Source organism: Oryctolagus cuniculus, chromosome 16 (genome assembly GCF_051225735.1).
Source record: "Oryctolagus cuniculus isolate XC-2025 breed Fujian yellow rabbit chromosome 16, ASM5122573v1, whole genome shotgun sequence".
Taxonomy (NCBI): domain Eukaryota; kingdom Metazoa; phylum Chordata; class Mammalia; order Lagomorpha; family Leporidae; genus Oryctolagus; species Oryctolagus cuniculus.
The window spans coordinates 17,784,173-17,927,249 of record NC_142882.1 but is presented as its reverse complement, the minus strand read 5'-3'; the positions used below and the strand labels follow the sequence as shown (position 1 = coordinate 17,927,249).

Sequence of the window (143,077 nt, the reverse complement as noted above, 5' to 3'; positions counted from 1 at the left end):
GCAGTACAGAAACTTCTCAATTTGATGCAATCCCAATAGTTGATTTTGGCTTTTACTGTCTGTGCCTCCCGGGTCTTTTCCAGAAAGTCTTTGCCTGTGCCAATATCTTGAAGGGTTTCTCCAATGTTCTCTAATAACTTCATGGTGTCAGGACGTAGATTTAGGTCTTTTATCCACGTTGAGTGGATTTTTGTGTAAGGTGTAAGGTAGGGGTCTTGCTTCATGCTTCTGCACGTGGAAATCCAGTTTTCCCAGCACCATTTATTGAATAGACTGTCCTTGCTCCAGGAATTAGTTTTAGATCCTTGGTCAAATATAAGTTGGCTGTAGATGTTTGGATTGATTTCTGGTGTTTCAATTCTGTTCCATTGGTCTATCCATCTGTTTCTGTACCAGTACCATGCTGTTTTGATTACAACTGCCCTGTAGTATGTCCTGAAGTCTGGTATTGTGATGCCTCCGGCTTTGTTTTTGTTGTACAAGATTGCTTTAGCTATTCGAGGTCTCTTGTGCCTCCATATGAATTTCAGCATCATTTTTTCTAGATCTGCGAAGAATGTCTTTGGTATCTTGATTGGGATTGCATTGAATCTATAAATTGCTTTTGGGAGAATGGACATTTTGATGATGTTGATTCTTCCAATCCATGAGCATGGAAGATTTTTCCATTTTTTGGTATCCTCTTCTATTTCTTTCTTTAAGGTTTTGTAATTTTCATCGTAGAGATCTTTAACGTCCTTGGTTAAGTTTATTCCAAGGTATTTGATTGTTTTTGTAGCTATTGTGAACGGGATTGATCTTAGCAGTTCTTTCTCAGTCATGGCATTGCTTGTATATACAAAGGCTGTTGATTTTTGTGCATTGATTTTATATCCTGCCACTTTGCCAAACTCCTCTATGAGTTCCAATAGTGTCTTAGTAGAGTTCTTTGGATCCTCTAAGTACAGAATCATATCGTCTGCAAAGAGGGATAGTTTGACTTCTTCCTTCTTGATTTGTATTCCTTTGATTTCTTTTTCTTGTCTGATGGCTCTGGCTAAAACTTCCAGAACTATGTTAAATAGCAGTGGTGAGAGTGGGCATCCCTGCCTGGTGCCAGATTTCAGTGGAAATGCTTCCAACTTTTCCCCATTCAATAGGATGCTGGCTGTGGGTTTTTTATTTTTTTTTTATTTTTTATTTTTTTGGACAGGCAGAGTGGACAGTGAGAGAGAGAGACAGAGAGAAAGGTCTTCCTTTTGCCGTTGGTTCACCCTCCAATGGCCGCCGCGGTCGGCGCGCTGCGGCCGGCGCACCGCGCTGATCCGATGGCAGGAGCCAGGAGCCAGGTGCTTTTCCTGGTCTCCCATGGGGTGCAGGGCCCAAGCACCTGGGCCATCCTCCACTGCACTCCCTGGCCACAGCAGAGGGCTGGCCTGGAAGAGGGGCAACCGGGACAGAATCCGGCGCCCCGACCGGGACTAGAACCCGGTGTGCCGGCGCCGCTAGGCGGAGGATTAGCCTAGTGAGCCGCGGCGCCGGCCGTGTGGGTTTTTTATAAATTGCTTTGATTATATTGAGGAATGTTCCTTCTATACCCAATTTGCTTAGAGTTTTCATCATGAATGGGTGTTGAATTTTATCAAATGCTTTCTCTGCATCAATTGAGATAATCATATGGTTTTTCTTCTGCAGTCTGTTAATGTGGTGAATCACATTGATTGATTTGCGAATGTTGAACCATCCCTGCATACCAGGGATGAATCCCACTTGGTCTGGGTGGATGATTTTCCTGATGTGTTGTTGTACTCTATTGGCCAGAATTTTATTGAGGATTGAATCCAAAAAAACATTACAAAAAATCAGCCAAGCGAGAAGCTGGTTTTTTGAAAAAATAAACAAAATTGACACCCCATTGGCCCAACTAACTAAAAAAAGAAGAGAAAAGACCCAAATCAATAAAATCAGAGATGAAAAAGGAAACGTAACAACAGACACCACAGAAATAAAAAGAATCATCAGAAATTACTACAAGGACCTGTATGCCAGCAAACAGGAAAACCTATCAGAAATGGATAGATTCCTGGACACATGCAATCTACCAAAATTGAACCATGAAGAGATCGAAAACCTAAATAGACCCATAACTGAAACAGAAATTGAAACAGTAATAAAGGCCCTCCCAACAAAGAAAAGCCCAGGACCAGATGGATTCACTGCTGAATTCTACCAGACATTTAAAGAAGAACTAATCCCATTTCTTCTCAAACTATTCAGAACAATCGAAAAAGAGGGAATCCTGACTGTTTCTTTTGCAGTACAGAAACTTCTCAATTGGATGTAATCCCAATTGTTAATTCTGGCTTTGACTGCCTGTGCCTCTGGGGTCTTTTCCAAGAAGTCTTTCCTTTGCCTATATCTTGCAGGGTTTCTCCGATGTTCTCTAATAATTTGATGGTGTCAGGTCGTAGATTTAGGTCTTTAATCCATGTTGAGTGGATTTTTGTGTAAGGTGTAAGGTAGGGGTCTTGCTTCATGATTCTGCACGTGGAAATCCAATTTTCCCAGCACCATTTATTGAGTAGACTGTCCTTGCTCCAGGAATTTGTTTTAGCTCCTTGATCAAAGTTGGCTGTAGATGTTTGGATTGATTTCTGGTGTTTCTATTCTGTTCCACTGGTCTATCCATCTGTTTCTGTACCAGTACCATGCTGTTTTGATTATAACTTCCCTGTAGTATATTCTGAAATCTGGTACTGTGATGCCTCCGGCTTTGTTTTTGTTGTACAAGATTGCTTTAGCTATTCAAGGTCTCCTGTGCCTCCATATGAATTTCAGCATCATTTTTTCCAGATCTGAGAACAATGTCTTTGGTATTTTTTTAAAGTAATTTTTCCACTTCCTCTTTTTTAAAATTTTTATTTATTTATTTTTATTTGAAAGGTAGAGTTAGAAAATGAGAGAGAAGACAGAAAGAAAGACCTTCCTTCTGTTGGTTCACCCCCTAAATGGCTGCCATGGCTGGCGCTGGGCTGATCTGAAGCCAGGAGCCAGGTGATCCTGGTCTCCCATGCAGGTGCAGGGCTCAAGCACTTGGGCCATCCTCCACTGCTCTCCTGGTCCACAGCAGAGAGCTGGACTGGAAGAGGAGTAACTGGGACCAGAACCCGGTGCCCAAATGGGATGCCATCTCCGCAGGTGGAGGATTAGCCAAGTGAGCCACGGTGCCAGCCCCGTATTTTGATTGGTATTGCATTGAATCTATAAATTGCTTCTGGGAGAATGGACATTTTGATGATATTGATTCTTCCAATCCATGAGCATGGATTTTTCCATTTTTGGTATCCTCTTCTATTTCTTTAAGATTTGTAATTCTCATTGTAGAGATCTTTGACATCCTTGGTTAAGTTTATTCCAAGGTATTTGATTGTTTTTGTAGCTATTGTGAATGGGATTGATCTTAGCAGTTCTTTCTCAGCCATGGCATTGCCTGTGTATACAAAGGCTGTTGATTTTTGTGTATTGATTTTATATCCTGCTACTTTGCCAAATTCTTCTATGAGTTCCAATAGTCTCTTAGTAGAATTCTTTGGATCCCCTAATTAAAGAATCATGTCGTCTACAAAGAGGGATACTTTGACTTCTTCCTTCCCAATTTGGATCGGAAGTGGAGCAGCCAGGACTTGAACTGGCTCCCGAGTGGGATGTGGGCACTGCAGGCACCAGCTCCACACTCCACATCACTACTCTGCCCCCCAAGAGGTTCTTTTGGGGTGATGAATAGCTTCAAAAATCATGATGGCTGCTCAACATTGCGAAATGTACCAAAATAGATTGAATTGTAAATTATTAATTTTTTTTTTTGGACAGGCAGAGTGAACAGTGTGAGAGAGAGACAGAGGAAAAGGTCTTCCTTTGCCATTGGTTCACTCTCCAATGGCCGCCGCGGCTGGCGCACTGCGGCCGGCGCACCGGGCTGATCTGAAGCCAGGAGCCAGGTACTTATCCTGGTCTCCCATGGGGTGCAGGGCCCAAGCACTTGGGCCATCCTCCACTGCACTCCCTGGCCACAGCAGAGAGCTGGCCTGGAAGAGGGGCAACCGGGACAGAATCTGGCACCCTGACTGGGACTAGAACCCGGGGTGCCGGTGCCGCTAGGCAGAGGATTAGCCTATTGAACCGCGGTGCCGGGGAATTGTATAGTTTTTAATGGGTGAATTGTGTAGTATGTGAGTTATATCTCAAAGCTGGTTAAAAAAACGCAAAAATCTTGGTAGTTGCTACATTATTGGGAGCATGAACATTTAACATCTATTTTTTTTAGCATTTTTTTTTTTGACAGGCAGAGTGGACAGTGAGAGAGAGAGAGACAGAGAGAAAGGTCTTCCTTTTTCTATTGGTTCACCCTCCAATGGCTGCTGTGGCTGGCGCACCACGCTGATCCAAAGCCAGGAGCCAGGTGCTTTCCCTGGTCTCCCATGCGGGTGCAGTGCCCAAGGACTTGGGCCATCCTCCACTGCACTCCTGGGCCATAGCTGAGAGCTGGACTGGAAGAGGAGCAACCGGGACAGAATCCAGCGCCCCGACTGGGACTAGAACCTGGTGTGCCGGCGCCACAGGCAGAGGATTAGCCTAGTGAGCCGTGGCGCCAGCCTAACATCTATTATATGTAGTAATATACAACAAACAGCTACCATCATATTTTTAATACTATGTATTAACAGCTGATATGAAACCACTGGAGTGGAAAGATTTTGATATTTGTGCTGGTATAAATATTATATATAGAGAAAACAGGTTTATAAATAGGAACTCATTTAATAAACATGAAATTCTGGTAAGTTACATACTATAAATAAAGAAATGGTAATTACTGCAATAACTAGCAATCTTTCTGGAGGAAAAAAACTGGGGGTGGGCACTTGACCCAGTGGATAAGAGTCCACTTGGAATGCCCACATCCCATATCACAGTATCTGTGTTCAAGTACTGCCTCTGCTCCTGATTCCAGCTTTGCACTAATGCACACCCTGGGAGGCAGTGGAAATTGTTCAACTGGTTGGGTCCCTGCTAACAAAATGGGAAACCTGGAATGAATTCCTGGTTTCCACCTTTGGGCTGGCCCAGCCCCGGCTATTTCCGGCTTTTGAGGAGTAAAGTAGTGGATCGGAACTCTCTCTGTCTAGCTCTCTGCCTGCCTCTCAAATAAATTAAAAAAAAAATTGAATCCAGTACCCAATGCCACATGCGAAAATGCATTTCAGAAGTGTGAAAGATTTAAATGTTTTTAAAAGTAATGATATACAGCAGAGAAAAATTAAGCAATCTGTTTGTAATCTATAGTCTATGAAGACTTTAGCCAAGACACTCAAAAATTATTTTTGACAAAATTCATTTGGCTACATAAAAAATATTTCGTGCAGCAAGACGAATACCAAAATAGTTAACAACAGATTCATAAAATCCATATGATATTGTACATGAACAAATCTTGATATAGTATTTTGATAAATAGTGTTAATAACTTCATTAACTCCACAAAGATCCCCCCGACCAAAAAAACCACAGCAGAAATCATTACTGGAAATCTTCAGCCTCATTCTTCTGTAGGTGAAGAGAGCTGAAGTGTAAAGTATTATTTACAACATAATCTGTGTTATATATTAATGTTAGCTGTCGCAAAGCACACCGGACACCGGAATAAGGGAAAGGGTTTACTGGGGAACACCCTATACACCGGAGTGAAGGGGCAGCGAAGGAAAAAGAGAGAAGGAGACTGTAAGAGAGACAGAGGAGGGAGAAGAGAGATGAGAGAAGCCAAGAGAGGCCAAGAGAGCTCAGGAGAGAAGGACCGAGAGAGCACCTGTGCAGGAACAGGCCCTTTTAAAACTTTGCCTGAGGGCGGGCAGGGAAGCAGGAGCAGTGAATCCAATTAGGATGGGGGGGTGGAGCCTGGCTCAGGTAGCTGGGCCATGCGGCCACCTGGCTACAACTGTGCCAGTTTCCTAACAGTCTGGAGTCCCTGGAAGGTATGGTAAGATTTGAGAAACAAAAACCCATAGGGGCCAGTGCTGTGGCGCAGCGGGCTAACGCCCTGGCCTGAAGCGCGGGTTTCCCACTTGGGAGTCGGTTCGAGACCCGGCTGCTCCACTTCCAATCCAGCTCTCTGCTGTGGCCTGGGAAAGCAGTAGAAGATGGCCCAAGTCCTTGGGCCCTGCACCTACGTGGGAGACCGGGCGGAAGCTCCAGGCTCCTGGCTTCGGATCAGCACAACTCCAGCAGTTGCAGTCAATTGGAGGGTGAACCATCGGATGGAAGACCTCTCTCTCTGCCTCTCCTCTGTGTAACTCTTTCAAATAAATATTTTTTAAAAAACTATGTATTCGAAGAAAAAATCTGAAGATTTACAAACAGTAGTACATTGAGAATAAAAGTCATCAAGTACTAAGAGTGTGCCACGGCATCCAGATAAATAAAAGCAAAGAAGAGGCAGTGACTGACGGGGTAGAGGTTGGGTTGACAGACTGGCAGGTTCCCCAGCACCCAGACCGCAGGGGCTCCGGGAAGGTGGGCGTCCGCTTAGTCCAGCAAGGTCACCGCCCGCGGGCTCACGGCCGTCCTGGTCACCCGGGCCTCCCCAGCCCCCCAGCTCCCCAGCCCGGTTCACGTCGGAAGAAACTAGAACCTCCGCGCCCGCAGGTGCCCGGCCAGGGCGCCGCGGGAGCCCCGCAGCCGCGCTCTTCCGGGCTGGAGGCCGCGAGCGGAAGTGACGTCACGGGCCGCCGCCGTCTCTTCCGGAGCCGGCGGTGCGCGGCCAAGTTCAGTTGTTGCTTGGTGGTCTTCCGTCTGAACCTGGCCGTGGCGAGCCTGGGTGAGGGAGGAGCCGGTGACCGAGCAGTGGGGAGGCAGCAATGCGGCCGGGGCCCGCGGGGCGGCTCGGGCCGGCGGCGCTCGCGCGTGCGGTGCCCTCAGGAGCCAGGTCGGGATGTGCCCTGAGGAACACGGCCCCTTGCTCCTTCAGAAACCTCTATTTTCTGTGTGACTTTTTTATTTTTTTCCCCCAGAAGGGAAGGGATTTGCCTCATTTCCGTCGCGCTGGCTGCGGTCGTCGGAGCGGGCGGTGCCGGCGGGAAAGTAGGTGCGGGGCTGGGCGGGGGCGGCTGCCTTGCGCTTGTGCGAACACCACTTCCCTGGGAATCATTGCTTGTCTCTGCGCGGCCTGCGTTCCGTTCTGCTAGCAAGACCAAGCCACCTCTTTTCTTACGGCGCCTGTGGCGCCTGCACGTTTCTGTGAGCAGAAAGCAAACGTGTGGAGACCGCACGGCGTCCTACATAAAACAAGAATTTTCCTGCACTCTCCAGGCCCGCGTCTCCCCGCAGAGCTGCAGGACAGGGGCCCCGGGAAGAAGCGATGAGGTTTTGTTGCACCGCTACTATTGTATTTGCATGTATCCTTGGCTCTGGCCCAGAAAAATGAAATGCATTTTTTTGTGTGAACTGTTTGAAAGAAAATAGGAAATTTGATGCCTGACACTTGAACTTTAAAAGCTTGGCAGTACATCTGCTATAGATCAAGACATTGTCCTGTTAAAACCACAATACTGTTATTTGAACCAAGAAAAAAGTTAAATATTATTAATAGCTGCTATGTGTTAAAAGGCAAAATCCGCCGGCGCCGTGGCTCACTAGGCTAATCCTCCGCCTAGCGGCGCCTGCACACCGGGTTCTAGTCCCAGTCGGGGCGCCAGATTCTGTCCTGGTTGCCCCTCTTCCAGGCCAGCCCTCTGCTGTGGCCAGGGAGTGCAGTGGAGGATGGCCCAAGTGCTTGGGCCCTGCACCCCATGGGAGACCAGGAGAAGCACCTGGCTCCTGGCTCCTGGCTCCTGCCATCGGATCAGCGCGGTGCGCCGGCCGCGGCGGCCATTGGAGGGTGAACCAACGGCAAAGGAAGACCTTTCTCTCTCTCTCTCTCTCTCACTGTCCACTCTGCCTGTCAAAAAAAAAAAAAAAAAAAAAAAAGGCAAAATCCTCCACATTGTTTTCCAAGATGTGATTTTGGTTGTTTTAGATCTAACGTGTTTTATACATTGTCCTGTGTCTTTCAGTCTCTTGTTTCTTTTTCCTGTTGTCTTTCTGGAGACTCTCATGTTTGTTCAGAAGGTCACACATTTTAATACTTCTAATTTCATTCTTTTGATGTGTTTAAATGTTTTCTCCATTTCTTATAGTTCCTGTAAACTGATGCAGACCTGAATGGTTGATTAAGGCACAGAGCAAAAAAATTCACTCTAGGGCTATTCTTTTTTTTTTTTTTTTTTAAGGGAAATGTTTATTGTTGGGTGGGGGAAGCCCGATGGGCACCAGGGAGAGGGCAAGAGAGAGATAAATCAGTAGAGAGTCTTTAGGGCTTTTCTTAGGGTGCTTATAAACTAATGGAGCAGGCTGGCATGTAATTAAGCAAATAAATGCATTATCACAAATAGGTGAGAGTCTGGAAGTAAACTGCAGTGTTGTTTTCTCTTTGAGAGTAGGATCAGGTGTATTCTTACAAAGTATAAGTTGTATTTTTTAGCCATGTTGAAAAGGAAATTGAGTAGGAAAAGCATTTTTGTTTCTTAACTGCTTAGGAAAGTGAGTATGAAATGGAGAAAGTGTTTGTTTGGTTTTGGTTTTTAAAAGATTTACTTATTTGAGAAGCAGAGTTACAGACTGAGAGAGGGAGAGACAGGGGGAGAAATCTTCCATCTGCTGATTCACTCCCCAAATGGCCGCAAAGGCTGGAGCTGGGCCAATCTAAAGCCAGGGGCCAGGAGCTTCTTCCCGGTCTCTCAGTGGGTGCAGGGGTCCAAGCACTTGGGCCATCCTCCCTCTGCTTTCCCAGGTGCATTAGCAGGGAGCTGGATCAGAAGAGAAGCAGCCAGGAGACAATCCAGGGCCCCTATGGGATGCCCGCTATGTCACTGCGGTGGCCCCCTGTTTTGTGTCTTAACCTCTATGCAAAACACCTGCTCTGGAGGTATTTTTTTTTTCCGAGTGAGTATCCACTGAAGGTGATATGGCCCTCCAGGTTGTACTCCAACAAAGCACTCGGACCACTAGGAGTAGTAGAAAGACTGGTAGTTAATAGAGTGATGTGTTCCTGTACCTGATGGGATTTTGTGTGTGTACATTGGGTGTTCTGTTGCTAGATGTTTAGGTTCATATTGATCCCATTTGAGGTGAGGAGCAACTTGGCCTGTGGGACAGATCTATGGTTAGTGAGTTCCAGGGGAGTATGCTCCCTGCATTGGGCCTTATGGGAGCAGGGCAAGATTGAAAAGTTAGGAACAAAACCAAAAGATAGCTCAAGGCCTGTGTCATGATAGAGATTTATTTGTTGGATTAGAAATTGAAAAATAGTTGTTTGAGGACATCATTATGTCTTTCAGTAAAACCAGTTATGTGGGACCTGTTAGGGAAATCGTTCCTTTCCTAGGGTTTGGCATTGTATATTTTAAGAAGTGAAATAAGTGTGTTGGCTACTACAAGTTGAGAATTCACGAATCAGAAATCCAGAATCTAAAATGGTCTGAATCTTTTTTTTTTTTTTTTTAATTTGAAAGGGAGAGAGAGACAGACACAGACAGACAACACTTCTACCCGTTGGTTTACTTCCTAAATGCCTGTGACAGCCACAGGCTGAAGTGAGGAGCTGAAAACTGAATTCCTGACTCCTACATGAGTGGCAGGGACCCCAGGACTTGAGCCATCACCTGCTGCCTCCCAGGGTGTAATTATTAAGAAGTTGGAGTCAGGAGCAGAGCCTGCCAGGCACACCGCATTTGAGATGTTGGCATCATAAGTGGCATCTTCCTGTGCCAGATGCCTGCCTCTGAAATCAGAAACTTTTTTTTATTTGTTTTTCTTTGGAAATCAAACTTTTTGAGCACTGACATGACACTCAAAAACATTCAGATTTGGAAGCGTTTGAGATTTCAGGTTAGGGGTGGTCAACCAGTAAAGTCTATACTAATAATCCAAGGTTCCCCCACACCCACCCCCAAATTGAGAAAATGGGAACGTTTATGGTCCCAAGTATTCTGGATACAGGATACTCAACTTGTACTAATAATGTCTAATTGACGGGAATACGGAATGTTGTAGGAAGGCTTTGTTTTGTGGAGCTGTGTGATTCTGTTTTATATTTTGGGCATTGTTCAGGCAAGAGATTCCCCAGGTTTTTATTTTCACCTTGACAGAGAAAATTTTTAGGTAATGGGCCATTAAGTCTAGAATAGTCATGGAGATGGGGCAGTGTATTGAGCAGGGCATCCAGTGCTAATGTGAGTGCCTGAAGGTTGGCCATGTGTGGCCGTGGTGGCCATTCTTTCTGGCTGAGGGATGGAGAGCCGCAGCTCTCCTCTGAGCTCTATCATGTATGATGGTAAATACTACCCCTTACTTGTGGTGTGAACGCCTATTCCTGTTCCTGCTGTTAGCCCCAAGGGGTTTGGGGTAGACATCTGCTGGCACCCTGGCATCTGGCAAGGGACTGAGGATGGGGTGAGCTACCACCTCTTGAAGGTGAAATACACCAGGCTGCCCATGTTTGCTGAGGCCCTAGTAGTCCTGTGATGCTTGTGGGATGCTGTTAGATGCCCTAAAGCACAGTGGGAGCTAGATTTGGAGGGTCACAGGCCCTGGGTCTGTGGGACCCTGTCTAGGAGAGTCCGATATGTGGCCATTTTTTAAAAAATTAATTTATTTGAAAGGCAGAGTTACAGAGAGGCAGAGACAGAGTGTGAGAGACGTTGAAATTCCATCCGTTGGTTCATTCCCCAAATGGCCGCAATGGCTGGAGCTGTGCTGATCCAAAGCCAGGAGCCAGGAGCTTCTTCCAGGTCTCCCACGTGGGTGCAGGGATCCAAGGACTTGGGTTATCCTTCACTGCTTTCCCAGGCCATTAGTAGGGAGCTAGATTGGAAGTGGAGCAGCCAGGACCTGAACTGGCACCCGGCCCCTCTAAATGTTTGTGAAATAGGTAATCAGCCCCTTTATTCCCCTTTTGTTCTCTTTTAAGTAAAGTATTTGGAATGGCTTGGATCTCTAGGTGCCTAAAGTATTTTTTCCTTTACCTTTGGACGTTCACCTCACAAGCTCCTGGTGGTTCTGAGTGGCGTCCATTTGTGATTCTTATGGGGTAGTGTCGTAGGGCAGCACACGCAAGGGGAGGCAGCAACACAGTGACAGTAGATTCTGGCCACATTGCTGTCAGTAAGATGACTGTCATCCTCCCGGTGAAGGCTGGGAACTCTGGTGACCTCCGTAGGTACTCTCCCCAGCTCCGTGGACCATCAGAATGCAGGCTCGTCCTCATCTATGCCTTTGACCCTTAGTGAAGGCTTCACAGTGTGATCTGTGTCCCTGTGACCAGCGTGGGAAGTGGTAGCAGCTTGGCTGTCGCCCTTCTTGCCCTGTTCAGGCTGGCAGTTGGCGGGCCCTGAGAGCGCTTGGGTTTCCCGAGTTAGGGAGGGGCGTTTCGTAACACTGGACAGTTACACCAGGCTGCAGTGCCCAGCAGTGTGGAAGGACTCGGCAGCCATCGATCCTTCCCCAGTGGTGTCGACCGCAGGGGCGGGCCAAGTGGTAAACCCAGAGCACTCCAGAGGGGTTTTATTGGTCCTTGTGGCTATAACCACACAACTGCTTGCTGTGCCAATTCTGTGACCCTGTTTCAGTCTGGATTTTCCATCTTGTAGTTCACTCCCCAAATGGCTGTAATGGCCAGGGCTGGGCCAGGCTGAAGCCAGAGGCCAGGAACTTCTTCTGTGTCTCCCAAGTGGGTGGCAGGGACTCGAAAACTTAGGCCATCTTTTACTGCTTGCCCGGGCACAATAGCAGGAAGCTGCTTTGGAAGTAAAGCAGCTGTATCTTGAACTGGCGCTCATACGGGAGGCTAGGACTGCAGGCAGTGGCTTAACCCTCTGTGCCACAGTGCCAGCCCCTAGATTGAACTTTGATCATGTTGAGAGGTACAGGTTAAGTATTCCTAATCTGAAAATCTGAAAATTTTTGAGCACTGACATCAAGCTTAAAAAAGTTTTAGATTTCTGAGCATTCCAAATTTTGGAGTTTTAGATTAGGGGTGCTGAAGTGGTAAAGTCTGTGCCAATATTCCAAAATCAAGAAAACTCCAAAATCTGAAACATTTCTAGGCGCAAACCTTTTGGAGAAGGGTTCTTCAACCTGTGACAACAAGCTGTGAGGCGTTAGAGACAAACTTCACTGCATTCAAGACCTCATTCCCACTCCCTAAACTGAATAATGTTGGGCTAATTATGAGTGTTCTCTTAATCTAGTTGTTTTTTCAGTGTTAAATAGAAATAATGGAATCTACTGTGAAGGGTTGTTATAATTAAATGAGCTTATGTACTATCTCTTAAACCTGACATACACTGGTTGTCAGTAAATAGCAGTTGGTGTTGCTAATACTGTTACAGAGAGTACAGTTTTCAGTGTCTTTTACATAGATTATTGATAAGTAATACTTGTTGATTGATAGAAACAGGTCTCCATTAACCCTGAACAAAGAGGAATGGAGGTTGCCACTTCCTTTGTGGATTCCTAAGCTGTCCGGAGATCTTGTAATCAAGGAAGAGACTGGGCACGTTGCACCATCACCCTCACAGGATGGCGGCTGTTGATTTGACTCATGGTAAGTCCTGCTGATGCCCCCTTTCAGAGACTCTGCTTTAGGTTTTCTGTGTACAGTAAGGGGCCCAGTGGGTGACCCTGCGCAGCCACGCTGCCCTTTCACTTAGCAGGCCAGGGAAGGCCATGGTCTCATTCACCCCCCTGGCATCTGTGCTTTGGGAAGAGGTGCTGCCTAATCTTTGTGAGTTTTATCCTCATAGGCAAATAGTTACATTTCCTTACCTGTATGATGAAACTGATCTTTTTCTTGATGGGCAGCATGACTCAAAACCCCTTTCCCGGCTGTAGGTGAGCTAGAATGGCTCTGGCAGCATATGGCAGTGTGTGTGTGTGAGAGTTTTCATGAGTGTGCAGGATTCTGTGGGAATTTCAAACATGGATGGAATGATTACTAGGCATGTGCATGTAGAATTTATGGGCAGCTCTGGATTCTCATGCCTGCTTTCTTTTCCATGAGGTCTTCTTTACAGGGACCCAGTGAGCCTTCTTGAACAAGAGAGAGCAGCAGAACGGATGTTGGCTGACTGCTTCACAGATTGTTACCAGGTATGCAGAAACTGTCATTCTACAAAATGACCTACTTGCATCCAGCAGGAAGACACATTTCCATCTAGGCAGATTTGTTTCCAGAGCTGCTCCTTCCTTTTAAAATAATTAGTATTGTCTATATATGTGAGAGGCAGACACAGACCAACAGAGCTCGCATAGACTGGTTCACTCTCCAAATACCTGAGATAGCTGTAGCTGAAGCCCAGAGCTGGGATTGCAATCCAGGTCCCCAAATGAGTGGTAGGAACCCAATTACCTGAGTCATCACTGATGCCTGCCAGGGTCTGTATTAGCAGGAAGCTGGAGCCAGAGACTAGAGCTGGGACGCAGACCTCTGACACTGATGTGAAACACAGATATCTCAACTGCTAGGCCAAATACCTGCTCTGACAGCAAAAACGCCTCATGCAGGGACTGAATCCCCAGTTGAATTTCCCTAGAGAATGGGACCCCTCATACTGTTGGGGCATTACCTTGAAATCATCCAAGGTTTTCATGTTTACTAATTACTCTTCCCTTATGGTGCTGACTGTATGTTTCTATGTTTTTTTTTTAAAGATTTATTTATTAATTTGAAAGGTAGAGTTATGGAGAGGCAGAAGCAGAGAGAGAGAGAGAGAGAGAGAGAGAGAGAGAGAGGTCTTCCATCCACTAGTTCACTCCAAAGATGGCCACAACAGCCGCAGCTGTGCTGATCTGAAGTCAGGAGCCAGGAGCTTCTTCCAGGTCTCCCATGTGGGTGCAGGGACCCAGGGACTTGGTCCATCTTCTACTGTTTTTCCAGGCCACAGAGTGCTGGATCAGAAGTGGAGCAGCCGGGACCTGAACCGGCGCCCATATGGATTGCTGGCACTGTAGGTGGCGGCTTTACTTGCTGTGCCACAGTGCCAGCCCCCGACTGTATATTTCTTATTTTGCTGGGTGCCCTGGCAGATGGTAGGGCAAATAAACTGTCTTTTGTTTCATGAACTTACTCATCAGCATTTATCAAGCATTTGTGGTGTGCTCACGAGTGTCCTGTGATGGAAGGAAGTAAGATGAGAGATGCCCAGTGAGTGGGTGTGGATAGAAAAAGGGATACACAGGACTTTTAAACCCTGGGATAGACAATGGGAGGCCCCAGTACCCTGTAGAGGCAACAGTCTCCCTTCCTCATTCTCCAGTGAACACTGGTGGAGATATTACTTGGCTCAAACCAGCATGTGTGTGATGGTTTAGGAGTCAGTGACCTTTGATGATGTGGCTGTGGACTTCACCCAGGAAGAGTGGACTTTACTGGACCCAGTTCAGAGAAATCTGTACAAAGATGTGATGCTGGAAAATTATGAGAATCTGGCCACTGTAGGTAAGATCAACATCATTCCATGTAGCCTGTTAGGAACAAATTATATTATAAATATGGTATCTGCAGAAAGTTCCTGGAAAATGCATGTTATGAAAAGATTATTCACAGATTTCAAAATTTTTGTTTACCAAAATAAACTTTTTTTTTTTATTTGACAGAGTTAGACAGTGAGAGAGAGACAGAGAGAAAGGTCTTCCTTCCATTGGTTCACCCCCCAAATGGCTGCTACGGCTGGTGCTGTGCCGATCCGAGGCCAGGAGCCAGGTGCTTTTTCCTGGTCTCCCATGCGGGTGCAGGCACCCAAGCACCTGGGCCATCTTCCACTGCCCTCCGTGGCCACAGCAGAGAGCTGGACTGGAGGAGGAGCAACCGGGACTAGAACCTGGCGCCCATATAGGATGCCGGCACCACAGGCGGAGGATTGACCAAGTGAGCCACGGCGCCGGCCCCAAATTAAGCTTATCTTTTAATTCCACTTTTGCTGTGAAGATGTTTTTTTAAAGATTTATGTTATTTATTTAAAAGGCAGAGTGAGAGGGAGAGAAAAAAAAGAAATCTTCCATTTGCTGGTTTACTCTGCAAGTGGCTGGAATGGCCAGAGCTGGGCCAGGCCAAAGCCAGGAGCCTGGAACTCCATCTGGGTCTCCTATCGGGGTGACAGAGGCCCATTCACTTGGACCATCTTCCACTGCTTTCCCAGGTGCATTGGCAGGTACCTGGATCAGAAGTAGATCAGCCTGGATTTGAACCAGCGCCCTGATATGGGATGCTGGTGTCACAAGTCATAGCTTAACCCGCTGCACCACAGTGTCATCCCCTCCACAAAGTTTTTGAAGTTCCCTCTTACTGTGTTGCAGAATTGGTGGTGTCACCTCCAGAAACAGTGCAAGATAACAGACGTAGCCCTTCCCTAATAGCGTTTAATCATCATGACGTTTCCCAGAACGTGGTCTGAAGTCAAGAGCATCACTCTCACTGTCTCCATCTTTGACAGACTCGGTCAGAATGTCTGTGACTGGGGCCCTGTCATCTGCATTTGACGAGCTCTCCAGATGATATGATGCACTGTAATGTTTAGGAGTCAGAGATGCAGTTACTTCTCCTATGAGAATGAAGATCTCTTCATTTCACTTTCTTTATTTTCTACTCGATTAAAAGCTTTAGTGCTTTGAAAAATGTGAATGTAAACCTAAATTTGGGTCTTGGGGGCTTGGAGATAACCAGCTGTTTAGGAGCACAGACAGAGATGAGAATTTCACTTTTAGCCCTTTTGAAATAATTTCATCACTTTCATTGGAACTGTAGTTCTTGAGCCGTTGGGAGGTGTGCCATATCTTGAATGAGCCTCTTCCGTAAGTGTACCTTTCCCTGCACACAGGATGTCAGCTCATGAAACCCAGGCTGATTTCTTGGTTGGAACAAGAAGAGTCAAAGACAGTGCAAAGAGGTCAAAGAGGTCTCCAAGGTCAGTGCTTCTGAAGACTGATCCTGATTAATAAGTTCAGTATGTTTGTAAGTATAATGAGGAAACGTACAATGTTTATTTTTCACTTACTTGAAGCGCAGAGTGACAGAGAGAAAGTTCTTGTATTGTTTACTGCAGGAACAGCCAGGACGAGGCCAAGCCAGAGTCAGGAACTTGTAACCCTCTGGGTCTTCAGTGGCAGAGGCAGAAGTACTTGAGCCAGCACCTGCTGCTCCTGGGGAAGCTTCAGAAGGAAGCTGTATTGGAAGCAGAGTAGCTTGAGCTCAAACTGGTACTTCAGTATGGGATATGGGCATCCCAGATGGCAACTTAACCTACTGTGCCACAACACCTGTATTTTATCAGACGTATTTCTATCTCAGATGATTGAGATAAGTTTTCTCAGAAGTTAATGTTCCCGGGGCTGGTGCTGTGCTATAGTGGGCTAAGGCCCTGCCTGTGGCTCCGGCTTCCCATATGGGCACTGGTTTGTGTCCCAGCTGCTCCTCTTCTAATATGGCTCTCTGCTATGGCCTGGGAAAGCAGTAGAAGATGGCCCAAGTGCTTGGGTCCTTGCACCTGTGTGGGAGACCTGGAAGAAGTTCCTGGCTCCTGGTTTCAGATTAGCTCTGCTCTGGCTGTTGTGGCCATTTGGGGAGTGAACTAATAGGTGGAAGACCTTTCTCTGTCTTTCCCTCTCTTTCTCTAGCTCTACTTCTCAAATAAATAAGTAAAAATCTTTAGAAAAAAATGAAACTTTAAAAAAAGGAAAAAAAAGTTAATGTTACCCCAAATTAAGAAAAAGGAAAAAAATAGGCCAATGTTGTGGGGCAGCGGATTATTGGAGCACCAGTTTGAGTCCTAGCTGCTCCATTTCCAGTCAGCTTCCTGCTAATGTACTTGGGAAGACAATTGAGCCTGGCCTGTTACAGCCATTTGGGGAATAAGCCAGCCAATGGACGATCTCTTTGTCTCTGTCTCTTTTCTCTGTCACTCTGCCTTTCAAATAAAATAAACCTTTTTAAAAAAAGAGCAATCAGAGGGATATTCTCTAAGATATTCTCTAATGTCCCTGATGATATTCCTTTGGGACTAGCAAGGCATTGCAGTGAGCTACATGTATTATGGTAAAATGTGTGTTCAAAGACATTGAGGCAAGGGGAAGAATGTAAAGGCAAAAATAGGAGGACTACATCAGATATTTTGAAATACTAGTATTTGGCCACAATAATTAATAACCAGGGTGACATCAGTTAAGGTGACAGACAGTTGCTAGGCATATGTCCTTGTAGAAGTTCTTTAAAGTATTTGTTTATTGGAAATACAGTGTTGTGGAGGAGAAGATGACGAGATTTTATCCCCAAATGCCTGTAGCAGCCACAGATGAACCAACCTGAGCCAGGAGTAAGAAACTCCATCTGGGTGTCCCATATGGGTGGCAGGAACCAAAATACTTGAGCTGTCATCTGTTGCCTCCCAGGCATGTTGGCAGGAAAGTGAGGTGTGAAGTATCTAGGATATAGCCAGACACTACAATATGGGATGTGGGGTTCGCAAACTGTGGCTTAACCCCATGTAGCACAGCCCCCACCCCTGAAGTACTTTTTGTGTAAGGTTATGGTGGCTTCTTTGTAATGTGGTTCTTGCAGTCTTTTATGATAGTTATTCCCAAGCAATCATGTGTGAGAATCTTCCTTATTTTTTCACAAGTGACTCCTTTCTGCTTCTGACAACTTTGTATTAGGATATCTTCAGCTTCCCTTTGTCCATCTACTCAGGCTTTCCTCTGATCTCACAGTACAACCTGTTAGGCTTAAGTTCATTGTTTTGATGTGTTCTGCTTGCCTTGTACTTTCTACGTTCCTTCTGTGCCAATAGTTGAATTCATCTTCAGTTTTAGATTTCATAGAATCAAGCTGTAATAAACTACCTAAAATTTTGACATCCATATCCTTAACTTTGCCAAATTGTCAACATAATCAATATTGTCAAAGCTGTCTTTTCTGGGCCATATTTAATTTGAAAACAATTAAAAATCATCCTGTGATTTTCAGCTCCTTCTGCCTTCCATTTTGGTTTCTAAGCCCTTGTATTTCTTTTCAACTTCAGAATGGAAAGTGCAGCTTAATGCTGGAGGGTTGGCACACCAGGAGGCTACACTGAAGGGACACACCCCCAGTGGGATGCAAGTGGTAAGATTACCTAGCAGTATTTCTTATTTTCCATTTTTATGAAAGATTTTGAATTCCATTATATAAAATGAGTGGAATGAGAGATAATTGAGAGAAGTAGCATTGACCCAGGAGAGCTGTGTCTCTGGAGAGGTACTTTGAATATGATGGATTTGGGGATGCCTCAAACCTATAGTGATAGTTATTGCTTCAGAGTTCCCACAGGTATGCATTTTCATAATATAACTAGATAGTAGAGATTTTCCATCTGCTGGTTCATTCCTAGTTAGCCACAGTGACTGGGGCTGGGCTAGGCCAAAGCTAGAGCCTGAAAATTTGTCCAGATTTCCCACATTGGTGGCAGGGGACAAAGCAGTTGGGCTATCTTCTACTTTTCCAGGTACATTACAGTGAACTGGACTGGAAGTGAAGCAGCTGGGACTCGAACCAGCAATGCATATAGGATGCTGGCATCACAATTGGCAGCTTAGCCTCTGTGCCACATTGCTAGCTCTGATAGTAAATCTTAAAACAGTTTAATGAAACTATAGAATTTTTAAAAAGATTTTTTTTTTATTTGATAGATTGAGAGAAGGATAGAGAATGAGCAAGCTAGCACACGAGATAGAGATAGATACCTTCCATATGCTGGTTCACTCCCCAGATGGCTGCAACAACCAGGACTGGGCCAGGCCAAAGCCAGGAGCCTGGAACTCCGTATGGGTCTCCAACGTGGGTGGCAGGGGTCCAAGTACCTGGGCCATCTTCTGCTGTCTTCACAGGAACACTAGCAGGAAGCTGACTTGGAAGTGGATATGGACTGCTGGCATCACATGTGGTGGCTTAACCTGCTGCACCACAATGCTAACCTTGAGAAGTATTTTTAAGATTAGAGTAGTTGGCAGAGCATTCCATTAGAAGCCCCTTACCATTTTACTTTAAAGAAATCAACAAGGTAGGAGCTGTGTGCATGTGATTAGAAGGGCAGAATGGAGGTGATCATCATATTAATGTTTCTGTATTCAGATGCATGTAGTCTATTAATGAGTCTGGATTATGCTTTAATCATCAATCCTCCCTTTATCAACAGACAAGAAACCACAGTGGAGGAGAACTCTGTGACCCTAAGCAGTGTGGGAAATTCTGCAATGAACACTCTGGACTTGAGACACACATGAGAATGCAGTGTACAGGGAACACTTCTGAATGTGATCAGTGTGGAATAGACTTCCTTCCTCTACACAGGAAAACCTCTTCTCAAGAGGTTTTGAATCCATGTGGAGAAACCCTCAGCCTAACCCCAAATCTCACATACCAGAAAATATGTACTCAGGAGAAACCCTTCGAGTGCAACGACTGTGGGAAAGCCTTTGTGAGCCTGTCACACCTTCAGACACACAGCAGAACTCACAGTGGAGAAAACCTCTATGAATGGAAGCACTGTGGAAAAGATTTCATTCACTCCACAGCCCTTGCTGCGCGTTTACAAACTCCCAATGCCGAAAAGCCCTTCCAGTGTAAGGAATGTGGGAAAGGCTTCAGATATTCTGCATACCTTAACATCCACCTGGGAAGCCACACTGGAGGCAACCCCTATGAGTGTGAGGAGTGTGGGCAAACCTTCACTAGGTCTTGTCAGCTGACTCAGCATAGAAAATCTCATACTGGAGAGAAACCTTACAAATGTAAGGAATGTGGCAAAGCTTTCACTGTGTCCTCATGCTTGAGCCAACATTTGAAAGCTCACACTGGAGATAAGCCCTGTGAATGCAAAGAATGTGGCACAGGCTTCCCTAGATCTCAACTTACTGAACACCTACAAACTCACACCACAGAGAAGCCTTTTGAATGTGAAGTCTGTGGAAAATCCTTTAGAAATTCCTCTTGCCTGAATGATCACTTTCGAATTCACACTGGAATAAAACCCTACAAATGTAAGGACTGTGGGAAAGCCTTCATTCAGAACTCAGACTTGACAAAGCATGTACGAATCCACAGTGGAGAAAAGCCATATGAGTGTAAGGATTGTGGGAAAGCCTTTGCGAGGTCCTCTCGCCTTAGTGAACATGTGAGAACTCACACTGGAGAAAAGCCCTTTGAATGTGTCAAGTGTGGGAAAGCCTTTGCAATTTCCTCAAATCTGAGTGGACATTTGAGAATTCACACTGGAGAGAAGCCCTTTGAGTGCAAGGAATGTGGGAAGGCATTCACACATTCCTCCAGTCTGAATAATCACATGCGGACTCACAGTGCCAAAAAGCCATACACATGTTTGGAATGTGGGAAGGCCTTCAAGTTTCCCACGTGTGTTAACCTTCACATGCGAATTCACACAGGGGAAAAACCCTATGAATGTAAACAATGTGGGAAAGCCTTTAGATATTCTAATTCATTTCAGTTGCATGAAAGAACTCACACTGGGGAGAAACCTTATGAATGTAAAGAGTGCGGTAAAGCATTCAGTTCTCCAAGTTCCTTTCAAAATCACGAAAGAAGGCATGCAGAAGAGAAACTGTCAATATAAGGAAAAGCCTAAAGGTGTTGTGTCCTCATTCACTTTGGAAGATATGAAATAAGTCAGTGGGGGAGAAATCTGATCAATGTTAAGGAATGTGTAACCATCTTCATCACTAATCTCAGGGCTTAATGAGCACGTAAGAGTTTACTGTGAAGATGATCATATATCAGTAGAGAATGTGAAAAGATTTCACAAAATCCTCAATACTTACATGTCAGAAATCTCACTGTAGAGAAGTCCTATGAATGTAGAGAAAGTGGGAAATCTTGAATCAAGACATTAATGTGCATATCAGGATACTTCAGAAGTTCATGGAAAAAATGAAATTAAAAGATAAGTATATTTTGGTGCAGATTATTTTGGAAATCTATGCAGAGTTTTTTCGTAATGTGTGTTTCCCATGAACTTTTGAAGATACCTTGTATGTGAATTCCCTTTGGAGAGGAAATCTTATAATTTGAAAGACCTTCCCCTGCCTTCTTCACCAGCATTAATTTTTTGAAACCTTAATGTCTAGGTCCTCACAATATAACTGCATTTGGAATAAGATATTTAAAAATGTGATCAGCTTTAAGTGAGGAGATTAGGGTCAATCCCTAAGTCAACACCATTTGTGTCTCTGATAGACACATGGAAAAAAACCTGTAAGGTCACCGGAAGATGACCATCTGCAAAGCAAGGACAGAGGCCTGTAGTAGATCCGTCTATGAGGGTAGTTCAGAAAGATCATGGAAAATGGAATTAGAAGGTAAGATGATTCCATGCATACCCATGTTATGGCCTCCAGGGAAACCAGCCCTAACCACACCTTGATAATGGGCTTTCAGCGTTCAAAATTTTGAGACAATAAATTTTTCTTGCTTAAGCCATTCAGTCTGGTATTTTGTTATGATGATACTAGGAAACTAATAAGGCATGTGGGAATAACTTTAGATATTTCACAAGCCATACTCTTTATTTATGAACCCAGTATACAGGGAAACCTTATGAATAGCGTGTGAGAAAGCCTCCATTAAGTTTTCAAAACTTTTTTCATTCTCTTTTTTTTTTTTTGCCCATATTCATTGTTTTTTTTTTTTTTTTTTTTTTTATCTTTTATTTAATGAATATAAATTTCCAAAGTACGACTCATGGGTTACAATGGCTTCCCCCCCATACTGTCCCTCCACCCACAACCCTCCCCTTTCCCACTCCCTCTCCCCTTCCATTCACATCAAGATTCATTTTCGATTATCTTAATATACAGAAGATCAGCTTAGTATACCTTAAGTAAGGATTTCAACAGTTTGCTCCCACACAGAAACATAAAGTGAAAAATAATAGATGATTTTTTTTTAAATGATGATGAAATCAGATCAGACCTATTGTCATGTTTAATCCCAGTGAGAGTCAAGTTGGGAATTGACAATTTCTTTTTTTTTTTTTTTTTTACAGAAGATCAGTTTAGTGTACATTAAGTAAAGATTTCAATTGTTTGCACCCCCATAGAAACACAAAGTGAAATATACTGTTTGAGTACTCGTTATAGCATTAAGCCTCAATGTACAGCACATTAAGGACAGAGATCCTACATGAGGAGCAAGTGCACAGTGACTCCTGTTGTTGACTTTACCAATTGACACTCCTGTTTATGGCATCAGTAATCTCCCCATGCACCAGTCATGAGTTTCCAAGGCTATGGAAGCCCCTTGAGTTCTCCAACTCTTATCTTGTTTAGACACGGTCATAGTCAAAGTGGAGGTTCTCTCCTCCCTTCAGAGAAAGGCACCTCCCTCTTTGAAGACCTGTTCTTTCCACTGGGATCTCACTCACAGAGATCTTTTTGCCAGAGTGTCTTGGCTTTCCATGCCTGAAATACTCTCATGGGCTTTTCAGCCAGATCCGAGTGCCTTTAGGGCTGATTCTGAGGCCAGAGTGCTATTTAGGACATCTGCCATTCTATGAGTCTGCTGAGTGTCTCACTTCCCATGTTGGATCACTCTCCCCTTTATTTATTCTATCGGTTGGTGTTAGCAGATACTAGACTTGTTTATGTGCTCCCTTTGACTCTTAGTCCTTTCATTATGATCAATTGTGAACTGAAATTGATCACTTGGAATAGTGAGATGGCATTGGCACATGCCACCTTGATGGGATTGAATTGGAATCCCCTGGTATGTTTCCAACTCTACCAATTGGGGCAAGTCAGCCTGAGCATGCCCCAAATTATACATCTCTTCCCTCTCTTACTCCCACTCTTATGTTTAACAGGGATCACATTTCAGTTAATTTTCAACACTTAAGAATAACTGTGTGATAATTACAGAATTACACCAGTCATATTAAGTAGAACAGACAAAAAAAAATACTAAGAGGGATAATGTATTAAGTTGTTCATTAACAGGGCTATGCTGATCAAGTCACCATTTCTCATAGTGTCCATTTCACTTCAGGAGGTTTCCTTTTTGGTGTTCAGTCAGTTGTCACTGATCAGGGAGAACATATGGTATGTGTCCCTTTGGGACTGGCTTACTTCACTCAGCATGATGTGTTCCAGATTCCTCCATTTTGTTGCAAATGACTGGATTTCGTTGTTTCTTACTGCGGTATAGTATTCTAAAGAGTACATATCCCATAATTTCTTTATCCAGTCTACCGTTGATGGGCATTTAGGTTGGTTCCAGGTCTTGGCTATTGTGAATTGTGCTGCAATAAACATTAGGGTGCAGACCGCTTTTTTGTTTGCCAATTTAAACTCCTTTGGGTAAATTCCAAGGAGTGGGATGGCTGGGTCGAACGGTAGGGTTATATTCAGGTTTCTGAGGAATCTCCAGACTGATTTCCATAGTGGCTTGACCAGTTTGCATTCCCACCAACAGTGGGTTAGTGTCCCTTTTTCCCCACATCCTCGCCAGCATCTGTTGTTGGTAGATTTCTGTATGTGAGCCATTCTAACCGGGGTGAGGTGAAACCTCATTGTGGTTTTGATTTGCATTTCCCTGATTGCTAGTGACCTTGAACATTTTTTCATGTGCCTGTTGGCCATTTGGATTTCCTCTTTTGAAAAATGTCTATTGAAGTCCTTGGCCCATCTCTTAAGTGGGTTGTTGGTTTTGTTTTTGTGGAGTTTCTTGGTCTCTTTGTAGATTCTGGTTATTAACCCTTTATCTGTTGCATAGTTTGCAAATATTTTTTCCCATTCTGTCGGTTGTCTCTTCACTCTCCTGACTGTTTCTTTTGCAGTACAGAAACTTCTCAATTTGATGCAATCCCAATAGTTGATTTTGGCTTTGACTGCCTGTGCCTCCCGGGTCTTTTCCAGAAACTCTTTGCCTGTGCCAATATCTTGAAGGGTTTCTCCAATGTTCTCTAATAACTTCATGGTGTCAGGACGTAGATTTAGGTCTTTTATCCACGTTGAGTGGATTTTTGTGTAAGGTGTAAGGTAGGGGTCTTGCTTCATGCTTCTGCACGTGGAAATCCAGTTTTCCCAGCACAATTTATTGAATAGACTGTCCTTGCTCCAGGAATTGGTTTTAGATCCTTGGTCAAATATAAGTTGGCTGTAGATGTTTGGGTTGATTTCTGGTGTTTCAATTCTGTTCCATTGGTCTATCCATCTGTTTCTGTACCAGTACCATGCTGTTTTGATTACAACTGCCCTGTAGTATGTCCTGAAGTCTGGTATTGTGATGCCTCCGGCTTTGTTTTTGTTGTACAAGATTGCTTTAGCTATTCGAGGTCTCTTGTGCCTCCATATGAATTTCAGCATCATTTTTTCCAGATCTGCGAAGAATGTCTTTGGTATCTTGATTGGGATTGCATTGAATCTATAAATTGCTTTTGGGAGAATGGACATTTTGATGATGTTGATTCTTCCAATCCATGAGCATGGAAGATTTTTCCATTTTTTGGTATCCTCTTCTATTTCTTTCTTTAAGGTTTTGTAATTCTCATCGTAGAGATCTTTAACGTCCTTGGTTAAGTTTATTCCAAGGTATTTGATTGTTTTTGTAGCTATTGTGAATGGGATTGATCTTAGCAGTTCTTTCTCAGTCATGGCATTGCTTGTGTATACAAAGGCTGTTGATTTTTGTGCATTGATTTTATATCCTGCCACTTTGCCAAACTCCTCTATGAGTTCCAATAGTGTCTTAGTAGAGTTCTTTGGATCCTCTAAGTACAGAATCATATCGTCTGCAAAGAGGGATAGTTTGACTTCTTCCTTCTTGATTTGTATTCCTTTGATTTCTTTTTCTTGTCTGATGGCTCTGGCTAAAACTTCCAGAACTATGTTAAATAGCAGTGGTGAGAGTGGGCATCCCTGCCTGGTGCCAGATTTCAGTGGAAATGCTTCCAACTTTTCCCCATTCAATAGGATGCTGGCTGTGGGTTTTTTATAAATTGCTTTGATTATATTGAGGAATGTTCCTTCTATACCCAATTTGCTTAGAGTTTTCATCATGAAAGGGTGTTGAATTTTATCAAATGCTTTCTCTGCATCAATTGAGATAATCATATGGTTTTTCTTCTGCAGTCTGTTAATGTGGTGAATCACATTGATTGATTTGCGAATGTTGAACCATCCCTGCATACCAGGGATGAATCCCACTTGGTCTGGGTGGATGATTTTCCTGATGTGTTGTTGTACTCTATTGGCCAGAATTTTATTGAGGATTTTTGCGTCTATGTTCATCAGGGATATGGGTCTGTAATTTTCTTTCAGTGCTGCATCTTTCTCTGGCTTAGGGATTAAGGTGATGAGGGCTTCATAGAAAGAATTTGGGAGGATTCCCTCTTTTTCAATTGTTCTGAATAGTTTGAGAAGAAATGGGATTAGTTCTTCTTTAAATGTCTGGTAGAATTCAGCAGTGAATCCATCTGGTCCTGGGCTTTTCTTTGTTGGGAGGGCCTTTATTACTGTTTTAATTTCTGTTTCAGTTATGGGTCTATTTAGGTTTTCGATGTCTTCATGGTTCAATTTTGGTAGATTGCATGTGTCCAGGAATCTATCCATTTCTGATAGGTTTTCCTGTTTGCTGGCATACAGGTCCTTGTAGTAATTTCTGATGATTCTTTTTATTTCTGTGGTGTCTGTTGTTACGTTTCCTTTTTCATCTCTGATTTTATTGATTTGGGTCTTTTCTCTTCTTTTTTTAGTTAGTTGGGCCAATGGGGTGTCAATTTTGTTTATTTTTTCAAAAAACCAGCTTCTCGCTTGGCTGATTTTTTGTAATGTTTTTTTGGATTCAATCCTGTTAATTTCTTCTCTGGTTTTAATTATTTCTCTTCTCCTACTAGATTTGGGTTTGGTTTGCTGCAGTTTTTCTAGGTCCTTGAGGTGCGCTGAAAGCTCATTTATTTGGTACCTTTCCAATTTCTTGATATAGGCACCTATTGCTATAAATTTGCCTCTCAATACTGCTTTTGCTGTATCCCATAAGTTTTGATATGTTGTGTTGTTGTCTTCATTTACTTCCAGGAAGTTTTTGATTTCTCTTTTGATTTCTTGAATGACCCAGTGTTCATTCAGGAGCATGTTGTTCAGTCTCCATGTGTTTGCATACTTTCTGTGGTTTCCTGAGTTGCTAATTTCCAGCTTCATTCCGCTGTGGTCTGAGAAGCTGCATGGTATGATTCTAATTCTTTTAAATTTGCTGAGACTTGCTTTATGGCCTAGTATGTGGTCAATCCTAGAGAAGGTTCCATGCACTGCTGAGAAGAATGTGAAGTCTGTAGATGTAGGGTTGAAAGTTCTGTAGATATCTGTTAGATCCATTTGGGCAATAGTGTCAATTAAATCTGCTGTTTCCTTGTTGATCTTCTGTCCGGATGATCTATTTCTGAGAGTGGAGTATTGAAGTCCCCCAGTACTATTGTATTGGAATCTAAATCTCCCTTTAAGTCCCTTAACATATCTTTTAAATAGACCGGTGCCCTGTAATAGGTGCATATACATTTATAATAGTTACATCTTCCTGTTGAATTGAACCCTTAATCATTATATAGTGTCCCTCTTTGTCTCTCTTAACAGTTTTTGTATTAAAGTTTATTTTGTCTGATATTAATATGGCTACACCTGCTTTTTTTTGGTTTCTGTTGGCATGGAATATCTTTTTCCAACCTTTCACTTTCAGTCTGCATGCCTCTTTGTTAGAGAGATGTGTTTCTTGTAGGCAACAAATAGTTGGGTTGTGTTCTGTGAGCCAGTCAGCCAAACGGTGTCTTTTAACTGAAGAATTCAGGCCATTAATGTTCAATGTGACTATTGATACGTAGTGACTTTGCCCTGCCATTTTCCCGGAAATATTTTCTAGTATATGCTTTGAGCTTCCCATGCTCTTTTACTGGTAGGTGTTCTTCCTTTCCCTTCTTTCATATTGATGGCCGTGTTTCTGTGTTTCTGAGTGTAGCACATCTTTAAGTATCTTTTGCAGGGCCGGACGAGTGGCCACAAAGTCTTTCAATTTCTGTTTGCTATGAAAGGTCTTTATTTCATCTTCATTCACAAATGAGAGCTTGGCAGGATATAATATTCTGGGCTGGCAAGTTTTCTCTCTTAGCACCTGTGCTATGTCTCGCCATTCCCTCCTAGCCTGTAGTGTTTCTGATGAGAAGTCTGCTGTGAGTCTGATTGGAGATCCTCTGAGAGTAATCTGACGTTTCTCTCTTGCACATTTTAGGATCTTTTCTTTATGTTTCACTGTGGTAAGTTTAATTACCACGTGTCGTGGTGAGGATCTCTTTTGGTCATGTTTATTGGGGGTTCTATGAGCTTCCTGTACTAGGATATCTCTGTCCTTCTCCAAACCTGGAAAGTTCTCTGCTAGTATCTCACTAAAAAGGCCTTCCAATCCTTTCTCTCTCTCCATGCTTTCAGGAACTCCTAGAACTCGAATGTTGGTTTTTTTAATAGTATCCTGTAGATTCCCAACAATATTTTTTAGGTTTCTAATTTCCTCTTCTTTTCTTTGGTTTGACTGTATGTTTTCCTGTGCTCTATCTTCTAAGTCCAATATTCTCTCTTCTGCTTCACCCATTCTGTTTTTAAGGCTTTCTAATGTGTTTGTCATTTGATCTATTGAGCTCTTCATTTCATTTTGATTTCTCTTCACTATAACACTTTCCTGTTCTACTAGTTTCTGAGTTTCATTTTGACTCTTCCTTAAAATTTCATTTTCACGAGAGAGATTTTCAATCTTGTCCATTAAGGATTTCTGTAGTTCAAGGATTTGCTTTTGAAAACTTCTAAATGTTCTTATCATAAATTTTTTGAAATCCGTATCTTGCATTTCTTCTATCTCATCATCTTCATACTCTTGGCTTGGGGTGTTTTGCTTATTTGGAGGCATCATAGTGTCATCGTTGATCTTGCTCCCTCTATTTCTGTGTTTGTTACTCGGCATAGTTAATTCTTCTTGCATCACTGTGCGTTTTTTTTTCTTTTTTTTTTTTTTTATACTGTGTCCGTGTTAAGTGGACTGCCTGCTGTTGGAAGAGCCTTGGAGGCTTGAGATGGGTGCGGCCTGAGAGCTCTGCCTGGTTCTTCCTGGTTAAGGGTGTGCAAAGGTGACACCCTCAGGTGATGCGTGGTAAATCTCTTTATTTATTTATTTATTTTATTTATTCAGGGGGTAAGTAACACCGCAGGGCAAGGCTGTGCAGAATTGATGGTATTTTGCTTCCAGTCTTTGGCTCCTCTGGACTCCCACTGGGTTGCCTAGGCTACTGAATTGTAGTGACTCAGTTCCTTAGCTCTCCCCCATTGATATGTAAATCCAGAGAGGAGGCCTGCTCTTTGTCTCTTGGGAATTCTTCAAGCCTTGCAGCCTTGTAACCTTTGCAAGGTTAGGGGGAAGAGAAACCCTGAAGCTTTTTTTTTTCCTTCTTTCCGGTAGTGAGTTTGCTGCACTTTCCGGCCCCCCTCGAGATTCTGACCCCCGTTTCCCCACCAATGTCTCGGGTTATTGAGCTCACCTCCCCTTCCAGCGCCAATGTGTGGACTCGGAGCCCTGGACGTCGCAAGTCTCCCCGCTGTTGTCTGTGTGGCATGCACTCCCCTTTGAGCACTGGCGCGCAGGCCCTGGGGCTTCTGCGGCTCCGTCCCGCGACTTGGCTTCCGCGCGGTGGGCGACCTTGTTCTGCCAGTAGGTCCTCCGATTCACGGCTACTCCATCCAGAAGGGTTTCCCCTGCAATATTTTTCTGGTTCTTTTTTCTGCAGCTACCGTAACTCCCCTTTTATTAAACTAAATTTTCCCGGACTATCGGTGCGCGCCCTCACTATTCCGCCATCTTGGCTCCGCCCCAAAACTTTTTTCTTAAAGAAGACTTACTGGAAAGGTGTCATCTGCTGGTTCGCTCCACAAATGGTCATACCCAGGATGCAGGAACTCCCAGCTGGGTCTCGCACTTGGGTAGCAGGGGCCCGGATACTTGACCATCTTCTCTCCCAGGTACATTAGCAGGGAGCTGGATTAGAAGTGGAATAGCCAGGACTGGAATGGACACCTATGTGGGACACTGGTGTCATGGGTCTGACTTAATTCCCTGAGCTGTCATGCCAGCCCCAGTTTTCAACCTTTTTGGAACATTTTTTATAAACCATGCAGGGGAGTGGTTCTCTGAAGGTAAGACATGTGAAAAATTGTTTTAATTTAATGTTCATTGCAACTCTTGTGGGTGATAGGCCCTGTGAAAATAGAGAAAGACTGTAAAGAAGGATTTCTAACATGAAACTAAGAAATGTGATCTGTACCTTTAGGAACTTACACTGAAGCCCCATTATGAAGAATCTGAAAGGGCTGTCATTAAATTTTTGTACTTTACAAAAGCTATGTAAACTCACATTGTGGGGAGGCATCATGGCATAGAGGGTTGAGCTGCTGCCAGCGATGCCAGCATCCCATCTGGGTGCTAGTTTGGGTACAGGCAGCTATGCTTCCAATCCAGCTCCCCTGCTAATGCACCAGAAAAAGCAGTGGAAGATGACCCAAGTGCTTGGGCCCTGCACTCACGTGGGAGAACTAGAAGAAGTTCCTGGCTCCTGGCTTTGGCCTTTGCTCTTATAAAATTCCACTTCATGTTTCAGAGCAGGTTTAGGTTTACAGCAAGATTGTGTGGAAGGTATAAAGACTTCCCTATACTTGCATATCTGCTGCCACTACAAGCAGGCTGTTGTCACCACTGTGGTGTGGAGTGGCTCATTTGATAGAATTGATGTGTATGCTGACACATGATTATCACTGAGTCTTAGAGTTTATATTAGGGTTCACTCCTGCCCTAAAAAATCATCCATGCTCTCTACCTAGTTGATTGTCCCCTTTAACCTCTGGCTGCCACCGGTCTGTCTTTGTATCTTGGTAGTTCATAGTTGTTTTTTTTTTTTTTTTTTTAATTTTATTTATGAGGCCTGTGCTGTGGCTAAGCCTCCACCTGCAATGTCAGCATCCCATGTGGGTACAGGTTCGAGTCCTGGCTGCTCTTCTTTATTTATTATTTTTTGACAGGCAGAGTGGACAGTGAGAGAGACAGAGAGAAAGGTCTTCCTTTGCCGTTGGTTCACCCTCCAATGGCCGCCGTGGCGCCGCACTGCGCTAATCCGATGGCAGGAGCCAGGTACTTCTCCTGGTCTCCCATGGGGTGCAGGGCCCAAGCACCTGGGCCATCCTCCACTGCACTCCCTGGCCATAGCAGAGAGCTGGCCTGGAAGAGGGGCAACCGGGACAGAATCCAGAGCCCTGACCGGGAATAGAACACGGTGTGCCGGCGCCGCAAGGGGGAGGATTAGCCTAGTGAGCTGTGGCACCGGCCTGCTCTTCTTTCAATCTGGCTCTCTGCTATGGCCTGGGAAAGCAGTGAAAGATGGCCCAAAAGAAGCTCTTAGCTCCTGGCTTCAGACCGGCCCAGCTCTGGCCGTTGTGGCCATTTAGGGGAGTGAACACCTTTCTGTCTCTCTCTCTCTAACTCTATCTCGCAAATAAATAAAATCTTAAAAAAAAGTATTAAGATTTGTTATTTGAAGGGGAGGGGAGGGAGGGAGAGAACACGCTTCCATCCGCTGGTTCACTCCCCAAATGGTCTCAATGGCTGGAGCTGCGCTAATCCGAAGCCAGGAGCTAGGTGCCTCCTCCGGGTCTCCCACAATATCCAGGACTGGGCCAGGCTAAAGCCAGGAGCCAGGAAGTCTTTTCTAGTTGCCTACATGGGGGGCAGGGACTTAGGTACCTGGACCATCACCCGCTGCCTTTGCAGGCACATTTTCAGGAAGCTGGAGCAGAGGCAGAGCAGCCGGGACCTGAACCGGCTCATCCCGGATGCGATGCCAGCATCAGGGGCAGCAGCTGAAGTCGCGGCCAAGAGAGGAACCAGCGTCTGCAGGAGCCGTAGCTGACCTACCGAGTCCTTCGCAGCTCCACGGTGCCGCCCAGCACACGTCCACATCCAGGGCTCACTCCTGAGACGAGCACATGCTGCTATACACCCAGAGACCAGCCCAGCCAGGTCAGGAGGGAGACCCGAGATGGAAGGGGCCTTGTTTGGATGTCAAAGTTCAGTAACCACAGCCCCGGAGAACAGTGATTCCGTGCCCTTCTGCTCCCGGGTCGATGGTCATCCCAGCCCCTGCAGGAGCGCGGAGGACGTCAAGCAGCCCTGTGGTCAGAGCCCCCTTCTTACTTCACTCTTATAATCTGGCCGCTACAACGTCAGCTACGTGTCTGTTCCCCACCACAGGGTGGGCAAAATACAGGCGCCATTTCCATGAGGCAGAGGCAGCGCCCTGCGGGGCCTTCCCCTGGGCGTCTCCCTCGTCCCCCGTGTGCTCCCTGACACCGGCCATTTCCCCGCCGGCTTCCGTCTCCCCTGGCTTCCAGCCTCGCACTCTTGCCCGCCTGCAGCCGGAAGCGGAAGTGTCGGCCCCAGTCCGCGTGCGCCGGGTCTTCCGGCCTGCGCAGGCGCGCGTCGCGCTCTGGAGGAGGGGCGGGGTCCGAGGGCGGCCGCGGCGCCGCCTCAGGCTGGGGATGTGGCGCCGCCGCCCGGTTTCTGGGTTCTCCCGGGACCCGCGCCTGGGCGCCCCGAGACGAGGGCGGGCGGGCAGGGCGCTCGGCGGGGCCTCTGCCGTCTGCTGGGCTCCCGCAGCCTCGTGAACCTGCGTCTTCCTCAGGACGGAGAGCTCCCCTCGTGTGCGGTCCTGGCCACGCTGTCCCGCTGGGGTCGCCGTGGGAGTCCCGCGACGCTGTCCCGCTGGGGTCGCCGTGGGAGTCCCGCCAGGTTGGGTGAGCGCTGGCTGAGTTTGTCCCTGTTTGGGGTGCGAGTGGCCCAGGTTCGGCACATGATATTCGGGGGAAAGATGGGTCGCCTGCTCGGGGAGGGCGCAGGTGCATCTGGTGCCGCTAAGTGCAGGTGGGAGTGCGGACAAATGCGGAATTCACAGGTAGGCAAGAGCTCTGCGCGCATCGGCCCTGCCTCGCCGCCTGCAGGGCCTAAAGATACTCAGAGCTGGACAGTGGGAGTGGCTCCAGGGAGAAGGAGAATAAGGTGGTGAACCCAGAATTCTTCATCAGCGTTAACTTACAATGGAGATGAGAACTAAATAATCCTCGAGCAGACAGAGCCATTAGGCCTGGAAAAAACCTTAATTCCGTTAAATTGCAAATAAGAACAAAGCTTGGGTAATTTCTTGTCAGTGCTTGTATTAGAGAAAATCAGAGTTCAACCAGTCAGCAGCAGCCAACCAGCGTAGAACTAAGCATTTTCCCATGGGATGGACCAAATAAGATCACTTTGTGACCAATACAATGTTTTCTCTGTATAACTCTCGGCCTTCACTGGGTAGAAGCCTGTCCGTTGCTCGTTCAGTGGAGTCTCCAACTTCTAATTTGTGAATTTTGTTTGTTCAAAAAAAGTCTTGAAAAAAGCTTTTTGTGCCACAATTTACATTATCATCATTAAAGTTTCATTTTTCCTTTGTAGTCAGTAAGTAGAAGATTGAGGTTTTAGCAACTAGGAAATATATTAGTTAACATCTTAAAATTTTTCCTGAGTTATTTCCTTTTGTAAAAAACATTTTATTGGACAGCGCCGCGGCTCAATAGGCAGCGCCAGCACACCAGGTTCTAGTCCCTGTCGGGGCGCTGGATTCTGTCCCGGTTGCTCCTCTTCCAGTCCAGCTGTGTGCTGTGGCCTGGGAAGGCAGTGGAGGATGGCCCAAGTGCTTGGGCCCTGCACCCGCGTGGGAGACCAGGAGGAAGCACCTGGCTCCTGCCTTCGGATCAGCGCGGTGCGCCGGCGGCAGTGGCCATTGGGGGGTGAACGAGCGGAAAAAAGGAAGACCTTTCTCTGTTTCTCTCTCTCACTGTCCACTCTGCCTGTCGAAAACAAAAACAAAAACATTTTATTGAAATACAGTATACATATGCCAAGAAATATACTTAAGTGTACAGATAAATTGTCATCTAATCAGATTCATAACACCCAAATTAAGAACAAAGCATTACTAGATCCCGAGATTCCCCACTGTTCCCTCCCTACTTAATTTTTTTAACATGTGAAATGAATATATTTTCATTTACATAGCATAATATAGTTAAGCATTATTTATGACTATATGATATGCCACCCACAGAGTTTTTATTCTCTTTGTAAATTAACTAGCACAAATAAGAACACATGTGATATCTGTCTTTTTAGGGCTGGCTTATTTCACTTATAATAATGATCTCCAGTTGCATCCATTTTGTTGCAAATGTCAGGATTTCATTCTTTTTATGGCTAAGTAATATTCCATGTATATATATGTCCCATTTTCTTTATTGAATCATCAGCTGATGGATGTCTAGGTTGGTTCCCTGTCTTATCTATTACATGTGAGCTGCTATGCTATAGGAGTGCTTATAACTCTTTCATATACTGACTTCATTTCTTTCAGATATATAACCAGGAGTGGATGGCTGGGTCATACCTGCCTCACCACAATGCTGGCCCCAGTTTTTTAGTTTTCTGAGGAATCTCCATATTCTCTTCTCTAATGGTTATATCACTATGTATTTCCACCAACAATGTATTGAGGTACCCTTTTCTCTACATTCTCACTAGCATTTGTTGTATTTTTATTTTTAGATGATAGCTACTCTTGGTGATATCTCACTTTGCCAAACTCTGCTATGAGTTATAATAGTCTCTTATCAGAGTCTTTTGAAATCATGTCATCTGCTAATGAGGATACTTTGACTTCTTCCTTCTCAATTTGTATCCCTTTGATTTCTTTTTTTTTCCTGATGGCTCTGGCTAAAACTTCCTGGACTGTATTGAATAGCACTGGTGAAAGTGGACATCCTTGTCTGGTTCCAGATCTCAGTGGGAATGCTTCCAACTTTTCCCAGTTTGATAGTACACTGGTCGTGGGTTTGTTGTAAATTGCCTTGATTTTATTGAGGAATGATCCTTCTATATCCAGTTTGCTTAGTTTTCATCATGAAAGTGTATTGTATTTTATCAAATGCTTTCTCTGCATCTATTGAGATAATCATGGTTTTTGTTTTTCAGTTTATTAATGTGATATATCACACTGATTGACTTGGAAATGTTGAACCATCCCTGCATATCAGGGATAAATGTCACTTAGTCTGAGTGAATGATAGTCTGAGTGAATGATCTTTCTGATGTGTTGTTGGATTTGATTGACTAGAATTTTGTTGAGAATTTTTGCATCTATGTTCATCAGGGAAATTGGTCTATAGTTCTCTTTCTCTGTTGTATCTTATTCAGGTTTAGTAATTATGGTGATATTGGCTTCATAGAATTTGGGAGGATTCTCTCCCTTTCAATTGTTTTGAATAGCTTGAGAAGAATTGGAGTTAGTTCTTTAAATGTCTGGTAGAATTCGGCAGTGAAGCCATCTGGTTCTGGGCTTTTATTTGCTGGGAGGGTATTTGTTACTAATTCAGTTTCCATCCTGGTTATGGGTCTGTTTAGGTTTACTATGTCTTCATGGCTCAATTTAGGTACGTTGTATGTGTCCAGGAATCTATCCATTTCTTCTAGGTTTCCCAGTTTGTTGGCATAGAGATCTTTGTAGTAATTTCTGATGATTCTTTTTATTTCTGTGGTGTCTGTTATATTTTCATTTTCATCTCTAATTTTATTAATTTGGGCCTTCTCCCTCCTTTTTTGGTTAGTTGAACCAGTGGTGTATTAATTTTTTATATTTATTTAAAAAACAGCTCTTCATTTTGTTAATCTTTTGTATATTCTGCTTCAATTTTGTTTCTTTTCTAAGTTTAATTATTTCTCTTTTCCTACTAATTTTGGGTTTGGTTTGCTGTAGTTTTTCTAGATCCTTGAAATGCATTGATAGTTAACTTATTTGGTGCCTTTCCAATTTCTTGATGTAAGCACCAATTGTTACAAAATTTACTCTTAACACTGTTTTTGCTGTATCCCAGAAGTTTTGATTTATTTTATTGTCTTAATTTGTTTCCAGAAATTTTTTGACTTCTTTTGATTTCTTCAATGACCCACTGTTTATTCAGGTGCATGTTGTTCAGTCTCCATGTGTTTGCATATGTTCTAGAGATTCCTGAGTTGCTGATTCCCAGCTTTATTCCATTGTGGTCTGAGAAGATGCATGGTATGATTTTATTTATTTTTTTTGATTTTGCTGAGACTTGCTTCATCTCCTAGCATGGGGTCAATCCTAGAGAAAGTTCCATGCACTGATGAGAAGAATGTGTATTCTGCAACTATAGGATAGAAAGCTCTATAGATATCTGTTAGGTCCATTTGGTCTATAGTGTTGATTAACTCTGTTGTGTCCTTGCTGATTTTCTGTCTGGTTGATTTGTCCATTGCTGAAAGTGGGATGTTGAAGTCCCCCATTATTATTGTATTATTGTATTGGTGGCTGTGTCTCCCTTTAAATCCCTTAACATTTCCTTTAAATTTCAGATGGCCAAATATATATATATTTTAAAGCTTTTATTTAATGAACACATTTTTCATAGGTACAACTTTAGGAAAATAGTGGTTCTTTCCCCCATACCCGCCCTCCCACCCTGACTTCTGTCCCACCTCCTACTCCTTCTCCCATCCCCTTCTTCAATTTCATTAATTTTTGGTTTAACTTTATATACAGTTTATGCTATATACAGATTTCAACAGTTTGTAGGTATATATACATTTATAATGGTCACATCTTCCTGTTGAATTGATCCCTTAATCATTACATAGTGCCTTTTTTTGTCTCTTTGAACAGTTTTTGTGTTAAAGTCTATTTTGTCTGATATTAAGATGGCTACACCAGCTCTTTTTTGGTTTCTGACAGCATGGGGTATCTTTTTCCATCCTTTCACTTTCAGTCTGTATGTATCATTGTTGATGAGATGTGTTTCTTGTAGGCAGCATATAGATGGGTTTTGTTTTTTAATCCATTCAGCTAGTCTATATCTTTTAACTGGAGAGTAGAGGTCATTTACATTGAAAGTGACTATTGATAAGTAAGACTTTGCCCTCCCATTTTTCCATAAACGTTCCTGTTGTTTACTTTGTATTTTTGTACTTTTACTGGGAGATTTTCTGCCTTCACCTCTTTTTGTACTAATTACCATGTTTGTGTGTTTCTGTGTGTAGCACATCCTTAAGCTGCTTTTGTATGGCTGGACTGGTGGTGACAAATTCTTTCACTTTTTAAAAAAATTTCTTAGATTGCTCACAGAATTTTTTTAAAAAGATTTATTTATTTATTTGAAAATCAGAGTTAATGGGCCATCAAAGAAGGAGGTATTTTTCTCTGAAGGGAGGAGAGAACTTCCATTTTGATTAAGGCCTTGTCTAAATAATGACAGAGTTTGTGAACTCAAGAGGCTTCCATGGCCTTGGCAGCTCATGACAAGAGCCTCATGTGATCACTGATGTCATAAATAAGAATGTCAATTGTTAAATCAACAACAGGAGTCACTGTGCACTTACTACCCATGTAGGATCTCTGTCCTTAATGTGTTGTACTATGAGAATTAATGGTAAAAATAGTCTTCAAACAGTTCTTTATACTTTGTGTGTCTGTGAGTACAAACTGTTGAAATCTTTACTTAGTATATACTGCGTTGATCTTCTGTATATAAAGATAAGTAAAAATGAATCTTAATGAAGAATGGGATAGGAGAGGGAGTAGGAGATGGGATGGTTTGCAGGTGGGAGGGTAGTTATGGTGGGGGGGAACCGCTATAATCCAAAAGTTGTACTTTGGAAATTTATACTTATTAAATAAAAGTTTTCTAAAAAAAAAAAAAAGAAATTCATAGTTATACAGAGAGAGGAGAGGCAGAGAGAGAGAGAGGTCTTCCATCCAATGGTTTACTCGCCAATTGGCTGCAGTGGCCAGAGCCGCACCGATCTGAAGCCAGGGCCAGGAGCTTCTTCTGGGTCTCCCATACTGGTTCAGGGGCCCAAGGACTTGGGCTATCCTCTGCCGCTTTCCCAGGGCATAGCATAACACTGGATTGGAAGAGGAACAGCCGGGACTAGAACCAGCGTCCATATGGGATGCCAGTGCCACAGGTGGAGGATTAACCTACTGCGCCACAGTGATGCCCCCCACCCCTACTTTTTTAAAAAATTTGTATCTTTTTCTAAATCTTGAGTCCTACTATTTCTAATTACCTGTATCCTACAATATACGCATACAGTGAGTTTTACGGTTTTAACATTACTTGATTCCACATTTATTTTCAGTTCTTTTGTACTTGAGAATGTGAAGGTATTTGAGAGAAACAGAATTAAAGTGTAAGTTTGTTTTGTTGCTGGAAATCTTGAAATTACTTTTTAGATGTGTTTCCATGAAGTTGTTGAGGTCCTTTGTATATTCCATTGTGTATGTAAAGTGTAAAGTACTTTGCTCAAAAAATACTGATTCATTCTTCTGTGTGGGTGTGGTACCAATTTGATTAACAGTTAAACGTGTTGATTTTGTGTTCAATTTTAGAATTTGTGAGATTCTTCTCCCTTTTTGAGCTAGTGTAATTTTGAAATTATAAAATGTTCATGTGGTTCAGAAGTCAAAAGTATAAAAAGGCATCCTGAGGTGTTTGCAGCATTCACATCTCTTGCGCTGCATTGACATCTGCTGTGGTGTGGAAGCTTTGTATCCCTTCCAGAATTCACGTGGAAGGCTGGAAGAACTGCAGCCTTGTGGAAGTGGTTATTGCCGGAGACCAGCTCCAGCCAGTTCAGGGGCCCCAAGGTGTGAGAGGTGTCGGCGCTCGAAGAAATGAGACACTCACAGCAAGGCTGATGGCATGGCTCTGGCTTTTGAGCACCAGACTTCAATCACTGACAGGTGTAAGATAACAGGCTGCCCACACAAGCCAAGGCCTCGAGTGCTGCTGAACTATGCAGAAATTGGCTACATAGGCTAGAATAATACCTTCCTAATCTAATCTTTACTAGAAGCCCCACGTTCAAAGCAGATCCTTTTAAAAATGTATCCCCTCTTTGCAATTTTTTCTGTAATTCTTTAATTTCTTTATTGCACTTATTTAAAGGTTTACTTAGATCTATTCTACAGTTTTGACATCCTAACCATTGTAGTATTTGTAGCATATAGTGAATTAAAGCTTTATTAACATCTATCTTTATTCTAGTGGGAAGTATATACCAGAGAGCCTGTTGCCTTTTAATTCTTTTCTACAAACAGCTCAACCTTGCATAAGGCATTAACCCTTTCTTCTACACTAACATTCTGCTTGATTAAAATTCTACAAGGCAATGCACATTTTGGAGATTATGAGACTAAGTGCTCTTCTGTAAAATTCGGAATACAGCAGTCATTAGCAGGACCACCAGGAAGCTCTAGCTTGTAGTTCCCATCAAACCTAAAACCACCAAGAGACCGCAGCTGTCCTCCTCATGCCTTGCTGAGACAGACCTTCTGCTGTGACCTTGTCAGCCAGCTGAAGTTGCCTTGGCCTCGTCAGGTTATGTTGGGGGGCAGAGACCTCACGAGTGGGTTAGTTACCCTCCCACATTCTGCCACTGTGTGGACACAGCCCTGTCGTCCTCCAGATGTGGTGTGTGTGGCATCATCTTGGAGGCAAACACCGATCCCTAACCTGACACTGACCTTCCTGCAGCTTGATCTTGTCCCCCTCCCCAGCCTCCAGAATGGTGAGAAGTAAATTTCTGTTTCTAAATTACCTAGTCCTGCCGGCGCCGTGACTCAATAGGCTAATCCTTCACCTTCAGCGCCAGCACACCGGGTTCTAGTCCTGGTTGGGGCGCTGGATTCTGTCCCGGTTGCCCCTCTTCCAGGCCAGCTCTCTGCTGTGGCCCGGGGAAGGCAGTGGAGGATGGCCCAAGTGCTTGGGCCCTGCACCCTATGGGAGACCAGGAGAAGCACCTGGATCCTGCCTTCCGATCAGCGTGGTGCGCTGGCCGCAGCGGCCATTGGAGGGTGAACCAACGGCAAAGGAAGACCTTTCTCTCTGTCTCTCTCTCTCACTGTCCACTCTGCCTGTCAAAAAAAAATTACCTAGTCCTTAGTATTTTGGTATAGCAGTAGAAATAAACACAGCACATTTGTTTTTTAATGAAAGATTTAGTGTTATTATATGAAAGGCAGAGTTAGAGAGAGTGACACAGATGGATATACTTTATCCAGTGGTTCACACTCCCTGTGGTGGAATGAGGTGAACAGGTCATGCCAAGATGGCCGCTGACAACAGAAACTGCCTGGCAACTGGCCGTGATTGGAAAGCTTCGGAAACCACATGACAACAGAGCCTGACTGACAGCAGGCCGTGATTGGATGGTTTCAGAAACTGCCTGGCGACAAGAGCCTGACTGGCAACAGGCTGTGATTGGATGGCTTTGGAAACTGCCTGGCAACAGGCTGTGATTGGTTGGGGCATAGACCGCCCCTTGACTGGATTGGCTGGTCTTGGCTATATAAACTGTTGTACTAACTCACATAAACGAGTCTGCGGGCTGCTAGCCTCGGGCCTGCTTTCACCCGACTCCTGGGGTCTGTGTGGTGAGCCTCTTGCCCCCACCATGCTCCTCCTCTCAGAAAGGAATCCACTGCAACATTGTTGAGAAATCAACTGCAACATCTCCCCAGATGGATGCAGTAGCTGAAGCCAGGAGCCTGGAACTCCATCTGGGTCTCCCACATGTGTTGCAGGAGTCTTGAGTACTTGGGGCAATTTTCCACTGCTTTCCCAGGTGCTCTAGTAGAGACCTATATCAGAAGTGGAGCAGCCAGTGGAACTGGCGTTTGTATGGGATGCTGGCATTACAGGTGGTGGCTTAATCTGCTATACCACAATTCTGGCCCCAACAATGTCTTGAAGTGTTTTCTTCTGTGTATTTGAAAGGGACTGAGAGATTGAGAGAGATTGAGTGAGTGATTTCCTTCCACTGGTTCACTCCCCAAATGCCTGCAACAATGGGGCTGGGCCAGGCCAGGAACTGGGAACTGAAACTGGTTCTCCCACCTGGAAGACAGGGAACCGACTTCTGTGCCATCATGTCTCCCTCCCAGGATGTGCATTAACAGGAAGTCGGGAATGGAAGCAGCAACAGAACTTGAACCTAGTAATTCTAACATGGGTTGTGGATGTCCCAAGTGGTATCTTAACTGCTGCCCCAAATGCTTACACCACTAGGCTTTTTTTTTTTTTTAATGAGGACAAGGCATTGTGTGTTCTGATACACATTTTTATGTATTATTCCAGCCCTAGAATCATTATACACTTGTATCAAGGAGGATGGAAAATGCCCTTTCCATTTGGTCTCAAGCTGCTCTGTGCTGGCCTTGGCATCAGTGAAGGAAGTGTTCAGGCAAATTTCACCATCAGTGTCTCTCATATCTTACAATCATTCTTTTTAATTAATTCTCAGGCATTTCATCAGCCTCCCTTTCTTCACAGTCCAATATTCATTTATTATTGTTTTCCTTTTGGAGATTCATATTGCTTTGCTTTTCCTATTTTTTTTTGTGTTGCTATATGAGTTTTGCACATCTGGGGGAATCATTTGTTTATGTCAATTTTAGAGGATGGGTTTTCTTGATCTAAGGCTTTTTATTCCTGGAGCTGTGCCTCTGGGTGCTGGTTTGGTAAAGTGCTTTAGCTTTAGTTCTGGTTAGATTTGTAGTAGAGTCTTCCTGTGCCTTTATTTGCTATTGTTGATGGTAGTTGTAGTGGGGATCTGGGCTGTTCCCATGGCTCAGTGTGCTCACTGAGATTCCTGTTACACAGGTCTCCAGCCATCTGCCAAGGCAGGGGCTGGTGTGATGAGCTTTTCAGGTGTTCCTGGGAAGGGAAAGAGTCTAGAGGGACAGCTGATATGGGGGTGGTGTAGCACCTCTGGCTACCTGGCTGCTTTCAATGGGGGTCTGAGGATGCTGGAGTAAGCTGGTGAGTTTGGCCTCACAGGGCTTCACTGTGCCAGAGAGAGTGCACAATGCACTTCACTCACCCAGAAGTGTGCACTGCTCAGAGCACCAGCACACTTGTATTGTGCCCTTCGACCCTACTGTGAGATGTGTCCCTAGTGTGCATGGAACTCTGAGATGGGCCAGTGCATGGGACCTCAGCTGGAACCTGCAAGTTTTCAAGTGGCTGGGGAGAGGTGACGGTGGAGGAGAGGATGGACCTGGCCCTCTTATTTCCAGAGTCCGAGGGGCTGTCGATGCCAGCTGCTGTGCTCCCACTGCTGCTGTACAGAGTGGTGTATGGATTAGGGCTCCGGGGTTGCCACTGCCCTGCAAGGCGCATTGGACTGTGGGGCTCAGTCTGCCTTGCTAGAATGCAGGAATGTATTTGGGGTCCCTGGGAAGGAGATAGGCAAATGCACAGTCTGGATTCTGACAGCAACTCCCCCCTCAAGATGGCAGCCCCCCACCACAGTCCCTGCTCTGAGGGGTGGGGAAGGTAACTGGGCTTGACTTCTCCAAAGTCGAGGAGCGGTGAGTTTCCAGGGAGTGCTGCTGATCTGCTCTGTGGCGGCTGCATTCCTCTCTGAGGAGGATCACACAGGTGAGCGGTTTGTGCAGAGGGGCGCCACTTACACCTTCCTGCTCGCCCTGTGGCCTGAGCACAGGGCCGGGGCCTCAGACACGCTGCTTTGACTTTGTGTGTCCTCCTCTCTCTGTGTGCTATGCCTGTCTGACCGTGTTCCCATCATCCTCTGCTGCATCAAGTGCTCTTCCTCAGGCACTTACCTCTAGAGGTAGCTGTTTGGGTTTCCTCAGTGGAGGATGCAAATGCTGGACTTCTCTCTATGGCCATCTTGAAACTCTGCCACTTGTACCTTTTGTTATATCCTCTATTAACAACTGCTAAATGGAAGAGAGTTTCCCTGAGTTCTGTGAGCTGCTTTAGCAAGCTAATTGAACCAGAAGAAGTCTCGGGAACCACAATTTATAGACGATGGGTCAGATGTATAGGTCAGCCTATTACTTTTTTAGCATTGAGAGTTGGTAGGGCTGTCTGTGGGACTGAGCCCTCACTCTGTGGAATCTGATACTAACTCGTGGTAGAGTAGATAGCGTCAGAATTGTGTGAAGTTGTAAGTAACCATTCAGTGTCCACTTGGTGGTGGAAAGGTCCTTACACATCTGGTATCAGAAGTGTTGGAGCTGGTGTTATGATGCCGTGGGTTAAGCCTCCAGTATTATGTATGAACACTGGTTTGAGTCTCGACTGCTCTCCTGATCCAGCTCTCTACTAATATACCTGGGAAAGCAGTCAAAGATAGAAAGATGGCCCAAGTGCTTGGCCCCCTGCCACCCACGTGCAAGGCTTGGATGTAGCTGCAGGCTCCTGGCTTCAGCCTGTAACAGACCTGATAGTTTGGGGGAGTGAACCAGCAGGTGGAAGATTTGTCCCTCTTTCTCTCTCTGTAATTCTGCCTTTCAAATAAATAAAATTAAAGTTCTTTTATTAATATGAAGAGAACAGATTTTATGTATTCCATAGGGACAGTTCCAAGAAGACAGCCACACTTTCCTCACTCTCCTGCTCTCCCATCACACTCCCTCCCTACCCTCTCCTCATCAGTTTTCATACGGACATAATTTTAATCCACTCTATATTAACAGGCTTAATTCACCACTAATTATAGTATTCAACAAGTAAAAAGTAGTAAGACCACAGTTCTACAGGAAAATAAACAAGGGCAAAAAATGACAATTATCCCAAAGTGACAATTTTGAATAAAATATAGTTTTTGGTTTTCTATATTAACTGTCACATATGAAAGAAAACATGATATTTGTCTTTTCCAGACTGGTCTATTTCAGTAAGCATAATGGTTACAGTTGCATCTATTTTGTTGCAAAAGATAGGACTTCATTCTTTTTTGTGGCTGAGAAGTATTCCATAGTGTGTATGTACCACATTTTCTTTTCTTCTTTGTTTTTATACCACATTTTATTTATCCAGTCATATGTTGGACACCTGGATTGAGTCCACATCTTAGCTATTGTGAATTGAGCTGCAATAAACAACGGGGTACAAATAACTTTCACATGCTGATTTCATTTTGTTTAGGTAAAGTACCAAGAATGGGATGGTTGGGTCATACAGTAGATATATTTTCAAATCTCTGAGGAATCTCCATACTGTCTTCCATAATGGTTGTACTAGTTCATGTTCCCATCAACAGTGGATTAGGGTACCTTTTCCCCCACATTCTCACCAGCATTTATCTATTTTAACTGGGATGAAGTGATACTTCATTGTGGGTTTGTTTTTAAAGATTTATTTATTTGAGAGGCAGAGTTACAGAGAGAGAGAGGGAGAGATACAGAGGGAAGTTTTCCAGTGGCTGGAGTGAGGCCTATCTGGAACCAGGAGCTGTTTCTGGGTATCCTGTGCACTTGGGCCTTGCTCTGCTGCTTTCCCAGGCCATTAGCAGAGAGCTGGATTGGAAGTGGAGCAGCTGAGACTTGAACTTATGCCCATATGGGATGCCAGCACTGCAAGTGGAGGCTTAACCTACAAAGCCACAGCACCAGCCCCAGTCAAATCTCATTGTGGTTTTGATTTGCATTTTCCTGACAGCTAGTGATCCTGAACATTTCTGCATGAGTCTGTTTCAATTTGTATTTCATCCTTTGAAAATTGAATGTCCTTTGTCCATTTCTTTTTTTTTCTTGGTGCATAACACAATTTATTTACATTTTAAAACTTCAAAAATATAATTAAAAATATATACACATTTGATAAAAGTATTAAAACAAGAATGGAATTTCAAGGAATTATCCTTGGAGAGGAGAGAGAAAGTAGGGGTGGAAGGAAGGTAGGACTTTAGATTTTGTGACTTAACAGACCTGACACAAAATGGAACATCGTCAAGTGTGGGAAATTGGTTCATGAGAGTCTGTTATATTAGTTAGTAATATTTGGAATAGTTCACAATTAATTTTAAACTAAAGATCACTAGTAGTGGGGCTGGCACTGTGGCGTAGCAGGCTGGGCCCCTGCTGGTAGCACCGGCATCCCATATGGATTTCAGTTCCAGTCCTAGTGACTCCTCTTCTGATCCACCTCTCTGCTATGGCCTGGGAAAGCAGTGGAAGATAGCCCAAGTGCCCAGGCCCCACACCCATGCTGGAGACGTGGAAGACTTTGCTCCTGGTTCTTGGCTCTGGATTGGCCCAGCTCCAGCCATTGTGGCCATCCGGGGAATGATCCAGCAGGCGGAAGAGCTCTGTCTATAACTCTACCTCTCAAATAAATAAATAAAATCTTAAATAAAGAGATTTTGTTACAAAAAGCTTTGAAATCCATGAAATAGTCTCTTCATAATATGTATTTCTCATAAACTTTATGAAAACCCCTGATATGCATGGATTTAAAAAATTTTTCATCAAAATAATTTTTGAATTTAGTTTCCAGAACTTTTTGAAGTACCCTTGTATGTTATTTGCAAATACTTTCTCCAGTTTTTCAAAGTCAGGTCATATGAATTTACATCTACTCATTTTTTCCTTAGAAAATACAGGATATTTTCTAAAGATTTATTTATTTATTTGAAAGTCAGAGCTACACACAGAAAAGGAGAGGCAGAGAGAGAGAGAGAGACAGACAGACAGAGGTACGTCTTCCATCTGCTGGTTCACTCCCCAGTTGGCCGCAATGGCTGGAGCTGTGCCAGGAGCCAGGAGCTTCTTCTGGGTCTCCCATGCGGGTGAGAGGCCCAAGGACTTGGGCCATCTTCTACTGCTTTCCCAGGCCACAGCAGAGAGCTGAATCGGAAGTGGGGCAGCCAGGTCTCAAACCGGCACCCATATGGGATGCCTGCACTGCAGGTGGTGGCTTTACCCCCTATACCACAGCTCTAGCCCTAGCAGTGTCCTTTTAATGCGAAATTTAATTATGAAGCTATTCTTTAATTCATCGGTTTTCAATATGTCAGTTCAGAGAAGAATGTACATCTAGCACTTTTGCCAGAGTTATATATCTTAAAAGGTACAAAGATTTGGTCTACCCTAGAAAATTCATTGCTTCTGAGTTGGTGCATTGCAATATGGCACATTTTCTAAAATAAGGTCTGTCCTAGAGACCAATTTCAGTGTATTGTGGTCTGTGTGAGTACCTTGTATAATGGATGTTCTGAGCAACAGTTCCACATCGGAACCTATTTTCCTTAGCTCTTCTATTTTCTTGGAAGAGGTCTCCCTTTTATGACTTTTGAATTCTTCATTTAGCTTTATTCTGGCTGCTTCTAATGCTCTGGCATCATTTTAAAAAACTTGTTGTCTGGTGCAATGTTTTAAAAAAGCTGCAAAACCTTCGCTACCTATCCCATGGCTCTCCTCACTGCTGTGCCACCTCTAGCGGTTCCCTTTGTCCATTTCTTTCGTTTTTTTAAAAAAAGATTTATTCATTCACTTGAAAGTCAGAGTTACACAGAGAGAAGAGAGGCAGACAGAGAGAGAGAGGTCTCCCCTCCGATGGTTCACTCCTCAGATGGCCGCAGTGGCCGGAACTATGCTGATCTGAAGCCAGGAGCTTCCTCCAGGTCTGTGTGGGTGCCCTAGGGGCCCAAGGACCTGGGCCATCTTCCACTGCAGAGAGCAAGATTGGAAATGGAGCAGCCAGGACCCGAACTGGCGCCCACATGGGATGCTGGCACCACAGGTGGCAGCCTCACCCACTATGCCACAGTGCTGGCCCAACCCTTTGTCGATTTCTCAACTTGTTTGTTTTGTTGTTGTTGAGTTTATTGAGCTCTTTATAGATCTTATATATTAATCCTTTATCAGTTGCACAGTTTGCAAATATTTTCTCCCATTCTGTTGGCTGCCTGTTTGTTGGGTGTTTCCTTTGCAGTGTAGAAGCTTCTTAGCTTGATGTAATTCCATTTGTCTATTTTTATCTTTATTTCCTATGCTTCTGAGATCTTTTCTGAGAAGTCTTTGCCTATGCCAATGTCTTGCAGAGTTTCCCCAGTGTTTTTCCCTAGTAATTTGATGGTATCAGGTTATAAATTTAGATCCTTGATCCACTGTGAGTTGATTTTTGTATAAGGTGTTAGGTAGGTGTCTTGTTTCATACTTCTGTTAAGTGTAGATCCAATTTTCCCTGTACCATTTGTTGAAGAGACTGTCCTTTCTCCAGGGATTGATTTCAGCTCATTTGTCAAAGATTATTTGGTTGTAGATGTGTGATTACTTTTCGTGGTTTCTTTTCTATTCCATTCCATTGGTCTACATTTCTATTTTTGTGCCAGGACCAGGCTGTTTTGATTATAACTGCCTTGTAGTATGTCTTGAAGTCTTACGTGATGCCTCTGGCTTTGTTTGTTGTTTAACATAGCTTTAGCTATCTGGAGTCTCTTGTGCTTCTGTATGAATTCTAGCATAATTTTTCCCCCAAAGAAACCTTTTATTTAAGGAATACAAACTTCATGCATTTCATAAGTACAACTTTAGGAATATAGTGATTCTTCCCACCATACCCGCCCTCCCACACTTTCAACCCACCTCCTCCTCCCTCTCCCATTCCCAGTCCCATTCTCCACCAAGATCCACTGTGATTAACTTTATACACAGAAGACCAACTTGTATATTAAGTGAAGAGTTCAACAGTTTGCATGGAAAAAAAAACCTGTTCCTCAACAGTTGAGAAAAGGGCTGTTCAAAGTCACTGCATCTTGAAGTTAATTTCACTTTTTTTAAAGAAACTTAATTAACTGTGAAGAAGCACACAAGAATGATACATCTTTTGTGAGTACTTAGACATAAATTATAATACAACTCTCTGAGGACAGAGGTTCTGCCTGGGAAGTTAGTGCACAGTGACTCCTGTTGTTAATTTTTTAAAAAAAGATTTATTTTATTTATTTGACAGGCAGAGTTACAGAGAGAGGTAGAGACAGAGAGGTCTTCCATCCTCTGGTTCACTCCCCAGATGGCCGCAACGGCCGGAGCTGCGCCGATCTGAAGCCAGGAGCCAGGAGCTTCTTCCGGGTCTCCCATGTGGGTGCAGGGGTCCAAGGACTTGGGCCATGCTCTACTGCTTTCCCAGGCCACAGCAGAGAGCTGGATCAGAAGAGGAGCAGCTGGGACTAGAAACGGTGCCCATATGGGATAACGGCGCTTTAGGCTGGGGTGTTAACCTGCTGTGCCACAGCTCAGGCCCCTCCTGTTATTAATTTAACAATTAACACTCTTATGTATGATGTCAGTGATCAACCAAAGCTCTTGACATGAGCTGCCCAGGTTGGGGAAGCTTTTTGAATCCACATACTCTTGTCAGTATTTAGATAGGGCCATAAGCAAAGTGGAAGTTCTCTTTTCCCTTCAGAGAAAAGTACCTCTTTCTTTGATGACCACCTCTTTCCACTGGGGTCTCACCCACTGAGGTCCTTCATGTAGGACATTTTTTTTGCCATAGTTTCTTGGCTTTCCATGCCTGAAATTCTCATATCATTTTTTCCAGATCTGAGAAGAATTCCCTTGGTATTTTTATTGGGATCACATTGTATCTGTAAATTTCTTTCAGTAGTATGGACATTTTGATGATAACAATTCTTCCAATCTACAAACATGGAAGATTATTACATTTTTTTGGTCTTCTATTCTGTCGCTCCCCCTCTTCGTGGAGGAACGACACTAAACCCTGCCTAGGCTTCATATCCGAGTCACGGCCCCATTATGTCGCTCCCCCTCTTCGTGGAGGAACGACACTAAACCCTGCCTAGGCTTCATATCCGAGTCATGGCACCATTATGTCGCTCCCCCTCTTCGCGGAGGAATGACACAGGACCCTGCGCTGTTCTTTTGTCTGCTCGGCCCTCCCCGGGTTTGCTGCTGGTTCTTCCCGGGTTGGCTACCGACCCTTCCACCTCCGTGGAAGGGCGGTTCCCCCTAGCCACTTTCCCCACTTCCGCGGGGGAGCGGCACACCGCCGGCCGGCTCTCTCGGGGGCTGCACAGGTGTTCCCCTTAGATGTTCCTGGTGCATGTTGTCTCTCTCCTCCTTTATAGTCCTCTTCCACCAATCCCAACTCTGCTACCCATACGCCGAGTATGCTGCTCTCCTCCAATCAGGAGCAGGTCCTACAGTTTATTGGTTGAACTGGAGGCAGCTGTGTAGAAGCTGTTTCCTCCTCTCCCAGCACCATATTGTGGGAGAGCAGATGCATAGAATAAGTCTTAATTCCAGTAACAGTCTAGTCCGAGTTGCTCCCAGTTGCTCCCCACATATTCTTTCTTTAATGTTTTGTAATTTTCATTGTAGAGATCTTTCCTGTCCTTGGTTAAATTTATTACAAGGTATTTAAGCTTTTTTTGGTAGTTATTGTGAATGGGACTGATCTTCCAAGTTCTTAGTTATGACGTTGTGTACACAAAGGCTATTTATTTTTGTTTGTTTCTTTTTAAAAGATTTATTTATTTGAAAGAGTTACAGAGAGAGGTAGAGACAGAGAGAGAGGTCTTCCATCCACTGGTTCACTCCCCAGTTGGACGCAATGGCTGGAGCTGTGCTGATCAGGAGCCAGGAGCTTCTTCCAGGCCCACCATGTGGGTGCAGGGGCCCAAGGACTTGGGCTGTCTTCTGCTTTCCCAGGCCATAGATGAGAGTTGGATTGGAAAAGGAGCAACCTGGACTAGAACCGGTGCCCACATGGGATGCTGGTGCTTCAGGCCAGGGCTTTAACCCACTGCGCCATAACACCGGCCCCTGTGTATTGCTTTTATTTCCTGCAACTTTATTGAATTCTCTTGTGAGTTCCAGTAGTCTCTCCATGGAATCTTTTGGTTCCTCTAAATTTAGAATTATGTCATCTGCAAACAGGGATAATTTGTCTTCCTGCTTTCCTATTTGTATCCCTTTGATTTCTATTTCTTGCCTAAAGGTTCTGGCTAAAACTCCCAGAATTATACTGAATAGCAATGGAGAAAGTGGGATTCTGTGTCTGGTTCTGGATCTCAGTGGAAATGCTTTCAACTTTTCCCCATTCAATATGATGCTGACAGTGGGTTTGTCATATATTGCTTTGATTGTGTTAAGGAATGTTCCTTCTGTACCCAATTAGTTTAAGCTTTTTTTTTAATCATGAAAGAATGTTGCATTTTATCAAATGCTTTCTCTGCATCTATTGAAATAATCACATGGTTTTTATTCTTTAGTTAATATGATATATCACATTTATATATTTGCATATGTTGAGCTGCCCCTCCATACCAGGGATAAATCTCAGTTGGTCTAGGTGAATGATCTTTCTGATGTGTTACTGGATTTGATTGACTAGTATTTTGTTGAGGATTATTGTGTCTGTATTCATCAGGGAAATTGGTCTGTAGTTCTTTCTCTGTTCTATCTTTTTTAGAAAGAGTTTGGTAGGATTCCCTTCCTTTTAATTGTTTTGAGTAGTTTGAGTAGAATTGAAATTAGTTCTTCTTTAAAAGTCTGGTAGAACTCAGCAGTGAAGCCTCCCAGTCCTAGGCTTTTCTTTGTTGGAGGGTCTATATTGCTGATTCAGTCTGTGTCTTGGTTATTGGTATGTTAGGTTTTTTATGTCTTCATGACTTAATTTTGGTAAATTGTGACCAGGAATCTATCCATTTCTTCTAGATTTTTCCAATTTGTTGGCAAATAGTAATTGGCATGTAGTAGTTGTCATGTAGTAATTCCTAGTGATTCTTTCTAGTTCTGTGTTTTTTTAAAAAAGATTCATTTTATTTGGAAGGCAGAATTATAGAGAGGCAGAGAATGAGGAAAAGAGAGAGAGAGGAGAGGGAGAGAGATGTCTTCCATGGCCACAAAGGCCAGAGCTGAGCTGATCCAGAGCCATGAGCTTCTCCTGGTTCTCTCACGTGGGTGCAGGGGCCCAAGGACTTGGGCCATCTTCCACTTCTTTCCCAGGCCATAGCGGAGAGCTGGATCTTAAGTGGAGCAGCTGGGACTTGAACTGGCACCCACATGGATGCTGGCACTGCAGGCAGCGGATTTACTCACTGTGCCACAGTGCCAGCCCCCTGTGGTATGTTTTTACATCTCCTTTTTCATTTCTGATTTTGGGACTTCGCCACCTTTTTTTTTTTTTTTGTTAGTTGGGTCAATGGTGTATCAATTTTTTGTTTATTTTTTTCAAAAAGCAATTCTTCATTCACTCATCTTTTGTATCTTTTTGGTTTCAATTTTGTTCATTTCTTCTCTAATTTTAATTGTTTCTTTCCTCCTGCTAATTTTGAGTTTGGTTTTTCTTGTTTTTTTTGTATGACCTTGATATACACTGAAAGATAATTTAGTTGATGCCTTTCCAGTTTCTTGATTGTAGGCACTGGTTGCTATAAACATCACACTTAACACTGCTTTTGCTATATCCCTTAAGTTTTGATATGTCATATTTTGTTTCTTCATTTATATCCAGGAATATTTTTTGATTTCTCTTTTGATTTTTCTTATGGCCCATTGTTCATTCAGGGGTTTGTTGTTCAGTCTCCATGTGCTTGCATATTTTCTAAAGATTCTTAAGTGGTTAATTTCCAGTTTTGTTCCATTGTGGTCAGAAAAGACATGCTATGATTTCAATTTTTTTTGAATGTGCTGAGACTTGATTTATGGCTTAGCAAATTATCTATGCTAGAGAAAGTTCCATGCACTGATGAAAAGAATGTGTAGTCTTCTGTAGGATGAAATGTTCTATAGATATTAGTCCATTTGGTCCATAGTGTAGATTATCTCTGTTGATTCTTTGATTTTCTGTTTAGTTGATCTGTCCATTAATGAAAGTGGGGTGTTGCAGTCCCCTATTATTAATGTATTGGAGTCTATGTCTCCTTTAGATTCATTAACATGTATTTTTTTAAAAGATTTATTTATTTGAAAGGCAGAATTAGAGATGAAGAGGTGGGGTGGGGGTGGGGTCTTTTATCCACCAGTCACTCCCCAGATGGTTGCAATGGCCAGAGCTGTGCTGATCTGAAGCCAGAAGCTTTTTTTCTTTTTCCAAATAATATTTTATTTATATAAAAAGGGCATATTTAGCAAAAGACACACTGAGAAAAAGGGTGGCTATGGCCTAGGAGACCAGGGGGAGGTGCCAGGCCTTCAGGGGAGGTGGCAGCCGGGGGCAAGGAGAAAAGCTGAGAGAATCGGCAGTGGGGTCCTTGCTGGTGGCTGGTCATGGGGGGAGAGCTCCCAGTGATTGTGCTGTTCCCGCAGGGAAAGGGGGCCCAGGGCAGTGCTGCCAGCCGCAGTGAGAGCTGCCCCCTGGCGGGCACCCACCGGGTCTTCCATGTGGGTACAGGGGCCCAAGCACTTGGGCCATCTTCTACTGCTTTCCCAGGCCACAGCAGAGAGCTGGATCAGAAGTGGAGCAGCCAGGACTTGAACCTGCTCCCATATGGGAAGCTGGTGCCGCAGGTGGAGGCTTAGCCCAGTATGCCACAGCACCATCCCCTTCATTTTCACATTCTAATATTGAAGTGCTGTTGTGTTCCTTTCGGGCAGTCATATTATCTTCCTTGTTCTTATTTCTGTTTGTATTTTTTAGGCATTTGTGGAAACACTTCAAGGTTCTCTACTCGGATGGCTTTTATCTTTGAACCATACCTCTGTGGCTTAGTGCAGTGTCTGTTCCTTCAATGGATATCCAGAGGCATGTTCTTGGAGGGGCCTTAGAGCTCTGATCAGTGCTCACATGTGGGGTGACAGTCCAGGGTAACACCCAATTGGGTGTGGTAAATCTCTCCTGTCAGCAGGGGGAAGGTATGATCAAATCTGTTGGCATGATCACAGCCTCACCTCCTCTCTTCTGAGGTGATCAGTGCCCAGGGTTAGCCCTCAGTGGCTCGCTCTTTCTCATGTACATGTATCACACAGAAGATCTGTGCCATCCTCAGTGTGGGCATAGCACCCTCTGCAGTGACCCACCCCAGGCTATCAGGGAGCTCTGAGCCTCTGAGGCCAGACACAATGATTGCCCAGAGACTCAGCCACACCCCACGCCCTATTGTGCAGTCACAGAATTCCCACAGTCACAGTGTTCAGGGGACCCACTCTGCCCCATGTTCCTTCCCCATCCATGGAGAGAGCAGAGGCATTCCTAGAGCCAGTTGCCTGTGGGTGCTGTACCTTGGCAGTTTGAGCCCTGGAGCCTGTGATAGGGTGGGAGGGATGGGAGAGCCTCACAGTCCTAAGTGGGTGCCCAACCCCCTGCCAGTCCTCCAGGCCAGACTCAAAGTCAGCAGGGAATGTGGATTTTCCCCTCTGATAACATCCCCTAGTTGCACAGGTGAGAGCCGCTGCAGCCTCTAGTGGTGTTAAGATGGCACTTTCTCCCCTGCTGGTCACTGGGCACCCTTGTTGGGGGATGGGGAGAAACAAATATGCCTTTCTTTCACAGTGCTCTGCTAGGACTCCAGACCAGACTTAAAGCCAGGTTCTCCCTCAGGCAATATCACCAGATACCACCAGATCACGAATCTGCCGTAGTCTGCCCTCACCTCACTCTCCAAAGCTGGTGTTTCCTCCAGACCCACACTGCGTGAGTCGCAGGTGGTGTAGTTGCCTGCTGCCATTTATACTGTCCACGCTGCTCCATGGTGTCTGTTCTTCTGCATAATTTCCACTGCAAAGCTCTCTGCAACTCTCCCCTTGGAATGTACTTCTTCCATTTTTCTTTGTTTATCTTTCAAAATCGGCACATCTTTCCCCAATCAGTCTTCTTGGAATCCTCCCAATAATTTTTTTTTCTTTTTTTTTTGACAGGGAGAGTTAGAAAGGTCTTCCTTCTGTTGGTTCACCCCCCAAAATGGCCACTACAGCCAGTGTGCTGTGGCTGGCACTGTGCCGATTCGAAGCCAGGAGCCAGGTGCTTCTTCCTGGTCTCCCATGCGGGTGCAGGACCAAAGCACTTGGGCCATCCTCCACTGCCTTCCCGGGCCACAGCAGAGAGCTGGACTGGAAGAGGAGCAACTTAGACTAGAACCCGGCACCCATATGGGATGTTGGCACCACAGGTGGAGGATTAACCAAGTGAGCTATGGCGCCAGCCCCTCAATGACTTTTTTTTTTTTTTGACAGGCAGAGTGGACAGTGAGAGAGAGAGAGACAGAGAGAAAGGTACTTCCTTTGCTGTTGGTTCACCCTCCAATAGCCACCGTGGCCAGCGCATTGTGCTGATCTGAAGCCAGGAGCCAGGTGCTTCTCCTGGTCTCCTGTGTGGGTGCAGGGTCCAAGTACTTGGACCATCCTCCACTGCACTCCCGGGCCACAGCAGAGAGCTGGCCTGGAAGAGGGGCAACCGGGACAGAATCTGGTGCCCCGACTGGGACTAGAACCCAGTGTGCCGGTGCCACAGGCGAAGGATTAGCCTATTGAGCCGCAGTGCCGGCCTCAATGACCTATCTTTAAAAAATTTATTTGAAAGGCAGACAAGGGGATCTCCCATCTGCTCATTCACTCTTCAACTACCTGCAACAGCTAGGTCTGGGCCAGGTCAAACCCAGGAGCCATGAACTCAGGCTGAATCTCCCATGTGGGTGGCAGGGACCCAACTACTTTAGCCATCACTGCTGCCTCCCAGGGTGCATTAGCAGGAACCTGGAATTGGGAGTGGAGAGTGGACCCAAACCCAGACACACCAATAGGGTGCAGGCTTCTCAAGCACCATTTTATTTTTAAAAATATTTATGTGAAAGAGTTACAAAGAGAGCTAGAGACAGAGTGAGAGAGGCCTTCCATCTGTTGGTTCACTCCCCAAGTGGCCGCAACAGCCAGAGCTGAGCTGATCCAAAGCCAGGAGCCAGGAGCTTCTTCCAGGTTTCCCATGCAGGTGCAGGGGCCCAAGCACTTGGGCCATCTTCCACTGCTTTCCCAGGCCATAGCAGAGAGCTGGATCAGAATTAGAGCATCTGGGGGCCAGCGCCACTGCTCACTAGGCTAATCCTCCACCTGTGGCGCCAGCACACCGGGTTCTAGTCCCAGTCGGGCACCGGATTCTGTCCCGGTTGCTCCTCTTTCAGTCCAGCTCTCTGCTGTGGCCCGGGAGTGCAGTGGAGGATGGCCCAGGTCCTTGGGCCCTGTACCTGCATGGGAGACCAGGCGGAAGCACCTGGCTTCTGGCTTTGGATCGGCGCAGCACGCCGGCTGCAGCGGCCACTTGGGGGATGAACCAACAGCAAGAGGAAGACCTTTCTAACTCTGCCTATCAAAAAAAAAAAAAAATTAGAGCATCTGGGACTTGAACTGGTGCCCATATGGGATGCCGGTGCAGCAGGCCAGGGTTTTAACCCGCTGTGCCACAGCACTGGCCCCTCAAGCACCATTTTATTTTTTTTATGGTTTTTATTTAATGAATACAAATTTTCATATGTACAGCTTTTAGGGATATAGTGTTTCTTCCCACCATACTGCCCTCCCACCTGCACTCCCATCCCACCTCCCACTCCCTCATCCGTTCCATTAAGATTCGTTTTTAATTGACTTTATATACAGAAGACCGATTCTTTACTAAATAGAGATTTCAACTATTTGCACCCACACAGACAAAGTATAAAGTACAATTTGAAAACAGGTCTTACCATTAATTCTCATAGTTCAACTCATTAAGGATGGAGGTCAAGCTTGGGGAGCAAGTGCACAGTGACTCCTGTTGATTTAAAAATTGACACTCTAATTTATGACGTCAGTGATCACATAGCCTTGACATGAGCTGCTAAGGCTATGGAAGCCTTTTGCATTCACAAACTCCACCGGTTTTTAGACATGGCCATATGCAAAGTGGAAGTTCTCTCCTCCCTTCAGTGTAAAGTACATCCTTCTTTGATGGCCACTTCTTTCCACTGGGGTCTCATTCAGATTCTTCATGCAGAGCCATTTTTGCCACTATGTCTTGGCTTTCCATGCCTGACATTCTCTCATGGTGTTTTCAGTCAGGCTTTAGAGGCGGATTCTGAGGTCAGAGTGCTGTTTAGGGTGTTTGTCATTCTATGAATCTGCTGTGTGGACTGCTTCCCATGTTGGAACATTCTCTCTTTTGTAATTCTATCTTTTGTTATTACCAGCACTTGGTCTTATTTATGTGATCCCTTTGACTGATGGTCCTATGTATATGATCAATTACATACTTAATATGATCACTTTATCATATAAGATGGGATTAGTGCCACCCAGCTAAATGGGATTTGGAGTCCTATGGCAAGTTTTTAGCTTCACCCTTTGGGGGTAGGTCTGTGGGAATGTGTTCTCATCTGTACAGTTCCTCCCTCTCTCATTCCCACTCTTATTTTTACTGGGATCTATTTTCGATTGACTTAACATAGAATTAATCATAGATGTATTAAGTAAGGAGTTCAGCCAATGGTATTAAGTAGAGAGAAAAAAAAAAAATAAAGTGAACTAAGAAAGTGTTCCTTAACAGTCAAGACAAGGGTCAAACACCATTTTAAATGTTGTACCAAATGCCTCCCCTGGACGAGTGTAGAATACTTGTTGATGAAATCTAGTCCTCTAAAGTGGATAGAGAAAATGGTCTAAAAAGAAACAGGACAGTTTCAGGATTGAACTATTCTGTGGGTCAACAGTCATCCAAGATCCAGACTCTCTGGTTTTCTACTTTATTCCAGGATATCTGTAGTTGCAATATGGCTGCAATAGCTACTGGCATTATGGTTGTCTCATTATGAAATGTTCCACTTTGTCTTAAAGTCCATTTATCAGATATTAATATACTTATACCAGCTTCCTTAAGAAGTGCATGGCATTTTTTTAAATCATTTTAAGTGCCTCTGGAAACAACATTTTACAAAATGATCTGTTGATTATCCAAGTCTTTCATTTGGGATTCTTTGCTCATTGATAATTTAATTATAGGTATGTTTGGGTTTAAAGCCACCATTTTGGTAATTGTTTATAGTTTCCTCCATCCATCTTGTTTTCTTTTGGATTAATCAAGTACTTTTTATTATTTGGTTTTCAAATTCTGGAGGTTTTTTCTTAATTTTTATTTATTTGACAGATTTAGACAGTGAGAGAGAGAGAGAAAGGTCTTCCTTCCATTGGTTCACACCCCAAATGGCCGCCACGGCTAGTGTGCTGCACCGATCCGAAGCCAGGAGCTCCCTCCTGGTCTCCCATGCGGTGCAGGTGCCCAAGCACTTGGGCCATTTCTACTGCTTTCCCAGGCCATGAGCAGCCAGAACATGGACTGGTACCCATTCGGCATGCTGATGCCAAAGGCATAGGCTTAATTAACCTACTATGCCACAGCATCAGCCCCTCTTTTTAAAAAATATGTATTTATTTATTTGAAAGTCAGATTTGGAGAGACAAAGATCTTCCATTCACTGGGCCAGGCCAAAGGCAGAAGCTTCATCCAGGTCTCCCGCATGAGTGGCAGGGGTCCAAATACTTGGGCCATCAGCAGGGAGCTGGGTCAGAAGTGGAGCGGGGACGTGCTGGCATTGCAGGTGACAGCTTTTCCTGCTGTGCCATAAGGTTGGCCCCTGTGGGTCTATTTCTGTTGGCTCTTTTTTTCCTTTTGATGGTCAGTAACATTGTTCTGCTGCTTCACAGTCATGTAATATAAACAACTTACGTGGCTATTATGTATAAAAGAATCATCAAAGTGGAAAGGTATTTTCACCTGGATGTGTGCTCCTTTTCCTTCCTCTGTCAAACAGTGCAGATGAGAGGTTCACAACTTTGATGCAATCAGGGGTTGAGATGAGACAATTAGGTTTTTTTTTTTGTGGGGGGGGGATTCTTTTTAATTCACCTCTGGTTTCAGACATCTTGAGAGATCTTTCCTATGTCTATTTCAGGAAGCAGTCTGGCAAGACACTGGAATCGAAACATTCCAAGACCACAGGAACTCTCCAGTTTTTCCAGCTTAGTGCCCAGCTTCCCCTGCTGCTGCACACTAAGCAAAACCACCGCCAGGGTAAGTAGCACTGGCGAGGGAGATCAGTGGTTAACAAGCTGTCAGATTCCAAGGTCACCAGCCCTCAGGGCCAGTTACTGCCTCACTGGTGTCTCTGCACTTCAGTCAGGTTCCTCTGCCCGCAGCAGACCTTGTTCTCCACCAACCTAGGAATGCTCCAGGGCCAAGAGGCCGCGCCCTGCACTCGTATTTAATTCCTGTACCCTCTCCACAGATGTCCACTATCTGTGAAGATGTTACACTCTTCAGTTTGTTTTTCTAGTTGCTGCAGTGGATTCTGGAGTCTCCCTGTAGCCACTGCCTTTTTTTTTTTTTTTTTTAAATCTGTTAAGATTTACTTATTTACAGAGAGGGAGAGAAGTCCTTTCCCCAGATGGCTACAGTGGCCAAGGGATTGGAACTTTTTGAATCTAAATCTTTCAACTAATGTCTACAGTGCTTTAAAATTTACCAACACAGACAATATTGAAAACCTTTTAAAGTCTTATATAAGTTGATTTGTAGCTATTATAAACGATAGTGACATAAAAATTATTTCTATTCATGATAAATTACAGATTGACCTTTATTAAGATAAAAAATTTGTATCTAGCAATTTTACTAAGTGTTTCCATTAATTGTAATAATTTCTATATAGGTCCTTTCAAATTTTCCATTTAGGTAATCATGTCACAAACAGTAACAGAGTTAGGTCTTAAGTGAATACTTACTGATTATTTTAATGTAAAACCAACTTTGCATTGCTGGGTAAACTTAAGTTGGACAGAATGGATTCTAAAGAAGTTGGTTATTTTTTCTAAAATATTTGTTTATGTGAAAGAGACAGATAGAAATCTCCCCCACCTGCTGGTTCACTTCCCCAGTGGCCACAACAGTCAGGTCTGGGCTAGGCTGAAGCCAGGAACTCCATCCTGCTCTCCCACATGTGTGGCAGGATCTTAAGAACTTAGACCATCTTCTGCATTCCCAGGTGCACTAGCAGGAAGCTGGATCAGAAGTGGCCATGGCCGGCGCTGTGGTGTAGTGGGTTAAGCCACTACTTGCAGTGCTGGCATCCCATATGGGCACTGGTTCGAGGATCAGCTGCTCTACTTCCAATCCAACTCTCTGCTGTGGCCTGGGAAAGCAGAAGATGGCCCAAGTCCTTGGGCTCCTGCACTGGTGTGGGAGACCTGGACGAATCTCCAGCTGTTGCAGCTACTTTGCCACCTTAAACAAAACTAAGTTTTCTAACTTTAAGGAATGAAGGGAGGGATATTGGAGGAGCTATCTGCCAGTTTCTAGCAATTTTCTGTTTGAATCTGTTGTACAGAATCTATATCTAGATTGCATTCTTTCCATAATGCAATGAAAGACAGCTAACATACATATAGGATCTGCATTAATAAAGAATCATACAATATTTCATACCAAGTTATAGTACAGGGGTATGTCAAAAAGATCATGGCAAAGTAGAAACAAATGTACATTTTCCATGCACTTCTTGACATACCAAAACGTTTTGTGATGTAAGCCTAGTGGAGTTTAGTGGTATACAATACTTAGATTGCTCTTTAAAGTTTGTCCCAGTGTAATGTGAGTGAAGAGTTGTATCTCAATGGTTTTTCTCCAGTGTGGGTTGAGGAATGAGACAACAGATGTTTTCTTGCATTTGATTCAGGGTTTCTGCCCAGGATGTATGTGCTTGTGCTGAAGCCTTTTCCACACTGAGTACACGCACAGGGCTTCTCTCTAGTGTGAGACCTCGTGTGTTTCTTAAGGGAGGACTGACAAATGGAGGCTTTCCCACAGGCACTGTATCCATAGGGATCTTCTCGCGTGTTAGTTCTGACACTTTTTGGAAGGGACGGAGGGGCAGTGAAAGCTTTCTCATGTTCATTACACTTCACGTTCTGCTCCACAGCGTGTATTTTTTGTGGGTGGCACTAAGGGAGGGCCTTTTTCTGTAGTCACTGCATTTACAGAGCTTCTTTCCAGCAGGTAACCTGCATTCTTCCTTCTCAGGATATGAGCAGATAAAGGATATACCATATTGATTGTACTCAAGTACTCTCAAAGGAGAAGTTTTCTAAGGGACGATTCTTGATTGAAACCTTTTTCAAGAGTTTTCTCTCTAGTGTGAGTACTCACATGATTCCTAAGAGTTGAGGGAAGGCTGGAGAATCTGCCATGTTCTGTGTATTTGTAGCATTTCTCGCCATTGCAATATCTTGTACAAGTAAGGGAAGAGTTCTTGCCAGGGTGGGGGTTTGGTACCTGTTGAATAAGAGTAAGTGGTGACTAAAGACTTTCTTACTTTCACCATTGACATGTTTGCCATTTTCAATATTATGTACAACGTTTCAAGCTGAATAAGCTCAATATCCTGCCTAAGGCTCCACTGTATTAATAGTTACTCAAGCAAGTGAAGAATGAAGTAATCTAAGTAAATGCTTACCTATGGGTATTTTCTGCGAGGCAGCAAATGTTGGGTTTACAGATTTCCCCAATTTCATGAGAATCATAAACTCTCCTGAGACAGCGTTCTGCACAGAAATTGCATCTTTTGACTTGAGTTTCAAATTAGCATAGGGAAAATTTTTATGATTACTGAAGAAAAGGTTGAGATGAAAGAAAAGCAGGTCCCATTTGTAAATAATACTGGAGGGAGAAAATGTAAAAGACAAGATCCTTTGAGATCAGATCAAAGTATGAAAGATTGGATAGACAGGGAGGAAAGCTCATGAAGGACCTCAGCGTGCTTTTCCATTCCAAATTACCAGCCCTCACCAGCCAAGGCTGCTGCCACAGTGCCCAGGCTCACCTGTACAGGCACTGTGGAGAATTCCTTTGTTCTCTTGTCTCCCTTGGAGCTCAGATTACGTTTACAGAGCTGATGTCCTGTGTGTGAGGAAGCATACATGAGGGGGGAGACTGTGAGGGTGACAAGAAATCTTTGTTTTGCTGCTAAAAAAGTTGCACTTGACAATCAAAACAGAGCTGTTCAACAAGGACCAAAAAGCAAATGCTCCATCCCCATATGGAATTGACTCTTGGAATCCTTGCCGAAGATCAGACTGCCCCACAGTGGAAGGAGTCATCTGTTTGGGGCTTTACCTAGTCCTCCCATTCTCTTTTTGGAACAGAGTATGTGCTTAAGAACTACTGTCTGGGGCAAGTATTTGGCCCAAGAGTTTACATGCATGTGTCTTAGACATCAGAGTACCTGGGTTTGATACTCAGCTCGACCGTTGAGTCTAGCTAGCTTCCTGCTAATGCAGACCCTGGGAGGCAGCACTGCCTCAAATGACTGGGTTCCTGCCACTCATGTGGGAGACCTGGATTAAATTTAGACATTAGGGGATTGAACCAGCAGATGGGAGCTCTATCCAATTAAAAATAAATCTGTGGGGCCAGCACTGTGCTGTAGCAGTTACAGCTGCTGCCTGCAGTGCTGGCATCCCATGTGGGCACTGTTTCAAGTCCTGGCTGCTCCACTTCTGATACAGCTCTCTGCTGTGGCCTGGGAAAGCAATAGAAGATGTTCCAGGACCTTGCACCTCTGTACCCATGTGGGAGACCCAGAGGAGGCTTCTGTTCAGCACAGCTCCAGGCAGCAGAGAGAAGACCTCTCTCCTTCTCTGTGTGTAACTCTTTCAAATAAATAAATCTTAAAAAAAAAATCTACTTGCTGCAAGAGTAAATGAAGGAGTGAGGCCTGCCTTACCCTCTAAGGCCAGGTTCCTAAAGTTCTCCAGCATCACATCTCTGTAGAGATTTCTCTGAGCAGGGGTCCAGCAATGCCCACTCCTCCTGGGAAAAGTCCAGTGCCACTTCCTGGAAGGTCACCGAGTTCTAGAACATCATAGACACATTCTGGTTCAGTCAATGAATGTCTTCAACAATGCATCAGAAGGGTGGCAGGTGCCAACCGGACTGGGGAAGGAGACCCAAGGCAAAAGCAGCTCAGACCAGCATCGGAGGCCTCGTATTTGCCCCAGTGCTCAGTTCTTAGAATTCGCCCCTTTCAACTTTATTTCCTGGGCCATTGTACTCAGGCGTTACCAGCTTTCCTAAGATATGGTAGTCCTCATTCAGATCCCGTGTTGACAGGGCATACTGCAGCAATGAGCGCGATGCATGGAAAATGACCTTCCTAGTACCCAGCAGAGTGTAGAATTCATATTGCATCTGGAGGAGTATCCCAACAAGATTAACATATTTTTTTTAACTTTTATTTAATGAATATAAATTTCCAAAGTACGACTTATGGATTACAATGCCTTCCCCCCAATACTGTCTCTCCCACCCACAACCCTCCCCTTTCCCACTCACTCTCCCCTTCCATTCACATCAAGATTCATTTTCGATTATCTTAATATACAGAAGATCAGCTTAGTATACATTAAGTAAGGATTTCAACAGTTTGCTCCCACACAGAAACATAAAGTGAAAAATAATAGATGATTTTTTTAAATGATGATGAAATCAGATCAGACCTATTGTCATGTTTAATCCCAGTGAGAGTCAAGTTGGGAATTAATTTCTTTTTTTTTTTTTAACAGAAGATCAGTTTAGTATGCATTAAGTAAAGATTTCAACAGTTTGCACCCCCATAGAAACACAAAGTGAAATATATTGTTTGAGTACTCATTATAGCATTAAATCTCAATGTACCGCACATTAAGGACAGAGATCCTACATGAGGAGTAAGTGCACAGTGACTCCTGTTGTTGACTTTACCAATTGACACTCCTGTCTATGGCATCAGTAATCTCTCTATGCTCCAGTCATGAGTTTCCAAGGCTATGGAAGCCTTCTGAGTTCTCCGACTCTTATCTTGTTTAGACAAGGTCATAGTCAAAGTGGAGGTTCTCTCCTCCCTTCAGAGAAAGGTACCTCCTTCTTTGAAGACCTGTTCTTTCCACTGGGATCTCACTCACAGAGATCTTTTTGCCAGAGTGTCTTGGCTTTCCATGCCTGAAATACTCTCATGGGCTTTTCAGCCAGATCCGAATGCCTTTAGGGCTGATTCTGAGGCCAGAGTGCTGTTTAAGACATCTGCCATTCTATGAGTCTGCTGAGTATCTTGCTTCCCATGTTGGATCACTCTCCCCTTTATTTATTCTATCGGTTAGTGTTAGCAGGTACTAGACTTGTTTATGTGCTCCCTTTGATTCTTAGTCCTTTCATTATGATCAATTGTGAACTGAAATTGATCACTTGGAATAGTGAGATGGCATTGGTACATGCCTCCTTGATGGGATTGAATTGGAGTCCCCTGGTATGTTTCTAACTCTACCATTTGGGGCAAGTCAGCCTGAGCATGTCCCAACTTATACATCTCTTCCCTCTCTTATTCCCACTCTTATGTTTAACAGGGATCACATTTCAGTTAATTTTCAACACTTAAGAATAACTGTGTGATAATTACAGAATTAAACCAGTCATATTAAGTAGAACAGACAAAAAAATACTAAGAGGGATAATGTATTAAGTTGTTCATTAACAGTCAGGGCTATGCTGATCAAGTCACCGTTTCTCATAGTGTCCATTTCACTTCAGGAGGTTTCCTTTTTGGTGTTCAGTCAGTTGTCACCAATCAGGGAGAACATATGGTATTTGTCCCTTTGGGACTGGCTTACTTCACTCAGCATGATGTGTTCCAGATTCCTCCATTTTGTTGCAAATGACTGGATTTTGTTGTTTCTTACTGCGGTATAGTATTCTAAAGAGTACATATCCCATAATTTCTTTATCCAGTCTACCGTTGATGGGCATTTAGGTTGGTTCCAGGTCTTGGCTATTGTGAATTGTGCTGCGATAAACATTAGGGTGCAGACCGCTTTTTTGTTTGCCAATTTAAACTCCTTTGGGTAAATTCCAAGGAGTGGGATGGCTGGGTCGAACGGTAGGGTTATATTCAGGTTTCTGAGGAATCTCCAGACTGACTTCCATAGTGGCTTGACCAGTTTGCATTCCCACCAACAGTGGGTTAGTGTCCCTTTTTCCCCCACATCCTCGCCAGCATCTGTTGTTGGTAGATTTCTGTATGTGAGCCATTCTAACCAGGGTGAGGTGAAACCTCATTGTGGTTTTGATTTGCATTTCCCTGATTGCTAGTGACCTTGAACATTTTTTCATGTGCCTGTTGGCCATTTGGATTTCCTCTTTTGAAAAATGTCTATTGAGGTCCTTGGCCCATCTCTTAAGTGGGTTGTTGGTTTTGTTTTTGTGGAGTTTCTTGATCTCTTTGTAGATTCTGGTTATTAACCCTTTATCTGTTGCATAGTTTGCAAATATTTTTCCCATTCTATCGGTTGTCTCTTCACTCTCCTGACTGTTTCTTTTGCAGTACAGAAACTTCTCAATTTGATGCAATCCCAATAGTTGATTTTGGCTTTGACTGCCTGTGCCTCCCGGGTCTTTTCCAGAAATTCTTTGCCTGTGCCAATATCTTGAAGGGTTTCTCCAATGTTCTCTAATAACTTGATAGTGTCAGGACGTAGATTTAGGTCTTTAATCCACGTTGAGTGGATTTTTGTGTAAGGTGTAAGGTAGGGGTCTTGCTTCATGCTTCTGCATGTGGAAATCCAGTTTTCCCAGCACCATTTATTGAATAGACTGTCCTTGCTCCAGGAATTCATTTTAGATCCTTGATCAAATATAAGTTGGCTGTAGATGTTTGGGTTGATTTCTGGTGTTTCAATTCTGTTCCATTGGTCTATCCATCTGTTTCTGTACCAGTACCATGCTGTTTTGATTACAACTGCCCTGTAGTATGTCCTGAAATCTGGTATTGTGATGCCTCCGGCTTTGTTTTTGTTGTACAAGATTGCTTTAGCTATTCGAGGTCTCTTGTGCCTCCATATGAATTTCAGCATCATTTTTTCTAGATCTGAGAAGAATGTCTTTGGTATCTTGATTGGGATTGCATTGAATCTATAAATTGCTTTTGGGAGAATGGACATTTTGATGATGTTGATTCTTCCAATCCATGAGCATGGAAGATTTTTCCATTTCTTGGTATCCTCTTCTATTTCTTTCTTTAAGATTTTGTAATTCTCATCGTAGAGATCTTGAACGTCCTTGGTTAAGTTTATTCCAAGGTATTTGATTGTTTTTGTAGCTATTGTGAATGGGATTGATCTTAGCAGTTCTTTCTCAGTCATGGCATTGCTTGTGTATACAAAGGTTGTTGATTTTTGTGCATTGATTTTATGTCCTGCCACTTTTCCAAACTCCTCTATGAGTTCCAATAGTCTCTTAGTAGAGTTCTTTGGATCCTCTAAGTACAGAATCATATCGTCTGCAAAGAGGGATAGTTTGACTTCTTCCTTCTCAATTTGTATTCCTTTGATTTCTTTTTCTTGTCTGATGGCTCTGGCTAAAACTTCCAGAACTATGTTAAATAGCAGTGGTGAGAGTGGGCATCCCTGCCTGGTTCCAGATTTCAGTGGAAATGCTTCCAACTTTTCCCCATTCAATAGGATGCTGGCTGTGGGTTTTTTATAAATTGCCTTGATTATATTGAGGAATGTTCCTTCTATACCCAATTTGCTTAGAGTTTTCATCATGAAAGGGTGTTGAATTTTATTGAATGCTTTCTCTGCATCAATTGAGATAGTCATATGGTTTTTCTTCTGCAGACTGTTAATGTGGTGAATCACTTTGATTGATTTGCGAATGTTGAACCATCCCTGCATACCAGGGATGAATCCCACTTGGTCTGGGTGGATGATTTTCCTGATGTGTTGTTGTACTCTATTGGCCAGAATTTTATTGAGGATTTTTGCTTCTATGTTCATCAGGGATATTGGTCTGTAATTTTCTTTCAGTGCTGCATCTTTCTCTGCCTTAGGGATTAAGGTGATGCTGGCTTCATAGAAAGAATTTGGGAGGATTCCCTCTTTTTCGATTGTTCTGAATAGTTTGAGAAGAAATGGGATTAGTTCTTCTTTAAATGTCTGGTAGAATTCAGCAGTGAATCCATCTGGTCCTGGGCTTTTCTTTGTTGGGAGGGCTTTATTACTGTTTCAATTTCTGTTTCAGTTATGGGTGTATTTAGGTTTTCTATGTCTTCATGGTTCAATTTTGGTAGATTGCATGTGTCCAGGAATCTATCCATTTCTGATAGATTTTCCTGTTTGCTGGCATACAGGTCCTTGTAGTAATTTCTGATGATTCTTTTTATTTCTGTGGTGTCTGTTGTTACGTTTCCTTTTTCATCTCTGATTTTATTGATTTGGGTCTTTTCTCTTCTTTTTTTAGTTAGTTGGGCCAATGGGGTGTCAATTTTGTTTATTTTTTCAAAAAACCAGCTTCTTGCTTGGCTGATTTTTTGTAGTTTTTTTTTTTTGATTCAATCCTGTTAATTTCTTCTCTGGTTTTAATTATTTCTCTTCTCCTACTAGATTTGGGTTTGGTTTGCTGCAGTTTTTCTAGGTCCTTGAGGTGCGCTGAAAGCTCATTTATTTGGTACCTTTCCAATTTCTTGATATAGGCACCTATTGCTATAAATTTGCCTCTCAATACTGCTTTTGCTGTATCCCATAAGTTTTGATATGTTGTGTTGTTGTCTTCATTTACTTCCAGAAAGTTTTTGATTTCTCTTTTGATTTCTTGAATGACCCAGTGTTCATTCAGGAGCATGTTGTTCAGTCTCCATGTGTTTGCATACTTTCTGGGGTTTCCTGAGTTGCTAATTTCCAGCTTCATTCCGCTGTGGTCTGAGAAGCTGCATGGTATGATTCTAATTCTTTTAAATTTGCTGAGACTTGCTTTATGGCCTAGTATGTGATCAATCCTAGAGAAGGTTTCATGCACTGCTGAGAAGAATGTGAAGTCTGTAGATGTAGGGTTGAAAGTTCTGTAGATATCTGTTAGATCCATTTGGGCAATAGTGTCAATTAAATCTGCTGTTTCCTTGTTGATCTTCTGTCCGGATGATCTGTCTATTTCTGAGAGTGGAGTATTGAAGTCCCCCAGTAGTATTGTATTGGAATCTAAATCTCCCTTTAAGTCCCTTAACAAATCTTTTAAATAGACCGGTGCCCTGTAATTAGGTGCATATACATTTATAATAGTTACATCTTCCTGTTGAATTGAACCCTTAATCATTATATAGTGTCCCTCTTTGTCTCTCTTAACAGTTTTTGTATTAAAGTTTATTTTGTCTGATATTAATATGGCTACACTTGCTTTTTTTGGTTTCTGTTGGCATGGAATATCTTTTTCCAACCTTTCACTTTCAGTCTGCATGCCTCTTTGTTAGAGAGATGTGTTTCTTGTAGGCAACAAATACTTGGGTTGTGTTCTTTGAGCCAATCAGCCAAACGGTGTCTTTTAACTGAAGAATTCAGACCATTAATGTTCAATGTGACTATTGATACGTAGTGACTTTGCCCTGCCATTTTCCCGGAGATATTTTCTAGTATATGCTTTGAGCTTCCCATGCTCTTTTACTGGTAGGTGTTCTTCCTTTCCCTTCTTTCATATTGATGGCCGTGTTTCTGTGTTTCTGAGTGTAGCACATCTTTAAGTATCTTTTGCAGGGCCGGACGAGTGGCCACAAAGTCTTTCAATTTCTGTTTGCTATGAAATGTCTTTATTTCACCTTCATTCACAAATGAGAGCTTGGCAGGATATAATATTCTGGGCTGGCAATTTTTCTCTCTTAGCACCTGTGCTATGTCTCGCCATTCCCTCCTAGCCTGTAGTGTTTCTGATGAGAAGTCTGCTGTGAGTCTGATTGGAGATCCTCTGAGAGTAATCTGACGTTTCTCTCTTGCACATTTTAGGATCTTTTCTTTATGTTTCACTGTGGTAAGTTTAATTACCACGTGTCGTGGTGAGGATCTCTTTTGGTCATGTTTATTGAGGGTTCTATGAGCTTCCTGTACTAGGATGTCTCTGTCCTTCTCCAAACCTGGAAAGTTCTCTGCTAGTATCTCACTCAAAAGGCCTTCTAATCCTTTCTCTCTCTCTCCATGCCTTCAGGAACTCCTAGAACTCGAATGTTGGTTTTTTTAATAGTATCCTGTAGATTCCCAACAATATTTTTTAGATTTCTAATTTCCTCTTCTTTTCTTTGGTTTGACTGTATGTTTTCCTGTGCTCTATCTTCTAAGTCCGATATTCTCTCTTCTGCTTCACCCATTCTGTTTTTAAGGCTTTCTAATGTGTTTGTCATTTGATCTATTGAGCTCTTCATTTCATTTTGATTTCTCTTCACTATAACACTTTCCTGTTCTACTAGTTTCTGAGTTTCATTTTGATTCTTCCTTAAAATTTCATTTTCACGAGAGAGATTTTCACTCCTGTCCAATAAGGATTTCTGTAGTTCAAGGATTTGCTTTTGAAAACTTCTAAATGTTCTTATCATAAATTTTTTGAAATCCGTATCTTGCATTTCTTCTATCTCATCATCTTCATAATCTTGGTTTGGGGTGTTTTGTTTATTTGGAGGCATCATAGTGTCATCGTTGATCTTGTTCCCTCGATTTCTGTGTTTGTTGCTTGGCATAGTTAATTCTTCTTTCATCACTGTGCGTTTTTTTTTTTTTAAATTTTTTTTTAATTTTATACTATGTCCGTGTTAAGTGGACTGCCTGCTGTTGGAGGAGCCGTGGAGGCTTGAGATGGGTGCGGCCTGAGAGCTCTGCTTGGTTCTTCCTGGTTAAGGGTGTGTAAAGGTGACACCCTCAGGTTATGCGTGGTAAATCTCTATTTATTTATTTATTTATTTTATTTATTCAGGGGGTAAGTAATACCGCACGGCACGGCTGTGCAGAATTGATGGTATTTAGCTTCCAGTCTCTGGCTTCTACCCAAAGAGTCTGTGTAGGCTCCTCTGGACTCCCACTGAGTTGCCTAGGCTACTGAATTGTAGTGACTCAGTTCCTTAGCTCTCCCCTGTTGATATGTAAATCCAGAGAGGGGGCCTGCTCTTTGTCTCTTGCGAATTCTTCAAGCCTTGCAGCCTTGCAACCTTTGCAAGGTTAGGGGAAAGACAAACCCCCAAGCTTTTTTTTTTTTTCCTTCTTTCTGGTAGTGAGTTTGCTGCACTTTCCAGCCCCCCTCTAGATTCTGACCCCCGTTTCCCCGCCAATGTCTCGGGTTATTGAGCTCACCTCCCCTTCCAGCGCCGATGTGTGGACTCGGAGCCCTGGACGTCCCAACTCTCCCCGCTGTTGTCTGTGTGACATGCACGCCCCTTCCTGCACTGGCGCGCAGACCCTGCGGCTCCCATGGCTCGGCTTCCGCGCGGTGGGCGACCTTGTTCTCCCAGTAGGTCCTCTGATTCACAGCCACTCGATCCAGAAGAGTTTCCTCTGCAATATTTTCCTGGTTCTTTTTTCTGAGGCTACTGTAAGTCCCCTTTTATTAAACTAAATTTTCCCGGACTATCAGTGCGCGCCCTCACTATTCCGCCATCTTGGCTCCGCCCCCCAAGATTAACAAATATAACAGCAGCTTTTCCTAGGCCTTCCCTGTCCTGTCATGAAGCCAGAGACCTGGGGAAAACTGAGGCTCATCACCTTGGGCTGAAGCTACAGATCAAGGGCAAGAACTGCTGTTTGGGAACTTTTTTTTTTTTTTTTGGTATAAAATGATTTCCTGGGCTAGTGGATTAAGCCACGGCCTGCACCCCATCCGGGTGCCATCTGTTCAACTCCCAGCTGCTCCACTTCTGATCCAGCTCCCTCTAATGTACTTGGGAAAGCAGCGGAGGATGGCCCAAGTGCTTGGGTCCCTACACCCACAATAGGAGACTGCATGAAGCTCCTGGCTTCAGCCTGGCTATTGCAGCCACCTGAGAAGTGAAGCAGCAGAAGGAAGAGCTCTGCCTCTCCCCTCCCCCCTCTCTGAAAACAAACCATGTCCTACATACCTGTGACCAGGGTGTCCCCACTTTTGTAGCCATTCTTACCCTGGGTGTTCCTTTCTGACTGGGCAGGACCTTGAGCAGACAGAGCTAGAAGATGAAGTTGTGAAGAGTCTAGACTAGCCAGGTATTCAACATCAGCAAGTCCGGAAGACTCCTCATAATAAAGAACAATCATACATACATACAAACAAACAGGGTTTGTCTCTTAGTATATCCCTTAATTAGGACTAAAGTATGTACTTTGTTGTTGTTGTTGTTAAACTTTTTCCTACACTAAACCACTGTAAAAAGACTTACAGCCAAACACAGCTCAGCAGCAAGGAGCTTCTGTAAGTGGCAAACTACCTTAAATGCCAGGTACCCATGACAGAAACCAGGACTTACTGGGCAAAGAGCCGAGTCCTGTATAGAACAGAAGCTTCGAGCCGGCGCCGTGGCTCACTAGGCTAATCCTCCGCCTTGCGGCGCCGGCACACTGGGTTCTAGTCCTGGTCGGGGCACCAGATTCTGTCCCTGTTGCCCCTCTTCCAGGCCTGCTCTCTGCTGTGGCCTGGGAGTGCAGTGGAGGATGGCCCAAGTGCTTGGGCCCTGCACCCCATGGGAGACCAGGAGAAGCACCTGGCTCCTGCCATCAGATCAGCACGTTGCTCCGGCCTGTCCACTCTGCCTGTCAATAAATAAATAATTAAAAAAAGAATAGAAGCTTCAAGATGAGTCTGGAACATATTAAAGCCACACCCCTTGGGGCCAGTACTGTGGCACAGTAGGTTAAGTATCTGCCTGTGGTTCTGGCATCCCATATCTTTGTAATTCTGCCTCTCAAGTAAATAAAATCAATCTTTTTCTTAAAAATTTATATTGTGTATCATTTCTTTATTTGCATGCATTTAATAAATACAACTTTGGGAATATAGTAATTTGTCCCACTGTACCTGCCTTCCCACCACTCTCCCTCTTCTCTTAGTAAGAAACCAAGATATATTTTCATTTAACTTTCCACACAGAAGATTAACTCCAGGTAAAGAGTTTAACACTTTGTGAGAAAGAAAAGGAAAAAAACTCAAACTATTCAACAGTTTCCTCATCTTTTAAATGGGACCTCTTAGGGTTGGATTGAGAGTGAAATAATCTGCGTAAATTACTTAATAACTTCCAGTTCATAAGGACTTTATAAATCCTTATGTTTTATATATTAGAAATTACCATTTGCCTATATTTCCATGCAGATGGCATATTTTTACCTTATACTAAAAGGACTATATTCCATGATAATATTTATTTGAAAGGCAGAATTACAGAGAGAGGGGGAGGCAGAGATATCTTCCATCGGCTGATTCACTCCCCAAATGGACTCAACAGCCAGGGCTCCAGGAGCTTCATTTGGGTTTCCCACATGGGTGCAGAGGCCTAAGCACTTGGGCCATCTTCGGCTGCTTTCCCAGGCACTTTAGCAGAGAACTGGATCAGAAATGCAGCAATCAAGACTTGAACAGGTGCCCATATGGGATGTCAGCGCCACAGGTGGTGGCTTAACCAGCTGTGCCACAGCACTGGCCCCATTGTCAAAAAAAATCTTTCAGTCAGTTTATTTGAAAGGCGGAGACAGAGAAGTGCTTTCTTGCACTGGTTTACTCACCAAGAACGAACCAAGCCTAATGGTTAAGATGCTCACATCTCAAATCGGAGTGCCTGGCTTCGATTCTAGGCTTGAGCTCCTGACTCCAGCTTCTTGCCAGTGCAGACCCTAGGAGGCAGCAATGACGACTCAAGTAGTTGGGTTCAGGGCACCCATATGGGAGAGCTGGACTGGGTTCCTGAATTCAGCCCTGGCCACTGGACATTTGGGGGGAATGAATCAGCAGATTGGAGCTGTTTTTTTTTTTTTCTCAAATAGAGAATAAGCAAGATGGACTATATCAAACTAAAAAGTTCTTGCGCCGCAAAGAATTGACAAGCAACCTTATGGAATGGGAAAACATATTTGCAAACCAAATATTCGATAAAGTTAATGTGAAAGGAACTCAATGCAAGTCAAAACCTTTTAATGAGAAAAAAAAAAGCCAAGGACCTGAATATATTTTTTCAAAAGAAAAAATAAAATGAGTAACAGTAAAAGTGTTCATCATCACTAATTATCAAGAAAATGGTATTCAACACTAGGTAGCTACTCACACACTAGTTATAATGGCTATTATCAAAAACTCAAAAGGTTACAAGTGTTGGCCAAGATATGGAAAAAAGGGAACCCTGATACACTACTGGTGGGAATGTAATTAGTATAGCTGTTGTGAAGACACTATGGAGGTTCCTCAATATACCAAAAATAGACTACTGTATGATCCAGCAACTGAAGATATCTGCACTCCTGTTTCCATTGTAGCATTATTCACAACAGCCACATACACAAAACCATAGCAGACATGAAATGGAAATAACCTCAGTGTGTGTCAGTGGTCGAATGAATAAAGATATGAGGGGGGGTCTTCAAAAGTTCATGGACAGTGTATATTTTTAAAATTTTTACTTATTTGAGAGGCCAGCACTGTGGCATAGCAGGTAAAGCCACTGCCTGTAGTGCCAGCATCCCATATGGGCGCCGGTTCAAATCCCGGCTGCTCCACTTCCAATTCAGGTCTCTGCTATGGCCTGGGAAAGTAGTACAAGATGGCCCAAGTCCTTGGGCCCCTGTACCCGCATGGGAGACCTGGAAACTTCTGGCTCCTGGCTTCAGCTCCGGCTGTTGTGGCCATTTGGGGAGTGAACCAGCAGATGGAAGACCTTTCTCTCTCTGCCTCTCCTTCTCTGTGTAACTGACTTTCAAGTAAAATAAATATTTCAAATAAGTAGAAAAAAATTTTTTTTAAACAATTACAGAGAGGGCCGGTGCCGCGGCTCACTAGGCTAATCCTCTGCCTTGCGTCGCCGGCACACTGGGTTCTAGTCAGGGCGCCGGATTCTGTCCTGGTTGCCCCTCTTCCAGGCCAGCTCTCTGCTGTGGCCCGGGAGTGCAGTGGAGGATGGCCCAAGTGCTTGGATCCTGCACCCCATGGGAGACCAGGATAAGTACCTGGCTCCTGCCATCAGATCAGCGCAGTGCGCTGGCTGCGGCGGCCATTGGAGGGTGAACCAACGGCAAAGGAAAACCTTTCTCTCTCTCTCTCTCTCTCACTGTCCACTCTGCCTGTAAGAAAAAAAAAAGAATTACAGAGAGAGGTAGAAACAGAGAGAGAAAGGTTTTCCATCCGCTGGTTCACTCCCCAAGTGGACATAAAGGCTGACGCTGAACCAATCTGAAGCCAGGATCTTCCATATGAGTGTAGAGGCCCAAGCATTTGGACCATCCTCTGCTTCTTTCCCAGGCCATTAGCAGAGAGCTGGATTGGAAGTGAAGCAACCCAGACTCCAACCGGCACCCATATGGGATGCTGGTGCTGCAGGCCGGGTCTTTAACCACTGTGCTACAGTGCCAGCCCTAACAGTGTATACTTTGAAAAACTACACTTGGGCTTAAAAATGGTTTTTGCATCAAAATAATGCAATTTCCCATGAACTTTTTGAAGTGCTGTCACACACAGTTTTAGGTATGTCTGTCTATACACCATGTAGAATTATTCAGCCTTAAAAAAAACTGGGGCCAGAGCTGTGGTGTAGCAGGTCAAGCTGCTGTCTGCAGCAACTGCATCCCATATGGGCATCAGTTCAGGTCCCGGCTGCTCCACTTCCGATCCAGCTCCCTGCTAATGTGCTTGGGAAAGCAGCAGAGGATGGCCCAGGTTCTTCTCCCTCCACATGGGAGATCCAGATGGAGCTTCTGGCCCAGACCTGGCTGTGGCAACCATTTGTGGAGCGGATGGAAGATCTCGTTCTCTCCCTCTCTCTAATTCTTTCACATATATAATACTTAGAAGAAAACTTGCAGGATATTATGCTAAGCAAAGGCAGACATAGACAAATACTGCATGGTTTTAAATAAGGAATAGAGGGGCCGACGCTGTGACGCAGTGGGTTAACGCCCTGGCCTGCAGTGCCAGCATCCCATATGGGTGGCTGTTTGAGACCTGGTTGTTCCACTTCTGACCCAGCTCTCTGCTATGGTCTGGGAAAGCAGTAGAAGATGGCCCAAGTCCTTGGGCCCCTGTACCCACATGGGAGACCCGGAGGAATTTCCTAGCTCCTGGCTTCAGATCGGTGCAGCCCTGGCCATTGACGCCAATTAGGGAGTGAATCATCGGATGGAAGACACTCCCCCCCCCCCCACCATGTAACTGTGACTTTCAAATAAAATAAATAAATCTTAATAAACAAGGAATAGAAATACAATACATATTAGAGCAGTAACATGGGCTGGGAGAGAAGGCAGTTAAAGGATACAAACTTGTTGTAACAAGTGGATAATATGGGTAAGTCCTGCAGAACTAAAGGATGAGATGGGAACTAAAGGATGACATGGGGACTAAAGTAATACATGGTGTTTGCCAAGGTGACCTTGAAGAAAATGTAATGTTGTCTAAACAAGTGGAAGACCTGAGTGCTAAGTGTTACCTGCTTGAAAAAGAAAAGATGAACCTATGGATAGCAATAGGGAAAGGAATAAAAATCTGTAAGTCAGGATGCAAAACTTAGAAGTGAACCTTATTCTGACAATTGCTTTAAACAGCACTCTGACCTCAGAATCAGCCCTTAAGGCATTCTGGTCTGGCTGAAAAACCCATGAGAGCATTTCAGGCATGGAAAGCCAAGACACTGTGGCAAAAAAAACAAACAAAAAAAAAAACAAAAAAAAAAACACATGAAAGATATCTGTGAGAGAGACCCCAGTGGAAAGAAGTGGTCATCAGAGAAGGATGCACTTTCCTCTGAAGGGAGGAAAAAACTTCCACTTTGCTTATGGCCTTGTCTAAATACTGACAGAGTTTGTGGATTCAAAAGGCTTCCCATAGCCTAGGCAGCTGATGTCAAGAGCCTCGGGTGATCACTGAGGTCATACATAAGAGTGTTAATTGTTAAATTAACAGCAGGAGTCACTGTGCACTTACTCCCCATGTAGGACTTCTATCCTCAATGAGTTGTATTATGAGAATTAACTGTAAAACTGGTCCCAATTTTTTTGTGGGTGTGTATGTGTGTAAATTGTTGAAACCTTTACTTAGTATATTCTTCCGTGTATAAAGTTAATTGAAAAGGAATCTTAATGGAGAAAGGGACTGGGAATGGGAGAGGGGGGAGGAGGTAAGAGGAGTGGGAGTGGGGGAGGGAGGGTATGGTGAGAAGAATCACTATATTCCTAAAGTTGTACTTATGAAATTTCTACTCATTAAATAAAAGATTTTTTTGGGGGGGAGTGAGCCTTATTCTTAGGAAACAACATGAAAAGCTGTAACAAAGATCCACTTATGCAATAAGAGAAGGAATTAGCTTCTAGTCTTAACAGAAACTGTCTTTTTTTTCCCCAGAGAGGAAATGAATAGAGAAATCTGAGGAAGAATTAAGCAAGCACTGGATGAGTGATAAATTATAACAAAGAAAGAACAAGTTGGAAGCTGGTCAAGCAACTGGAAGAGGAAATAAAATCTACAGCTGAAGAACTAAAACTCACAGAAGAAAAGTTGAAATGGAAAGAAGCTGAACTGGAGAATAATGATGCTCACCCTTAGGTCGTCCTGCTTTGACATGGAATAAGTAATGACACAGTGCAAAACCATGGAGATATAACACCTGGTGAGGTAGAAGATCTCAAGCCAAAGAACTTAATCACTACTGAAAAAAGTGGCTAAGGCCAAAAAAATTGCTGAGGATGTTCAACACCAGATACTGGCAACTGAGACTGCAAATTATGAATATGCAAGGGGGTTGGCGCTGTGGTGTAGTAGGTTAATCCTCTGCCTGCGGTGCCAGCATCCCATATAGGCGCTGGTTCTAGTCCTGGCTGTTCCTCTTCCAATCCAGCTCTCTGCTATGGTGTAGGAAGGCAGTAAAAGATGGCCCAAGTCCTTGGGCCCCTGCACCTGCGTGGGAGACTGGGAGGAAGCTCCTGGCTCCTGATTGGTGCAGCTCCGGCCATTGCGGCCATTTGGGAGTGAACCATCGGAAGGGAGACCTTTCTCATTGTCTCTTCCTCTCACTGTCTGTAACTCTACCTCTCCAATAAATAATAAATGAAATCTTTTTTTTTTTTTTTTTTTTTTTTTGACAGGCAGAGTGGACAGTGAGAGAGAGAGACAGAGAGAGAGAAAGGTCTTCCTTTTGCCGTTGGTTCACCCTCCAATGGCCGCCGCTGCAGCCGGCGCACCGCGCTGATCCTGGCAGGAGCCAGGAGCCAGGTGCTTTTCCTGGTCTCCCATGGGGTGCAGGGCCCAAGCACCTGGGCCATCCTCCACTGCACTCCCTGGCCATAGCAGAGAGCTGGCCTGGAAGAGGGGCAACCGGGACAGAATCCGGCGCCCCAACCGGGACTAGAACCCGGTGTGCCGGCGCCGCAAGGTGGAGGATTAGCCTATTGAGCCACGGCGCCGGCCAATAAATGAAATCTTAAAAAGAATATGCAAGGTGGGGGCTGGTGCTGGAGAAGTCTCTGCCTGGGGCATTGGCATCCCATATGGGCACCGGTTCGAGTCCCAGCTGCTCCACTTCCCATCCTGCTCCCTGCTTATGTGCTTGGGAAAGCAGCAGAAGATGGCCCAAATCCTTGGGCCCCTGCTCTCACATGGGAGACCCAGAAGCTCTTGGCTCCTGGTTTTGGATTGGCCTAGCCCCAGTCATTGTGGCTATTTGGGGAGTGAACCAGTGGATGGAAGATTATCTCTGTCTCTCCTTCTCTCTGTGTGACTCTGCCTTTCAAATAAACAAATAAATAAATAACATCTTAAAAACCTCTGTGGTCAGCTTGCTAAAAACAAACAAAAAACAGACAAACAAAAACAAAACCCAAAACAACGTGAGACAAAGTTCAGGAGGAACTGAATAAAATTCTGGGTGTTAAAACACTTTGATCCTTCAGATTGTTTTCATCATAGAAGTAAGAAGACAATGCAAACTGCTACTGAGCTGGAATGCAGTGTCAAGACTCATGCAGGTAAATGTCTGAAAAGCTGGTTGAAGGTGATGATTGTTACTATTGTTGATGGTGTTATGTTCAGTGTTGTATTCACCTGCCTATCCTTAGATGTGTGAAAGGAAGCTCAACAGTTTTCCCAAAATTTCTCTGATATTTTCTGTTACAAGTACCTCCTCCTTAAGCTTCCCTTTCATCATCTCATTCTAATCTTCTACCTAGCTTTCCAGCTTACAAAGCATCTCATCAAATTGATTCCTTTAAAAATCACTATATTATTATTTTAAAGGTTTATTTATTTATTTGAAAGTCAGAGTTATACAGAGAGAGTTCTTCCATTTGCTGGTTCATTCCCCAATTGGATACAACAGCCAGAGCTGCGCCGATCTGAAGCCAGAAGCCAGGAACTGCTTCTGGGTCTCCCATGCGGGTGCAGGGGCCCAAGGACTTGGGCCATCTTCTACTGCTTTCCCAGGCCATAGCACAGAGCTGGATCAGAAGTGGAGCAGCTGAGACTCGAGCCCTAGTGCTTGGGACCCTGCACTTACGTGGAATACCCAGAAGACGCTCCTGCCTCTGGCTTCAGATCAGCCCAGCTCTGATCATTGTGCCATTTGGGGAGTACACCTGCAGCTGGAAGACCTTTCTCTCTGTCTCTCCCTCTGTCTGTAACTCTTCCTCTCAAACAAATAACAATACAATCTTAAAAAAATATAAAGAACAAGCTTGACTCCATGGTAACTTCTTTATCAAAGTCAATGACTTGTTTTGCAATGTTTGATTGCTAGACTCTACCTCACTTCTACTAAATTAAAAATCTGTGGGTTGACCTATAAACCACATTTTTAACAAACTCTTTAGTTAATTCTTAGATACACTAAAATCTGAAAAACTCTACTCAGAAGCTTACTCTGTAGGCTATTTAGAGAATTTGTCATGGAGCCAGATTTGTGGCATTCCATATACATGCTGGTTCAAGCTCTAGCTGCTCTACTTCCTATCTAGCACCCGAGAGGAGATCAGCAGCAGATGGCCCAAGGTACCATGGTTGAGAAGTAGCCACAGCATATGCAGCAGAGAAACAAAACAATCGCATTTGAGATACCATACTTTTAAAAACTTAACATTTGACAAGTTTAAAGAAACTGTAAGAAACTTGGATAAATACAGAATGACATAAAAATGATCAAGCAGTTTTTAAAAAATTTTTTTTTAGAAATGTGAAACCCATAGAAATGAAAAACTCAGTGCAAGGATTATTCATCAGATTAGAACTTTTTGGCACCATTAAATGAGACACTAACTAAAACTTTTCCAGAACTAATAGCAGACACTAACCTTTGGATCCAGGAAGAACAGTGTATTACAAGCCGAATAAATAAAATTCACATCTAGATTCATTGCTGGTTTTTTTCTTCCTTGGTGTTTGATTTCTTCTCACAACCTTAAAAAGCACACTGGAGAAAACGTAAGTCACTTAAAAAGGAAAACAGATGCCACTTCTCAATAGCGCTAATGGATGTTAGAAGCAAGCAGGACAGGGACTGCAGTTCTTAAATGGCATGCAGTCAAGCCACTGGTGGGGCTGCCTGCATCTCATAGAAAGAGTACCTGGGCTCAAGTCTGGCTCCAGCTCCAGCTTCCTACTAATGTGCACCCTGAGTGACAGCAGGTGATGGCTTCAGTGCTTGGGTCTCCACCACTCATGTGTCGCAGCTGGACTGAGTTTCCAGGTCCTGGCTTTGGCCTGGCCCAGGCAGGCCTTTGGGTAGTGAGCCAGCAAATGGAATATTTCTATCTCTGTCTTTCAAATAAAATGAAAATAAAGTATTGTAACTTTATATCAACCAGATTCAAAATTCTCAGGAATTCTTACAGAACCATAACTTATTCAAGCTATGTAAATAAACAGAAAAGTTGTGATTTTAAAAATTAACTACATGGGGGCCGGCACTGTGGCTCACTTGGTTAATCTCATATGAGCATCTCATATGAGCACTGGGTTCTAGCCCTGGTTGCTCCTCTTCCAGTCCAGCTCTCTGCTGTGGCCCGGGAAGGCAGTGGAGGATGGCCCAAGTGCTTGGGCCCTGCACCCGCATGGGAGACCAGGAGGAAGCACCTGGCTCCTGGCTTAGGATTGGCGCAGTGCTGGCTGTAGCGGCCATTTGGGGGGTGAACCAATGGAAGGAAGACCTTTCTCTCTGTCTCTCTCACTAACTCTTTCAAATAAAAAAAAAAACTACATGGTGATGATTGTGTGACACGGTAAATACAATTAATGCCACTGAACTGTACATTTAAAAATAATTAAAATAGCATATTTTGTTTTATGCATTTTACTCAAAAATATGTAAAAAAAATTAGAATCTGGGCTACTGCTGATTTCCAGAGAAGCTCTAGTTCTTCCCAACTCCAATAACTCATTACCCAAATTCCTTAAAAAGCAACAACAAAAACACCCAAATTAGAAGTTTAACTTTGCACAGAAAATCCCACAGATTCTGTGGTTTTCTGGTTCAGGTATGCCATTCAAAGATAACAAAATCCCAGCCTGACCCCTTCTGGAGATCAGACTCATTCAGGAAGATTCTGATTATATGATCAATGTAATTGGATACCAATGTTTGCATTATAATTTAAAATTTAGGTTATAATAACTTATCTAATCTGTAAGACAGGCTATTCAGAAAGTTTTAATTTGGCCTTTATGCAAAACCCCAGAATGATTCAAAATGTTGTATTTGCATAATGATTATGCCTTTATAGTAGCTTTTATTTTTTTTATTTTTTTATTTATTTTATTTTATTTTATTTTTTTTTAAACTTTTATTTAATGCATATAAATTTCCAAAGTACGACTTATGGATTACAATGGCTTCCCCCCCATACCGTCCCTCCCACCCACAACCCTCCCCTTTCCCACTCCCTCTCCCCTTCCATTCACATCAAGATTCATTTTCAATTATCTTAATATACAGAAGATCAGCTTAGTATACATTAAGTATGGATTTCAACAGTTTGCTCCCACACAGAAACATAAAGTGAAAAATAATAGATGATTTTTTTTAAATGATGATGAAATCAGAGCAGACCTATTGTCATGTTTAATCCCAGTGAGAGTCAAGTTGGGAATTGATAATTTCTTTTTTTTTTTTTCTTTTTACAGAGGATCAGTTTAGTATGCATTAAGTAAGGATTTCAACAGTTTGAACCCCCATAGAAACACAAAGTGAAATATATTGTTTGAGTACTCGTTATAGCATTAAATCTCAATGTACAGCACATTAAGGATAGAGATCCTACATGAGGAGTAAGTGCACAGTGACTCCTGTTGTTGACTTTACCAATTGACACTCCTGTCTATGGCATCAGTAATCTCCCTATGCTCCAGTCATGAGTTTCCAAGGCTATGGAAGCCCTCTGAGTTCTCAGACTCTTACCTTGTTTAGATAAGGTCATAGTCAAAGTGGAGGTTCTCTCCTCCCTTCAGAGAAAGGTACCTCCTTCTTCTTCTTTTTTTTTTTTTTAGTGAACATATTTTTTTTTTAATTTATTTAATGAATATAAGTTTCCAAAGTACGAATAATGGATTACAATGGCTTCCCCCCCATACCGTCCCTCCCACCCACAACCCTCCCCTTTCCCACTCCCTCTCCCCTTCCATTCACATCAAGATTCATTTTCGATTATCTTAATATACAGAAGATCAGCTTAGTATACATTAAGTAAGGATTTCAACAGTTTGCTCCCACACAGAAACATAAAGTGAAAAATAATAGATGATTTTTTTTTTATGATGATGAAATCAGATCAGACCTATTGTCATGTTTAATCCCAGTGAGAGTCAAGTTGGGAGTTGATAGTTTCTTTTCTTTTTTTTTTTTTTTTACAGAGGATCAGTTTAGTATGCATTAAGTAAAGATTTCAACAGTTTGCACCCCCATAGAAACACAAAGTGAAATATACTGTTTGAGTACTCGTTATAGCATTAAATTTCAATGCACAGCACATTAAGGACAGAGATCCTACATGAGGAGTAAGTGCACAGTGACTCCTGTTGTTGACTTTACCAATTGACACTCCTGTCTATGGCATCAGTAATCTCCCTATGCTCCAGTCATGAGTTTCCAAGGCTATGGAAGCCCTCTGAGTTCTCCGATTCTTATCTTGTTTAGACAAGGTCATAGTCAAAGTGGAGGTTCTCTCCTCCCTTCAGAGAAAGGTACCTCCTTCTTTGAAGACCTGTTCTTTCCACTGAGATCTCACTCACAGAGATCTTTTGCCAGAGTGTCTTGGCTTTCCATGCCTGAAATACTCTCATGGGCTTTTCAGCCAGATCCGAATGCCTTTAGGGCTTATTCTGAGGCCAGAGTGCTATTTAGGACATCTGCCATTCTATGAGTCTGCTGAGTATCTCACTTCCCATGTTGGATCACTCTCCCATTTATTTATTCTATCAGTTAGTGTTAGCAGGTACTAGACTTTCTAACACCTTCTTTCTGTCTTTTATTTCTCAAAGAATTTTATTTTATTTTATTTTATTTATTTATTTTTTTATTTTTTTGACAGGCAGAGTGGACAGTGAGAGAGAGAGACAGAGAGAAAGGTCTTCCTTTTGCCGTTGGTTCACCCTCCAATGGCCGCCGCGGCCGGTGCGCTGCGGCCGGCGCACCGCGCTGATCCAATGGCAGGAGCCAGGAGCCAGGTGCTTTTCCTGGTCTCCCATGGGGTGCAGGGCCCAAGCACCTGGGCCATCCTCCACTGCACTCCCGGGCCACAGCAGAGAGCTGGCCTGGAAGAGGGGCAACCGGAACAGAATCCGGCGCCCCGACCGGGACTAGAACCTGGTGTGCCGGCGCCGCTAGGCGGAGGATTAGCCTAGTGAGCCGCGGCGCCGGCCTATAGTAGCTTTTATACTATTACCACAGAGAATAAACATGATCACTTTTAAAATTTCACAAGACAATTTGACTAACAAGATAATTTTTTTAATATTTATTCAAAAGAAAGTGAGGGAGAGACAGAGATCTTTTATCTGCTAGTTCACTTCCCAAATGGCCTGGACTGGGCCAGCCCAAAGCTGGGGGCCAGGAACTTCCTCTGCGTCTCCCACATGGCTACAGGGGTCCCAAGGACTTCAGCCATGCTGGGCTGCTTTTCCAGACACACCAGCAGGGAGCTGGAAGAAGTGGAGCAGCAGGGATTTGAACTGGAACCCATATAGCATGTTGGCATTGCTGGTAGCTGCTTTACCTGCCATGCCACACTGCCAGCCCCCAGAAACATTTTAATTAAGAATAAATGGGGGAGGGGCAGTGTTGTGCCGCAGTGGGTAAGGCCGCCTCCTGTGGAGCTGATATTTCATATGGGTACCAGTTCATGTCCTGGTCACTTTGCTTCCAGTCCAGCTCCCTGCAATGACCTTGGAAAGAAGATGATGGAAGTACTTGGGTCCCTGCACCCGCCTGGGAGACTCCGATGAAGCTCCTGGCTCCTAGCTTCAGCCTGGCCCAGCCAGCCCCACTGTTATAACCATCTAGGGTGCAAATCAGTGGATGGAAGCTCTCTCTGTCTCTCCCTCTCCCTAACACTGACTTTCAAATAATTTTTAAGAAGGATTTTATTTATTTGAGAGGTAGAGTTAGAGAGGGAGAGACAGAGAGACAGGTCCTCCATCCACTGGTGCACTCCCCAAATGGCCACTACAGCCAGAGCTTGGCTGCTGCGAAGCCAGGAGCCAGAAGCTTGCTCCATGTCTCCCATGTGGGTGCAGGGACCAAAGGACCATCTCCCATTGCCTTTCCAAGTGCATTAGCAGGGAGCTGGATGGAAGTGGAACAGCCAGGACATGAACCAGTATCCACATGGGATGCCGGTGCTGCAGGTGGAGGCTGAGTTCACTACACCATAGTGCTGGCCCCAATGATTTTTTTTTTTGGGGTATAATGGGAACAAGTGGGCAGACATTTGGCACAGCAGTTAAGACATCAGCATCCCATATCAGAGTGCTAGGTTTGAGTCCTGGCTCCTCTGTGATCCAACTTCCTGCTAATACACTCTGGAAGGCAGCAGGTGGTAGCTCAGGTATTTGGACTCTGTCACCTACATGAGAGATCTGGATTGAGTTCCAGGCTCTCGGCTTCCACCTGACCCAGCCAGAGCTGTTACAGGCATTTGGGGTGTAAACTAACAGGTGGAAGATCTTTGTCTCTTTGCCTTTCAAACAAATAATATTTTACAAGAGAAGAATAATATTGTTTCAAACATGAAAAAGCCATTATAAAAAAGCAAAATTACAGGCAAATTCCAATAAACGTAGATGCAAATATTCTAAGGAAAGTAAGTCTACAAAAATACACTAATAAGAAATACAACAGAATCAAGCTGGTTTACCACAATAATGCAACAGAAGTTTACTATTAAAAAGTCAGTGTGTTTCACTAATAGCTCAAAGTAAGAAAATCTGACCATCTCAATGATAAGAGGAAAGATGATAAAATCCAACATTGTGTCACAATGTAAAAAGCAGTTTTTTTGCAACGGTCTGAAGTTCTTCCAGGCTGAATTTAATTCAGTCAACTGAATTTTGAAATGACAACTCATACAATGGGCAAATGATCTGAATGAATAAAGAAAATACAAAAAGGGCAACAGCATATGAGAAGATGCACCAGGGAAATGCAAATGAAACCCATAGTAACGGATCATTTTATACCCACCAGGATGGCCATAATTAAAAGATAACAAGTATTGTCGAAAGTACAGAAAAACTGGAAACCTTACTTTTAGTTGATGAGGAGGTTGAAAATCGTGCAGCCACTTAGGAAAACATCCTGGCATTTCACCAAAAGGTTAAACAAGTATCTTGTGAACCAGCCATTCCTCTCCTAGGTATAGACCAAACAGAAATGAAAAATACACATCCGCACAAAAAACTGTAAATAAAAATTAAGGGACCTCAAAAAGTTCATGGAAAATGGAAAGTATAAGTTTATTTTGGTGCAAAATAATTTTGAAATCTATGGATAGCTTTTTTTTTTTTGACAGAGTTAGACAGAGAGAGACAGAGAGAAAGGTCTTCCTTTTCCATTGGTTCACCCCGACAAATGGCCGCTATGGCTGGCACGCTGCGCCGATCCAAAGCCAGGAGCCAGGTGCTTCCTCCTGGTTTCCCATGCGGGTGCAGGACCCAAGCACTTGGGCCATCCTCCACTGCCTTCCTGGGCCACAGCAGAGAGCTGGACTGGAAGAGGAGCAACTGGGACAGAATCCGGCATCCTGACCAGGACTAGAACTGGGGTTACTGGCACCTCAGGCAGAGGATTAGCCAAGTGAGCCGCGGCGCCGGCCTGGATAGCTCTTTCATAGCATGAATTTTCCATGAGCACTCTGAAGACCCTTTATATACATTGATTTAAAAATTTGCATTAAAATAAGCTTATTTTTAAATTCTGTTGTCCTTGAGCTTTTTGAATATTTTATATTTGTAGCGGTACTCATAATTGCCAATAAATAACATATAGTATGACAATAAAAAAGAATAAAGTACTGATGTATGGAACAAAATTTGAATCAGTTAAGCTAAGCAAAAGACGCCAGCAAAGGACTACGTATTTATGAATCTAGCTACATGAAATAGCACAGGCACATCCAGACACCAGTCTCTTGGTGGCTGCTGAAGCACAGAATGGAGTGGAATGGGGGAGTGACTGCTAATGAGTAGAGATTTGTTTCTGGGGTGATGAAAATGTTCTAGAGTTAGAATGTGATGATGATCGCCCAACCCTGCATACACTAAAAACCATGAACTGATATTCTTGAAATGGATGAACAGGGGCTTGTGTTGTGGTATACCAAGTTAAACTGCCCCCTGCAATGCCAGCATCCCATATGGGCGCCAGTTCAAGTCCCAGCTGCTCCACTTCTGATCCAGCTCCCTGCTAATGCACCTGAGAAAGCAGCAGAAGATGGCCCAAGTGCTTGAGCTCCTGCACCCATGTAGGACACCTGGAAGAAGCTCCTGGCTTTGGCCTGGCCCAGTCCAGGCCATTGTGGTCATTTGTGGAGTGAAGCAGCAAATGGAAGATCTATTTTTTCCCCCTCTCTCTTTTTAATAAAGAGAAATATTTTAAACAATGGATGAATGTATCTTTATTATATGTCAATAAAATTATTATAAAAACAATCTGTGGCTGGCGCTGTGGCATAGCAGGTAAAGCTGCCACCTGCAGTGCCGGCATCCCATATGGGTGCTAGTTCAAGTCTCAGCTGCTCCACTTCTGATCCAGCTCTCTGCTATGGCCTTGGAAAGCAGTGGAGGATGGCCCAATTCCTTGGGCCCCTGCCCCCATGTGGGAGACCTGGAAGAAGCTCCTGGCTCCAGGCTTTGGATCAACTCAGTTCCAGCTGTTGTGGCCATCTGGGAAATGAACCAGCAGATGGAAGACCTCTCTCTCTCTATCTGTAACTCTGACTTTCAAATAAATAAATAAATCTTAAAAAAAAAACTGCGGATGAGCAAAGGGAAGCAAGGAATAGCAGGAAACATCCTTAGGCTCAAATTCTATCAAAAAATACACAGCAAAGATGTCAGAAAATGACAGTCTCACAGACCTCATTCTGAGACCCTGAGGAAGACCGGAACTGTTCATTCTAATGTTCTTAAGGTTGCAGGCAGTGCAGTGAATTTGCAGAACAGTGCAGACAGAGTAGGTAGGATTGTAAAGGAAGACTAGACCTGTTATAATTTATAAATAATGACTGCATATAAACATCCAGAAAAATCCGCAGGTAAGCTGAAAACTAAGAGGTCTGCAGCTTGTTAGATACAAAATATACACCCAGTGGCACAAGTCCCATGGAGCAGGGACATGTGCTACTATCTAGGAATGATTTTTTTTTTTTTTGACAGGCAGAGAGAGAGAGACAGAGAGAAAGGTCTTCCTTTGCCGTTGGTTCACCCACCAATGGCCGCCGCAGCTGGCGCACCGCGCTAATCTGAAGGCAGGAGCCAGGTGCTTCTCCTGGTCTCCTATGGGGTGCAGGGCCCAAGCACTTGGGCCATCCTCCACTGCACTCCCGGGCCACAGCAGAGAGCTGGCCTGGAAGAGGGGCAACCGGGACAGAATCCGGCGCCCCATCAGGACTAGAACCTGGGGTGCTGTTGCCCCAGGCAGAGGATTAGCCTATTGAGCCGCGAGCCGGCCAGGAATGAATGTTACAATGCGTTTATGCTTTGACTGAGCAACTTTACCTCTAAAAGTCGACCTTGAAGAAAACACGCATGAGCCCACTCAGTCGGGAAGAACTTGGGAGACAATCAGTCAACATAACAGGGGTCAGGGTGGGGGTGTGTGTGTGGGGGTCCCCGTGAATTGACACCGAGAATCCCGAGATGGACCATCAGTGGTGGAAGGTGGGGTGTAGGCAGAGGGCACGTTCTTGAAGAAAAACTCTGACTTGGGGAAGGATTTTTAAACACAGTAGAGGCTAGGAAAGAGGCCCTGCCATGCACCCTGACCTCACTGACCCACCGTCTCCTCTTGGGTACCCACTCCTGTATAGTTGCTCAGACCCCAGCAGTGTTGGGCAGAACAGCTGGGAAGAAAGGCGGGGACGGCCAGAAGCTGTAGGCATGGGGGCTGCGAACTTGGTCCTTAACCCTTTCCCTTCCCTACTGTACCCACCTAGCGGGGCACACCTGGACCCTGCCCCGCGGGACATCCACAGATACAAACACCCACCCCCAGCTGTGGGAGACAGCTCTGGAAGAGAAGGCGCAGTGGCACATGGGCGCTTCTGCTTCCGGCTGGGCCGGCTCCACCCTCAGCTCAGGGACCCCTGGTGCAGTGGTGCAGCCCGGTGTGGGTGGCAGGGAAGGGGCTGAAGGAGGAGGAAGGCAAGGCCTGAGGCGGGTCTGAGGACATGGGAGGCTGCCTGTGCTGAGTTAGGATTTTGATTCATTTAAGGAAACAGCAAGACAAGTAACTTGCTCTTGGTTGCTTAATGGGTCCCCAGGTCTGGAGGCCCAGTCTTGGATTCCAGGCCGTCACCCCAAGGGAGGCAGCTAGGGTCTCCAGACCAGACAAAGAGGGTGCAAGCCTCATTTCAGGAGGAAGACCTGCAGAACTCTGGACTCTCAAACAGCTCAGCTCCGGCCATTGCAGCCATCTGGGGAGTGAACCAGCGGATGGAAGACCTCTCTCTCTTTCTGCCTCTGCCTCTCTGTAACTCTGCCTTTCAAATAAATAAATACATCTTTAAAAAAACAAAAACAAAGTGAAACACCGTGTGCCAGATCCATCCAAGATGATGATGGATATTGCATGTCACATAAATTACAGAAGAGAATGGGAGCTCCCTCAGAAAGCTGTACAAAGGGCTGGTGCTGTGGTGTAGTGGGCAAAGCTGTCGCCTGAGATGCCAGCATCCCATATGGGCACCTGTTCGAGTCCTGGTTGCTCTACTTCCAAACCAGATTCCTGCTAATGTGTCTGGGAAAGCAGCAGAGGATGGCCCAGGTGCTTCGGCCCCTGCCCCCATGTGGGAGACCTAGAAGAAGCTCCTGGCTCCTGACCAGCTCAGCTCTGGCAGTTGTGGCCATTTTGGGAGTAAACCAGCAGATGGAAGATCTGTCTCTCCCTAACTCCAAGTTTCAAAAAAATAAATCTTAAAGAAAGTTGTACAAGCTCCCTGGAAAGCTTGTAGGGCACTTTATGCCAGTTACATGCAAAATCCCCGGGAGCTCTCGCCAGCCCGTAGGACAGCTAGGACTATTACAAAATTTCCACAGGGGCCGGCACTGTGGCTCAGCAGGTTAAAGCCCTGGCCTGCAGTGCCGGCATCCCATGTGGGCACTGGTTTGAGTCCTGGCTGCTCCACTTCTGGTCCAGCTCTCTGTTATGGCCTAAGAAAGCACTAGAAGATGGCCCAAATCTTTGGGCCCCTGCACCCGTTGGGAGACCCTGAAGAAGCTCCTGGTTTTGGATCAGCTCAGCTCTGGCTGTTGCAGCCATTTGAGGAGTGACCAAGTAGATAGAAGATTTTCTCTCTCTGGCTCTACCTCTCTAATTCTTTAAAATAAATAAAATAAATCTTTTTTTTTTTTTAAAGAAAGTTTCCACTGACATTTAGTCACAAAACCACCAACGTACTAACGATGTCATTTAACCAATGGGGAATGAGGCTTAGGAAATGCCCTGGACATTGAGCCCTGAAGCCAGGCCCGAGGAGCCATGTTGGGCTCCAGCATCTGAGCCTCCAAGGCTGGAGCTCTGCTGGGGAAACGGCATCTCTAAAGGCTCTGCCTCTCTGGAGCACGCTGGGCCCCTGCAATCTTCCCAGCCAGACATCTAGACTTGAAGCAACTAATAACGAAAAAGAGGAAAAAGGGTGGCTCTGTTCTGGTTAATTCTGCTAACCAACCACCCAGTTTCAGTGATCCAGAATGGCAATTCTCAAAAGCTGAGGGACCCAAGACACTTTCAGGGATCTGAGGTTAAAACTTTTTTTTTTTTTAAACCATATTCATGTTTATATTGATGGCACAGAAACAATGGTAAGAGAAAGCACTCGAGTCTTGGCAGAAATTAATACAGTGGCACCAAACTGCACAAATAGTCATTAAAGTCTTCACTGCCACACATCTCTAATGGAGAGGGCCTACGAGGCACCTCAAGATTCAAGACTTATGTGTACTCATAAGGTTCTATAAGACACCAAATTAAAGTTCCTTGAAGACTTAAGAAATGGCTCTAGGGTAAAAGGTATTCATAATAAAGTCTCCCAGTGAAGTAGGAATGAAAACTATTTTTTAAATTTAATGCAGGGGGCCAGTGCTGTGGTGCTGTGGGTTAACACCCTGGCCTGAAGCGCCGGCATCCCATATGGGTGCCAGTTCGACACCTGGCTGCTCCACTTCTGTTCCAGCTCTCTGCTATGGCCTGGGAAAGCAGTACAAGATGGCCCAAGTCCTTGGGCCCCTGCACCCACGTGGGAGACCTGGAAGAAGCTCCTGGCTTCGGATCAGCACAGCTATGGCCATTGCAGCTAATTGGGGAATGAACAATTGGATGGAAGACCTCTCTCTTTCTGCCTTTCCGCTCCCTGTGTAACTGACTTTCAAATAAATGAATCAATATTTAAAAAAAAAACTTAATGCGGTCATCTTCAAAAATTCTACAGGTAACACTATATGTGATACTTCAAAGACTGAATGCTTTCTGCCTAACGTTGGGAATGAGGCAAGGATGTCTGTTTTCACCACTCTACTGAAGGTCCTGGGCCAGTGTAATGAGAAAATATGAAGAAGTAAAAGGCATGGTTATCAGAAAGAAAGCAAAACTGCCTTCATATCCAGAGGATATGAAAAGAAACGTTGGAAATCCTCAAGTCAAGGGAGGTAGTATCAACATAAACATGGACAGACTTCGATGCATAAAGTGATTTTCAAGAATGGTGCAAAGGGAATTAAGTGGAGACGAAGCAGTCTTTTCAACAAATGGTACTTCAGTAGCTAGAAACCAATGTGTGTGCACCTTGGGGTGATGACACTGATACCCCCCCCCACCAAAACCCTTTTAAAAACCCCAAACCTTACCAAGCTTCATCCAAACCTGTGAAATAGACTTAACTGACAGTACATCATGTATTTGTACCCAAAGTACAGCATATTAATTATACATTAACATATCAAAACAAAATGCAAAAGGTAGTTTATAATCTGTTATACTACTATGCCACCTGTTAGATATGACAATAAACACTAATATATCTAACAGACATTTAGAATGTTAAAATGAAAACTCAAAATTAAGAAAAATTTTAAAATCAATATAAAAACACATAAAATATTTAGACATTACTCCAAAAAATTATGAAAAGCCAGTAAGCATTTGAAAATATGTTAAACATCACTAGGTATTGGGTAATACAAATTAAAGCCATAGGCTACTACTATACACTAACCAGAATGGCCAAAATAATAGACCAGGGGCAGGTGTTTGGCACACCAACTCTTAACGGAGTGCCCAAAAAGGTCTGGCTCCTTTATTTACTTATTTGAGAGGCGGAGTTACCAAGAGAGTGAGGTCTTCCATTCACTAGTTCACTCCCTAAATGGCCTCAATAGCTGGAGCTGGCCCGACCAAAGCCAAGAGCTTCTTCCAGGTCTCCCACCTGGGTTCAGGGACCCAAGCACTTGAGCCATCCTCCATGGCTTTCCCAGGCTATCAGCAGGGAGCTAGATTGAAAGTGGAGCAGCCGGACAACAAACCAGCACCCATATGGGATGCCAGTGCTGCAGGCAGAGGCTTAGCCCCAGCCCCTCTTCTGCTTCTGATCCAGGTTCCTGCTAATGTGCATCCTGGAAGGCAGATGATGGCTCAAGTACTTGGCTGCCTATCACATATGTGGGAAACATATGTTTCAAGCCCTTGGCTTCGGCCTGGCCCAGCCCTGGCTGTTATAGTCATTTGGGGAGATGATCAAGCAGATGGAAGATCTCTGCCTTTCAAATCAAATGAAAGTAAAATGAAAAATAAAAAGACTGACTAATTGCTGACAAGGGTGTTGAGGAGCTGCAACTCTGATATACCACTAATGGGAATGGCAAATATTTCAACCACTTGTGAAAGTTCAGCAATCTCTTTAAAAAAAGTTAAATGTATACCAACATAGTATCTGATCATTCCACTTTTATTTTTCTAAAGAAATGAAAGCATATGTTAAAAGAACAATTTTAAAGATTTATTTATTTATTTGAAAGGAAGAGTTACAGAAAAGCAGAGGCAGAGAGAGGTTGGTCTTCCATCCACTAGTTCACTCCCCAGGTGGCCTCAATGGCCGGAGCTATGCCGATCTGAAGCCAGGAGCTAGGAGCTTCCTCCAGGTCTCCCACATGGGTCCAGGGGCCCAAGGACCTGGGCCATCTTCTACTGCTTTCCCAGACCACAGCAGAAAGCTGGATTGGAAGTAGAGCAACCAGGACTTGAACCAGCGCCCATATGGGATGCTGGCATTGTAGGCGGTGGCTTTATCTGCTATGCTACAGTGCTGTCCCCTAAAAGAACAATTTTTAAATGGCTAGTCACAGTACTTTTAATTGCTAAAACTCAAAAGTGGAACTAACGTCAATGGGTAAAGAAAATTTGTGACATAAGTAGAAAGAATTCTACAACATGGATGGAAGGCAACATAATTATCCTGAGTGGAGGATGCCACACTCTGTGATTCCATTTATGCAAATCTCTACATAATGCAAAGTATTTTACAGAAAGCAGACGAATGGAGCAGGGGAGTTAGGACCAAATAAAGGAGACAGACTGGAATGACAAAATGGCAGGAGCAAAACTGGGTTGATGGACCTGTTACTTTGAGTGTGGTTACGGTTTTATGGATGTTGTGTGTATGTGTGTTTCAAAAAAATGATACACTTAAGGGGCTAGCACTGTGGCACAGCAGATTAAGCTGCTGCTTGCGACACTGACCTTCCTAAATTGGAGTGCTATTAGCTCAAGTCCTGGCTACTTTGCTTCTGATCCAGCTTCCTGCTAATGTGCCTGGGAAGGCAGTAGAGGAGGTCCACATATTTGAGCCCTGCCATCCATGTGGGAGACCTGCATAGAGTTCCTGGCTCCTGGCTTCCGCCTGGCCCAGCATGGCTGCTGGGCCTTTTAGGGAATGAACCAGCAGACGGAAGATCTCTCTCCACCTCATTTTCTGATGCCCTGCCTTTCAAATACATACATAATCTTTTTTTTTTTTTTTTTTTTTTTTTTTTTTTGACAGGCAGAGTGGACAGTGAGAGAGAGAGACAGAGAGAAAGGTCTTCCTTTTGCCGTTGGTTCACCCTCCAATGGCCGCCGCGGCCGGCGCGCTGCGGCCGGCGCACCGCGCTGATCCGATGGCAGGAGCCAGGAGCCAGGTGCTTTTCCTGGTCTCCCATGGGGTGCAGGGCCCAAGCACCTGGGCCATCCTCCACTGCACTCCCTGGCCACAGCAGAGGGCTGGCCTGGAAGAGGGGCAACCGGGACAGAATCCGGCGCCCCGACCGGGACTAGAACCCGGTGTGCCGGCGCCGCTAGGCGGAGGATTAGCCTAGTGAGCCGCGGCGCCGGCCGTCAAATACATACATAATCTTTTAAACATTTTTACACTTGAAGCCAGCGCTGTGGCACAGGGGGTAAGACCGCTGCCTGCAGCCCCAGCATCCCATATGGGCGCAGTTTCAAGTCCTGGCTGCTCTACTTTTGATCCAGCTCTCTGCTATGGCCTGGGAAAGCAGTAGAAGATTGCTCAAGTCATTGGGCCCTTGCACCCAAGTGAGAGACCTAGAAGAGGCTCCTAGCTTCGGATTGGCCCAGTTCCAGCCGTTGTGGCCATTTATGGAGTGAACCAGTGGATGGAAGACCTTTCTCTCTCTGCCTCTCTGTAATTCTGGAAATAAATAATAAATAAATAAATTGCAAGTAAATAATAAATAAATCTTTAAAAAATTTTATACTTAAAAATATGTAGAATTTATGACCATATCAAAATCTTATTAAAAAACTTCAATATTCAAACCAGACTTTAATAGCAAAACAAAACCCCACACTTTTCCAAAAATATAGGAATGGCACATAAGCATATGAAAATACACCTCTTATTAGTCTTCAAAGACAGACGTATTTAAATAAACATTTATTTGATTTTCTCTGCCAGTATCAATTTTCTTAAATGCAATAAGTAAAAAGTGTATCCTAACACTCTCCTAAATTCCTGACTATTTCATCAGCCTGTAGGGTGCACTGAGAACTCACACTGGGGAACAGCCTCAAACGTCAGCAGTGTGGAAAAGCCTTTCCTTGATCTACGTATCTTATTAGGCATTTAAGAACTCTGTAACAGTGTGGAGGAGTCATATGGCCTCTCTCCAGTATGTGTTCTTTATGTTGATTAAGATGTGAAGAATATCTGAAGGTTTTCCCACATTCCTTACATCCAAAAGGTATTTCTATACTGTGACTTGCTAAATGTTGAAAACTGAGGACCAGATAAAGAATTTCCCACACTGCTTGCAGTCATAGGATCTGACACCAGTGTGAGTCTGCATGTGACTTTTTTTTTTTTGACAGGCAGAGTTAGACAGTGAGAGAGAGAGAGACAGAGAGAAAGTTCTTCCTTTTGTTGGTTCACCTGGCTGGCGTGCTGTGCCGATCTGAAGCAAGGAACCAGGTGCTTCCTCCTGGTCTCCCATGCAGGTGCAGGGCCCAAGCACTTGGGCCATCCTCCACTGCCCTCCTGAGCCACAGCAGAGCTGGATTGGAAGAGGAGCAACCGGGACAGAACTGGTACACAACCTGGACTAGAACCTGGTGTGCCGGTGCTGCAGGCGGAGGATTAGCCTAGTACATGTGACTTTTAAACCAAGAAGAAGACTAAAGCTTCTTCACATTGCTTACACTGCTAGGGCTTCTCACCAGTGTGAGTTCTCATATGTACAGTAACATGTGAGGGGCTGGCAGCTGCTGTCCCACATTCCTTACACTCAGGTTTTTCTCCAGTGTGAGCTCTTCCGTGTTTTATCAGACCTGAAGAGTTAGCGAAGGCTTTCCCATATTTACTAAACTCAGACGGTTTTTCTCCACTATGAACTCGCATGCTAATGTTAAGTTTTGAAAAACAAGTAAACTTTTTGCCATGTTCCTTATAAACATAACGTTCCTAGTAGAAAGTCCTCTATGTTTAGTGAGATCTGGGAAATAAGTAAAAGTTTTCTCAAATTTCTTACACTCCACAGGTATCAGTCTACCATGAGTCCTTAAATGTTGAGTGAGGACTGTTAGGGAACCATTCATGGAGAAAGTAACTGTAGCGCAGTTTGAAAGAAAGTAACTGTGCAGTAGAAAGGTAACCACTCCAGCTCCTAAGATTTGAAAAGAGAGGACCTAACTAGATGGCCTAACCACAAACCACAAACTGTCATTGCCATGACTACGGGACCCTGGGAGGTCAGCGTGTAGGCGGGGCTAGCCTCTAGAAACTGTATATAAGAGGAACCTCAGACACTGTAAACCAGAGGTTGCTCAGCCTCTCTCCCTGGTCCATAGTGCCTTGTGCCTGCGGGGAGAAGCTCCTGGTCCGTAGTGCCTAGTGCCCGCAGGAGTTGGCTTGAGTGATTTCTCCTCCTAGTTGCCTAGAGTACCAATAAAGTGTGTTTAGCTTGATCTTCCTCAGTCTCCTCGACTCTTCCTTCGCAGCAACCTGGCCAGTTCCCGGAGGGGGAGATCCTGACAAGGGCCAAGTGAAGGCTTTACACACACTTTCCATTCATAGAGTTCTCTACTCTGAGTTTGCATTGGTATAAGGTGGCCTATAAAATGAGACAGGGCTTTCCCAGACCTTTTTAAAATTTATTTTTATTTTTATTTTTTTATTTTTTGACAGGCAGAGTGGACAGTGAGAGAGAGAGACAGAGAAAAAGGTCTTCCTTTGCCGTTGGTTCACCCTCCAATGGCCGCTGTGGCCGGTGCGCTGAGGCCAGCGCACCGCGCTGATCCGATGGCAGGAGCCAGGTACTTCTCCTGGTCTCCCATAGGGTGCAGGGCCCAAGTACTTGGGCCATTCTCCACTGCACTCCCTTGCCACAGCAGAGAGCTGGCCTGGAAGAGGGGCAACCGGGACAGAATCCGGCGCCCCGACTGGGATTAGAACCTGGTGTGCCGGGATTAGAACCTGGTGTGTCGGCACCGCAAAGCGGAGGATTAGCCTAGTGAGCTGCGGTGCTGGCCTCCCATACCTTTTAAAAGCATAAGTAGAATGAAGGGACTATTCAGTCACAAAGTTCTATTGTATTTTTAACTTTCAAAGAGGTTTAATAAAATTTAACCAATATTTGTCAAACACTGAATTATTTTTCAAAAACTTATTCTGAGCACTGGGAATGTTTGGTTGTGGGAACTCTGCAGATATTTAGAGTGTTTGCCAAATTCTTGATACTGAGTATCTGAAAGATAGTTTCTTTTTTGGGTGAACAAACTAGTCTCAAGCATCATTCACGGTTATTGTGCTGTTTTTCTATTTTATGGCATTTCCATAGATAACAAACAAGACATTTAAACATTATCAAACTTACCCTTTCCATTGCATTGTTTTCTCTTGCAATGTCCCCTGCAGAGGCTTTGATCATTTAGTATAATTCTCCCCATCTGAAATAAGATAAAAATTAAATTCTTTGAGAAATAAAAGACAGAAAGAAGGTGTTAGAAAGTCTAGTACCTGCTAACACTAACTGATAGAATAAATAAATGGGAGAGTGATCCAACATGGGAAGTGAGATACTCAGCAGACTCATAGAATGGCGGATGTCCTAAATAGCACTCTGGCCTCAGAATCAGCCCTAAAGGCACTCGGATCTGGCTGAAAAGCCCATGAGAGTATTTCAGGCATGGAAAGCCAAGACACTCTGGCAAAAAGATCTCTGTGAGTGAGATCCCAGTGGAAAGAACAGTCTTCAAAGAAGGAGGTACCTGTCTCTGAAGGGAGGAGAGAACCTGCACTTTGACTATGACCTTGTCTAAACAAGATAAGAGTCGGAGAACTCAAGGGGCTTCCATAGCCTTGGAAACTCATGACTGGTGCATAGGGAAATTACTGATGCCATAAACAGGAGTGTCAATTTGTAAAGTCAACAACAGGAGTCACTGTGCACTGACTCCTCATGTAGGATCTCTGTCCTTAATGTGCTGTACATTGAGGCTTAATGCTATAACGAGTACTCAAACAGTATATTTCACTTTGTGTTTCTATGGGGGTGCAAACGGTTGAAATCTTTACTTAATGTATACTAAACTGATCTTCTGTAAAAAAAAAAAAGAAAAAGAAAAAAAAATTATCAATTCCCAACTTGACTCTCACTGGGATTAAACATGACAATAGGTCTGATCTGATTTCATCATCATTTAAAAAAAAAGCATCTATTATTTTTCACTTTATGTTTCTGTGTGGGAGCAAACTGTTGAAATCCTTACTTAATGTATACTAAGCTGATCTTCTGTATATTAAGATAATCGAAAATGAATCTTGATGTGAATGGAAGGGGAGAGGGAGTGGGAAAGGGGAGGGTTGTGGGTGGGAGGGACGGTATGGGGGGGAAGCCATTGTAATCCATAAGTCGTACTTTGGAAATTTATATTCATTAAATAAAAGATAAAAAAAAAGAAAGAAAGAAGGTGTTAGAAACACAAGGTCAATAGGCATACACTTTCAGGGCCAGCACTGTGGTACAGCACATAAAGCCGCTGCCTGCAGTGCCCACATCCCATATGGGTACTGGTTCGAGTCCCGGCTCCTCCACTTCTGATCCAGCTCCCTGTTATGGCCTGGAAAAGCAGTGCAAGATGGCCCAAATGCTTGGGCCCCTGTACCAGTGTGGGAGACCCAGAAGTTGTTCCTGGGTCCTGGCTTTGGATTGGTAGAGCTCCAGCTGGGGAGTGAACCAGCGGATGGAAGACCTCTCTCTTTCTCTTCTGCCTCTCTGTAACTCTGCCTTTCAAATAAATAAATAAAAATATTTTTAAAAAAATGTATATATTTTCAAACACTAACTTGAAATAGGTTTTTTTTTTAAAGATTTTGAAAGTCAAGAGTTACAGAAAGAGAGGGAGACACAGAGACAGAGAACCTTGCATCTGTTCATTCACTCTCCAGATGGCTGAAGTGGCCAGTGCTGGGCCAGTCTGCAGCCAAGAGCCAGGAGCTTCATCCAGGTCTCCCACAGTGGATGGCAGGGGCCCAAACACTTGAGCCATCTTCTGCTACTTTTCCTAGGCCATTAGCGGGGAGCTGGATTGGAAGTGGAGCAGCTGGAACATCTACCAGTACTTATATGGGATGCCGACGTTGCAAGTGGCAGCTTTATCAGCTATACCACAATGTCAGCTCCGTTTTTTTTTTTTTTAATAAAAAAAAGCCAAGTTTGGTTGTTTTAAGAGTGTAGCAATATTAAGGTCTTGTGGTCAAATTCATAAGTGATTTAGTAAAACATGATTCTGTAAGTGTTATGTTAAGGTAGCTAGGTAGGTATTAGCCTATGTATGTAAGAGGGGCTAAAGAAAAAAGGAAGAAAAGATTTTTAAAGAAAATGAAATTTTGTGCAGTGTAAGGAGGAAACAAACCCTGAAGGCAGGCAGCAATTATACTTACAGCAATTGCTCTTGTTCTATAAACTTAGTATAGCAGGGCAGGCTATTAAGCCCAGTAATAACACTGTGCTGATAAGGTCTGGGAGGATTCTGGGAACTCCACATTCAGAAATCCCCCACCCACAATTTCCCAGAAGAACCGCTTGTGCATAAACCTCCAGTCTAACTGGGCTCTCGGCTCTACCCTGAGATGCCTGCCTGGCCTGTCAGGTGTATTTCAGCGCTGGGCTCTAGTCCTTTCCTGAGATGTCTGCCTGGTCTATGTGGTGTACTTTTCTTTATTGTTTTCCTTCATCAAACTTTGCTCCCTCGCTTACCACTACTCTGTGTCTCACGACTGAATTCTCTCTTGCATGAAGACAAGAAACCCTGAGAAGCATCCTCTGAGAATGGCCACAACATTCTCAGAAACTACATCTCCAAAAGCTTCCTACTTGACATTTCTGAATGGACTACATATTTGTCATAGTGTTTCATAAAAAAATCACATCTGCCTTTTCCTCACTTTGGAGCACTTTCTCCAGTGCCCTGAGCTCTTCTTTTTTATTCTACCTGAAAAGTCAGACCAAGTCTGCATGGCTGGTGCCCTAATTTCAGGGAAAGGATAATGATGTAAGAGGAATGTGTGAGAGATAACAAACACTTCCATAAATGAGGGACCAAGATTCTGCTTGTAGGCACTCTGAACATCCTCAGATATAACTTGAGAATAAAAGGTTCAGACTAAAACCAAATGCAAAATGCAAACACTGTATCTTTTACTGGGCAAGAGGATTGGCCATATTTCCCCCCAAAATGCAGGCTTAGCCTTGTACACATACTTATGAAGCCCTAACTCTTTTATTCATAGAAAAAACAGTGATTACAAGGGACAGATCTATATTTTCACAAGGAAGTCATCTAAAAGTCTATAAGAGGGAGACAAAATTTGGCCTGCTTTCCATTGCATTGCCTTTATTTACTTAAAATTAATTTTTTAATAAATGCTTATTTACTTACTTTTCATCTACCCGAAAGACAGAGAGAAGAGAAAGAGACAGACAGAGACAGGGACAGAGATCTTCCATGGTTTATTCTCCCAATGCTTACAAAAGCAAGGTCTGGGGTAGGTTGAAGCCTGCAAGTCCATCCAGGTCTCCCACATGAGTGAAAGGAGCCCAAGCCATCATCTGCTGCCTCCCAGGATAGATCAGCAGGAAGCTAGATTACAAGTAGAGTACCTGGGACTCAAATTGACACTCTGAGATGCAAGTGTTCAAAGTGGTAGCTTAACCTGCAATGCCACATGCCCATTCCATTGCTCTGTCTTTAACAAGTCCAGAGTCTAGTACAGTAAGAAATATTTGTTTGATGGCAGATGTCCTAAACAGCTCTGGCCTCAGAATCAGCCCTTAAGGCATTCAGATCTGGCTGAAGAGCCCATGAGAGTATTTTAGGCATGGAAAGCCAAGACACTCTGGCAAACAAACAAACAAACAAAACCTAAATGAAAGATCTCTGCGAGTGAAATCCCAGTAGAAAGAATGGGCCATCAAAGAAGGAGGTACCTTTCTCTGAAGGGAGGAGAGAACTTCCACTTTGACCATGACCTTGTCTAAATAAGATAGATGTCCGTGAACTCAAAAGGCTTCCATAGCCTTGGCGACTCGTGACTAGAGCCTAGGGAGATTACTGATGCCATAAACAAGAGTGTCAATTTGTTAAGTCAACAACAGGAGTCACTGTGTACTTACTCCTCATGTAGGATCTCTGTCCTTAATGTGCTGTTCAATGTGAATTAATGCTATAACTAGTACTCAAACAGTATTTTACACTTTATGTTCTGTGTGGGTGCAAACTGATGAAATCTTTACTTAATATATACTAAATTGATCTTCTGTATATAAAGATAATTGAAATTGAATCTTGATGTGAATGGAATGGGAGAGGGAGCAGGAGATGGGAGGGTTGTGGGTGGGAGGGAAGTTATTGGGGGGAAAAAGCCATTGTAATCCATAAATTGTACTTTGGAAATTTATATTTACTAAATAAAAGTTAAAAAAAAAATATTTGTTCGAGAGAAAACTAACTGAAGGAACAGTACCCAGCCTTACCTACTGCAACCAGATTCTTACAGTTCATCTCTGTATGTTTCTTCAGGTTTGATTCAGCAAAGTCCAGTCCTCCTGGATAAAGTCCATGGCCACACCCTCAAAGGTTATCGAGTCCTGAACCATCACAAACACACTAGCATTAGGCAAGCACCTTCTCCATCATGTTCACTGGAGAATGAGGGACTCACAGCCTCCACAGTTCTCACTACTCTTCTCCTTTCTTTCTGTACATGTTCACTAGCAATTTCATCTAATCACATGGCTTTAAAGGCACTTTTTCCACCTAACTGCATGCATCTCATCACAGATTCTGATTTCTTCTGGCCTTATTTTTCCTCTATGGACACAACTAACACAGTTCTGAGCACATTACAGACACTGAATAAATGCTTCAATGAGAGCACAAACGCGCTGAGAAGCACATGTTTCTTCTCTCCCTTTGTTTATCACAGCAAAATGAAAGCATACAGTTGGCACAGATGAGGGTCACACTGAATTAGTAAATACTGGAATAATGGGCTCATTTTCCTATGTGATCTGTTCACCACACAGGGGACACTGTGACCTGAGGAAATTTTTACCAGAGATTCAGTTCCTCAGAGGCTTTCTTTGCTTAAAGAAGCTCTGTTCCATTAGAAAAACTAACACACAACTACTAGGGAGCAAGAAGCATATGACCACATAGGAAAATCAACTTCCTATCTACCTGGGAATAATTTGTCAACCACCTAATCACTGTTCTTTCCTCTTCCGATTTTGCCACATGAGGACAGAAAGGTCCTGAGAAGAAGAAAGAAAACCAGAGGGCTCAGGCTGCCTAGTTCCTCTACTCATAAGACTCGGAACCACGCCATACTAAGATTAATTTATTTTATACATATACATATATATATATATATATATATATATATACACACACATATATTAATTCAACAGGCCTGGGTTGCCCAAACCTTGTACTTTCCTGACAAAGATCTGTCTCCAGGACTGACCCTTGGCTCATGTGGGAGATGACCTCTGAGTCTATGAAATATCTTGCCTGATAAATGTGTTTTTGCATTCCTGAGGCTTTGGGCCACCCTGTACTAGTACATCAGAAGACCTTTCTCTCTGTCTCTCTCACTGTCTCTAACTCTACCTGTCAAATAAATAAGATCTTTAAAAAAAAGGCATGGCCTCTGGCCTCTCTAAAAAAAAAATAGCCTGGTACTGGCATAAAAATAGACATATGGACCAATGGAACACAACTGAAAATCCAGAAATTAATTCATTTATCTACAACCAAGCAATCTTTGACAAATGATCTAAAATCACTCCCTGGAGAAAGGACAATCTCTTCAACACATGGTATAGGGAAAGTTGGGTCTCTGCACGTAGAAGTATGAAACAATACCCTTACCATATTACACCCTATACGAAATCAACTCACAACAGATAAATGATCTAAATCTACCATATGATACAAATTACTAGAGGAAACACTGCAAGACACTGGCCTAAGCAAAGACTTCTCAGATAAGAGCCCAGAAGCATAGTCAATAAATACAAAAACAGAAAAATGGGATTACATCAAACTAAGGAGCTTTTGTAAGCAAAGGAAACACTAAATAGAGTGAAGACACACTGACAGAATGGGAGAAAATATTTGCAAACTATGCATCTGATAAAGGATTCACATCCAGCATATATAAGGAGCTGAAGAAACTTAACAACAAAACAAACAACTCAGCTAAGAAATGGATAAAAGATATGAACAGGCATTTTTCAAAGGATGAAATACAAATGGCCAACGGTCACATGAAGAGATCCTCAGGAGCACTAGCCATCAGGGAAATGCAAATAAATATCCAATGAGGTTTTACTTCACCTTACTTAGAATGGTTATCATTCAAAAAATCCAAAGATGACAAACGCTGGTGAGACTGTGGAGAAAAAGATACTCTGATCCACTGTTTATGGGAATGTAAACTAGCACAACTATTACAGAATACAGTATGGATTCCCCAGAAATCTGAAAATAGATCAAGCATATGACCTAGCCAGCCCACTTCTGGGAATATACCCAAAGCAAATAAAAATCAGCGAATGAAAGAATTATTTGTATTCCCATGATTATAGCAGCTCAACTGAAAATAGCTAAGATACTCAATCAACCCAGATGTCCATCAACTGATGACTAAAGAAAATTTGGTATACATACATGATGGAATACTATTCAGGCATAAAAACAAATGAAATACTGTCTTTGGCAACAAAATGGATACCAGTGGAAAACATTAAGTTTAATGAAATAAGACACTCAAAAAGACAAATATCATGTGTTTTCTGATTTGTGGTAGCTAATATATATAGCACAAAAAACTCTTAACATATATGAGCAAAATTAACATCTTGTGATTTGATTCTTGGTTATGACCTTATATTTCTGTGGAACGGTGGTCTCTCTACTTTTAACTTACAGAACTTTTTCTTGAGAGGGGAAGGGGGAAGGAGAAGGAGAGGGAAGGGGGAAGGGGAGGAGTAGAGGGGTAGAATGGAAGGGTAGAGGGAGGGGGAGAAGGAGAGGGAGGCGATGAGAGAGATCCTCCATCTGCTGGTTCACTCCCCAAATGGGTGTAACAGCCTGGGCTAGGCAAGGCCAAAGCCAGAAACCTGGAACTGCATCCATCTTCCTTGTGAGTACAGGGGCCCAAACATTTGAGTCATCTTCTGCTGCTTTCCCAGGCACATTATCAGGGAGCTGGGCTGGAAGTGCAGCACCTGAGACTCCAACCAGAGCCATATGGGATGCTAACATTGCAGGTGTGGACTTAACCTGCTGTACTACAAAGCCAGCCCCAATTTCTAAGACTATAGGTTAGTACAGAAGGAAAGTCAGTAAGAGAGTACAATGAACATGAACACTACATCAAATGGCCCTAACAAACACATACAGAACATTCCACCCAACAGCAGCACAATATACATTCTTCAGGATAGCTCATGTTAGCACACAAAACAAGCCTTAACAAACTTAAGATGACTGAATCTCATCAAGTTATTTATTCTAACCATAATAGCATTAACTAGAAATCAGTAAAAGGAGGAAAACAGGAAAGTTCACAAATACGTAGAAATTAAACCATTTGTTCCTAAACAATCATTGGCTCAAAAGAAATCAAAAGGGAAATAAAAAATATCAAGATAAATGAAAATGAAAACAAAACTACCAAAATTCATGGGATACAGCAAAAACAGTTCAAAGGGGGGCATGTATAACAAAAAACGCTTACATCAAAAAAGAACACCCAAATAAGCAACCCAATTTTACATTTCCAGCAACTAGAAAAAGAACTAAGTCCTAATTCAGATGAAGGAATACTGAAAATCAGAGCTGTGTCACAAGCATACAGCCTAGCAGTTAAGACACCCACACTGTACACTGGAGTGCTTGGGTTCAATTTCAGGCTTTGGCTCCTGGAAAACAGCAATGACAGCTCAAATAAATGAGTTCTTGCCCCCTATGTGGGAGATTTGGAGCTCCTGGTTCCTGCTCCAGTCCCAGCCCAGCTCCAGCCCAGTCCCAGCCAAAATGCATATTTGGGGACTGAACCAGCAAATGGGTGCTGTTTTCTTTGTCTCTCAAATGAACAAATTCTAAAAAGATTAGAATAGAAATAAATTAAATGAAACCCAGAAATACAATAGAAAAGATCAAGAAAACTAGGAGACAATTTTTAGAAAATTTAAAAATTAAAAAAAGGTAAAATTGAGAAAACTTGAGCTAAGAAAAAAAAGGCAGATTCTGCATTATCAGAACATATCCCTATCCAAAATTTATTAATTATAAAGAGTGAAATAGTCACTTCACAGAGGGGAAAAGTGGAGGACAACTCTTGAAATATGAAAAACAAAGTAGGTAAGACCTCTTCAAGCTACACACAACACAGTATATATTATTCTTTTTTTTAACTTTTATTTAATAAATGTAGATTTCCAAAGTACAGCTTATGGACTACATTGGCTTCCCCCCACCCCCCGATGACTTCCCTCCCACCCGCAAACCTCCCCTTTCCAGCTCTCTCTCCCCTTCCATTCATATCACGATTCATTTTCAATTTTCTATATATACAGAAGATCAGTTTAGTATACATTAAGTAAAGATTTCAACAGTTTGCACCCACATAGAAACACAAAGTGAAAAATACTGTTTGAGTACTCGTTATAGCACTAAATCTCAATGTGCAGCACATTAAGGACAGAGATCCTACATGAGGAGTCAGTGCACAGTGACTCCTGTTGTTGACTTTACAAATTGACACTCCTGTTTATGGCATCAGTAATCTCCCTATGCTCCAGTCATGAGTTTCCAAGGCTATGGAAGCCTTTTGAGTTCTCCAACTCTTATCTTGTTTAGACAAGGTCATAGTCAAAGTGAAGTTCTCAAGGCCTTATCCACTGCAACCTTATCTAACAACCAGAGAGTTTAAGAAAGTAAAATGCAGTTCAACTGAGAAAGCAGAAATCTGTTGAGTCATTTATGAAGCTAGAATCACAAACTGTGAAAAACAGCTGTACAGTTTATTGCCAAACAGTTACCTCTCCCAAAGACACACAGTAGTTTTTTTTTTTTTTTTTTACAGGCAGAATTAGATAGTGAGAGAGAGACAGAGAGAAAGATCTTCCTTCCATTGGTTCACCCCCTAAATGGCCGCTATGGTCGGCGCGCTGCGCCGATCCAAAGCCAGGAGCCAGGTGCTTCCTCCTGGTCTCCCATGTGGGTGCAGGGCCCAAGCACTTGGGCCATCCTCCACTGCCTTCCGGGGCCACAGCAGAGCACTGGTCTGGAAGAGGAGCAACCGAGACAGAGCCGGCGCCCCAACCAGGACTAGGACTAGGGGTGCCGGCGCCGCAGGAGGAGGATTAGCCTAGTGAGCCGCAGCGCCAGCCAATAAATCTTTTACATATATTTATATATATTCTAGGGGCTGGCACTGAGGCATAACGGTTAAAGCCTCTGCCTGCAGTGCCGGCATCTCATATGGGCTATGGTTCGAGTCCTGACTGCTCCACTTCCCATCCAGCTCTCTGCTGTGGCCTTGGAAAGCAGTGGAAAATGGCCCAAGTGCTTGGGCCCCTGCACCCTCATGGGAGACCCAGGGGATGCTCCTGGCTCCTGGCTTTGGATTGGACAGCTCCAGCCGTTGCGGCCATCTTAAGAGTGAACTAGCAGATGGAAGACCTCTTTCTCTCTCTGCCTCTCTTTCTCTGTGTACCTGTGTCCTTCTCTGTGACTTTTACATAAATAAATAAATCTTCATATATTCTAGATGTCCACCAAAATGCCCCCACACAATTATACCACCACAGCACTAGACCCATGTATCACAAAGACCTTGGCATTCAAAAGGAACCAGTCATTTTGGACAACTCACAAGAAAGTACAAAGGTGACTGGGAACTTATTCTGCCCTCAAAATAATATGGCTGTGTCAAAGGGACACAGGAACCAAATTAAAAGGACTACCTTTGGCCAAATTTGGAACACATTAAACATCAAAACAAATGGCAGCACAGTGAATGAAAAAAAAATTCCAAATTGGGCCGGCGCCGCGGCTCACTAGGCTAATCCTCCACCTTGCAGCGCCCGCACACCGGGTTCTAGTCCCGGTTGGGGCACTGGATTCTGTCCCAGTTGCCTCTCTTCCAGGCCAGCTCTCTGCTGTGGCCAGGGAGTGCAGTGGAGGATGGCCCAAGTCTTGGGCCCTGCACCCCATGGGAGACCAGGAGAAGCACCTGGCTCCTGCCATCGGATCAGCGCCGGCTGTGGTCATTGGAGGGTGAACCAACGGCAAAGGCAGACCTTTCTCTCTGTCTCTCTCTCTCTCACTGTCCACTCTGCCTGTCAAAAAAAAAAAATTAAAAAAATTCCAAATTGTAATACTCCTCAAAGAAAAAATGCATATGTGACAGCATGGGGGCGGGGGGAGGGAAACTTCTCTTCTCGAAGACTGACAGCTAAAGACCAGAGAGGAAATAATAGAACAAGGGAAAGAACACATTTGTAACTTCCCAATGTGAAAACTGATTCAGACAAAGATCCAAGTGATGCCAAAACCACTGGATGAAAGGTTGCTGGGGACAGATTACTGCTCTGTTGTCAAAGTATAACTCACAGATTACAAAACCAACATGCGACTGCACAGAAAGAAGCACCTTGACAGATATCTGGCATCACCAACGAGAGATAATTAGCATTTTTATAACTCCTGATGAGAAAAAATACGAAGTACTCAACATCACCTAGGAAAGTTACGTCTCTACACCTGCACATTCTAACACACAAGCCACAGGCTGTGTGTGGCCACTGAGAACACCCAATAAGACTATCACAACTAAGGAACTGAATTCTTCATTTTATATACGTTTAAGTTTAAAGATAAAAAATTCAGTTATTGAAATCTTTAAGCATGTTGAGAACAACCAGGGTTTGTAAATCTTTTTCAACAGTAAATATTTCACTGGTAATTGTATACTGATAAATGCTACATTGTGTTAAATGATATAGTACTGACAATGAAAAAAATTCTACGTGTACATTTTCAACTATTGAATTTGGCTCGTAAATTTTTAAGATTACATTTGTGCCTTGTGTTATATTTGAACCATCTGCTCTAAACCCAGTGGCACTTCATACAGGCTACAGATAAAAATTAAAATCATGGGAAAGCATTGTCACATGAAAATGCCAACATTCTCCAAAATAATGCTTCTGGACCCCTCAAGAGTCACGATTCCATTTTTAAAAAACTTCAAGCAAATGTTCCAGGAAAAATGGATAAACAAGATTTAAAAACGAAGTGCAATGTGCAAATCTGGTTTGGACCCTAGTTCCAACAAACAAACAAACAAACAAACAAACAAAACAAAAAAAAAACCAAACCCGGCCAACTATAACAGATCATTTTGAACAACTGGAAACATCTGATTTTCTTGGGGGCAGATAATGAAACGTTGTTGTTTGCTGTTCGGGAGAACCGCACTCGTTCTGAGGAGGTAAAATGGTTAAGATCAAGGTGAAGTTAACGTCTATCAGGAAGCACTGAGCGGTCCATCACCGACAAGCGACGCAGGTATGAACACTCAGTGGATCCAGGCTAAGGGTGAACAGACGCCACCAACTTCCTTCCCCGGAGATCCTGGAGAGGTCACCTGTGGGGAACGCAGCTGGGACATCTGCCTTCTGACACATCCAGGCGTGCTCCCCCCGGGTGCCCACGTCCCCCAGCTCTGCGGCACGGTCAGGGCTCTGAGGAGAGGGACGACGAGGGCAAGGCTGAGCCGTGCTGCGCTGCCCTCACGCGTGCACCTCACGGAGCCCACGTGCTTCTAGGCCTTTCCACTTCCAGAAGCGACGCCCACCGGGCCGAGAACCGGGAGTGCGCCAGGGCGGGACCACCGCGACCCGGATGGCCAGAAACAGGGGCGCGAAGGCTGCCTGAGAGACCCCGGACACGGACCCAGAGCACGGGGAGGCCGCGCGGACCCGGGCCGTCCCGGCGAGGCCGCGGCAGACCGAGCTGGCCGGCGCTCCTGCAGGTGGTGCCAGCGCCCCGCGCCGGACCGTCAGATCGGGACCCTCCCGCTCCCGTGCGGCCACACCGGGCCAGTGACCGGCGTTTACCTCAGACACCCGGCGCGAGCCTGCACGGAACACGGCCCGCCGGGCAGAGCGTGCGCACGCGCCAGAGACGCAGCCGGGTACTTCCCTTACGGGGCGGGGCCTCGGGTGGGCGGGGCTTTCGGGTGGGCGTGGCCTCGGGTGGGCGGGGCCTCAGGGATGGGGTGGCTGCTGCAATTTCCTGCTTGAAGGAGTGACGTTGATCTGTCGCTCAAACGCAATTTGGCTTGGCCAGGAGGGGGAGGCTTTGGTTTCTCACACCCATGGACCAGAATGTCCTTGGCACTTGGGAGTTAAAAATTGGTCCCCGGATACAAGCAGAGGGACCCCTAAGGGTCCTGCTTGGAACCCTGATCCTGCTGTCAGATTCCAACCTGTGGCAAAGATTCTTTGCCCAAACTTCAGACCCTTGAATCTTTTTAGGTCTATGTGTACACCTCTTGGTAAAATCCAGTTTTAGTGGAACCTGGCTAATTCAGTTAATCTCATCACCCCTAGGAATATCTAATCAAATTCCTCATCTTCCACCCGTCTCCAGGTGATGTGTGATCACCGTAGCACTATGATAAGGGATGCTGACCTCACACGTGGTATCCTAACTGCCACACCAAACACCTGTCCCCAAAGTGATCCTTTGACCACTCTCCTGGTTGTGAATTTATTGGATCTGCTACCAATTTGTTCTTTCTGCCTTCCCTGTGATAACAGAGATGGGCTTCATAAATATTTCTTCTTTATTGGTGCAGAGTGCTAGGCGATAAGGGAGGAAGAAGTTCCCTTCTAAGTGCCAGTGTCCTCACTGGCCACACTCCGGGAGGGTGCTTCCCTCTTTACTCCCTCTGGATTCTCCAATGCGAGGCTCCTTGAGGGTGCGGCATCTGGAGTTGTAGCAAGCTTTGTACCGCTGTCAGCTTCCATAGTGGTGATGTAGCCCAGGGCCCATAACAGGTGGACCACACTCTAGTCCAGACTGTTCTATCTCACACCATCTCCTCAGAAATGGGGGATGGCTGCCCCTTAGGTGAGCTGCTTACCTGAAATCCTACTGCTGAAGCCAGGGGCAAAAGTGAGCGAGCTGAATTCCTCCACTAAACAGTCCATTCTGTTCTCCAGGAGCTGGAACCATCAGACACTGCTGAAGGGAATCCAAAATGACGTAAGCCCTTTGAAAATCTCATCGAAGGGTAAGCAGTCGGCTCAGCACTTAAGTCCAGGCTTTGGATACCCTGCATCTCATTGAGTGCCTGGGTCCAAGTCCTGGCTTTGGTTCTGATCAGCTTGCTACTGATGTCCCTCCTAGGAGGCAGAAGGTGATGGTTCAAGTAGCTGGATCCCTGCCACCCACGTGGGAGATGCAGACAGAAGTCCATGCTTCTCGCTCTGATGGAGCCTCGCCTGGACTGTTGTGGACATTTGGGGAATGAACCAGAGGATGGAAGGTCCCTATCTGCTGTCTTTGTTTGCCTTTCAAGTAAAGAACAACTTAAAAAGAAAAACACATTTCTTCTAATTTAAATACATTCATATGGCATGATACAGTGATCCTACTCATAGGTACACAAGAAAAATGAAAATTTAGTTCACATTAAAAAAAAAACCTGTGCATAAGCCTTATTCACAATAGCTAAAAGGAGAAAGCAATGGGGCCAGCATTGTGGCATAACAGGTAAAGCTGCCATCTGCAACGCCGGCATCTGCTTTGAGTCCTGGCTGCTCTGCTTCCCTGCTAATACACCTGGGAAAACAGCAAGGATGGCTCAAGTGCTTGGGCCCCTACACCTGTGTTGGTGACCTCGAAGAATTTCCTGGCTTCAGCCTGGCCCAACCTTGGGCACTGTAACAATTTCAGGAATGAACCAGCCAATGGAAGATCCTCACCTTCACCCTCCCCGTCCTCCCCCCTCCTCCCTTCCCCTCCTTCCCCCTCCCTCCCCCTCCCTCCCCGGCTCCTTCTCCCCCTCCCCCTCTCCCTCCCCCTCTCCCTCTCCCTCCCTCTCTCCCTCCCTCGCTCCGTATCCCTCCCTCTCCTCCTCCTGCACCCCCTCCCTCCCTCTCTCCCTTCCTCTCTCCTCTCCTTCCCTCCCCTCTCTCCTCTCCCATCCCTCCCCCATAACTCTGCTTTTCAAGTAAGTAAAATACATATTTAAAAAAGGTGAAAGCAAGCCAGGTGTCCATTCACAGATGAATGTATCAAAAATGTAGCATTAAATATTACTTAGCCTTAAAAAGAAGGAAATTCTGATGTAAGCTACAATATGGGTGGGCCTTGAGGACACTATTCTAAGTGTAAAAATCCAGTCAGAAAAGCACAAACATGATATGATTCCTCTTACACTCCTGTGAGCCTCCTGGATTGTCAAGTCTATAAAGGAAAAAAGCAGAATGGCGAGTGTCACAGGCTGGAGGTAGAGGAGACAGAGACTCATTGTTTAACAGGGACAGTCTGCAGTTTGGGAAGATGAAAGAACCCTGGGGATGGATGGAGGTGATGGTTACACAATGTAAATTTACTTAATGGCACTGAGTGGGTATTTCAATGGTGCATTTTATGTTATATACATATTTTATCACCACTAAAGCCCTGTGTATGAATCTTTACAGTAGTTTCACTCACAAAAATTGGAAACAACTCAGATGTCCTTAACCTGATGGTAAGTTTATACAATGGAACAGTACACAGCAGTGAAAAGTAGACCACTGACACATCTCAACATGAGTAATCTCAAATGAATTATGATGAGGGGAAGGAGCCAGAATGAAAAAGCTACACACTGCGTGATAAGACACTTTTGAGGGGAAAAAAAAACTATAGTGAAAATCTCCAGGGATTCACAATGAGAGGAAGTTTGACTAAAAGGGGGCAGTACTAGGGAAGAGAACCATTTCGTGTTTTTATTGTAGCCAAGGTTCTATGACAGGATGTATTTTTTTTTTTTTTGACAGGCAGAGTGGACAGTGAGAGAGACAGAGAGAAAAGTCTTCCTTTGCCGTTGGTTCACCCTCCAATGGCTGCAGCAGCCGCGTGCTGTGGTCGACGCATCGTGCTGATCCGATGGCAGGAGCCAGGTACTTCTGCTGGTCTTCCCTGGGGTGCAGGGCCCAAGTACTTGGGCCATCCTCCACTGCACTCCCTGGCCACAGCAGAGAGCTGGCCTGGAAGAAGAGCAACCAGGACAGAATCCAGCGCCCCGACCAGGACTAGAACCCGGTGTGCTGGCGCTGCAAGGTGGAGGATTAGCCTAGTGAGCCGCGGCGCCGGCCAACAGGATGTCTTTGTTAAAGTTCATATAACTGTACATTCCAAAATTGAATTACTATTTTTTAAGATTTGTTTATTTAAGATACATATATATAATATGTATCATATATAATATATATATATATATATATATATATATATATATATATATATAAATAAAATCTATCTGCTGGTTCACTCCCCAAATGCCTGAAACACTTAAGTCTGAGCCAGGCCAAAGACAGGATCCAGGATCCAGTATCTCCATCCTCATTTTCTACATGGTGGCACCCCAAGTACTTGAGCCATCACTGCTGCCTTCCCAGGAATGTCAGCAGGAAACTGGATTAGAAGAAAAATAGCGGGGCTGGTGCCGTGGCTCGCTTGGTTAATCCTCTGCCTGTGGCGCCGGCATCTCATATGGGCGTTGGGATCTAGTCCCAGTTGTTCCTCTTCCAGTCCAGCTCTCTGCTGTGGCCTGGGAGGGAGACCTGGAAGAAACACCTGACTCCTGACTTTGGATTGGCCCAGTTCCGGTCATAGTGGTCATTTGGGGGGCAAACCCAAATGGAAGGAAGACCTTTCTCTCTGTCTCTCTCACTGTCTATAACCTGTCAAATTAAAAAAAAAAAAAAAAGAAAAATGGCTGGCACTCCAACTTGCACATAACATGGAATGCCAGCATTGCAAGTGGCGGCTTATTCTGCCACACCACAACACTGTCTACTGCATTACTATTCTTCAGTTTATAGTATCAATAATTCTCTATCAATTATTATAGCAATGATTATATAGAAAGATCATACCTAATCTCTGTTTCAGAGGAGAATCTCTGCTAACATTCTAGAATGCACCATGTATACAGGCAAATTTGTCCACATTTGTAAAATCTGAAACATTCATACTTTTTAAGTGATTTACAACCTGCCAGCATCACAGCCATGCTACTTTGTAGCCTGTGTTGTGCTATGGTTGCCTCTCCCATGATCCTTTTTTTTCTGAAGAAATTCATTTAGTGCCTAGACTCTACTGTGACAGGTGACCAGACATTTATTTGATAGCGCCCTTCCTGGTGGACACAGGCACTCTTTCCAATCTGCTATGTCATTACTTACCATTACTGTCAACACACACTGTCACTGTGGGATTTCTACCAGATGATTCTGGAAGGAGCCACACCATTGTTTCCTAGGTCCCTTCTATGAGAACTTAGGGGAGCACCTTCCAGCTCAGCACAGGGCACAGAGAAGCTCTAAACCTCCAAAACACCAGGTCCAAGGGTGCCTTACCTGGGAGTCCCTGGCTGGGCTTCCATCTTGTCCAGGCCCTTCAATGGGAGGGAGGGCATCCCAGGTGGAGCAGCAGTCACCAGTCCAACTCTGTCCAGCAATTGTAGCTTCAAATGTCTTCTGAACTTGAGACAACTATGAACACAGGCCACATAGTCAGCTCGTGTGGGCTCTCCCCTGTCTTGGATCTCCAAGTTCAATGTTCTTTCATTACACGCAAACTCTGCTTTTCACATCACCATTTGAGGAACAGGCACTTTTGTCAGATGTTGGGAATTTGGATTAAAACTTTTTTTTAAACAGATGTATTTCTCTATTTGAAAAGGCAGAGAGAGTGAGAGTGAGGGAGAAGGAGAAGGAGAGGGAGAGGTAGGGAAAGACACAGAGAAAGATCGACCATGTGCTGGTTCACTCCCTAAATGGTCACAATGGCCAGGGCTGGACCAGGCCAATGCCAGGTCTTCTATATGGGTAGCAGGGGTCTAAGTACTTGGGCCATCCCAGGCACACTAGCAGGGAGCCAGACTGGAAGCAGAGCAGCTGGGACTTGAACCAGTGCTCCAACAAGGGATGCTGACGTCACAACGTGGGTCTCCTGGATCAAAACTTTCTATGTGGTTTCTTTATCAATAAAGCCAGATCACCACAGTCATTGTGGAGGATATGCGAAATGCAATGCAGAAAGCGTTCACCCAACATCACGATAGAGTACAACCCAGATTCTATTAAAAACCTTGCCTTGTGCGCGGAGAGGGCTGAAAGGATGTACGAGGGCTCCACTTCTGATTCCAGCTTTCTGCTAATGTGCACCCTGGGAGGCAGCTCAAGTACTTGGTCCCCACCATCCATGTGGGAGACCCAGATGGAGTTCTGGGCTCCTGGCTTTGGCCTGGCCCAACCCTGGCTGTTGCAGGTATTTGGAAAGAGAACCAGCAGATGGAAGATACTGCTCTCCTTCCCTTTTCTTTCTCTCTCTCTCTCTCTGTCTCTTTTTCAAATAAAATGAAAATAAACCCTCCAGTTTTCAAAATCTTAAGTTGAAACACTGTAAGTCAGGGACCACGTGTACAGAAAATACACAGTGGTGGGATTCTGAGTGATGTTTGTTTTTTCCTTATACTTTTCCTTTAAAATCTGATTTTCTATGAAGAGAACATACTGCTTCATAATCTGAAAAATCATGACTTAAAGACAGATGATGCAAAGAAAACAAACTTCAAAACATCCATGGTTCAATAAGATTTTGCGATGAAGACAATTTTTCTATAACAGAACAAATGTGCAAACTCTATATCAAAATTCAGGTGCTAGAATTCAGAGTACTTAGAGCAATGAATGTTAATTACTCTAATGTTTATTTCAGACCATACAATATGGAATTTAATGTACATGGGGATAAGGGATGGGTGAATTCCATATTTCTAACTTCTATTTGATTTCTCTTTCAGTGTGAATTCAAGATGCCTGTGTCCCACATGGGAATGCCTGGGTTTGGTACCTGGTTCTAGCATCTGATTCCAGTTCCCTGCAAATGCAGACCCTGGGGTTCGGGAGTGGGGGGTGGGGTGGTAGCAGTGATGGCTCAAGTAGCTGGGTCCCAGCCACTCACATGGGAGATCTGGATGGAGTTCCCAAGTTCCCCTCTCTTTTCCTCCCTCTCTTCCACTCTCTCTCTCCCTGCCTCTCAAAAAACAAACAAGCACATAAAACACCTCGCTTTAGCTTCAACGTCCTTGAATGGACTCATAGTTTACTATGGCATCCCCATTACCATGCTATTCTGTTTCCAAATAAATGTCATTATTCTTTGGAGAATTTCTCTGTGTTTGTTATTCGGGTTGATAGGACCAATACACAGAGGCCATCTGTGGCTTATTTACATACAGATTTTTATGCCACACCATACCAAAATATACTTTCCCAGGAATAAAGATTTTAATGACGAAGTTTGGAAGAAAAATTAGGAAAATATTCTTATACTCTAAAGTTTCGGAAGACTTTGACAAGTAAAATAGGAAGCCCAGAAGCCATTTTTAAAAACTGTACATTTACTAGGATGTATAAAACAAATACTTTATTCAACTAAGTTAAAGAAACAAAATTATTTTATCAACTCAATAATTGCATAAATGTTACTCCTCAAACATTATTCATAAAATATCTTTGTAAACCAGGTTTGAAATGAGACTTTATCAATTTGATAAGGGAAGCGTTCCACAAAAAACGAAAAATAAGTGAGGCCAGTGCTGTGGCACAGTGGGTTAAGCCTGTGATGCTGGCATCCCATATGGGCATTGGCTTCAGTCCTGGCTACTCCACTTGTGATCCAGCTCCCTGCTAATGCATATGGGAAAGCAGTGGAAGATGGCCCAAGTGCTTGGGCCCCTGCACCCACGTGGGAGACCTGGAAATAGTTCCAGGTTCCTGGTTTCCACTGTAGCCATCTGGGGAGTGAACCAGCAGATGCAAAATCTTTTTCTCTGTAACTCTGCCTTTCAAATAAATAAATAAATCTTAAAAAAATAAACGCGCTGTATGTTAGAGCACAAGAAAACCACACAGAGAAAATACTGTTTCTATTTCAAGCTCAAAATAATTAACGGGCAGCATTTAGAGTACAGCAAGGTTTCTGGGTAAAAAGACTATTTAAATACAATAATTATCAATGGCTTTCCTCTACATGAATAGCGAAACAATGAAAAGGAAAAATAAAGGCCTACAAGAGTTGAATGAGTGGGAACGAGAGGTTATCGCACAGACAGGTGGGTTGGGTGGCAAGCACGTATGTTCTATGTACAGGGAAGATGGGTGTAAATGCAACTGACTTGCATCCTAAGAGCATTCCGTGGTCCATTACTGGACATCAGACCCTAACCTCAGCCCCTGCCCCCAGGCCCAGGCTCCTAAGCCCTGCCCCAAGACCCCAGCCTCAACCATGCCCTGTCAGTCTTCCCTAGCTCCGCCCTGTAGAATATTAGCAAGCCACATCCTCAGCCTCGCCCACTGTTCTAATTCTTTCCCCTTTCCCCTCAACCCCTGCGAAAACTAGCATTTTCTCATCTACCTGCGGCTACAGCTGTTCACCCCCGCCCACTCCCGGCTGCTGCCGTCAGTCATCCCAAGTCCCCACCTCCCGAGGCTCCACCCCTTACGCCGCTCCCGGCGCCGACACTAGGGTCAGAGGTGGGCGTCTGCGCATGCGCGAGCCGGCCGCCATGTCACCCTGCGCCTGTGTTGGGGCTGGAGGTAAATTTTTGCCTCGGGCGGTGTCTTACCTGGGCTCGGCCCCGCCCGCCTCCGTGTCTGGGTAGCTGGAGGCCGAGGACTGGGCCTGGCGGGGCGCAATCTGCATTTCCTCTCGCAGACCCGGGCCCGGGGGGCTTCCCCTGAGGGCCCCGTCAGCTCCACCGCTGTCGGTTCCCAAGTTCCCGAACCGGGACATCTGGGCTGGGGCCGGCAGACGGGGCGACTCCTGGGCAGGGCGGAGGTGCAGAAACCCCGTCAGCATCGTTCTGGGCGCTGGTGCGTGGATCCCCGCAGGTCTGGGTGAGCAGCGGGGGGCCCGGGCGCCCGGGGTCCCCACCTCTCCACCCCCCACGCCCCCCGCGGGCACCCGTGGGCTACGTGGCGTCCAGGTGCACGCAGGCGAGCTGGCTGTAAATACACTGTTCCCCGGCCTCGCTGCCTCACACCCCCTGACACGTTTTCATCATTTGTGTAAAGACGCCTTAAATTGCACACGGATACTGTGGTCGTCGGCCACGTGCAACTTTTTCCTTTTTTTTTTTTAGTTCTTTGCACATTCCTTTTCTTGTTTCTTTGCTACCCTTGCCAAGACCTCCAGTTCCAAGTAGAATAGCTTATAACTTGCATCCTTGCCCGCTTCCTGATCCGAGAGGGAACAAGTGTCTTTCGTCATTAAATAGGTGTTTGCTGTGGGTTTTGATTTTTTTGGGGGGAGGGAGAAGGGTAATAAACCCCCCTCCCTTTTTTTAAGCCCTGCTGGGCTAACTCTTCATCACCAGTAGAGACTGAAGTAGATTAGTCACTGTTTTGAGTCAAGGGCCTGAGTCACATCATCTTTTTCTATTATTGTCTTGGATCATTTCAATCAGTGATTTGATTTTTAGTCATCTTTCATTTCCAGGATGAAACGGACTTGGTGATTTATTCTCATTACTCAACTCCCAGCGATACTAATTTTACTTTGCACTCCTGTGCATGAGAGCACTCATATTTTTTGAGTTGTACCCTTTTGGCATTGGAACTACTCGAGAAAACACCCTCCCCCCGTTTATTTGTTGAACTTGCCTGTAAAACACCTTGCAACTTCAGTTTTCTTTGTGGGTGTGTTTTTAAACTACTGCTTTTTTTTTTCTATAATAACTGGATGTATTCAGATTTCGTACTTCTTTTGGACCATTGCTAGAAGTTTTACTACTTGTAGAGATTCATTATTTGTAATTTTCATATCTATTCCTTTGATTTTTTTGTTACATTTCCCCAACAATATTTGTAAATTGTGACTCACTTTTATTTCTAACATTTTTATCTGTGCTCCTCAGCTTTTAAAATTGCTGACTTTGCCAATTTAATTAGATTTGCAAAGGATGGATACATTTTTGACTTTTCTGATTTAATTTTATCCTACTTTCTTTTTTGTTTCTGAATCTTCAGGCTATTCTTTTCCCAATCTCATACCTCTGTGATTAACCCATTTTTACTGATTTATTTTTCTCTGGGAATTGATGATGCTTATAAATATGTATATACTAAACCAGTTGTGGATTTCCATGTTTTCTCAAAGACTTAATTTTCTGCTTCTGCCCTGCCACATAACCAGTCCTGACTAACAAGGTGAATACAAATATCTGTGTTTTTCCTTATCCCTATAATGTGTGGAATTTTAAAAATACTTATTTGATAGAGAGCTAGTCAGATAAGGAGAGAAAGTTGCCATCCACTGGTTCACTCCTGACATGCCTGCGATGGCCTGGATTGGGCCGACCCAAAGCCAGTAGCTGGGAACTCCACCCGAGTCTCTTGCTGGTGGCAGGGACCTAATTACTTGGGCCATCACTGGGTCTGCAGTAGAAGAAGCTGGAGTCAGGAGCCAGAGCGGGGTGTGAGATGCAGGCACTGTGATGTAAGACAAGGCATCTTAACTGGTGGTTATACTTCAGACTTTTTCTGTTTTGTTCTGTATTTTATCCTCTCTGACTGCACATAGCCGAGTGTGGGGAAATACTGCCTATATAAATAAAAAATGAAGGAGCAGGAAGTAAGGGCCTTGAAGGAAGGAAATAGTGTTGCCTGAAACATAGGGTATAATCAGGAGAAGGAGCTAAATGATCCCCCTTTAAATAAAACATTTCACTTTTCTGCTCTTAATAGTGCTCAAAATGGCTGTAGGCTAAATTCTGACAATTTAGGACATAAAGGGCCTAATAACAGCCAAGTTATAAATATGTGTTCAGAAACATTCACTGGGAGTTTAGGGTTTGATGACAAATAGATTTGCATTCATATCCTCTTCAGCAGCTTTCTAATTGAGTGACATTGAATGTGTGGCTACTTGCCTCTAGGATTTCCTGTCATAAACTGGTTATTATGACATCTGGTTTTCAAAGCTTAATGAGGAATGAACAATCTAAGGTTACTGTTACATCATGGTTACTCCTTACAGTAAATAGTGGCATAATTGGGGCCTGTGTTGTGGTACAGCAGCTGAAGCTGCCACCTGTGATGCTGGCATCTCATATCCAAGTTCTGGCTACTCTGTTTCCCATCTAGCTCCCTGCTAAAGCACCTGTGGAGGTAGCAGATGATGGCCCAAATGCTTGGGCCCCTGCCACCCACATTAGAGACCTGAATGGAATTCCTGTCTCCTGACTTCAGCCTGGCCCAGCCTCAGCTGTTGCAGCCATCTGGGGGAGTGAAGCGGTGTGTGGAATATCTCTCTCCACCCTTGCCACTTTTCAAATAAATCAACCTTTTTTTAAATGGTATAATTAAAACATTCATTTTCATTTTATTTTAAAGGCAGACAGAGATCTTTTGTCTGCTGGTTCATTCCCTAAGAGCCTGTAAAATCTGGAGCTGGGCCATTCCAGGGCCAGGCCAGAGCCAGGAGCCTGGAACTCAATGCAGGTCTCCCACATGGGTGGCAGGGACCCAAACATCTGAGCCATCGTCTGCTGCCTCCCAGGGTGCATATTAGCAGTGACACCCAGTCACTCTGATATGGGCTGCTCCAAATGGCCACTCCACATATATTTTTTTTTAAATCAACTTTCATATATGCCTCTTGTTGCACTGCAGTGGGGGGAAGTGTTGGCTTTTTGTTGTTTGAAATTTGTGAGACAGCGCTGCAGATATCACTGTCAGGGCTAATGTGGGTTGAGTATTCTGCCACTGCTGTACCATATGCATTTAGCACAGGGATCACAGCATAGCGGACTTCTCTGCTTGATGCATTTGCAATTCAACAGATTGATGCTTTACTTCAAAAACCAAGGAGCCCTGCAGCTGCACTGACAGAGGTGGTAGTCGGAGACTGAGTAGTGATGCTTTTTAGCCTGCCTACAGGTGCAAGAAGTTAAGAAATGTTGGTTGGGAGTGGAGCCCTCAGAAGCCTGGTGCATAAATTTGACATAGCAAGTGTATATTGTGGTTTAATACATTTTATGCCTTTTGTTACCGGGGGCAAACTGGGACCAGACTTTCTTAGGCTTTAGTTAACTTAGTTACAAAATGTCACTCTTAACCACTTCTTTAAGATCAGCAGTGGGGTAACTTTGTGGCATTGTGGCACAGCTGGTTAAGTGACTGCCTGCAATGCTGGCATCCCACATGAGCATTGGTTCCCATCCCAGCTGTTCCCACTTCCAATCCAGATCCCTGTTAATGCACCTGGAAAAGCAGTAGCAGATAACACAAGTGCTTGGGCCCCTGCACCCACATGGGAGACCTGGGTGGAGTTCCAGGCTTTGGCGTGGCTTAGCTTCGGCTGTTGTGGCCATTGGGGGAATGAAGCAGGGGATGGAAAATCTGTCTCTGTCTCTCTCCATTTCTCTGTAACTCTGCCTTTCAAATAAATAAATCTTAAAAAACTCAGATCAGTAAGAACTGCAGCCCTGTTTCCTAGCTTTAGAAGAAAAGGTTGCAACACCTGTGTACAAGATCAGTGTGTGTTTGCTTGAGCGTCCTGGAGTGTATGGGTTGTGCTGAGGGGAGCTGTCACTCTTAGCTGATTTGCAGCATCTAGGCTCAAGGGAATGGGAAGGAGAGGGGCAATCTGGATTCTTATGTTGTTGGCTTTACCTTTAACTTTCTAATATCTTGCTTCTCTTTAGGAAAGATAAAACATGGAGGGAGACAGAGTAGCTGATGAGTTACAGAAAAATATGATACAGGTAAGTAAGAGGTAATAATCCTGCAAAAGATGATTTCCATCTCTGCAGGTCTCCTTCTGGGTGCTCCTCCTCCTGTTTCTAATTTGGGCCCACAGTGAATGTTTTGAGCTTTCTAGGGCATACATTTTCCATTGCAACTCACAGCTGTCATTGTAATGCGAAAGCAACTGTGGATGGTACAGAAACAAGTGCTTGCTTGTGTTCCAATAAGATCTTATTCACACAAACAGCTGGCAGGCTCCATTTAGCCTGTGCACCATCGTTTGCCAACCCCTGGCCTAGAATGCGAGAAAGTACGGCCAGGTTTGTGGTGGCTTGTGAGCCTCTCAGGTTTGTGAGGGGGGAAAAAAAGGGAAAAGTTCCCATTCCGTGTGTGTGTGTGTCTGTGTGTGAATGTGAATATTTTTATTTATTTTTTATTCTAGAGGCAGAGAGAGCTCTCATTTGTTGGTTTATTCTCCCCAAATTTTTAGGATGTCTAAGACTGGGTGCAGGGCTGGAGCCAGCAACTGATAACTCAATCCAGGTCTCCCACATGTATGGCAGGATCCTACCTGCTGTCTCCCTGGCTCTGTGTTGGCAGGAAGCTGAGGTGGGGGCGAAAGCTGGGAATCAAATTTCGGCATCTTGATAGGGTTATGGATATCTTAACTGCTGGCCAAGAGTGCTTCCCAGCCCTTCCCTCTGCAAGAGTGATTTTATTCATCAAAACTTCATTTAGATTTGATCCTGTGTTTCCTATTATGCTGACTGCTCTAAAGGGAATAAGATAGCTGGTAAAATTGTTTCTAAAACAAAGAACTGAGGTATCAATATGGGAGTTATTTCATTTCTGGAGTCTTTCTCTCAGAAGTATAGGTGACAATGTACTGTTTGCAATATGTGTCTGAAGTGAAGTACTTTGTGGGACCTGACTATTGCCAGCTAGACAGGATCAGAAACTGAATTGCATTGGAGGATACCTAGCTGATGAGAATGTCTCAGTATTGTGGCTATCCACCCTACCCAATCCACCACACACATCTGGCATTAGAAATATCCTGGGCCGGCGCCGCGGCTCAATAGGCTAATCCGCCGCCTTGTGGCGCCAGCACACCGGGTTCTAGTCCCGGTCGGGGCACTGGATTCTGTCCTGGTTGCCCCTCTTCCAGGCCAGCTCTCTGCTGTGTCCTGGGAGTGCAGTGGAGGATGGCCCAAGTGCTTGGGCCCTGCACCCCATGGGAGACCAGGAGAAGCACCTGGCTCCTGCCTTCAGCACGGTGCAATGGCCACGGCGGCCATTGGAGGGTGAACCAATGGCAAAAGGAAGACCTTTCTCTCTGTCTCTCTGTCCACTCTGCCTGTCAAAACAAAAAAATAGAAATATCCTGTTTCGGTGCTGGCATTGTGCCACAATGGGTTAAGCTTGCTGCTTGCAATGTTGGCATCCCACGTGAGTGCTGGTTCAGGTCCCAGCTGCACCTGGGAAAGCAGCAGAAGATGGCCCAAGTGCTTGGGCCCCAGCCACCTATACTGGAGACCTCAATAGTGACCCAGGCTTCTGGATTAGGTCTGGCCCAGCTATGGCTGTTGTGGCCATTTGGGGAGTGAACCAGTGCATGGAAGACCCCCCTCCCTATGCTCCCCATCTTTCACTGTAACAGCCTTTCTAATAAACAAATCTTAAAAAAAAGAAGTGTTCTGTGTTAGAACAGGCATTTGGTGTAGTGGTTAAGATGCTACTTGGGATTCCTGCATCCCATATCAAAGTGCTTGGGTTGAAGTCCCAGCTTTGCTTCCAGTACCGGCTTTCTGCTAATGTGCACCTTAGGAAGCAGCAGCGATGTCTCGTGTACTTGGGTCCCTGCCACCCACACAGGAGACCTAGATTGAATTCTGGGCTCCTGGTTTCAACCTGGCCAGCCATTGTAATGGAGGGGAGCAAATTAGTAGATGGGAGATCTCCTTTTCTCTCTGTCTCTGTTTCCCTGCCTGTCAGATTTCTTTAATGAGGAAAAAAGTGTTCTTTGCTGTATTGGCTGTGCAAGAGTTGAAAAAACCAAGTGAATGCACGTGTGGGAAAAACACCTTGGTTTTTCCTATCTCATTACCATCAAACTACAGAGAGAAAATTTTAGTATTTTAGAGTGTTGAATCTGAAGTGAACAGTGTTTAAGTTGCCAATTGGGGTGCTACCACCTTTGCCAGTGCTTGGGATCAAGTTCTGCCTCTGCTTCAGATCCAACTTCCTGCTAATGCACCTGGGGGCAGCAGATGATGTCCCAAGTACTTGGGTTCCTGCCATCCACATGGGAGAACCACATAGAGTTCTGATTCCTGGTCTTGGCCTGACCCAGCCATGACTGTCATGGGCATTTGGGGAGTGAACCAGTGGATGGAAGGTTTGTTTCCCTCTGTCACTCTGCCTTTTGAAATGAATGAATGAATAAAACTTAAAAAGTTTAAAAATCTGAGACAGGATTGGCTCACCTGGAAGTATGTGTGAACAGAAAGGGAAAGGGATCTGACAGCTGAGTCTCAGAGTAGATGCATGGAGACTCTAGAATCTTCTACAAATTGACGCTCAGTTCCCCAGTGTTGTCAACCTCACCCATCCTTTTGTACACGTGAGAGGAACTGCACTTTTCTTAGTCTATTTTGTGGGATGTTTCAGGACTGTGTGGTCTTTGAGGATGTGGCTGTGTACTTTACCCAGGAGGAGTGGGCTTTGCTGGACCTTGCTCAGAGGACCCTCTACCGAGATGTGATGCTGGAAAACTTCCAGAACCTGGCCTCACTAGGTAAGAATAGCAGCATTTTTCTCATGTAGCTGTTTAGAAAGTCATGTTGTCCTAAGTACTTTGCCTTGTTCTAGAAGGATTTGGGTTACAGAATGGGAATACATTGGTAAATGATACCAACATGCTCACTGGTCCCAAAGAGCTTGCAGTCTAGTGACTTCACTGTGTATTGAACTGGCCTTTCTTTTTTCTTGTGACTGAAAACCTTGAGGCTTGTTAAGTGTGGAAAGTGTGGTGCAGACTCTAGGGACTGCTTTGGGGCATGTAGAGGAGGTTTGTGGTTTGAGGGCTTCTGAGGATTTTACTGCTGACAAGTGCCCTTTACCCAAAGACTAGCAGGAGCACATGTGCTTAACTAACTGGACTTGGAGATGGGATGCCAGCAATGCAAAGGGTGGGTGGCTTACCCTGCTATACCACAGTGCTGGTTCCTCCCGCTATCTTCTAGTTTTCTAGGTTTGTGTATGACGTTCAGGTATGTGGCTCATTTTGAGTTAATTTTTGTGAAGGCTGTAGACTCATTTTCATGCTGTGGATGCCCAGTTGGTCCAGCACCATTTGTGGAAATGGACTGTCCTTTATTCATTGTATTGCTGTTGCTCCCTTGCCAAAGATCAGCTGAGTCTATAGTCATCCCTTGGTATCCATGGGGATTAGTTCTAGGACCCCCTGTGACTGCCGAACTCTGTGGCTGCTCAAATCCTATAGGTAAAACGGTGTAGTATTTGCATAGAATATATCCTCCAATATACTTTAAATCACCTCTACATTATTTATAATTCCTAATACAACATAAATAAATAGTTTTAAATAGTTGTTGTATTGTTTAGGGAATAAAGGCAGATACAATGGTCTGTACATGTTCAGTATAGATACAGTATTTTTCCTGGATATTTTCTATCCCCAGTTGGTTAAATCCACAAATGTGAAGCCCATGGTTATTTTTATTTATTTGAAAGGCAGAGTGACAGAGGTAGGTAGGTAGGTAGGTAGATATAGTCCATCCCCTGGTTTACTTCCCAAATGCCCACAACAGCTTGGGTTGGGGCAGGCCAAAACCAAGAGCCCAGAACTCCATCTAGTTCCCCCATATGGATAGTAGGAATCCAAGTACTTGGCCATCTTCTACTGCCTCTTTATTTTATTTTTTTGACAGGCAGAGAAGACAGTGAGAGAGAGAGAGAGAGAGAGAGCTTCCTTTTTCCGTTGGTTCACCTCCCAAGTGGCCGCTACGGCTGGTGTGTTGCGGCCACGCTGTGCTGATCCAAAGCCAGGAGCCAGGTGCTTCTCCTGGTCTCCCATGTGGGTGCAGGGCCCAAGTACTTGGGCCATCCTCCACTCCCCTCCCTAGCCACAGCAGAGAGCTGGACTGGAAGAGGAGCAACTGGGACAGAATCCGGTGCCCCAACCGGGACTAGAACCCGGAGTACTGGTGCCTCAGGTGGAGGATTAGCCTAGTGAGCCACGGCGCCGGCCCTACTGCCTCTTAAGAAGCTGGGTTGTAAATGGATATTACACTGAAACCCAGGAACTCTGATATAGATAGGAGCGTCTTCAGTACAGCTTAACCCACTGTGCCACACATGCAGTCACCTTAGATGTTGACAGAAAGTGGAGGCAGTTCTATTATTGAGTATTTTTTGGGTGGCATAGTACCTTTTGTTTGGTCTGTCCTTAAACAAAAAGTCACAAAGTGGCCTTGTTCTGTTATATTTTATTGTGATCTCGGAGCCCCTTTGTTCCAAGTTGGCATTCCATGAGATTGTCTATGTTTGGTGGGAGAACAAATATCAAATTAGCTGGTAATATTGAAATTTAGTTATGAATGTCAGATCAGTTTCGGATGTCAGAGGCTACTTCTGCCCACCCCGGGACACATGCTTTTTCTTTTTAAAACAAATTTGAAATTTCACTGCTATTAAACTCACATCTGTCATCTTTGGGATACCAGAAAATCCATTTTGGTCCTGTCTTATGGAAATGTTTGTGGTTCTGTGTTCTCCCTCAGGATACCTGCTGCACACACCTCACCTCATTTCCCAGTGGGAACAAGAGGACCTGCAGACAGCAAAGGGAGGACTTACCCAGGACATCTGTACGGCAGAGTACCAGGAAGGCAAGAATCCTTGGGATAGATGGTCCTTATTACGGGCAGAAATAAAAATAAAATTAAAATCAAATAAAAACAAAAACACAACCTTGTTTTATCTAAGGAGGCTGATCTTCCACAGATGACTATCTTCCTTGTTCTTGGCAAAGGCCTCCCATATCCCTTATTTCCTTTTTGTAAGTTAGTATGTAGCCATGTGCGTTTAACCTAATTCTTTTCTGTTTTTTTCTTCTAAGACTAGTCTACTTGTTTTTCCATCTGTCTCAATCTTCATAAAATTATTTCTTAATTACATTTTTAAATACTTATTTCATTTTTAATTTATCTCAAAGGCAGAGAGAGAGAGAGAGATCAATTGATTTTCTGTATGCTGGTTCACTTTCCAAAGGCCAGGACTGGACCAGGCCAAAGGCAACAGCCTGGAACTCCATCCGGATCTCCCACCTGGATGGCAGGAACCCTAGCCCTTGGGCCATCACTGCTGTCTCCTAGCATGTGCATTAACAGGAAGCTGGAATGAGGAGCAGAGCTGGGACTCGAACATAGGCACTCTGATATGAGATATGGGTGTCCCAAACCATAGCTTAACTGCTGTGCCAACTGCTGCTCCTATTTCTCAGTTAAATGCTTACCATTTTGACCCTCGTCCTCGTGCCTGTTGACACCAAAATCTTGAGATAGCCACACTGCTCAAAGTCCTTGGTCCACAGATGCCTTCACTTTTTTGTTTCAGGTTTTGAGACCAAATCTAAAACTAATGAACCAATTGCTCCGCAAGACATTAATGGAGAAAAAGTATCTCATAAACAGAAAATTCTAAGATTCAAAAGGAATGATTCCTGGTCCTCCGTTTTATGTGAAAACTTGGAATACCATGATACTGATCAACAGAGCAAAAGCCATGAGAGACATTTGAGGTGAGTGATGCTCAAATAAGAGAAAGTAGTATCTCAGGAGAGAATCTTAAAATATCGTAAGATTTAAGAAACATTGTGATTTTGCAGAGAATTTTGCCAAGGTAGTTTCTCCCACAAATGAGACTGAGTTATTGGATACTTGACATACACTTCAGGTGTAAACAATTATCAGAAAAATCCCGTAAGTCCAAAACTCAGTGACAGTATTGGCTACGGTAGGGCGTTCTCTGAGAACTTTCAGCTTATAACTAGATAGGGCAGACAACAGATTCACCGAGAATGGTACCAACTTATTACTAATAGGGTGCTTTTTGTTTTTAAGTCCTGTGGTGGAGAACATCTCTGAACGTAATGAAGAAAGCCAGCGTGGACACACCTTGAGCCACATTCCAAACCTCAAGAGAACTACTGAGGTGAAACCCTGTGAACGCCGTGAGTGTGGAAGGGCCTTCGGGGACCAGCCATCGCTTAGGACGCACAGCAAGTCTGACACCGGAAGCAAACCCTATGAGTGTAAGGCGTGTGGGAAAGCCTTCCATTTTCTTGCCTGTTTTAAGAAGCACATGAGAACTCCCAATGAAGAGAAGCCCTACGAATGTAAGGAATGCACCAAAGCCTTCAGCTGCTCCTCGCTCTTCAGGGCACACATGAAGCTTCACACCGGAAAGACCAACCATGAATGCCAGGACTGCGGGAAAGCTTTTAGCTGTGCCTCTTCCCTCACAGAACACAAAAGAACTCACAGCGGAGATAAGCCCTACGAGTGCAAGGACTGTGGGAAGGCCTTCACTTGTTCCTCCTCTCTCTCCAAACACAAAAGAATTCACAGTGGCGATAAGCCCTATGAGTGCAAGGACTGTGGGAAGGCCTTCAGTTCCTCCTCGCACCTCATCATCCACCTCCGAATCCACACAGGAGAGAAGCCGTACGAGTGTAAAGAGTGTGGGAAGGCCTTCAGCGAGTCCTCTAAACTCACCGTCCACCTGAGAACACACACCGGGGAGAAACCCTATAAGTGTAAGGAGTGCGGGAAAGCTTACAACTGCCCCTCCTCCCTAAGTATCCACATGAGGAAACACACCGGAGAGAAACCCTACGAGTGTCTAGAATGTGGGAAAGCCTTCTACCTCCCCACTTCCCTTAACACACATGTGAAAAATCAAAGCAGAGAGAAGCCCTATGAGTGCAAGGCTTGTGGGAGGGCCTTCAGCTGTCCTTCGGCCTTCAGAGTGCACGTGCGTGATCACGCTGGGAAGAGCCAGTATGAATGTAAGGAGTGCGGGAAGACCTTCAATCGCTCCTCTTCCCTCACCGAACACCTGAGAACGCACAGTGGCGAGAAGCCTTATGAATGCAAGGAATGCGGGAAAGCCTTCATCAGCTCCTCCCACCTTACGGTGCATATAAGGACGCACACTGGAGAGAAACCTTACGCGTGTAAGAAATGTGGGAAAGCCTTTATTTACCCCTCAGCCCTTAGGATCCACATGAGAACGCACACTGGGGAAAAGCCCTACGAATGTAAGCACTGCGGGAAGGCCTTCCGTCACTCTTCGTACCTCACGGTGCACGCAAGGATGCACACTGGAGAGAAGCCCTTTGAATGCCTGGAGTGTGGGAAGGCCTTCAGTTGTCCCTCCTCCTTCCGAAGACATGTGAGAAGCCACACTGGAGAGAAGCCGTACGAATGCAAGGAGTGTGGCAAAGCCTTTGTGTGCCCGGCCTACTTTCGGAGACATGTGAAAACTCACGCTAGAGAAAACACATGAATGTAAGGAACACAGGAACCTGCAAGGCTTCTTCAGATCCTGGGCAGATTCCCTGCAAATGTGTGAATACAGGAGATTGTCTTTTGTGAAGACCCGAGGACATCTGAAAGAAACTTCTGTGTGGTGAAGCCTGTGTGGATATCACTTCTGTGTATAAGAAAATTCACAAGAGAAATGAAGATCAATGCCTCATCATTAACATGAACTGCTGGGCCTTTGATTTCTGATACTTTGATGGGAACATTTAAGGTGATGCACTTAGCCATATGTTTTTTAGTATGCAGTACATTTATTTTGGTTCAGATAGAAATATTTCCATTTCAAAGTCTTTTTGATCCACGGGGTATTTGAAGTATATGTATTTTTTCATGTGCACACACACGAGTAATCTTTTTTAGACAGACTTATCTCTAATGAATGCCCTTTGGTCTCTAAGTGTCTAGTCATTATGGTATTGATACTTTGGTTTCTGTTGTTGTTTTGGTATAGCAAGGCAGATACTGGAAAGTGCTCCATATTTTTCCATTTCTTTTTTGTAACTAACAGAAACTAAAAATTTTGAGAATATAAGTTTTTACCATTAAGAGTTCAATTCTAGTAAATAATCCCAACAGCAATTAATAATAGGTAGATCTTGAAAGAGAATGATCTTATGTGATATACTATTTTTATATTTTGTACTTTGCTTTTGCTCATGGCTAGGATTTGGACCCAACGTTTTGAGTTTAAAAACTGTATTAACTTGGATATGGCTAGGAACTACATTTCTCAGAATTCTTTTTCTGGTTCCAGGTTAGAATTGTCTAAAATAAGAATTTGCATGAGATTTGGAAGGCATAAAAGAAGCCATTATTTTCCACTTAGTGGGCCAGACAGACAGATGCACAGGGACCCTGTGGACTCCAATTTTCAGCTCATTTTCCTGATTATTAAACTGATCGATACTTGATCAAAACTCTATATAAAGTGATTGACTTCAGTTTCCTCAGCTGCGTAGAAAATCCGTAAGCTCCTCTGTTGAAGTCACACACTGCTTCTTGGCCTTTGTGACAAGTTCTGGTGTCATTTTGCTGATGTTGCAGCCTTGATTTGTGTTGGTCTTGGTTTGGAGCAGTATTGTTATGTCCACAGTTCAGTCCTGTTATGTCTCTGTACTCATGGAAAAAATACACATCTACCAAAGCTACTGTGATCTCAAAGGCGAGAGGTCTGGCTACCTACAGGTAGCTGGGATAAGCATCAGGCAGGATGTCATTCCATGTTAATGGAGAAAGATTTATATTTGACATCTTCAAGCAGGGAATAGTTTTTTGATTTTTAATCTGAGAAGATAAACAGTATGAATTATTTCAGGTACATTTGACCACTTTTTTGTGTGTCTATTGTATCCTCTTTTTATCTTTAAAAGTATATGATACTTCCCCTTAGTCACATTTTACTGTTTTTTTTGTTTGTTTGTTTGTTTGTTTTTATTTGAACCAGCACCCATATGGGATGCTGGCATTGCAGGTGGAGGCTTAACCTAGCCACAGTGCTGACCCCTAATAGGCATGAAGTATGCTAATCTTCAGTGTAAAGCTTGCTGGAATTTCACATAGATATACACCCTGGTAAACCCATTTCTAAGGCTGCAGAAAGTTCATTCATTCCCCCTCTCAATAATTAGTCCACAGAGACAACCATAGTTTTGAGTTATTACAACTGATTAGGTTTGCTTATTCTTGATTTTTAAAAATGTTAGACTATAACAGTTTTGTACTTGTCTTTTGTTCAACATAATGTCAAAGCGTGGTTTGCTTTTTTAAAAAATTTGAAAGGCAGAGTTAGACATAGGGAAATAGAGTGTGATCTTCCATTTGCTTGTTCACTCCCCAAATCGATGCAACACCAGGCTGGACCAGACTGAAGCCAGGAGCCTGGAACTCCATCAGGGTCTCCCACATGAGTGGCAGGGGCCCAAGCTAATGGTTGCTTTCCCAGATGCATTAGCAGGTTAGAAGTGGAGTAGCCAGGACTCAGTACTGGTGCTCTTTTGGGATGCCAGTATTGGGTGGCAGCTTAACCTGCTGTGCCACAGTGCTGACACCTAGTTTGCTTTTTAAATGTCCTGTTGGTAGAATTCTGACACTTCTCTCAGTATATGCTGTATAGAAGGAATGAAGTTAATGACTCATAAGGGTTGACTTTATGCTTAGTTTCGATAGGTATTCTAGTTTTTCAAATTGTTGATTCCACCAAAGATTCTCAAAACAGTGCATGAATTTTTTAGTTGTTCTACACTTTCTAATTTTGACTATTTAGCAGAGAGTATAGTGATATTTTCCTTGCTTTTAATTTGCAGTGACATGTAATGATTTTGTAAGCTTCTTGACTATTAGGATGTCTGCTTTTATGAGGGTACCTATTAACCACTTCATCCATTTTTCATATCCTTTTCTTTAATTGAAGGGTTTCCTTCTGGTCACTTATCCTTTATTGGATATATGAGTATCTGTATATCTAGATACATATGCATATATAAAAATCTATATTATATATAAAGTATAATTCGTATATTATATATAAAATATAATTTGTATATTACATATATATTATAGATAACTTTTCATAGTCTTTGACTTGTCTTTTCAATATTTTTATAAGCCATAGGGGACCGTATTGGTTTGATCACTAAATAGCCCTTGGCTTTTTTAATTAGCTTCAGGTATGTCTGGATCCTAGGGTTGAAAAGATTCCTTGGATGAGCTCTGCCCCCATATTTTGACTATGCAGGAGGCTGCATTAGTCTTTCTTTTTTAAAGATTTATTTACTTGAAAGAGTTATAGAGAAAGAGAAGCAGAGAGAGGGAGGGGGGGAGAGAGAGAGAGAGGAAGAGAGAATGAAAATGAATGAATCTTTTATCTACTGGTTCACTTTCTAAATGGCAGCAACAGCCAGGGCTGGACCAGGCCAAAGCCTGGTACAACGTCCTGGTCTCCTACATAGGAGGCAGGGGCCCAAGTACTTGGGTCATCTTCCACTGCTTTTCCCAGGCCATTCCTAGGGAGCTGGATCAGAATTGGAGCAGCCAGGACTTTAACTGGCTCCCATATAGTTTGCCAGTGTTGCAGGTAGTGGCTTAACCTGCTGTACCACAATGCCAACCTCATGCATTAGCTCTTCTTCCAGGCAGTCTGAGTGTTTGTAGTGGGCCTCAAAAGTTCTAGGTTACTTTCTTCCCAGGTTAAAGTCTCAGGGACAAAAGACTATTATTTAAGATTTATTTATTTGAAAGGCAGAGTGACACACACACACACAGATCCTTCCATCTGCTGGTTCACTCCCCAAATGCCCACAATAGTCCCCAGCTGGGGCTGGACCTCAGCATCAGAAACTCAATCTGAGTTTCCCACATGGATAGCAGGGACCCAGCCACCTGAGCCACCATTGCTGCCACCCAGAATGTGGTACGCAGGAAGCTGGAGTCAGGAATGGAGCTAGTATTGAACCAGGCACTGCTGTGTGGGACATGGATATCTTAACTGGCATCCTGACTGCTAGGCCAGACACCCTCCTTGAATAGTTTTTTGTAGGATGTGAGGGTTAAAGTGTGTATATATATGGATTTATCAGATAATCTCTGCCTCTTGGTTCATTTGTCTTTCCTTGCACCAACCCTATACTCTCAATTTGTTACTTTGTAGTATTTTTTGGAAATCTGGTGTTGATAGCCAATTTCAAAAAACCTAGGGGCTGGCACTGTGGCACAGCAGGTAGAACCGCTGTTCTATATGGGTGCCAGTTCGAGTCCCAGCTGCTCCACTTCCAATCCAGCTCTCTGCTGTGGTCTTGGAAAGCAGTGGAAGATGGCCCAAGTGCTTGGGCCCCTGCACCCTCATGGGAGACCCAGGGGATGCTCCTGGCTCTTGGCTTTGGATTGGCACAGCTCCGGCCATTGCAGCCAACTGGGGAGTGAACCAGCGGATGGAAGACCTCTTTCTTTCTGCCTCTCCTTCTCTCTCTGTGTAACTCTTTGAAATAAATAGTTGTTTTAAAAAAAATTAACCTTTAAAAATATAATACATTAAATTACATATATTTACAGGGTACCATATGATTCTTGATACATATATGTAGTAGTTGATTTTATCCTGATTCAAACATTGTTTTTTTTTTTTAATTTTAATTTTTTTTTGACAGAGTGGACAGTGAGAGAGAGAGACAGAGAGAAAGGTCTTCCTTTTGCCGTTGGTTCACCCTCCAATGGGCGCCGCGGCTGGCGCACCGCACTGATCCGATGGCAGGAGCCAGGTACTTATCCTGGTCTCCCGTGGGGTGCAGGGCCCAAGTACTTGGGCCATCCTCCACTGCACTCCCTGGCCACAGCAGAGAGCTGGCCTGGAAGAGGGGCAACCGGGACAGAATCTGGCGCCCCGACCGGGACTAGAACCCGGTATCCCGGTATGCCGGTATGCCGGCGCTGCAAGGCGGAGGATTAGCCTATTGAGCTGCGGTGCCGGCTCAAACATTGTTTTTAATCTTTAAGATTATCCTGTCTTCTCTACTGTTTTGTTTTTTGGAGTCTTTTTTGACAGGCAGAGTTAGTGAGAGAGACAGACAGAGTTGGGTCTTCCTTCTGTTGTTTCACCCCTCAAGTGGCTGCTACGGCCGGGCGTGCTGTGCTGATCTGAAGCCAGGAGCCAGGTGCTTCCTCCTGGTCTCCCGTGCGGGTTCAGGGCCTAAGCACTTGGGCCATCCTCCACTGCCTTCCCAGGCCACAGCAGAGAGCTGGACTGGAAGAGGAGCAACCGGGACAGAATCCGGCACCCCAACTGGGACTAGAATCTGGGGTGCTGGCGCCGCAGGCAGAGGATTAGCCTAGTGAGCCGTGGCGCGAGCCTGGAGTCTTTATTTTTACAAATAAATCTTTAGGGACTGTGCTTAGAATTGTTTTAACTTTATACAGTACCTTGAGGAAAATCAACATCTTTATAATATTGAGTCTTGCAATCGATGCAAGTAGTACAATCTTCTGTTTACCTATATCTTTAACTTTTTACAACCATGTTTTATAGTTATAATTTTAGAGATTTGAATACCTTTCATTTATTTCTGGGTATATGGTATATTTTGCTACATATTTTTTTTCATTTTTGGTGTTAATATGTAAATTGCAGTATCTTTTTATACATTACCCTTACATCCAGTGACGAATTTATAAATTCAACTATTTATTCATCTTGTGGGTTATTTTGGATTTTCTGTATATATAGCCTTGTCAATACCAATAAGAGAGTCTTACCTACTTTGTAAGCTTTTATCTTCTATTTATTTTTCTTGCTTTATTTCTTTACAGTAAGGAATGATAAAGAAGAACATCTTTGCTTTGTTCTGGATTAAACCATTTCTGACATTCTAGCCTGTTAGTCTTTTCATTTTGCTAAATTCAGTGTGCTACTTAAAAAATTATTTCTGGGGTAGTAATTTGGCCTAGAGATTAAGACACTTGCTCCCCATCCAAGTGCCTGGTCAGTACTTGGCTATGGGTCCCGACTCCAGCTTCTGGCTCATGCAGACATGGGGAGACTGCAAATGACAGCTCAAGTGATTTGGCTTCCATCAGTGATGTAGGAGACTCAGGTTGATGTCCTGGCTCTGACTTCAGCCTCCTAGCCATTGTCGGTCTTTGAAGTGAACCAACAGATGGAAGATCTGTTTCCCGGTCCCTCTGTTTCTCAAAGAAATAAATGCAAAGATAATGAGATTTGAACAACAAAAAGAATGAATACTCTTACACTGTCTCCAGCCTTTCTGTAGTAAAGAGTGCTAGAAACATCCTGATCACTCCCCTTTGTCTCTTCCCCCATTATTTCCTTGAATACTTGGAAGTAGAATTGTTGGGTCAATGGAAGGTATTAGAACATCTCTGCTAATATAAATATGGTAGAACTTGTGTGCAGGTCTGTGGGAAGGTACGAGATCATGCATGTCAGGGCTGGTGCTGTGATGCAGTGGGTTAAAACCCTGCTTGTGATGCCAGCACAACACTTTCATGGTCTCTTCCTCACTCTGTCATTCTGCCTTTTAGGTAAATAAATCTTAAAAAAAAAAAAAAAAAGGAAAAAAAAAGGGCTATGTGTGGTTTACTAGCCCCCATGGGATGCCCAACTTCTGGTCCAAATTCCAAAGGAATAGAAGAGATTTATTTATTTATTTTAAGATTTATTTTATTTGAAAGAGTTCCAGAGAGAGGTAGAGACAGGGAGAGAGGTCTTCCATCTGCTGGTTCACTCCCCACATGGCCACAATGGCCGGAGCTGAGCTGATCTGATGCCAGGAGCCAGGAGCTTTTTCTAGGTCTCCCACGTGGGTGCATGGGCCCAAGGACTTGGGCCATCCACTACTGCTTTCCCAGGCTACATCAGAGAGCTGGATCGGAAGAGGAGCAGCCAGGTCTTGAACCGGTGCCCATATTGGATGCCAGCGCTTCAGGTCAGGGCGTTAACCAGCTGCACCACAAAGGCCAGGGCTTTAACCAGCTGTGCCACAGCGCTGGCCCCAGAAGATATTTAAATTAGTGCCTCTCAAACATGTATGCTGTCACAGAACCTGGAACTCTTTTTAGATCTGTTTTTTTTTTTTTTCTAGTTTAGTTTTTGTAAGATGTCAAACATAATGGAAAATTGGGAAAAATTAGGCTAATGGGTAGAAGTGTCCATATATAGAACATAATGAAATGAGGAAAATTTTAATGTACTCCAGAAGCCATGAAATGCATCACAAACAAATGGAAAGACTTTTTTTTTTTTTTTTTTAAATTAGGCAGAGTTAGACAGAGAGAGAGAGAAAGGTCTTCCTTCTATTGGTTCACCCCCAAAATGGCCACGGCCGGTGCACTGCACTGATCCAAAGCCAGGAACCAGGTGCTTCATTCTGGTCTCCCATGCGGGTACAGGGCCCAATCACTTGGGCCATCCTCCACTGCACTCCCGGGCCACAGCAGAGAGCTGGACTGGAAGAGGAGCAACTGGGATGAGAACCCGGCGCCCATATGGGATGCCGGCACTGCAGGCGGAGGATTAACCAAGTGAGCCACGGTGCCGGCCTTGAAAGTCTGTTTTTAAGAGGAAAATTCAACATAAAGAAGTCAGTTCAACATAATTTATAATGTAATCTTAGCTATAAAAAATTAAACACACTGAATTTGGAATAGAAAACTTAAAGATCCAGATGGCATAAGAGTGTGATAATCATAACAGATGTTTTAAAAACATAAAGCTTGGGGCCAGCACTGTGGTGCAGTGGGCTAAAGCCCCGGCCTACAGCACTGGCATCCCATGTAGGCGCTGGTTCAAGTCCCGGCTGTTCCTCTTCCGATCCAGTTCTCTGCTATGGCCTGGGAAAGCAGTAGAAGATGGCCCTAGTGCTTGGGCCCCTGCATTCGTGTGGGAGACCCGGAGGAGGCTCCTGGCTCCTGGTTTCAGATTGGCACAGCTCCAGTTGCAGCCAATTGGGGAGTGAACCAGTGGATGAAAGACCTCTCTCTCTCTCTCTGCTTCTCCCTTTCTCTCTGTGTAGCTCTTTCAAATAAAATGAATATTTTTTAAAAAAGCTTGTGCAACTGAAATGGCATTGAAGCATAAAATAACCAGGTGAGGATTCTCCAAGAAGGCTTAATGGAGATGCCCAACATTTTTCTCCTTTTCCAGAGAAGAACCAAAATAGCAAGTAAATGACTGCAAGTTTAGGTGAGTGCCTACAGAACAGCATGGATGACACAGAAACACGCAGGACATGGAGACACGAGATGACAGCATAAAGAGAGGAACAAAGTGCACTGGCAACCGAGACTCCAGCCCCCATGCTGAGGAATGAGTGAATGGGAGAGCCCCAGCAGACCTCTTTTCCAAGGATGCTGGATGTAGACAATCCTAGAAATCACAGCCTTGGAGCCTAGCAGGGGAACTACCTGGAGCATCCATGGTTCCCTTTGCTTCAGGGAAGGAACTCAGATCCTATCCCCTTACCCTCTGGAGATGGTATTACATCATATTTTAAAAATCTATTATGTAATGAAAAAGTAGAGAGACAGAGATCCTTTGTCTGTTTACTCTCCAAATGCCTGCAAAGCCAGGGCTGGATATGGCTGAAGCCAGGAGCCCAGAACTCAACCTGTGTCTTCTACATGGATGGCAGAAACCCAACTTGAGCCATCACTTGCTGATTGCAGGAAGCTGAAATCAGGAGTAGAACCAGGACTTGAACCCAGGCACTCTGATATGGGATGCAGGCGTTCCAAGTGGTACCAAATGCCTGCCCCATGACACCATCTTGAGAAAGGAGCCACACTTGGAATCTGTACTGCTGTAGGAGATAGAAAACCCTTGTATATCCTCATCCCTGGGGATCCATAGTCACTCCACTGCACAGGCAAGAGGACTACAACCTTATAAACCTAGCTAGACCCAGCAGTGACAGTGACCAACATTTTAGCCTACGCAGTGTCCTGCACTACACTGGTCAGGTAGTTCAGCACAGCAAAGTGGGTCCTATTCCCAAAACCATAAGAAGGAGTGATCACCTCTGCGGATACAGGACCATCTCCCCTACTTCCTCAACCCCCACCAGGGCAGTGCAAGCTCTGGTTTTGGTGGGTGTGAGCAGTGCTGCATGTTTGTCCCATACTCCCGCCCAGCCCTACTGTGGATCCTTCTGAGCCTGCCCTGGCTTTGAGCGAACTTCAACACCCCACTTTTGTCAGCATACAGATCACTGGAAAACAAGCATCAGAATTACGGTATACTATAGACCAAATGAGTCTTACAAAAATAGAACATTCCGTCCAATGGCAGCAGGATATACCCTCTTTCTACCAGCACATAGAATAGTCTTTAGGATAGGCCATTGATTAGGCCACAAAACAAATCCCAGCAAATTCAAAAAAATCAAAATCCTATCACATTATCCTCTCTGACCACAATGGAGTAAAACTAGAAATGGTCAGCCAAAGAGAAAATAACTCTAGAAATTATCCAAATACATGGAAATGGAACAACTTGCTTCTGAATGAAAAAGTTAATAGCAGTAAGCACCTACACACCCCCACCCTCCCACACACAGAGACATCAAATACACAACCTAACTGCATCCATCTTAAGGACCTAGAAAAGCAAGATACAACCAAGCCCAAAGTTAGGAGGAAAGAAATAAACATCAGAGCAGAAATAAATAAAACAGAAACTAAAATAGAAGATTAATGAAGTAAAAAATTTGGTTTTTTTGAAAAGGTAAAACATATATCTTTAGCTAGAGTAAAACCAGAAAGCAGACTTCAATAAATAAAAGCAGAGATGGAAAAGGGGACATTACAAATGACACCACAGAAGTATAAAGAGCCATTACAGACTATTATGAATGACTACACATCAACAAATTGGAAAACTTTGAAGAGGAGGACAAATTTCTACACCTGTAACTGACCAGGATTGAACAAAGAAAACCTGAAAGGACCAATAAAAAGCAGTGAGATGGAAGTGTAACAAGAAATCTCTGGACAAAGAAAAGCCCAGGACCAGATGGCTTCACTGCTGAATTCTAGCAAACTCTTAAGGAAGAACTAACACCAATTAATCTCAAAGTACTCCCAAGTAATCGAAAGGAAGGGAACCCTTCCAAATGCATTCTATGAGGCTAGCATTACCTTGATTTCAAAACCAGTCAAGACACAACAGAAAAAAACTATAGGTCAATATCCTGACGAACATAGATGCAAAAATTCTCAGCTGTATACTAGCAACTGGCATCCAATACACACATCAACAAAAGTCCTTTAATATGCTTAAGTATGAGTTCTATCAGGGATTCAGATATATTCAGCCTATGCAAGTCAATAAGTGTAATATATCACATCAACAGAAAAAAGGGCAAAATTCATATGATCACCTCAGTAGACGCAGAGTGCATTTGGTAATATTCAGCATCCACTCGTGACTGAAAACCTTAAATTTTTTAAAAGGTTTACTTATTTATTTGAAAGAGTTACAGAGAGGAGAGAGGCGAGACATACAGAGAGAGGCGAGACAGACAGAGAGAGGCGAGACAGAGAGAGGCGAGACAGAGAGAGAGAGAGGCAAGACAGAGAGAGAGAGAGGCAAGATAGAGAGAGAGAGAGGCGAGACAGAGAGAGAGGCAAGACAGAGAGAGAGAGAGGCGAGACAGAGAGAGAGGTCTTCCATCCGATGGTTCACCCCCCAGTTGGCAGGAACTGCTGGCTGGAGCTGTACCGATCTGAAGCCAGGAGCCAGGATCCAGGAGCTTTTTCCGGGTTTCCCACTTGGGTGCAGGAGCCCAAGGACTTGGGCCATCTTCTACTGCTTTCCTAGGCAATAGCAGAGAGCTAGACTGGAAGTGGATCAGCCCATAGCAGAGAGCTGGATTGGAAGTGGAGCAGCTGGAACTCGAACCAGTGCCCATGTGGGATGCCGGCACTGCAGGCCAGGGTGTTAACCCACTGCACTACAGCGCCAGCCCTATCCTTAAATTAGTGTAGAAAGAATATACCTCAACACAGTAAAGGCCAGATGGGACAAACCCATAGCCAACATGATACTGGAAGGAGAAAATCTGAAACCATGTCCTCTAAGATCTGGAACCAGATAAGGCTGTCAAACTTCACTGCTCTTACTCAATATAGCTTCGGAAGTTCTAGCCAAAGCAGACAAATAGGAAAGGAAGAAATCAAATTGCCCCTGTTTGTAGATGACATGAGTTTGTATGGAAATAAACCTGAATACTTTCACCAGGAGACTAGTGGAACTGAAAAACAAGTTCAGTAAAGTTGCATGGTACAAATTCAGTGTGCAAAACTCAGTAGCATTTCTACACACCATAATGAACTGCACCAGAAAGAAGTAATTACAAAAAATTGTAATGCCTTGCAATAAATTTTTTTTTGACAGGCAGAGTGGACAGTGAGAGACAGAGAGAAAGGTCTTCCTTTTTGCTGTTGGTTCACCCTCCAATGGCCGCTGTGGCCAGCACACCGTGCTGATCCGAAGGCAGGAGCCAGGTGCTTATCCTGGTCTCCCATGGGGTGCAGGGCCCAAGCACTTGGGCCATCCTCCACTGCACTCCCTGGCCACAGCAGAGAGCTGGCTTGGAAGAGGGGCAATCGGGACAGAATCCCATGCCCAGACTGGGACTAGAACCCGGTGTGCTGGCACCGCAAGGCAGAGGATTACCCTAGTGAACCATGGCGTCGGCTTACCTTGCAATAAATTTAACCATGGGTATGAAAGATCTCTACCATCAAAATTACATAACACTACTGAAAGAGGTAAAGAAAACAAAAAAAGATTTGCAAGATATAATTAAAATGTCCATACTACCCGAAGAGATTTCCAGATTCAATGCAGTCTCCATGAAAATACAAATTATATTTTCACAAAACTATTAAAAATTTATAAAATTCAATCTTGAACAAAAACAGAGTGGGAGGCACCAGAATACTAGATTTCAGGACATTCTACAGAGCTATTTCAACTAAAACAGCATGGTACTTGTATAAAAATAGTCACATAGACCAAAGGAACTGATTGGAGATCAAAGAAGTGAATCCATGAATCTATAGTCAACTTTGACAAAGTTGCTGAAAACATGCATTGGAGTAAGCACAGTCTCTTCAATAACTGGCAAGAGAAACCTGTATATCCATATGCAGTTAATTGAACTAAGATGCTCCCCTCCTTCTATAAAAAATCTACTCAAAATGGATCAAAGATCTAAATGTAAGACCCAAAACTAACAAACTACTAGAAAAAAACAAGGGAAGCACTTCAATACATCATCACAGACGATGTTTTTGAATAAGATCCCAAAAGCACAGTAAGAAGAGCAAAAACAAATAGGATTGTATCAAAGAGAGAAACTTCTGCACAGTCAAGGAAGCAATCCGCAAAATGAAGAAACCACCAACATAATGTAAGAACATATTTAAACTATTCTTCTTACAAAGGATTAATATTCAGAATATATAAGGAACCCAGAAAACCTAATTAGAAAACAAAAAATCCCGTTACGGAATGGGCATAGAGTATGAATAGAGATTGTGCCCTTGGACTGGCCTTCAGGGAGAAACATACACATTTAGCCCAATTCCAGGTGTGCGTTTCTGGTTCCACATGCCTAAGGAGCTATTTGGAAGGCAAATGGGACTTCTAATGGCAGACAATAAAGAAACAACACATGGGGACTCTAATACTGAAGTTACTGGTGATAGTAAAGGGCCCACTGAAGTAGCAGTTATGTATTGTCAGGGGCACCAATCAGCCAGCAGATGAAGCAGCCAACATTTTCCTATAAAAATCTCCTATCTGTATATGACACTCATTCCAATTTTTAGCTTGTCTAAAAATTGTCCCTACTGATACTAATTCAGACACTCATTGAGGAGAATCATATGGGTTTCCATCAGTGTATAAAAGTTGGTATTATAATCCTGACAAACATGTTTTCTATACCTGACAATTGTGCCTTTCAAATTGCTGAGGCTACATGTGACCATACTCATTATGGAAAGGAATTGTATTTCAATGACTCTTAAACAATCTGACTGGATACAAGGAATCACCCAAAAGTGTATGTTGTGTGCAAACACCCACAACCACCCCAAAGAGATGGGAGTGGGACTGCCATTGTTGTGCAGAGGGTTAAGCCATTGCCAGCAATGCCATCATTCCATATTTGAGTTCCAGTTAGTGTTCTGGCTGCTCTGCTTCTAATCCAACTGCCTGTTAATACACCTGGGAAACAGTGGACGATGACTCAACTTTTGGGTTCCTGTACCCACGTGGGAGATCTGGAGGCAGTTCCAGTCTGGCCCAGCACCAGCTGTCGTGGGCACTTGGGGAGTGAACCAGTAGATAGTAAACCTCTCTCTTTCTCCCCTTCCCTCTGTCACTCTGCCTTTCAAATAAATCTTTTTTTTTTAAAAACTTTTATTTAATGAATATAAATTTCCAAAGTACAGCTTATGGATTACAATGGCTTCCCCCCCATAACGTCCCTCCCACCCACAACCCTCCCCTTTCCCACTCCCTCTCCCCTTCCATTCGCATCAAGATTCATTTTTGATTCTCTTTATATACAGAAGATCAGTTTAGCATACATTAAGTAAAGATTTCAACAGTTTGCTCCCACACAGAAACATAAAGTGAAAAATACTGTTTGAGTACTAGTTATAGCATTAAATCTCAATGTACAACACACTAAGGAAAAAGAACCTACATGAGGAGTAAGTGCACAGTGACTCCTGTTGTTGACTTAACAAATTGACACTCTTGTTTATGGCCTCAGTAATCACCCTAGGCTCTTGTCATGAGCTGCCAAAGCTATGGAAGCCCCCTGAGTTCACCGACTCTGATCATATTTAGACAAGGCCATGCTCAAAGTGGAAGTTCTCTCCTCCCTTCAGAGAAAGGTACCTCCTTCTTTGATGACCCGTTCTGTCCACTGGGACCTCACTCGTGGAGATCTTTCATTTAGGTTTTTTTTCCCCCCAGAGTGTCTTGGCTTTCTATGCCTGAAATACTCTCATGGGCTTTTCAGCCAGATCCGAATGGCTTTAGGGCTGATTCTGAGGCCAGAGTGCTGTTTAGGACATCTGCCATTCTATGGGTCTGCTGTGTATCTCACTTCCCATGTTGGATCATTCTCTCCCTTTTTGATTCTATCAGCTAGTATTTGCAGACACTAGTCTTGTTTATGTGATCCCTTTGGTTCTTAGTCCTATCATTATGATCAATTGTGAACAGAAATTGATCACTTGGACTAGTGAGATGGCATTGGTACATGCCACCTTGATGGGATTGAATTGGAATCCCCTGGTATGTTTCTAACTCTACCGTTTGAGGTAAGTCAGCTTGAGCCATGTCCTGAATTGCACATCTCTTCCCTCTCTTATTCCCACTCTTACATTTAACAGTGATCACTTTTCAGTTAAGTTTCAGCACTTAAGAAGAATTGTGTATTGATTACAGTATTCAACCAAAAGTATTAAGTAGAACAAACAAAAAAAAATACTAAGAGGGATAACATATCAAGTTGCTCATCAACAGTCAGGGTGAGGGCTGATCAAGTCACCGTTTCTCATAGTGTTCATTTCACTTTAACAGGTTTCCTTTTTGGTGCTCAGTTAGTTGTCACCTATCAAGGAGAACAAGTGGTATTTGTCCCTTTGGGATTGGCTTATTTCACTCAGCATAATGTTTTCCAAATTCCTAACAGGGATCACTTTTCAGTTAAAATTTAAACACCTAAGAATAATTGTGTGTTAATTACAGAGTTCAACCAATGGTACTAGAACAAAAAAAATACTAAAATGGATAAAGTTTACATTGTACATCAAACGTCAGGACAAGAGCTGATCAAGTCACTGTTTCTCATAGTGTTCATTTCATTTCAACAAGTTTCCCCTTTGGTGCTCAGTTAGTTGTCGCCTATCAGGGAGAACATATGATATTTGTCCCTTTGGGACTGGCTTAATTCACTCAGCATGATGTTTTCCAAATTCCTCCATCTTGTTGCAAATGACCAGGTTTTGTTCGGAAATAAATCTTTTTTTTAAAGCCCAAAACATAAGTGCCCCAAGTCCTAGGCTCACAGTTCTGGGGACGACTACCTGGGGGTCAGCAAACTGATTTGACTGTGATGTCGACAGCCCAGGGGACTTAAGTACTTGGTAAAGGGTGTGGATATTTTTACCAGTCAGCTGGAAGCATACTTGATTCAAACCAAAAAAGCTACAGAAGTCAGTAAAACATGACTTAACCACATCATCCCAAGGTTTGGCCTCATTGCAGGCGACCACTGGTCCGCATTATCTGCAGCCATCCAGCAAGTTAAGATCGCCTTAGAACTTTCTGCTGGCAGAAACAAGGGGAGTCTGTGTGACCCAACAGCCCTGCTGAGTTTGGGTAAACATGTCCAGCCATGAAGTGACCGACCAACTGGACAGCCAACAAGCGGGAGTAAGGACTGCTGAAACCTCATGCGACTGGTGGATGGAGTTCTCCAGCTTCTGCTGGCTTTGGCTGACTTACCCGTCTGCTTTCCTGTTCTTGTTTTCTGCTTATTTGGTCTCCGTCTTCTTCGTTTTCCAACCATTTTCGTTTGTAGCCAAGAAAGCGCGAGCTGGACCTCCTACTGCAAGACCTTTCGCCTCCATAGGAAACTGCTCCCCAGTCCTTAAACTTCATTTGCGTCCTAATTGAAGCCCTTTAGGTATCATGGCCCCAGTGAAGCAGGAAGTATCCAGATGACAGTGACATCGTTCCCCCTTTTGATTCCATCAGTTATAAACTGCAGGAGAGCTCAACACACCTCTTTGCCCCACAGAAGCAAAACAAGTAGCCTCGCATTGGCTAAATGCTTGCTGAGAATAGCCAGGTGTTCTTGCAAATAAAGGGGCGGGAAGGACCAGGGGGAGGCCGTTGATTGGATGCAGCCAAACTCAGTGGTTAACACATTTCATGCAGAAGAAGCTTGCAAGTCTGATTCAGCTGTGGCTGGTTTGTGGCACCTGTGCTGAAGCCGGGCTTGGCCCCTCACCATCACCTTCCTGATATGAAGCTAACCCCTCTCTTTATGTTAAATCTTCAACACCAGATGAACATGAAATAATGTAACACACATGACAACTTAGCAGGCATGTGTGCCTACTCCTTTCTGAAATGCATAACTCTGTCTGGAACTTCCCTAAACTTAATGAATATGTATAACTTCCTTATAAGGAAGCCCCAGGACCTGTAACTTCCAGCTCCTCTGGGAGCCTAGTAGTTAGTTACTGGCCTCGCGCCTGAATTGTGCAGATTTAAATATAATCTTTTCTACTCCGAGAGCAAGCATTGTGGGTATGTTTGATTGGCAAAGGCAGCTGACAAGAACCCATGGATTTTCTGCCTGGTTATAATACCACAAGGAAATAAGCTGATGGATAATTTAATTAGCCCCATTAAATTATTCCACCATGTATATATGCACAGAAACATTGCACTCTTCCCCACAAACATATAAATATAATTGTCAATTAAAATAAATTTAACTTAAAAAGGTTCCATGAATCTATCCATTTCTGATAGATTTTCCTGTTTCCTGGCATACAGGTCCTGCGCAGGCAGTCAAAGCCAAAATCAACTATTGGGATTGCATCAAATTGAGAAGTTTCTGTACTGCAAAAGAAACAGTCAGGAGAGTGAAGAGACAACTGACAGAATGGGAAAAAATATTTGCAAACTATGCAACAGATAAAGGGTTAATAACCAGAATCTACAAAGAGATCAAGAAACTCCACAACAACAAAACAAACAACCCACTTAAGAGATGGGCCAAGGACTTCAATAGACATTTTTCAAAAGAGGAAATCCTAATGGCCAACAGGCACATGAAAAAATGTTCAAGATCACTAGCAATCAGGGAAATGCAAATCAAAACCACAATGAGGTTTCACCTCACCCCGGTTAGAATGGCTCACATACAGAAATCTACCAACAACAGATGCTGGCGAGGATGTGGGGAAAAAGGAACACTAACCCACTGTTGGTGGGAATGCAAACTGGTCAAGCCACTATGGAAGTCAGTCTGGAGATTCCTCAGAAACCTGAATATAACCCTACCATTAAACCCAGCCATCCCACTCCTTGGGAATTACCCAAAGGAATTTAAATTGGCAAACAAAAAAGAGGTCTGCACCCTAATGTTTATCGCAGCACAATTCACAATAGCCAAGACCTGGAACCAACCTAAATGCCCATCAACGGTAGACTGGATAAAGAAATTATGGGATATGTACTCTTTAGAATACTATACCGCAGTAAGAAACAATGAAATCCAGTCATTTGCAACAAAATGGAGGAATCTGGAACACATCATGCTGAGTGAAGTAAGCCAGTCCCAAAGGGACAAATACCATATGTTCTCCCTGATCGGTGACAACTGACTGAACACCAAAAAGGAAACCTGTTGAAGTGAAATGGACACTATGAGAAACGGTGACTTGATCAGCATAGCCCTGACTGTTAATGAACAACTTAATACATTATCCCTCTTAGTATTTTTTTGGTCTGTTCTACTTAATATTGTGGGGACCAACTCGGACTAGACTGTTACTGGAATTAAGACTTATTCTATGCATCTGCTCTCCCACAATATGGCGCTGGGAGAGAAGAAAACAGCTTCTACACAGCTGCCTCCAGTTCAACCAATAAACTGTAGGACTTGCTCCTGATTGGAGGAGAGCAGCGTACTCGGCGTGTGGGCAGCCGAGTTGGGATTGGCAGAGGAGGACTATAAAGGAGGAGAGAGACGGCATGCACCAGGAACATCTAAGGGGAACATCTAAGGGGAACACCTGTGCAGCCCCCGAGAGAGCCGGCCGGTGGAGTGCCGCTCCCCTGCCGAAGTGGGGAATGTGGCAGGGGGAACCGCCCTTCCACGGAGGTGGAAGGGACAGTAGCCAACCCGGGAAGAACCAGCAGCAAACCCGGGGAGGGCCGAGCAGATGAAAGAACAGCGCAGGGTCCTGTGTCGTTCCTCCATGAAGAGGGGGAGTGACATAATGGTGCCGTGACTCGG

General features: G+C 44.0%; 3 protein-coding genes, 1 long non-coding RNA gene and 1 pseudogene across 50 annotated transcripts; 2 read left to right on the top strand and 3 right to left on the bottom strand.

Annotated features, from left to right (window-relative positions):
* Window positions 1–6,720: 6,720 nt before the first annotated feature.
* ZNF266 (zinc finger protein 266) lies at window positions 6,721–21,589 on the top strand. 44 transcript variants are annotated; one of them, XM_089316377.1, is made up of 8 exons: window positions 6,723–6,850; window positions 7,044–7,113; window positions 12,527–12,673; window positions 13,143–13,218; window positions 14,440–14,566; window positions 15,945–16,031; window positions 18,141–18,223; window positions 19,293–21,589. In XM_089316377.1, exons 4-8 carry the CDS (start codon window positions 13,186–13,188, stop codon window positions 20,724–20,726), a joined length of 1,764 nt encoding a protein of 587 aa, XP_089172503.1. In that variant the 5' UTR covers window positions 6,723–6,850; window positions 7,044–7,113; window positions 12,527–12,673; window positions 13,143–13,185; the 3' UTR covers window positions 20,727–21,589. The 44 variants fall into 44 exon arrangements, with proteins under 44 accessions (XP_051694012.2, XP_089172503.1, XP_089172494.1 ...); XM_089316368.1 differs by having other exon boundaries at window positions 13,130–13,218; XM_089316380.1 differs by having other exon boundaries at window positions 13,130–13,218; window positions 14,385–14,566.
* A 23,608-nt stretch (window positions 21,590–45,197) lies between these two features.
* On the bottom strand, window positions 45,198–45,508 carry LOC100349457 (complex III assembly factor LYRM7 pseudogene; annotated as a pseudogene).
* A 13,573-nt stretch (window positions 45,509–59,081) lies between these two features.
* LOC138845723 (uncharacterized) lies at window positions 59,082–77,763 on the bottom strand. Its single transcript, XM_089316398.1, has 7 exons — window positions 77,628–77,763; window positions 77,355–77,473; window positions 68,969–69,052; window positions 60,803–60,930; window positions 59,900–59,976; window positions 59,534–59,621; window positions 59,082–59,352 (listed from the first exon to the last, which is right to left on the bottom strand). Exons 4-7 carry the CDS (start codon window positions 60,834–60,836, stop codon window positions 59,234–59,236), a joined length of 318 nt encoding a protein of 105 aa, XP_089172524.1. The 5' UTR covers window positions 60,837–60,930; window positions 68,969–69,052; window positions 77,355–77,473; window positions 77,628–77,763; the 3' UTR covers window positions 59,082–59,233.
* Window positions 77,764–82,512: 4,749 nt separating this feature from the next.
* Window positions 82,513–106,040, bottom strand: LOC138845721 (uncharacterized). The gene is made up of 4 exons (XR_016223355.1): window positions 105,955–106,040; window positions 94,132–94,204; window positions 82,800–82,903; window positions 82,513–82,635 (listed from the first exon to the last, which is right to left on the bottom strand). It is a non-coding gene; the product is annotated as an uncharacterized LOC138845721 (long non-coding RNA).
* A 7,573-nt stretch (window positions 106,041–113,613) lies between these two features.
* On the top strand, window positions 113,614–128,082 carry ZNF699 (zinc finger protein 699). 4 transcript variants are annotated; one of them, XM_089316366.1, is made up of 7 exons: window positions 113,658–113,724; window positions 115,322–115,335; window positions 117,834–117,893; window positions 120,547–120,673; window positions 122,682–122,789; window positions 123,517–123,700; window positions 124,023–128,082. In XM_089316366.1, the coding sequence occupies exons 3-7, from the start codon at window positions 117,846–117,848 to the stop codon at window positions 125,467–125,469; spliced, it is 1,914 nt and encodes a 637-aa protein (XP_089172492.1). In that variant the 5' UTR covers window positions 113,658–113,724; window positions 115,322–115,335; window positions 117,834–117,845; the 3' UTR covers window positions 125,470–128,082. The 4 variants fall into 4 exon arrangements, with proteins under 4 accessions (XP_008248987.3, XP_089172492.1, XP_089172493.1 ...); XM_008250765.5 differs by lacking the exon at window positions 115,322–115,335 and having other exon boundaries at window positions 113,614–113,724; XM_089316367.1 differs by lacking the exons at window positions 113,658–113,724; window positions 115,322–115,335 and adding an exon at window positions 113,862–114,000.
* Window positions 128,083–143,077: the final 14,995 nt, after the last annotated feature.

Coding starts and splice junctions, on each gene's coding strand:
- ZNF266 (XM_051838052.3), top strand. CDS start 12,649: ATGGCGGCTGTTGATTTGACTCATG. Junction 12,674..13,129: donor GGCTGTTGATTTGACTCATG/GTAAGTCCTGCT, acceptor CTTTTCCATGAG/GTCTTCTTTACAGGGACCCA. Junction 16,032..18,140: donor AGGTCAAAGAGGTCTCCAAG/GTCAGTGCTTCT, acceptor TTTCAACTTCAG/AATGGAAAGTGCAGCTTAAT.
- LOC138845723 (XM_089316398.1), bottom strand. CDS start 60,836: ATGCTGGAGAACTTTAGGAACCTGGCCTTAGAGG. Junction 59,977..60,802: donor TAGGAACCTGGCCTTAGAGG/GTAAGGCAGGCC, acceptor CCTCACACACAG/GACATCAGCTCTGTAAACGT. Junction 59,622..59,899: donor TCTCCACAGTGCCTGTACAG/GTGAGCCTGGGC, acceptor ATTTCTGTGCAG/AACGCTGTCTCAGGAGAGTT.
- ZNF699 (XM_008250765.5), top strand. CDS start 117,846: ATGGAGGGAGACAGAGTAGCTGATGAGTTACAGAAAAATATGATACAG. Junction 117,894..120,546: donor TACAGAAAAATATGATACAG/GTAAGTAAGAGG, acceptor GGGATGTTTCAG/GACTGTGTGGTCTTTGAGGA. Junction 120,674..122,681: donor CCAGAACCTGGCCTCACTAG/GTAAGAATAGCA, acceptor GTTCTCCCTCAG/GATACCTGCTGCACACACCT.